A 130,811-nucleotide genomic window follows, 5' to 3' on the forward strand; every position below is an offset into this window, starting at 1 on the left:
TTTGCTGATGGCAGCAGCAGAGGCAGAACCTGTAACGTGTAACTCACTGCAGAACCAGCACACACAACCGAGGACAAAATGTGGGTTTTGTGTGCTGAGATGGCCCATGTTACAGGACAGAACCAATTTAGACACACATAGTAAAACCAGACATGGTCCATTTTCCTTTTTTTGCTTAGGAGGGAAGAAGGCAGGACAAACGTATTTTCCATCCTCCTTTGATGTGTCTTCCTCTTCTCCTTTGTAACATGTGGCAGTTCTCATTCCCTTGTGCTTTGCAGAGCATCTTAAGACAAGTGTTCTCAAGTGCAGAGGTACAAACACCTGCAGCTTCGTCACTCTGGCCTGACACAGGGGGAAAACAAATCCCACAACTTCTCTTTGCTCCTGGGGGCAAAAGTTGCAATCAGCTCTGCAGGCAGTACCTGATGCCTGGGTTGCCATGTACTGTTGCCATGGGAAAAGACAACTAAGGAGATGCTGCTTTCCTTGGGGAAAATCAACTTGTGCCTCGAGAAGCGGCTACCAGTCGACTGTGCCATACTGCTTTGTGCCACACCACAGGCTGCTCCTGCACTCTGTGGTGGCCACTGCCCCTGCGGCAGGTGAGGGAGGACACCTGCATTTTCTGAATTACTGCTGAGCTGATGAACCTTCTTAGAGGAAAGGGGCTGGGACTAAGGAAAATATGCCACATATGAATTTTTAGTCGCATTGCCATATTTCAACTCAATAATTAAGCACTTGCACTGGCTGATATTTCTCAATAAGCTTTATTCTAGCTCCTGCCATGAGCCATGTCTCACAGTGGTGTTGCAGTTATCTACTTCCAGAGTCTACTCCCATATAGGTATTGTAAAGTTCACTTTTTTGGAAGATCTAGAAGTTTCATGAAACAATTCTACATCTGACAAGGAACCAAGAAAAGTCAAAGATACTAATCTTCAGTCATTTGTCTAAAGACTATGAAGTTGTGGATACTGCCACAGCATTTCAAGGAATACGCACTCTCTGACACAACTTAAACTGAAGTTGATTGAAAATGTAACTTCATGTGCTGAAAGTCCTGTCAAGTTTATGGGAAATTTGGTCAAAACACAATGTGAAGATCATGCAATAAAATATCATGTTTAGAAGAACAAAATGGGACAGGAATCTCCAAATCAGAAAGTTCTGAGGTCAGAAAGAATTTATAGAAAAAAACATCAGAATGACCATACCCTATTATAGGTAACAGATGCAAATCAAGAGCTGAGAGATGTCTCTCACACATCTAGGCTCGATCACCTCACGATTGTTACACACCTGTAACAGGATGGGCAATTTACAGACATTTTCAAACAGGAGCATTTCTATAGCAGTAGCAAATCTCCAGTATTTCAATGCGAGATGCCAGAGCCATCACCTGCCCAGCAGCAACATCAGTCAGTGGCAATCTAATAAATATCTCGAGATACCAGAGAGTAAATTACTTCAGTCTTACTTTTCATGTCTTCTCAAGTCTGCACTAATTGCGAACAGCAGAATTTCAAGACACTGCTACAAGTTAAGCAATTTATAATCAAATATTAGAAGCACTTAGCTATCTTTCCTTCATGTAAACATGTTTTATTGCTACAATATTTTATAACTCTAAAGATCAACTCGCCTCTACTTCAACATGGAAATTGCAAGTGTCACCAATATGTCTAGTTAATAGAAATCTGAAAGATAAGCAGTTACCTGACTGTGATTTTTAGGAAGTTTCATTTAAGCGCGGGATCCACCGAATACTATCTACAACAGGATTCTCAACCCTGCCGGATTAAAGAATGCTGCATTACTAGCGTGTTTGTAAATGAGATGCCGGGGAGAGGGGACAGTCCACAGCGACGAGCAGTCCTTGACTATGAGGAACGATAATTTCGAGTAACACATACGGGGAGGGGGGAAGGGGCGGCTCTGCAACACCCTGCCGAAGGGATGGGGCAAGGCTGCCCCTTCCACAGCGGCCTCCCTCAGTGGCGTGCTCCCCGAGAGGCAGGCGGCAGCCACCGCTGCGGGTCCCCGGCTCTATCAAGCGCCGCCGCGGCCTAGCGGAGGGCTATTTACTGCCCGCCCGCTGGGTCGATCCCGCCGCCAGCCCGGCCTGAGGTAACTCCCTCCCCTGCCCGGCTTCGACCCCTTCGGGCGGGGGGGCTGGGAGCGGCGCCGGTGCCGAGGCCTGACCGGCGGCCGCCGGGAGCGCGTTCCTGTGAGGGCCGGGCCGGGCCGGCGCCGCGCGCCCCCGGGCCGCCTCCCGCGAGGAGCCGCGCGCCCCTCCCGCCCCCTTCTGAGGGGCCGCCGCGCGGCGGGAGGGGCCTCTCGGGGCGGCCCCGGCTGGCGGCGACCTGCGGAGACGGGCGGGGCGGGCCGGGGAGGGGGCGCTGAGAAACCTCCCGGCGGGTAACGGCTCTTTTCGCCCCGCACGTTGAGGGCCGCCGTGCTCCCAAACCTCCCGCGTGTGCCCGCCCGCGGGTGGGTCCACGGGGGTTTTCTGTGGCCAACGGCGTTGCGGCCAGTCCTGGCTTTGGGTCCGTGTAAAACACCTGCCGGGCCTGCCTGCTGCGGGAGCGGCCGCGGGACGGTTTTAAAAGGCCTTTGGCCTCGCTTGGGCACTTTGTTCTTGTTAATCACTCCAGCTCTTGGTACTTACTCTTGTTCAGCACTGATCGCTGGCTTATTACATCATGAATAAATGGATAAACTCCATCCATCCTGACGATTTAAATCACAGGATTGCATAGCAGCGTTTCTCTGCGTCATGCTGGCACGTAAGCGCAACTCACGCAGGGCCTAGGCAGCAGGAAGATTTTTAATGATGCTTTAATGTGCACCTTCAAAAGTCTCTATGAGCTTGTGTGAAGTAGCAGACTGAAGCAATTAAGTGCATATTGTAGTTACCGGCACCAGGGCTGATCTGGAGTCCTGTGGGTAAGTAACTGCTTTAGATTCCAGTTCTATATTCCTTACCATTAAAACTTGAATTTTAAATTAGAGCGAGAATTTTCTAAACTTCTCACCTTTTTCCCCCACCATCCAACCGGAACATACTTCCAAACTCCCTCCCAAAGGTTTTTACCAGGAATTCCTGTGTAGTTTCAGCAGAAAAGGTTTCTAATGTCCCTGATGGGAGCACTAAGCAAACAAAACCATTCCCACCCCAGATCACCCTTTTCAGTCACAGTGTAATTCACTCACATTCCAGGTTATGCCTTTCCTCTTGGCCACTTCAATCTCTCTTAACTTTTCAACTTTATGAATAATAAATATTCAGGGAGCCTGATGGGCAGTGACTGACTCCAGGCCTAGTGATCCAGTCAGGGGTTACAGCTGCTCTTACAGTTGGATATATTGCAAAGGCTTTTCCACCCTGCTCCCTCCAGAACAGTCAACAAGCGTAATGATTTGGAGTTAGGTACATAGGTACAAAATGATACACATAAATAATAAACAGCCCATTATCTCAAGTATTTTGACTGCAAGGATCAAAACTTTACAATAAATTACATTAGGGGATGTACAGCATGTTCCCTATGCTGCAAAACCAGTAAAATACAGATTTGCAGAACTTTACATTCAGAATACTGAGGGTATACGCACAGGTACAATAGCCACCACAAAACAAAACAAAACAAAAACCCAGAACTTCTTGATGCTGAAATCATAAAACATCAGAAATTATAAGACCTGACTGGCAGGTAACATACAATTTAATATTGGCACGACTTAAGAAAAAATGGGATGCTTGGCAGGGATACCAGGCCCTTGTAAACTGTGTTTTCATGCCACCAACTGATCCCATTGGACACTACTGAATAAAGGAATACACTGCTCCACATGTCACCACCATGCTGCCAGAGAGAGTCAGTTGAAATGAGCAACGTAAGACATTAATTGGGAGCAGAAAGTTTGCCTGGCATTTAAAATAATGTGAGGACTCAAGAGGTTGCTGTTAAGCTTTCCCATTCATAGCCCGGAAGTCTCATCATTCATTAGGGGGAGCAATTTTAAACAAACCCATATGCAGTTGGCAACAGTAGATAGACAGACAATTTCTGAGGTGGGTCTTAGAAATGTTTAGGAATTCATAAACTGAAAAATGCTGAAAAAGCTTACTCTTTGTCACCAAAACTACGTACAATTTCTTCTGATGAGGACTCTTTTTTCTGGTTTAAACAAATGTTTTGCTATTTTTTGTTGCATTCTTCTTGGTTTTCTACTATTCATGTATTTTTTTGTATTGCATCTATTAAAATTTCCTCTCTTTTGTCAGAGCACGTGTTCCAAACTGTAAGATGTTACATTTGCAACATCACGTAAGGCTTTCTGAAGTGCAGTCAGTGCCCGCATACAAAAGGCTGTACCAGAGCTTAAAGTCCTGCCCAAAGGCTGTCGTACAGCAGAATTCATGGCAAGGAGATGGAACGAGCTGCAGTTCCACACCCAAGCACGCAGTCGTTGCTGCTCCCAGCAGCTCACCCAGCATCCTTTACAACCCGTGGACACGAATCTGCCCATCATACAGCCACAGTTCCACGGGCATCCCGGATTCACGGGTGCCTCAGGTTTTGAATGGAGGGATCTTTAAGGAGACACATAAGTCAACTGCAAACGAGTGACAATTACTCTAATAGCTCAGAATGCCTTTTAAAAATCTTAAACATTCAACCACCTTTTAAACACCTCACCTTTTTAACTTAAAAGAACACTGGTGGACACTTTTTTGACACTAATTTAAAAATTCTGAAATAAGAGATATGCATAGAGACACACACACACACGTATGCCTATGTATTTTGCATCTCCATTTTAGGAATTCCCACCTGTCAAGCATCTTCTCTTTCTGCATTTTGAATTAAAGCGGCTTGGGTTTGTGTTTTTTTTTTTTTTTTCCTGGCACTGTTTTTCTTTCTGTGTAACAAGAAAAATGTATTCACTGAGCCCCACCTGTGGCCCTCAGTCCTCTTTCACATGCAAATAAAATTGTATTTGGCAGCTCTGAAACATTGACAGTAGAATTTTATGTTCCGTTCTTCCTATTTCATGGAATTCAGAATGCTCTGGATTACTGTCTGTTACACTATTATATAAAATTTAACCTGAAATCACAATGATAATCAATACTGACAACCTATCCCTGCTGGAAAGTAGCACAACTACTAGCGCTGCTGGAGGGCTGAGTTAGCTGAAGGGGAAGCAGCAGCAGAGAAGGAATTCTATTAACGGAAGGAAGTGTGAAAAGCAGAGAACAAAGCTCAGGAAGGTCTTATAGAAGATTCACGGAGAAAGTATATACAATTATGAAAAATAAAATCATCATACTGCCTCTTTGTTTAACTGTCACTGTTGAATGTACAGCATTAGGACAAACTGGTGCCTGACTTAACTATAGAAAACTGACAGCAGCTGTACTTTAGCAGGGTTTAGACCGTAACTACTTTCTGACTTGCCTATCTGTGTAAAATATCTCTGTACACAACTTAGCTTAATATATTCTTCAACAGATAAAACATATCAAGTCAAGGAACCTGAACATCTTTATTTTAATTTACCACAAACACATTAAAAGTAACCCACTGTTTGTTACTCTTGTCAGTTCTTTATTGGTTTTCATCCTAAAGACTAGCACATTTACAGCGTACATGGATTGGATGAACTAGAATATATAAAACAGTAGCCATATGTTTATGATATATTAATACTGCCCAAAAACAAATAAATAAAAATATTTCAATGCACAAAGCTTGGCAAATACAGTTGTGTTGGGACAAAACAGTGTTGTATTATACAATAATTTTACATGTATAAATGAAACAAAAGGCAACTGTGCTGTAGGTACTTTCACAGAACATACACAGAACATACTTGGCAACAATTTTTTTTTACCTTTGTATGTTTTATAATTTAAAAAAATGTACTCAAAAAAGAACATTAGACAGAACTTCATTTTACAGTAATCCTTAAATTCACCTCTCCTGTGCAACAGAAAAGCTTACTCCACCCTTGTGAAGCGTCCTATGTGGATTTCAAGTTTCACAGTTTTTCTTTTTTGATGAACTCCAAGATCTTACTGTTCATTACGCCCTTTAAACAAGCCCATTGATGTGCATGTACTGACAATGTCATATAGAAAAAGTTAGCTGGACAACAATGTTTTACACGTAAGCATACTGAAATCAGAATATTTTAAACAAAATAATGCAGTACTTGAGACTGGTATTTTACCACTTTAAAAAGGTGAGCAAAAACCATGCACATACAAAATTCAGTAACGTTTTCTGATTACATTGGTATACAAAATAAATAAAGAATCACTAAGCTCTAGAGTAGATCTAATGATTGTTGGCCACAGTCTAAGAGAGTGGCTCTGCTAATTGTTACAATAGACCTCTTTGTTATTTTCTTCTGAAGCTGAACATTGGAAGATTTTTAGTGTAACAATACAGGACTTAAAATATAATTAACTATGTTTGAAATATACAAAATAAAATTATCAACTCATAAAAACTAAGGGATATAAAGAGTATAGTTTATACAAAAATAAATGTAGCATTTAATAACAGGCCAGGGACTGAAGGTTGAGCAGAACTAAAGGAGTAACATGTCTAAAGAGATCCCATTGAAAAGTTTTTCACCATGTTATCTGTTTACATATTAGCAAAAAATAAAATAAAATCGAGACATTTATTAACTGGCAAACAGGATTTGTAAAACCTCCAAGGGACTGTTCTACTGTAGTTGATTTGTTCAGACCTGGTATAGGTTCTACAATACATTGGTTTTGCACAGAATTCAGTGTTTTGTTATCCTAGAGAGTCTGAAAAAATGGTAACAACCTAGTTCAGCAGAACTCTCTGACCTGGTTTTGTGACATGCTGCTCAGTGTTAAACTGCGAAAAGCAAAATGCAAAAACTGATAGACCTGGAACCCCCAAACCTACATGGGAGCAGAATGATCATGACTGATTGATAAGAGCAGTGACAGCACAGACAAACATCAGTGAGAGGGAGAAAGAAATCAGAAAACAGCCATATACTTACCTGGCTGTTGTTATTCTCACAAGAATAAATAAGCAGATTTTTCTGTTCTACAGCTTACATCCTTAAAAACCAAGAAGGAAAGGGCACAGTGTGCTGAACGAAGCTAGCTAGAGATGACTTAATCCTGTTAAAATTTGAAAATTAATGTTTAGCTGTTTTTTAAAAAGGTGTCTTAGCTTCAAAGGCATTCTTTGGGAGGTTATTTCCAAGGAGATCTGTTGAACATTTTTTATCAAATGCTATCAAACTGATCACCTTAGTCATAAGCTAGAACACATCTGTGGTTCTTGCGCATTAGCGGTAGCACATGAGCAGTTCCTTTCTATCAACATGGGGCGTCACTACCTTCCTCAGAAATACTCTGAAAACAGTCATATTTCCGCCCCCCCCCCCCCCCCCCCCCGCTGCCCCAGGATTCTGAACATCTGCCCAGGTAAAACACAAAGGTAAACAGAAAGCAATTTGGGTGGTGGAGTAACGGGGATGCATTGGGCACTTCGAGCATTTTTGTATTAACGTACATAATTGATTTGGAGGGGAAAAAAAATAAATCAAAAACCTGTAACACCACCCCCCCACCCCCCCCCCCCGAGATACTAATGTTTCCAATCCTGAAGTGATATAAAAAGCCATGGGTAAAAATATGTTAATTAATACACAACACCATGGAACATACTGAACCGTCACCTGCAACGTTAGCAACTCGCTTGTTACACTTGCCTTACAGCAGGGAAAGGGCAGGGGGAACTGCTGCTGGCAGTAATGGGTAAGCATCATTACGTTTCTGAAACTTTTTAAAATCAGTTAAGATGTGTGCCCAAGTCCTTACCTGCCAAAGATGACAGGAATTTGTTTTATTTGGACAGAACTAGAAACTAGACCTCATATTCCTGGCCTTTTATGTACTGTTGATTTCATACATGAAGATGGCATCCTATATACAGTAAAACAATTCATACTCCTGGCTTTTAATGTGCTGACTTTTTTTTTTAAAGTTAAACTTCTGCGTCTTGATTGTAACAATGCATTCTACAGTTATTAGACTGTCTAGGATCCAATCCCTTTTTATTTACAACTTCAGAGTTTTACTCTCAGTTTTAAAAAGTTTATGAAAAGCTCAATCTCAGGTCAACTCAGTATAAAAAGATGTTATGCGAAACAGCTGCCTAAATGCCGTTCCTAGAGTCCTTGCCCATCCAGGAGGTACCTAGCTATTTGCATATAGGTAATTATTAAGTAGCACAACATCTGTTCATCTTACATACACTGAAGGCTATTTAAACGGGCAGAGAGTCATCACACTATTCTCAAGCTAAGGTGTCAGAATAAATGTTACTATAGATTCCAATTCTGTAAGTAACATGCTCTGTATAACCTAGTGAAACGTACAAAAAGGTTATTTATCTCTTCTGGATGACAAAATCATGTATTAATCTAGAGTGTATCCACATGTTTTAATGGAACAGCGATTAAAGGACATAGTATGCTTATGTTTCAACTTTTCCATAAGTTCCTTCTGGAGGCCTGTAATACTTTGGGAAAGCCTTCAGTTGCAGGGAATTAAATGCATACTTGCGACATCCAACATTCTTCATTGTATTTTCTCGCCGACAACCCTCACTGGGGAAAAAAAACAAGCACAAAAAATGACAGCAGTAAAAAGGAAAAAAAAAAAAAAAGACTTAAACTAAGATGAAATGAACTGGTTATTTTATAGCATTAACAAAAAGTTGGTTATATTTAATGAGCGTTTAATTAATTTGCCACTGCAAATATTAAAAATGATGACTCATCATACAATGCTAGTAAGAAGCACACAGAATGGACACATGCTATGTCTGATTGCTAGTTTTGCATTTCTAGAAAGCAGCAGTGCATCTACTGAAAAAGTTCTTTCACGATGGTTTCATGTATTTCAGGGCACACTGTTGTGGAGTTCACATGCCGCTTCATTGCACAAAGGATCCCAAGAGATTGCTTACAAGCAGTTCTGATAATTTATTAATATATTAAGCTGAAAAAGAAAAACTGCTCTCCATAAGAGCTTTAAAGTGATTTTATTGTTCCCTGCATGTCAGTAGTATCAGTACTTAAAGATTAGAGCTAATACAAAAGTAATGACTTTCCAGTTATCTCTGCATGCATAAATGGACTTGAAAACCAACACAGTCTAAAAAAAACCTTGATCATGAAATAGCAGCTTTGTGTGGGTGCAAAAAAGATTGGCTGCGTTGACAGTCATCACCCCAATGAAACAAAGCTGTGCAGAATTTAATTTTTACCCAATGCAACTGCCCCACATTACAAAGAGGTTCTCTGCTACAATAAAAAACTACTCCAGTTATAAGGCTTCTTTACACTTGCAAATCTATTTCAGAGTTCCTTTGATTATATCCAAAAACAGACATACAAAGAGGAAGCACTATCTTTTAAATACATATTATAAATCAATTTAGGCTTGCAGGAGAATGTCTTTCCCTGATAGAGAACTGAAAGCTAAACAGTAAATACTAGAACTTCATGGCAAAGTGTACAGTACAGCATCTTATGGTGGAAATGTCACATTACTCCTCTCTTGGAGATGGCTGCAGCATCTACCAGGTAAACTGTGGTCATCTGATTCAAAAGGAGGGTTTGGATTCTGCCTCAGTTTGAAAGCTCTCTCGCTCTTACTGACCTCACCGTTCTTCTAATTTTGGTAAATTAAACTGATATAATTGTGTTCTGTATGTACCACCGAGCTTGACTTCATAAAACACTATCAAATTTTTGCTTTAAGAAACAGTTTTAAGTAAGTCTGAAATTTGTCTCCAAAGCAGATTCTGTGCCTGCCTTTTATAGAATGGATCATACGTGACAACACTTTTTTTATGGCACCCGTTTGTGTTTTACAGAACCCTCCCCCAAAAGGCTGTAGCGGTCAAATAGATTCATCAAAAATTTGCACAAATTATAGTTCAGAGTACAAATAAAACCAGTAAGTTTAACTAGAAAATACGGGTGTCCCTCTATGGCACAGGTGGGCCACAGAGATGGTGACAAAGATATATTTCACACACCATTTCACGTGCCAAGTTTCTTCTGCTGGAGGCACAAAGCAGCAGGCACTACAGCATTTTATATCTGAATGCCTGAATGAAAGCATAGACCAAGCTAAAAATAGAAAAAAAAATGAAAACTTGTCCTCACGAAAGTTTAAGAAAAAAAGAAAAAAACCTACATTGTTTTCAAAAAGCGTAGGCTTTCACTCTAGATGAATTTAAGGGTGGTCTTACTGCAACCCTAAGCATAGTCATAAGCAAAGCCTTCATACTTTATTTAAAGAGATTAATAATCTCAGGGAGTTCAGTGCAGATACGCCTACTAAAGTTACTTTCAGATCTTGTTAGACTGAACCCAGGACAGATCACATTGCAAGAGCAAGGCCATAGTCCAACTTGACATTTGTTCACTTTGTAAAAAGGAAGATTTTGGTACCCACAGCAAATAAACCAGTGTTCATCAGACAGAAGAGATGATTTGTACAGAGACACAGTGGTAAGACTATTGACACAGGACGTGGATATGTCCAATACCACCATACCGTGATTTTAAATCTCATCAGCAGTAAGGATTTACCTAAATTCATTGCAACTAAAAATAAACAGGAAACAATCTTAAATATATATAAATATATATATATGTCTTTCTTGTTGTTTTTCTTTTAAAAACAAAATTAGAAGAATAGTGAGGAAAAATACCAGGAGATAGTGTACTGTACAGTCTGATTTCATGAAGACACAAATATAACCACATACTTTTTTTTATTTAGAATTTTCACCAAATTTAGGATTTTATTCTAATTTTTATGCTAACTGTGCTTTTTTCTTTTTTAAAGCTTATCTTTCTCAGAAGCTTTCAAATTCCATCAAAAATAATAATACAATCTATAGCTAACTATGTTTCTGAGCAAGTTAATAATAGTAGAAAATAGAAATCACAGTACTAGAACTGAGTTCTCCTCAGAAGCCCAATTTTCTGTCATCTCAGGCACCAAGCGAAGTAAATCCCACAAATTTAGCAAACTACATTAAATGAGGTTAGGTTTTTTTATCAGCTATTGCTATTGACAAGCTCTGTCAGACCACTGCATCAACAAAATCATTCAGTTTAAATAGGCTTCTCCTAGTCTGATGTTACATATAAATGATCAAATTTCATCTGCAGTTATTCTGCTTGACTAAACTAGGTAAGCCGCTTTAGTCTCACCACTTAAATCAACTTTAACTTACCATCATTCATTTATCTCTAAGTCACTATCAACATCATAATTTATTAAAGCTGTCCAACGCTTAAAAATGGAAATAACAGTAATATTTAGTCTAGTGTAACTAAAACAAAGCCCAACAGAAAACCTCAAACCCACATACTAAAGGAGCTAACTGATACCTCCCTGTTCTTGCCTGAAATATTAAAGACCAGTATCTTTAACCTTCAGGATGATAAGGACCCTGTTTCAGAGTAAGTTCTATGACAAAGCACCTGAAACAGCTAATGGATCATTAGCAGGCTAATGCCAATTATATCCTCTTCCTAACCACAAGCCATTCTCGTTATGTCTTTAATACATTACAAAATGCAGATCTACAAATAGAATGAAATAATTCTGCATGCACACTGCAAGTTGTTTTCTGAGTGGGTACACTAGTCTATTAGAACATACTTAACCATGAGAAAGGAACAAGGCTATGGTTCTACAAACTGTTCAGTAATGTAATTTGGATATTATACTTTGAAATGAACATAGAAATTTCTTTAAATAAATTTCTTACAATTTCTTATAAACCCCACCCGTGGTTTTATTTTTCTCTTCATACCTCGTAAAAATGAAAGGCAAGATTAGCATATGCTTTAAATATACAAAAAGATACAAATTCTTTTCAGACAGAGTTCCTTTCTCTGGAATACATGAAACAAGTAACACAAAACTATATTTGGTAAGAGATCTTCAGGCTGGCTAAAGTAACGAGGTAACAGGCCAATCAGACTATGTTACAAGCACTGAAAGCAGAACAATAATTTAAAGTTTCAATACAATTCTTTTTGATAAAATAATTTGATGTATATTTACAGTTTAGTACAATAGAAACGTAAAATTGTAAGGCATAATAATAATTCTTGGCAGACAATGCTATGACACATTCCTTTGTCCAGCAGATACCAAGTGGCAATACACATTCAAGCACTTTTTTGTTGTTTTGACTTTTTTTTTAACCTTATCTTCACTTGCAACGTAATCTGGCCACCAGGTATGCTATGCTCAGAAACAGCCACACAATCAGTAAATTGGGGCTGAGAGCTAGTAAAGGAATAGAGTAGAGGAGGCTGGGATCTAGTCTGAAATCTCGGATGGGCACCAAGCCACTCAAGTTCTTCTGGGTGACTACCTCCCGTGTTCCAATGCTGTGAAAAGGAAGAAGGTTGGGAGGAGGGAAAATAAAACAGAAAGACGGACATGCAAATGAATGTATAAAAAGAGATGGCAACACAAGGTGGTCAAGAAAATGAAAAAACATGGAATAAAGCACAACAAAACCAGAAGATGAAGTAAAGAAAGAGTGGAAAAACATCTCAAAAATATGTATCAGCACAGTTACAGAAATAAGGAGAGGGAAAGAGAATAAAAGAGAAAAATAAGAAAGAAGTACTGTAGTCTACTGAAAATAAATACATGTAGGTTGAACATAAATGGTTTTCCATGTTCATTCTTTCAGATTACTAAGCAATAATATCTCATGCTTCTATATGCCATGCTTCCGCATGCTGCAGAGAAGTGGATCTCTGAAAAGCAAGCTGAACATGAATAACCATTGTAGTATTTGACCCTTTCAAACATCTTTCCGTGTAGGCTGCAGTGAAATAATTTAACCTCTTAACTACCTATTCATATGTAAGCAAAAAACCCTAAACCACCCACATATTTTTCTGCTTCCACATGAATTCAAGTGTGTATCAATATGCTTTCAAAAATGCATGCTTCTGAAGTGTCTCAACACACGCACATGAAGGCAAGACATGCTGCACAGCCCATCTCATTATGCCCCGCTTCCAACGTGACTTTGAGCACCAAAAGCCTACAGTGGAGAATGCCTCTGCAGGTAACCCAAGCCTCTGTAGTGTGGCGTTTCATTCTGGATCACTTTTATACCCTGTGCAGTTCAACTCTATTTTTAGTTTACAAAGCACCAACTAAATGCAACCCATGAGCCTGATCCTGTTAGAACATGTGCACTCACTCCATCCATAAAAGGTGATACGTAACCCTGCTGGTTGCATAGCAAGGTTAGGTAACCAACAAACAATGTCTTAGAAGACATCAGAGATACCCTGGAGGTGGTGGAGGAGAAAAAAAGCCTTCAGATGCTGGTGGCACTTCAAGTCAAATGGAATTAAGTGGGCAGGGAACTAAACCAACTGTATTTCTGACCGGGATTAACACATCCAAATTGGTGACCAAAATTCACTCCTGGTTGGTGCCTACATTGGATAAGGGCAGATTGAAGCTGTGATGCCTACAAATCCCAATGATCTCTGTAGTGTCAGGAAGGTGTATGTGTGTGGCAAGGAGAATCGGTTAAGTACAAAGCTAATGTTGACTGGAGAGTGGTGGATAAAGGCTCAACAGAAGAGTCTGGAGGAAGAAAAGTGTTTTAAAATATTGGTAAGTATAACAGTGGGAGAGGGAAAGGAGGAGGCAAGGCTCAAAATTACAAGATGACATTATGACCATCACATGCCACATCTCTACCATTAAAAATTAGTACCAAGCTACTCAATTTTACACAAAGACATATGCACATACACATGCAGTGGGAATGGAAGCAAGAGCTGGAAAGTGCTCTCCTTGTCACTGTTGGCCCATGTAGATGATTCCACCCAAGAGGTGAAAAGTCACCTTTCGGAAATACCAAATATACCAAATTGCACACTGTCTTAAATCAAAACATTCATCAGCAGACTATGTCTAGGAGAGGACCAGCGTAAAGAGAAAAAGCAAATTCCCTGGTAATCCATCCTGTGTATGGGAATCCTCTCTGCGACGAGAGGCCGGGGCTGCCCCATGCTGGCCAGAGCCGTTCCCAGACAGCTCAAAGGGACCCACACAGGCACAGCTGAGCCCCTCAGCCACACTGGTGGTGCCTCATGGAAAGTGTGCTTAAGAAAAGGCAAAACACTCCACGGCAGTGAGAGTGATGGGAAAAGATGTGAGAAACAGCCCTGTGAGCACCAAAGTTCAGGAAGGACGGGAGAAGTTGCCCCAGGTGCTGAAGGAGGGATTCCCCTGCAGCTGTGCAGATGAGCACAGTGGAGCAGATATCCACACTACAGACTGTCAGGGACCCCATCGGGGAGCAGGTGAGTATTTTCTGAAGGAAACTGGAGCCCGTCAAGAGTCCACGCAGGAGCAGGTTTATTGTGAAGGACTGCAGCCTGTGGGAAGGACCCACACTAGAGTTGGGGAAGAGTGCAAGGAAGAAGGAGCAGCAGAGAGGAGCTGTTACGGACTGACTGAAAACCCCCATTCCACATCTCCTGTGCACTGCTTAGTATGGGGAGAAGGTAGAGGACTTGGGAACAAAAGAGTGAAGTACTTGGGCCTGGCATAAAAGGGGTTTTGGAGGGAACGTGTTTTAATTTTTGTCTTTGTTTCTTACCATCCAAATCTATTGTTAATAAGTTAATTTTCTCTAAGTTCAATCTGTTTTGCCTGTAAAAGTAACTGGAAAGGGATCTCCCTGTATTTATCTCAACCCACAAGGTCTTCCATCATATCTTCTCTCCTTGTCCTGATAAGGAGGAGTGAGAGAGCAGCTGGGTGGGCATCTGGCAGACGGCCAAGGTCAATCCACCACAATTTTATTCTTAAAGGAGTCAACCATTGAAGAAATCCAACTAGGCTTTTTAGCACGGCTGTTTTATTGCAGTGAGTGGTCACACTCAAACATGACAGTCAGGGCACCATGGCAGCTAGGCAAGATTACTTCCCTCACCCCATTTCCAGCTGTTTTTCAAGAGCCCCTATCAGAGACAGCTCTTCTCTTGATGACTGAACTGCTTGTGTCACAACGTCCTGACTGGAAGGGCTGGGCTACCTTAAACGTATAAATTATTTTGACTGAAACTGTATTAGAGCATATTCACACAAACAGCTCCACTGGAGTATCTGACAGGACAATAATCTGGTTGGGGGAGGGAGGGCAGGGAGTCACAGGTCTAGTGGGGAGTGTTGGCACTGCTGCAGATGGAAGAGGCTACGTGATCCACTTGGACTTTGACTCCTGAGATGCCTTTAGTGGCCAGATAGTCAGTTCCTCTGTAGCCTGGACTTCCAGACATATCATCATGATTTTATTATTTGTAGTCTCTTATATATTTGATTTGGGACTGGAAAAGCTGCCACTTATTTACAGAAAGGTGAGTTTATTCTAATAGGATATTTGTTTCTAAGGTGAAAGTCACAAACTTGTATCTGTGAATTTCTACAAGAATCTACAATGAGCACTCAATGTTCTCTCCCTTGATGTCCATGCTCATTGAACATAATTATCATGGATACATAATCAACACAAGACTTGGAAGTCCCTGAGGATGAGTAAGTGGGAACTAACACCTTGAAGATCAACATCACATGGAAGAAGAGGGTGCTTTCTTAATTTTTCAAGAACAGTGTAAACAAGGACGCTTTTCTTCTCTGGAAAGTTACCAGTAGAGAAGAGATGAAATACTTTCTATTGAGTTCCACAACCTAATAGTACTTCTTCTCTGCCCTTTCAACTGCCCCAGAAACTTCAGAAGTCTTCAGAACTGAACTAAACCTTCCCTTTTCCAGTACAGTTACACAAATAAAAGATCCAAGATAAAAGAAAAAGCAAGTTTTCTGAATGTCCTGGAAGTAATTTACTACCCTTTCACTTCCTGTTACCTAGGTCAGGTCATCTTATCCAGGCTGAAATGGGTTGGGGTGGAGTTGGACTCCTACATATTTGTTTCATAATCCTATCTTTCTTGTTAAGCTTTGTTAATTCTGTGCTAATGTTCCTGAGCAGAATTGGCAAATAATTTTAAAACCACAACCACCTACCCCAAAAAACAATGAGATGTGGGGAAGAAAGAGTGATAGGCTTGAAGAATGATCTAATCAGTATTCCTTTAGGACTAGTCAGTATTTGTTCTGCATAATCTTTGTTAGTCAAAGATTTAACAGAAGAGAAAGTCACATCTTTCACCTGTCAGAACAAGTCCCTGATGTTGCTAAACAAACAAGCCAAAGGTTTTGATTAAATTGGCCCTCTTTCAATATCCTTGGGTAGGTCAACATAAAGCAACGCATTTCTTGGGTCAGTATTTTTATCTGATGCTGTGTTATATGAAGGTCCAAAACAATGCTGCTGTTGTTAAGCTCTGTTTCTACCTTGTCCATGACTGCATTAAAAAAACCCCACATTAACTCAGTAATTAATTTAAAGAAAGTAACAAGATTTAGTATTACACTAGTTCAGTTTTTATTCTTACTAAATAACTGTGCAAAACCTTCTTCTTTCAGATGTCTAAGCTGACAAGTTGCATAATTTAAATCAAGATATCTGAGAGCTACTTAGCTCCATTTTAAGTTAATAACTTCTCCCTCACAAAGTTGTTTTTCTAATATCAAGGTTTAATTAGTCTCTGAATGCAGTTTTTGTGTTCTGTACTAACTCTGTAACAATGCAACAAAAACAGTAGCGAAAAAAGTAAAAATAAAAAGTCCAGTGACATCCAATTAGATGTAGATAAAAACCAAATTATTAGTGTAAGAGGTTGCAAGTGTTATTATATAAGACATTTTCCTTCTAGGTAACTGAAGAGTAAGAAAGGGTCAAACAGTAAAAACATACAGAAAGGATAAGAGAATTGAACACTCTAGAGAATTTGGTGAGAAGACACACAGTACAGTACATTCAGTAAGAGTGAATGTTGAAAAACAGGACTGAACAGCATTGTTGAACTACATCAATAAAGACTAAAGCTAGATTTCTTATCCTTTCTTTTGGTATGTGAGTTACGGAGTTTTCCAGCAGTGCTTGAAACAAGGCATTGAACAACAGTAAACAGATTTTCTTTTTTTTTTTTTTTAGTACAGTATTTAGTTCTGCAAACATCTCTGCTGCTTCAGAATACAGAACATCATTATATTGATACAACAGCACACTGACATGTTGTGATGAAATTTGGTTGCTGTATTGTGAAACACTCATACCGACATTTCGCCCAGTGAGCAGTTTCACTGCTAAAGAATACAATGGCAAACCAGTGCAAACTGCAGGTGTCTGTATTTCCAAGAATAAAACACAGGTCATCCCTGAGAAATCTGCCTGATCTAGAACTAAGAAACCCAGTGCTATAACAGTTCAGGTAACCTCATCATTAAACCGCTTTCAAAGAAGCACCAGTTTCCTGTCCTGTAAGCTCAGCATTAACTGAAACCACATTTTCACATGCTTCTCTGGAAACTCCTGATTCACTACCGAAAAATAAAGCCCATCTGATGCAAAACTGGTGACAACCAGCTTTAGCATATGCAACTCACTAATACATGCAAGGGAGGGATGAATTCTAGCAGTTTTGCAGTATTCTGACTTTATTTTACTTTTTTATTCCTTTTGATAGAAACAGAGACCACTGCTCCTCTGCAGTTTGCATGGTTCCTCATTTAGGAGTAAGTGACGCAGTCGAAACTCTTACCTCCTCATACACTCCAGAGCCTGGGTGAAGACCTGTGGAGCCATTCCATGTTCGTGTTGTAGGATCAAACACTGCTCTAGGGTGACCGACATGGCAGTCCTATCCTTGGCACTTTTACAGCTTGTAAATCGAACACCATTTAGTCTGCGGCATATCTAGAAATGGGATATACAATTCATCATTCCTTCCTCACGCATAACCTTCTGTCAGAGAACACACCTTTATTTCTTCTGAGACACAAATCTTGTGTAGGACTTTGATGTCAGAAGTCGTCATCTTTGACAGAGCAGAACTTCACTGCCTGAGTTGCAGGGAGAATACTAATGTGGAAAATACATTTTTTCTCCCCATGTCTCATTCTAGAGGAGGTTTAATCTGGCAGCATTTCCAAGCTACATGCAAGCAAATGAAGAAATTCGGACATATCGGTAATAAAAAAGTGGAAAATACATATGCATACACAAAATCAGCTGAACTATGCAGAGATGCTTAGATTAATAATTACCTCAGCAGCTTGCCAAAGGATATCAACATTCTTATTTTTCCTTGCATGCACATTTTGTCCCAGAAATCTTAACAGTTCAGGCAGGCACGTCTGACTACGAGATCGAGGTAGACCTATAAAACAAACAAAACCAACTCCACTTACTTATCTGTATTCAACACTTTTATAAAGGTAAGTTACACGGAAAGTGTTCCTATATGCCTGTTGCAAACACTTATTGTGTTTTCTTGAAACTATCAAAGCTTACAACATTTAATCCAGTTCTTAATTACTTCACACCACCACCAAAACAAATTCAAGTTTAATTAACTCAACTGGAAATATACGTTCAGGTTTTTTTAAAACTTCAGGGTCTCAGAATCTGATAGCAATATAACAACAGAGTAAACAAAGGAAGCAAGATTGGTATCTGGATTTGTGTGTCACAGATGTACTTGCTTTCACACACTGTTCAGAACTGTATATAAGCACGTAACTGCCCAAATTATTGCCCCTCAGAAGTGACAGGAGAACACGCATGACTCCACAGAAACTCTGAAGATGTTTTATATTCTGCTGACATTTTCTATTTTAAATCTCCAAATTGGCCCGTTATCATTTACAAGAAACACTCTCTCTGACAGGACACTATACTGTCACTATATGTTTATTAATATTTCACTAAGTGGAAATATATCAGTTGAAATTTTTCAGTATTTCAGAGTGCTTTCAGTATCATCTTATATGGTCAAGGTGTTACACGTTATCTCTTACATATGTAGCAAGATACTCAAGACAACGACAAGTATTAAATAGGTTGTCTTTGTGTGTGTGTTGTTTTTGTTTTTTTTTAAAGAGGACACCAACTAAAGCTGTGACTGGAGAAATACGAAGGTAAGGAGGTATGCATTGTTAAAAAATGACTATGTGACAAAAAGAACCCTCCATGGGCGATACATGAGATTTTATTTTTAGACTGCGTATCTTCTCACAGGAAACAGTATGTTAGACTAACCTGATCTCCTTTTATGACAAGGCGACCCACTAGTGGATGAGAGGAAGGCTGTGAATGTTGTTTACCTGGACTTTAGTAAAGCCTTTGACACCATTTCCCACAGCATTCTTCTGGAGAAACTGGCAGCTCATGGCTTGGACAGGTATACCCTTCACTGAGAAAAAAAAATGTCTGGATGGCCAGGCCCAAAGCGTTGTGGTGAATGGATTTAAATCCAGTTGGTGGCCAGTCACACGTGGTATCCCCCAGAGCTCAGTACGGGCACCACTGGTGAGGCAACACCTTGAATACTGTGTTCAGTTTTGGGTCCCTCACTACAAGAAAGACATTGAGGTGCTGAAGCGTGTCCAAAGAAGGGCAGCAAAGCTGGTGGAGGGTCTTATAAGGAGCAGCTGAGGGAACTGAGGTTGTTTAGCCTGGAGAAAAGGAGGCTGAGGGAAGACCTTATCACTCTCTACAACTGCCTGAAAGGAGGTTGTAGCAAGGTGCATGTCAATCTCTTTTCCCAAGTAACAAGAGAAAGGATGAGAGGAAATGGCATCAATTTGCACCAGAGGCGGTTTGGATTGAATATTAGGACAAATTTCTTCACTGTAAGGATTGTCAAGCATTGGAACAGGCTGCCCAGGGAAGAGGTTGAGTCACCAGCCATGGAGGTATTTAAAAGACATGTAGATGTAGTGCTTAGAGACATGGTTTAGTGGTGGACCCGTCAGTGTTAGGTTTACAGCTGGACTCAATGATCTTACAGGTCTTTTCCAACCTAAATGGTTCTATGATTCTATTGTATGATTAGCAATATCGTGTCTATCCTTGGCTACTCTGTGTGGAACTCTACACCTAGAAAGAAAGTAATACCTGTAACCAGAAGAAGGCACAGACCATCTCCCTAACTATTTCTAAAGACAAGAAAATGGAACAAGGAGCTAATGAAGCTACAACACTAATTCATTTAGAAATTCTGCAGTATTAAGAGTACAGGAACAAGGACAGTGAATCAGGAATCAACTTTCCTTGTGTACTGTTCTTGAAGGGAACATCTCCTACAAGCTGCCAGCAAAGATTTCACTAAACCTCTTGTCATGAGAATGATCCGTTCAGTTTTCCTTTTGTCTCTACTTATCACAGACTACACCACTGGCTGGTCATAATACCTACCTATTTTACAGTTAAATATGTTATTCTTTTCTTGACAAGGGTTCATGGAAAAGTATGTTTCACTTTGTATGTCCTGAATATCACCACAGAGGACGTAGAAGACACACCCTCAGACCTTCCTTATGACAAGCACAGTCCCAGGTTTGTCCATACAGTTTCAGCTTTTCAGAGCATCTCTAACTCACCTGCTGGCACACCCACAATATTTTTTTCACACTTCTAATCAAAACTTTTGCTTAATGTTTATAACCCAAACCCATTTGTCCAAGCTGGATTTCAAAACCAGGTTTAGTATATCTGCATTTATCTAGGACAAACAGTGAAGCAGAAGGAAGTTTTGGCAGAGGGCAGATTTTCCCCCTTTGTGGTATTCATTTCAGGTGGCAAGATCAATGTAATGACAAGTAACCAGAGTAAGGGAGAATGGACAGGTGGACACAAGACTATTTTGTTTTCTTTTAGCGTTAAGGTGCCTGTTAATGCCACCTGTCGAACACTACAAGCCAGCCTTATTCACAACTTCAAGTTACTTGAAGAAAAAAACCTCTGGTATAAGGCATAAATGTTACTGGTAAAAACTTAAGGTCGTGGCACCAGTGCTCTTTAAAGACAGGGGAGAATAAATATGGAGTTCAAAAAACATGAAAAGATAAGGAACAAATCACTGGACAGAAAACAGATTGCAGGATAAAAAAGAGTTTCAGGAAAAAAGGCAAAAGCTAAAAGATGACTGGATTAACATGAGAGGTGTGGGAATAAGGAAAGAGACTGAAGTCAAAAAAAAGCAAGCAAAATCAAAGGAGAGGAAGGACCTGAATGGAAACTATTATTATGGAGGACTAGACAGAGACAGGAAGTAACAGGGAGAAAAGCAGAACAAAAATAACTTTAACTTTTGAACTTTACAAGAAAGTCTGATGCTAGACTACTACGTAATAAAAAAATAAAATTTTCAACTAAAATTTCAGACAATTAATAATGCAGGAGTATGAATGTCTGGAAGGAGAAAAACAGTCTGCTTTTAGCTGCATCAAAAAAATCAAGTACAATAAAACTATTAAAGTACAAAAAAAGTACAGTAACATACTTTAACAGACAAAATTCTTACTATTCTGTTGCACGTTGCTGCATTTGTATTTCTGCAATAAAACTGCAATTGTGGGACCATGAAATTAGCTTACAAGAGGTTTGATACTACTAATAATAATGAATCAATGAATTTTCACCATTTTTGTGGTCACATGTAAATTACATTTACGCCACTGACTCCCAAAAAAACAGTAACAAGCAAGAAATTTTCCTATATAACCAGTAAAATTCAAGCTTGTAGCTAGTCTGCCTTCCAAGTGCTAGACTTCTCTGTTGCTGGCTGCAAAGGCAACAGTTGTAGGAAAGTGCCAAAGGATAAGCAGAGGAAAAGTGATTAAGTTCCTAAAAACTGACAGTTGCTCTCTGTGCAGGTTATTGTAAGTGCAGAGAACATGACCAAAAACTGCACATAAAAGTGCTGCTGCTATAATCTATCACTTTTATGTCTTCCCCTCACAGCAATCTAACTGCCTAGCTTCATGTTTGTACAGTACATAATGTCACTTAGAAAGAATAAATGTGGAAGTAAATTAAAAAAGGAAGGTTAATCAGACTGACCTTTAAACCTCTTGAATCTGCTCTACTTAGTACTAGTATATTAAAATAGAGTTGCATCATTTCTTGGGAGGATACTAACGCTGACATATCATCAATATTTAAACAACTAACATGAAGCAAACAAATGAAAAAAATCAGCCTGAACTGTGCTGTTCAACCAAATTTGTCACTGATAACCAAATACTTACAATCATCAGGCAAAACTTCCTTGAACTGCTCAAAATATGAATTCAACCGCACCAAGCTTTCCATGTTAATTACTTCTTGCAGTGAGGTGTCTCCAAACCTTTGAAGTGTGAAGAAGGGAACAGTTAAGCCCAAGGTAAAAAGTTTCTCTTCTTTGAAAAACTGCACTTGGCCATATGATCACCAGAAAACAGTTTAAAGATTCATCCCATGAAATTCCTAACCATTCAAATTAAGAATAAAGTGTAACAGAGAAGTGTTGTAGTGATTCATTACAGAAAACAGAAAATATATGAGCATGAGGGGAAAAGTGGGGAGGAAGGTGAAAGAAAAATCTTGTAGAAAATAGTATTTAAAATTCTTTGGCTTTTGTATCTCTCCTTCAATATTAAATACTCATCTGGTAAACCATTTTGACAAAATTCAAATTTTTAATAATGGATTCACTAGTTTCGTTCATAAGCTAATAATAACCTAGTATCAGTAGACAGGATTGAGAACTTTGGCTTCAGGTATGTAAATAAGAAATACGGATCTAGGAGTAATAAACCATGAATATAATAAATATTGTCAACAATGCCATGATTCATCTCATTTAACTATGTAGATACATAGATACACACACAGTGTTGACATCTGTAATGGTGCTAATCACCTTGGGTTCCCTTTATAGGCAACAAAGGACAACAGTAACTGCTGGAATGCCTTTGTCAGACTTTTTCTAGTTGTCCACCGTCATTACTACACACTCCACCCTGGTACCAAGGCTGCTGTCACAACATGCATGTGCCTGATTTCACTGAAGTTCTCCCTTAGAGCAGCACTCTGTCTATGTATTCTTTACAGGATATGGTCATAACACAGGGAAGCTCTGGTGGCCCATCCAAAACTGACGAGTTTCCCTAGCAAACATAATTATGTTTCTCAGCTTTACAAGAACAGTGTTGCATTACGTAAGTGCTGCAAAGCTATGTTAAAACAGAGGTCCATCTAGCCCATTATCCTGGTTTTTGTCAGTGGTCAGAAGACAGAGTCTAGGGGAGAGTGCAAAACTAAGAGGGCAAACACACAACAATACTCAGAATGATCTCTGAGCTTCTAGTGATCTGTCACTCACAGACATCTCAAGTCACAAGCAGTAGCTCTGTGTTAAATAGCCCATCTCAGAGAATCACAGATCAACTAGGTTGGAAAGGACCTCGAAGATCATCTAGTCCAACCGTTAACCTAGCACTGACAGTTCCCAACTACAGCATATCCCTCAGCGCTAAGTCAACCCAACTCTTAAACACCTCCAGGGATGGGGGCTCCAGCACCTCCCTGGGCAGCCCATTTCCTCTTCTGCAAATTCATTTCTGAGCCGTATAAACCTGCACTAGACTCAAACGCATGAGGTAAGGAGCTCCACAGCTATGGGCCATATAAAGCAGGACCTCCTTCTGTTTGTTTTGCATTTGACAGCTTCATTTAGTATTCCCCTGTTCATGTATTGGAGAAACTGAATCACTGTTAGTAATACAACAGTGCAGCTCCATAGAGACATGCTTCCATCAGAATGGGAGATTGCTGAACTGCCATTAAGGTTGAGCATGCATGACCGAATACATACTTCTCTGCTAGGGTTTGCTGCTCATTGATTCCCACATTGAAAAGAACAGGCTGAACCCTCAGTAACATGCCACTTTGAATCTCTCGCGGCAACAAATCAAACAAGGCGCTTGGCAAAGGGATCCTCACATTAAATCCATCACTGTAAATAAATAAACAGCTATTAGACAAAGATCAAAAAAATATATTCCAAGAATGTGTTATTTATGTAAAGAGGGGTAACATCTAGAACATAACACGACTCAAAACTGAGGTCTTAAGGAACTGCCACAGCTTGCTCCCAATCAGAAAAGCTCGATTTCAGTTCAAAAACAAATCTTGAGCAACCTACAATGTTGATGTTATATCTTCACGGACATTTCAATCAGATATGCCGACTTCCTGACAAAAGCTGATTTTGCTCTGCTCATTAATACTGAAGTTCTCATACAACTAGGGTAGAAAAAGCCAAATTTTGGTATGTCCCCACCTCATCAAGAGTAAAGTATATTTTCTTTTAAAGTGATAAAGGCTAGTGATGCTACATAAAAGGATACATAGAAGGATAGAGACAATGATAGTAGTGACCCAAGCATAAACTGAAGGGGAAACTAAGAAAAGCACTGTTTACAGGACTCAGACCTACAAGCTGTTTCTGCAGCACAACAGGCTACCTTGGGTCAGCTGAGCTCCAGCTAAGAGCACTGCATATGCTTTATCTCATGGCAAATGTGAGGTAACGACTTATCCCATAACCTCAGTGCAGACTAAGGTATGTCATATTACCCTGTTGGAACTGCCAAGACACAAATTGCTGTGGTTTGTGTGCTGTGTGTTAGCCTATCAGCAGCAGTACTTTGGTATTACGTCCAAGTCTTTATAGTGCAGAACTCTCAAGTACAGCATATACTCTCTAGTATAGCAAACGAGCTCTGAGTATATACTAAGGTAATTAAAATTGGCCTGTTCCACATTTACACTGGATGGACACACAAAGCCTATACTATGCCTGAAAGCAAAAAGATATTTTCACCTCTAAATGTAAAGCTTCCAGTAGTTTGCACCAAAATAAATATGCATGATTTCTTTCTTCTCTTTCTTCAGTAAAATCTAGGCAGCCAAATAATAAGTAACACTATCAGACCTGAAACTAATGAAGAGTGGTTTCCTCCTGATTAGTGCCCTATAGCTAATAGTTTCAACTAAAAATTGTCTTTGAAAGGAATTTTCTGTTAGCTATCAGCCATTTCCACAGGTCTCAGGAATTTCCTTAACACACATGATTGTTCTGCAGCCTTCCTTCAGTCGGGGCACTTTTCATTGCATGTGAACCCTAACAAAGTTCCTCTAAATGTTTTTATCTTTGAGAATTCTAGCTCTTCTTCAGATGTAGACAAAGCTGGTCAAAGCTCCAGTGACGCTTGGTACAGCACACTGTAACCAAATAAGCCTTATTTCCCTCAGAAATCAGATTAAAAACTAAAATATTCTAAAGAGTCTGAAATACAGAAACATTAAAAAAATCAATGAGGCTTCTGTCCTTCCACAGTTTCATTGCCACCTGTGAACTGGCTCCCTCTGGGCAAGAACTCCGTTGCAGGGGGCCCATCAGTCCCATGTCAGAAACCAGGGCAAGGCCAGCTGATAAGCAGGCTGCAGCATTCAAGCTGAAGTCTGACTGCTATAAATCATAATAACGCTGTAACAGATCACTCCCACTCCACTTTACCTGAGGATGTGAATGTTTGTTACTTCAGACTTTTAAAACAAAAATTGCTTTTGAGCTCAAACTTGAAAATATCTCCTTTCAGACAACTAGTCAGAATGAGCAGCAGTCTGGTGTTTCACAAGCATTTGTAAGTTAAAGCCAGCTTGGGCCTGATAGTTTGAAATTGATCATAAATAGGCCTCACCTCAGCTGCAGCCCTGATTCACGTTCCATGTCCCATTGTGCTAATGGTGGCCCATTACTCAGTGGCATGCAGTAAAGCATTGACCAACCGATCAACAGCAGGGAATTTCAGACACCGAGATCAGACTGAAAAGTCAGTCTGAAATTTAAAAACAGCACAAATGCTTAAGAAAAGATTGAATACTTCTGGCTTATGACTGTGGAAGGCTACGTCAAGATGACATTTATCCATAAAACAATACTGCATGGTTTGAGCCTTGCCATATATCCCTTTTCAGCTTAGCTCCCTGTAAAATGAAACATCGATAAAAATGTTTAAGTCCATTTCAAAACATTTCTTTGAAGTTCTGAGGAGAAAAGCAGCACAGTACAAAAGCACATAATTAATTTCAAGTACAGTATCACTACTTCTCCCATCTGCACTCCCACCCCACTTCCTGCTCCCTCTCTCCCCACTTTACCGATTTCCAGTAATGACTGGCAGCATGTCTGTAGATGTGTTTGATGTGGCCTGAGTTACTTTAAAGGTTACATTCCTCAAGTCCATGATTCCCAAACTCATGTCCTCCAGCATTGCCAACTCCTCACCTAAGTCAAGGAGGAAAAAATGAACCATAATCATTACTTGTTATGTACAACTTCCCTTTATCAATTTGATGACAACTGTAGGTCACTGCTCTCATAAAGGAGTTCTATGGTTGAAGAGGCTCAGGAGCCCAGGCCTTCACCTTGACCTACAGACAATGTCATGATTGACTTTATGAGTTTAGCAAATACGGAAAACACCAATTATATAGCACAGCTCAGATTACTGTTCTTCAAGCAGATTACATGCTGATTTTACAATTTAGATGATGCTACTAAGTACTTCTCAGCACTGTCATGATAATCTTTGTCTTGGAAAAGTGTGTTGGAAAAGTTACAAGGTATTTCGGATTTGTTCAGTAAAGCATTCCCTAACTGGCATCCAGATGGCTGTTCAGACACAGCAGTGAAACACTTTTGAGTGAAGTACTTTCCCTTTTTGTATCCTCTCTTCAATCTCACTTCATACTTTAGGATTACAGGAGGTCAAGACAATTCAAAAAGTGTATTTTGGGCACAGTTTCTTCCAGTTTACCAGAATCTTAATTCCATTTATTTTTTGAAAAAACAATCACTATGATTTTTTTTTTTTAAACCTTTGACATTGTATTGTAAGGCAAGTACACTTTATCTTTCAAAAGTAATTCATTTAAATGCCAAGAAATTCAGAGTTGGTAGCTAATTAAGTACTTCAGATATAATCTGGTTTTGCATTTCAGTTTTCAAAATAATTTTGCATCTGAGCTGCAGATTGCCCTAACACTCACGTTCTGCTGCAGCCAAACTGAAGCAGAATTTGCTGACTCAACAGCTAATACCACCCAATGGCCCTGTGTTTTTACCATAAGTGCTCAGCAGGCTCTCAAACTGTGCCAGCAAGCCAATGGTGTAGAGTTGTCTTAGAAATCCATCATCATGCAGGCAGTTCCTCAGCTTGATAATGAAACCACAAATGAGAGCTGTCAGCTGTGGGAAAGAAAACAAGAGTGAAATGAGTCAAGACAAAAAGGGCTCCTCAGCCCCAAACGGAAACAGTATCACATATAAGAGGTGTCATAAAATCTGTAAGACTGATGCTCTTTTCCCTTAGATGTCACTCTTCTTTTCCTTGCAGCTGAAGAGACACAACCAACCAACCAAACCCCAAAACATTCATAAAATCAGATTTAGGGCACACTGTCTTCATTTTGCAAGCTCTCCCAAAATGAGACTGCTGTTGAACTCACATCTATTTGTTTTCTGGACAAAAACACTTGTATTAGGGCCTACAACTTAGGAATTACAAGAGTCTCCTTGGAGAACTGTTTGTTACATATGAAAAAGCAACACAGCTAGTTCCAGACCACGAATTTTGACAGTATGAATAAATTATTTTTTTTTTTAAAAATAAGACCTTTTGAGAAAGCTTAAAAATTAATTATCTCTTTGCATTATGCAAAGATTCAAACACTAGTGTTATGTGATATTGAGGACAAGGTCCTGAAGACCTAGTACTAAGATCAGTACTAGTCTTAATTCGCTGTCAACAAAGGAATTTCCTGAGTGATTGCCATATGCTAGGAACACAGGTGTATGACTTTTGTTACAAAAATAAACAGAAGGGATTAAAGTTCAGTTTATGATAGGTAAACATGTTCAAAACACCGAGTTTAAAAATTATCTGCAATATGAAGTGAGTTTTGTATCAAAAAATTCCCTCAATTTATGAGATATTACATTTTGGGACAATAGCCCTACCAAACAACATCCAAGAGGTAAGTTGTTTGAAATAAATGAATGAGATACTGATTTCATGGGGAAGTAGACACACCACAGAAGTGTGGTGGGCAGAAGAAATGTAGAAGATTTTTTAGTACAGACATCTGCTAGTCAGTGGCTGACACAAAAGACCCCAGCAGGCCCTGAAACAGAGCTTCTAGTTAAAAAAACAGCACTCATTTCTCTCCCTGTAGCTGTACTTTTCTCCTTAGGTAACCACAGGTCCTGCTGGTTTTCTTCATACAGAAAACAACAAAAGGTAACTGAGGGAGTACCCTTACTGCTCATGTTGGTTCTTCCCTCTTTTTCACATCTTACTTCTGGTTTTAGTTTGGTGGCATTGGAAGGCAATGGTTGTTTCTGTAGAAACTAGTTCTGGAATATATTTTTTCTAAAATAGTGAATGTCCAACGGACACTTATGTTATATATTGTCAAATGCATGTAAGTGACCAGTAAGGACAGGATAGCACAATCTGCAGGAAGAGATCACGGTGTTAAACCCAAGAGTGGAACAGATCTGAAAAATTCTGAAAAGAGTAATCTTTTCAGAAATTCATATGAAATTCAGTAATTTCATATAAACCCCACCACACGTCAGAGTGCAATCAAATCATTCATATTCACTTGCTTACAGTTTGGCAGAAGACGACATCCCTGCGATACTGAAGGCTCAGGCAGAGCCCTATTGTTGGGGCGCTGTCCTGCATTAATAAAAAGACCATGGCTTTCTTTGCCTTGTCACTCATCATGGCTACGCAGTCTGTGAGTGTTGTCAGCAAGGGATAAAGAGCTTCGCTCCATTCACCTGGTTAAAAGAAGAAAAAATCAGCAGCACTGTAAGTACTTTATTTGAAACAAACAAACACACATTAAGAAGAAACTTCCTGTTGCAAGTCAAAGGTATTGATAATTCACATTTGGGACTTGTTTTATTTTGGCTGGCTAGTTAATCCCTACTTGTTACTAATTAAGTAACCTTACAGAGTGGTTATCACATGAGGAAAATATGGTGAATTTTACTCTGTAAGGCTGTTATGACTTTCCTGACCATGTAACAGCACCCAGATTTGGGCCCACAGAATAGGCTACACAATAGCTGATTTGGAAAGCATAACAGAAACATGAATATCTGTATACATACGTGTATATAACTGCATCTGCATGTTCAAACACACCCTTTCACAGCGCATAAACGGACAGACAATATGGAGTCCATCGTATAACAGAAATAGTGAACATCTGCTTAGCCATTTCTGTCAATGAGATTTCTCCTAAATATCTTGCCTTTGGATCTTTTGTGGACTCATAGGTGTATCATTCACCTGCCTCACCACCTTATTGACACGTTGCACCTTGGTGAGGTACAATGATTCTTACTTCTCATTTGTAGCACAGGAATAATGTAGAGAGGTGAAAATATCATGAAGGTAAGTGTCCTCTGTCTGCTGTGTGATTTTGAAGGCTTAGAGCTAGCTAACAAGAAACATTTAGTGATTTAGATGGGAGCTGGCCAGATCCTTGGAATTAGTTCAGTTCCACTGAAATACACAAGATACTTCACAGAGGAACTTTGTTCGAGGTCCTACACAGGAAGCACAGAAATGAAACTGGGTTGCCAAAATCCTATTTTAGTACCCCAAACATTGGGCCTTCCTTCTCCTTAAGAAAATGCTCTGCCTTAAAATGTCCCACAAGCTCAGTTTCCTTTCTTTCCTTCTTTCATCTTTTGTCTTAACCACCAATTTTAAAAACCCATTTCCTTGACTGTTATTAAAAATTATTCAGATGTTATACCAAAATCCATTCTCTCTACAATATAAAAAGAAAATAGAACAGTGCTTTGGTTTGCCCTCCTTAACGTAAGGTAGAAACAGAAGAACACTTCTCTTTTTAAAATGAAGGACAGTGTGTTTTATTTTTAAAAAGCACTGGAGCTCACAAACAGAACACACACAACCCTCAGCCCGGCTGGCTATAGGAACAAGGCAACATACAGATCAGGACCTGCATGAATAGGGCACTTCAAGCCCCTGAAAGGAAGCTGTTTGGGATTTTGACTCAAAGGCAGAACTAAGAGCTACTAATAATAATGTACGTTTCTTTGATAGCCAGCCAAAGAGAGGAACTATGGAAGTCTGCTAACAGAAACATAACTGACAAGATTAACAGAACTGTCCTTTTTACTTTTGTTCTATGTGGTAGATAGATAACCTCATAAACTACACAAAGGAGAAGTTGTTTGGCTCTGTTCCATTGCCATTAAAAAAATCAGGAAACCTCAAAAGAACAGGCTAGGAATTACAGCTTGTCTTTTGTATTCCATTAAGTATTTTTCTCTCAAAATAAATTAGATGCTATAACACGGCCCCGTGAATACCTGAAAAGCAAAACAGATGATACTGTTTCTCTTACTGCATTTAAGAGCTTTTATATAAAAAAATGAGAATGACAGAAAGAATTGACAGATTGTATGGCGTTTGTGTGGCAAGGTTTTGGTAGCAGGGGGCTACAGGGGTGGCTTCTGTGAGAAGCTGCTAGAAGCTTCCCCTGTGTCCGACAGAGCCAATGCCAGCTGGATCCAAGACACTAGCCAAGGCCGAGCCCATCAGTGACGGTGGTAGCACCTCTGGGATAATGTATTTAAGAAGAGGGGAACAAAAAAACCTGTATAATTGCAGTCAGCAGAAAGGAGTGAGAATATGTGAGAGAAACAACGCTGCAGACACCAAGATCAGTGAAGAAGGAGGGGGAGGACGTGTTCCAGGCACTGGAGCAGAGATTCCCCTGCAGCCCGTGGTGAAGACCCTGGTGAGGCAGGCTGTGTCCCTGCAGCCCGTGGTGAGAGGGCAGGCTGTGCCTCTGCAGTCCATGGAGGTCCACAGCGGAGCAGATCTCCATCTGCAGCCTGTGGAGGACCCCACGCAAGAACAGGTGGATGCCTGAAGAAGGCTGTGACCCCATGGATGCCCACACTGGAGCAGGTTTGCTGGCAGGACTTGTGTCCCTGTGGGGGACCCACACTGGAGCAGTCTGTTCCTGAAGGGCTGCACCCCATGGAAGGGACCCACGCTGGAGCAGCTTGTGACAAACTTCAGCCTGTGGGAAGGACTCATGTTGGAGAAGTTCATGGAGGACTGTCTCCTGTGGGAGTGACCCCACTCAGGAGCAGGGGGAGAATGTGAGGGGTCGTCCCTCTGAGGAGGAAGGATCAGCAGAGACAATGGGTGATGAACTGATTGCAACTCCCATTCCCTGTCTCTCTGCATCACTCAGGGGGAGGAAGTTAAGAAACTGTGAGTGAAGTTGAGCCCAGGAAGAAAGGAGGGGTGGGGGAAAGATGTTCTAAGATTTAGTTTTTATTTCCAATTACCCTTCTCTGATTTAATTGGTAATAAATTAAACTAATTTCCCGAAGTCAAGTCTGTTTTGCCTGTGACAGTAATTGGTGAGTGATCTCTCTTATCTCTGTTCTTATCTTGACCCACGAGCTCTTCATTGTATTTTCTCTCCTCCCATCCAGCTGAGGAGCAGAGGATAGAGTCGCTTAGGTGGGCACCTGGCATCCAGCCAGTGTCAGCCCACCACAAAGATCTTCCAGTATATCATCATCCCATTGCTTGGATATACGTACATGTATATAGTTATTAACTTAGTGGAGATTTAAAATTGTGGTGTGTCTGGCAGCACTTCATTTGAAAGACATGTTTATCTGTGACAATCACAAAACACAATGGTGGTATACCAGCCTGCCCAAAGATAAAGCAAGCGTTAGATGTCTTTTTCTCCCAACACTCACATGCAATCAGTGGCTCATCCAGGGTAATGAGCAAAAATCCTCTGTACTGTGTATTCTCCTAGTTTAAAAATTTGGGCCATGAAGAAACAAACCCTTGTCAGTTTGAAAAATTCTAAATGCTTTTTGCTACCTATTTCACAGAGGTGTCACCTGTGTTCTTTTAATTTTTTAGTCAACGGTAGTTGCTATTAACAGTAAATAAAAGGAATTGCACTCCCAGGCTCAAATCAGTCTGGAACACAGCAGCATTTAAATAAATGTAGAAGGACTAATTGTTCAACTTTTACCTAGATTTTCCCGTCCTTCTGTTTCCCCCTCGTTAGTTTTCCTAACAGAACTTTATTACTGAAAGTACATTTTCTATCAAATCAATCAATGGGACCTTCAAACACCATGAGGCACTAATTCTAATGTGGACCCTATTCTGAGTTTTGATCTTATGTTCTAGGAGATGACCAGAACATTTTGAAACGATTACAGACTCCACTGGACAAATTCATGGGTAGGATGATTTGGCATAGGGCCTGAAACAATGGAGATGCAACAAGTTGTTACAGATTTACAACAGCTGGAGATCTAGTCCAAGCTAGCTGTTGGTATGTCTGGGACACAAATCCTGCTTTTTCATCAGAGGTTTCTAGTTCATGTTAGAAGTTATTCCATGTAAAAACCCAGCACTGTACAAACTGGCAGCGTGCCTGGCATTTGCTTTAGGTGCTTTATATTGTACAGCAAGAAGCAAATCCTGTAGTCTCCACTCAGACAGCTACAACTGAATTCTGGCTGGCAAATAAGGGCCAGACTTGGCCCCATGTCCTGGTTTTGTCTGAAATAGAGTTAATTTTCTTCCTAGTAGCTGGTACAGTGCTGTATTTTAGATTTAAGGTGAGAATAATGTTGCTAACACACTGATGCCTTAGTTGTTGCTAAGTAGTGCTTATCCTAAGTTAAGGACTTTCAATTTCCCATGCTCTACCAGCAAGGAGGTGCACAAGAAGCTGGGGGGAGCCTGGCCAGGACAGCTGACCTGAACTAGCCAAAGGGATATTCCATACCATAGGACTTCATGTTCAGTACACAAACCGTGGCTTGGGGCAGATCACTGCTCCATCATTTGTCAGTGCGTGGTGAGCAATTGCATTGTGCATCACTTGTCTTGGGTTTTATTTATCTTTGTTGTATTATTTTTCATTAATATTATTATAAAATTACTATATTTTAGTTTCTTTTAGTTATTAAATTGTTCTTATCTCAACCCATGAGTTTTACTTTTTTTCCAGTTCTCCTCCCCATCCCGCTGGGAGTGGGGAAGAGTGAGCTGTGTGGTGCTTAGGTGCTGGCTGGGGTTAAACTACGACACCCCATAAGTCTTTACTATTTTTCTTATGACTGCTGCTGACCAACCTTAACGTACACTTTGAAATGTGGCATTTGGGAAAAAAAAATAAAAGAAGAGAAGAGAGAGATGCTGGGAAGGCCTGTGAGTTCACATAGTGGACCTTCTCTGACTCTACATTATACAGACTATCTTATAAAAAAAAAGTCTTGTTATGAGAACCTAATACATAAGGCCTATATAAATCAAGGATGTAATGACAAGTGGGAAAGGTTTTTGCTCCCCCCCCCAAGAGTCTCTCTTCTTCAGAGCAATATTATAAAATAACTGTCTTCCAGAGCTCTGAAAAAGATATTCTAAGTCTCTTCATATTAAAAAACCTCTAGCATCCATAAATTAAAAGTACTGGGCACCTGCAGTTGCCCTTGGTTTAGGTCAGGGTTGCAAGGACTCACAATCTCTAAAAAAGATTTATTAAAAAAGTGGCAGCTGCTTAGCCCTGATCTAGCAAAGTATAATGAGCAACACACTTAAGCACACAGTCATGTCACGTTTGGCTTCAGCGGGAAGTAAGTATTAAGTGCTCCACCACACTGCAGCTTCAGTCACTTAAGTTTAAGGTGCAGTTTTGTGTATATCTGGGTACCCAGTTGGGGTAACCTGACTGCTTGTAATTTCTCCTATCTAAAAAATAAATGAATAGCATTCACTTATGCACCACATTCATATTTTGCAAAAACTAAAGGGATGTTCCACTAAAAACTTGTGGAGTCTCTTATTGATTAAAATCACTTTCTTAGTGACAGAAGAAAAGAGGGTGGACAGCTGGGAAGAACATTAATATACTTAGTGAAGACGAAAATCATACCTGCACTGGGACTTTATTTCTCATTAGTTTCACTAAACCCAGGAGCCCATGCTGTAACAGTTCGAAGACTGAACCTTCACTGAACTCAGATTAAACTGCTCTCAAATGGGAGAAATTACAGCCATCTAGTTGGGAGAGAGCAGTATTACAGAGGCATATTGTTCAGACCTTGCAGTAGATGCAAGTGTGTGGAAATACAAGGACAGAGGAAAGGCTAACAGTGGGATGAAAGTCTCAAATTCTGTACTGTGAAACATCAGATTTACAATGTCCAACAGTGCTTGGTTTGTAGTCACAACAGATTTTCCATCAGCCTTGCTGACTGCTCTGTGTTCTGCTCAAGTTCTCATTCAGAAAGGCCAGCTCAACAGTACATATGAAAGGGCATGTCTGAAAAGTCAGACTCTCACAGACTTCAATGACATTTGGAACAGAACTCAAATCATTGTCACCTACAACCAGCTGCTAAAACGCATCAACTGGAGAAACCAAAGAGACCATGAACAAGTGCTCTCCCATACCTGGACATGAGACATTACCAGATACCCCCTTCCACTATTATTTAGGAAATAGTAACTTCTCAATATGCTTAGGTAACTCACGTGATATTGCAGAGCATTACCATTTCAAAATGGTCAATCTTAACAGCAAGGTTGTTCAGTTGTTAATTATGAACAAACCCCCTGCAATTTTCAGAAGAAGCAGAAGCCATGAATGCACATACCTGGACCAGATTCTTCCGGAGTGGGGCTGCAATCTGCACAGAAATGGAGGGGCAACATGCATGATTAAGGAGCAGCAACATAGTCTAAATATAAGCAACTCAAACGCTCAATGCCAGGGTTCTCAAACACTTTCACCGAAGGAATTGGAGCTCAACAGAGATACTCCTTTGCCTGCAGGTACTGAGGGCATGGGCTGTCTCCTCCACTCCACTGTTCCTGATCAGAGGAACACCTAGATGGGGACTTGGAGGAAAGCCAGTACCTGCTAGCTCAGGGGCTCTGTGTGGATTGTCAGCAAGTGCACTGTCAATTCCCAGCAATTCACAGGGCACAATTTGAGAACCACTGGTTTAATGCAATTATAAAATAAGCTTGCAGTAAGGCTGCTAAACAGAATAGCAAAAGACTAGCAGTAAGTTCAATGCACTTAACAGAAAATAACATTAAGGCACCCACAACACAAAAGTAATAAAGAAACAGTACTTTGCTATCTTAGAAATTTATGTTATACAATTTCTGAGTTAATATACAATCTAATGCTTGTGTAACTAAGGGCTGAAGCCTCACCAGTGAAGCCTATGAGTGTTCCACACTCACTTCAGTGGGAGGAACAAGCTGTCAGATGAAAATACACTACAGTGCAATGCAAATAGTAAAAAAATAATATACACCCTGTTATAGCAAGTCTTGCATTAATGAAAAGTAGTTTATTAAGCTAATAGGATTTAAACTTCTGTTGTTTATACCTAGACTCACTAGTAAAGGGATTATGAATATGAAAATAACAACAGAAAATACCAAATTCAATTGTATGCATTAGGACAATTAGCTGGTCTAGACAATCCCAGATAAAAACCCCTCAGTAAATTAAAATTCATCACGTTCATTAAAGAAGCTATATGCCCCCATGCAATTTTAATGAATACCCAAGCCTATACCAAAAATAAATTTTCAAATAATTTCTTAAGTCTCCCTTCTACTATTTCAGGTAGTATTTTCTTTCACAAAAATTAATTTCTAGAGAGATCCTCTAAAGTCCTTCAATGACATTCTACTGCCTTTCTCTTGCCAATTCTGGAATTATCTTGGTTTGCTGGTTCTTACATGGCTTTCAAGAAAATTTCTGGCTGCCTCTCTGCTCAGTGTCATTTATTAAAAACTCAAGAGTTACTAACAGAAAAAGTGTTAGTTCTTTGAATCCACGTCAAGGAAAAAACTTTAAAATGTTTTGATTCTGAACTTAGAGAGAGGATCTTCTTTGTCCCTCAATTATTCCCATGATCAGTTATGGAAAGTGACAGTGAAAGAGAATTCATCGAATAGTTTGGGTTGGAAGGGACCTTTAAAGCTCATCCCACCCTGGAGTGAGCAGGGACATCTTCAACTAGACCAGGTTGCTCAAAGCCCTGTCCAGCCTGACCTTGAATCTTTCCAGGGATGGGACATCTACCATCTCTCTGGGCAACCTGTTCCAGTGTTTCACCACCTGCATTGTAAAAAACATCTTTCTTTTATCTAGTCTACCTTCCTTTAAAATCATTTAACAGGCTGGGTTTGGTGTGGAGTAAGGGGAAGTAACTCAATGGAAAATTCCCAGTGATTTCTGTAAGACCAGATTTCTTCATAGTAATGAACCTGTTACTCTGTCAAAATACTGATCACTAATTAGGAACTACATCTGATAGGAATGTGATCAAGTACTCAGCTTGCCCTGGCTTACAATAAACTTCCCAAGTGCAATTCAAACTGCTCATTAAGATCTATAATGTTTGCACCAGATACCTAAGAAACAGGATTTTCTCTAAGTTAAATTCATCCCACATTGGCTGACTTCAGATCTAGCCCTTAGACTCAGGCTGCACTAGAAAATGGCAGCAAGCCCCTTAGCTTTAAAGCTTGCTGCCTTTCTTGTTTAATGTTTCTGTCTCGGGTTCTGAAGATTAAATGGAAAGATTTTTTTCCTATTTTGGAGGAACAGCAGGGAAAGGTTACAGAAACTCCTGGCACAAACAAAACCTTTGGTAGGTAAGTGCAGCTAATTCCATTTTTATATGGCATGAGTGTCAAGATCCAGAGTAGATTTAAAAGACCGACTGAAAATTAAAGAAAATTATTGTAAGATGCTTTCAGCATCAAATTGTCTTGGGAAGAGCTTCTGGTATCACCCAGCACAAATTGTTCCTATTTTTTTTCAAAATTAAAAGTTCACAACTTTTAATCACTGATATGAAGGTGCATTGAATCTTACTGATAAAACTTTCATGTAAATACATGTAAAACTTCACATAAACTAGATAGCAAATAAAAACATTTAAAGGTATCAAACTGGTAGAAGAAATTAAGTCAAAGATTAATAGTGAACACGTTCTGAAACAAGAACCAACTCTCCTCTTCCCTTATAATACACAAAAAAGTCAGTCTGATCTAGAAAAACATGGTCATTTAAGATACTAAGCAAAACATATGTAACATTTACAAAGCTATACAAAAATATTTATTTTAATACAAAGGCATTTACTTTAACTTCCTTCTTGCTTTTTTTTTTCTGAGGTACTGCCTTCCACTGCAACATTAACAATGGAATGGACATGAAGTCACAGATGCACATAAAGGACAAAGGCCCATCAAATGATAAGACAGAACACGAAGAAGGAAATGAAAACACAGATCAATCTTTCTATAGCTTAACTTGGCACACCTGCTTTATTAAGTGGCCAAATCATAGTAACCACATGTAAAGAATGTGAGAATAAGCCAAACAAGTACATATGTAAATGAAATAATTCTGAAATTTAATGCATAGTTACAAAACTGTCAACCTAAGCTGATAAGGATATCTCTTCATTCACACACTCGTGGCATTATGCTGGACTCAATCCAGCACTGATGTTACCTCAAATTTTGATAGGATTATTCCACTGAGAGCTTGCACTGCCAATTCCTACCTTTCTCAGCACCACAGTTTTTGACAATTTGGGTTAAAATTTGCTTTAAACTCCAGTAGGTTCATCCAAGTTCAGCTCTGTCTAATAGGACTGCTTGGCTCCACTCCTATGTTCTGGCAGCCCAGCTGGGACCATTAGTGTTGCTGTACTGCCTGGACTTCTCTCAAGTTTTATTTATCTTTTATAGAGGTTCACTGTAATAAGCTTTGATTGCTGCAAAGAAGCTGAAGCCAACAGTAAAGCTACCAGAGGTGGTATGTGACATATGCTAACCAGTTTTACCAGCTTAAAACACCCAGTGTGAAAACCAAATGCCATGTCATCAATGGATTTGGCACTGATTTCAGTGGGATAGGGATTTCAAAATAAGTAATGGGCTTAGCAGCTCCCCGTACACCACCAGCCCTTTCTGCCTGACATCAGTGCTTAACACCACCACTAAACTAAAAACACATGGGAAGATATAACAGAGGCTTAGGAATGATGCCAGCACACAGCAAGAGAGCAGCAGCAAGAAGCAGTGTCTGGCATACGCACTTGTCTTTCTGAGAGAATGGCATGCACAGGATGGTGTGGATGAAGGTGGTGGTGAGGATGATGAAGATGGTGAGGATGATGAGGTCTCATTTAAATCTTCTGGATTTATCCAGTAGGCACGAGTGTCCCGATTACCTTTCTTACTAGTACAGCTGATGTCGCACTGGAAAACATCTTCACAGCTATCACTTTGCAAGCGCTCCTTCTGGAGAAGTTTGTCCACTCTCTGTATAATACACTCCAGACTTTTGTCAACATTCAACCAAACTTTCTCCTTAAAAAAAAAATTTCTTTCTCAATTTAAAAAGAAAAAAGACCTTGGATAACAAATCTCTTGGCAATATTTTCTCCTGTGATTCTAGTCAGAACTCCTCTGCAAAGTCTCCTCTGGGCTATTGTTTTTATATTTGTGCACATACAAATTCTGTATATGTAAATCATGTATACCAGCATGTCAACTATATGTAGCAACATGACTTGTGTGGTAAATTGCAAAGCTTTTTTCTAAGTAAATTTGCTGAACCATTTAAAGTACTTCTATTTCAATTTCTAGTTGGCACTATTATTTATTCTTGAAAATCATGTCTGACATAATAATTGGATAAAATCACACATCTTTTTTTTCTATATAAATCAGCGAATAACAGATAAAATTACTGTATTGTATTACTATCTAAATAACTGAATTTGCTTTATTCGTATCTCATTACTGTGTGTTTGACTCTGTCAAAGTATGCCAAAACAATGAAAACTAGCAAGGATCCAGTTCCAAAATTAATTGTATCTCATTTCAAAATTGATATTTCACAATATTAATAATTGTTTTAATTGCTCTTGACTATTTTTGAGATTTAATTAACTTCTGTTTATATTACACAGTGACAGAATTTACACAGCCCAATTCTCATTTCAGTTGGCAGCATGGTAGGGAAAACCATTCAAATAGTTTGTGCAAAAAGTTTTAAAATGCTGTTCCTAATCAAAATGGAGATGAACTGCAAGTTCTAAATATTTAGATGAAAATAAAAATAGGAAGGCTGAATTGTATCGCTAATATGCACAAAATATGCTTTATTTTGGAGAAGTGTAAAAGCCCTTTGTACTACAGTCAGTTTTTCACTTTGTTTACTTTCCCTTGGAACTGACTTCAGAAAAGCCATATATCCACTATAATGATTTCCACTGTTTCAGAGATCCAGAAATATGTATTAAAGCTGTTTGTATCCCCATGTCAAGGAGTACTGAGCATAGGATAAAGGGAACATCCTTGCTAGATGACCAATACCTCAAAAATACTCATCCTATGGATATCTGGTGATATAGTCACAGAGCTTATAAACAAAAGAACACAGTAAAAAAAAATAAACTAGAAAGAAGAAAATATTCATCATTCCACTAAGCAAACGTACCCATTCCTCTTCATGCCAATCCACCTGCAGAGAAGATCGGCTATTTCTTCCTGTCCACCTGGCAACAAGTGTATCTTGATCATTCCTCAGCATCACTTGCTCCCCTTCTCCAGAAGTTGGAGATGCTTTTGATGCTATATAGTCTGGCCTTGCAGCATTCAGTCCATGGATTGAATTTGCCAACAGCTTGCAATCACAGACTGTGACAAGTTGCCTGGTCTAAAAAGTAATAAATCCCCCACATTTTAACAACTTTACACAAGTTATACCATAATCTTTCACAGAAATTAAAAAGAGTAACTAGTATTCTGTAAAAGAAACTAACTGTTGTTTAGGAGTCTCTAAGGTGCCTTCGAAATAATTTTACAGAACGGCCTTAAAAAGCAATATAGTATACCAAAACACAAATGATACGTTTCCAAAGTTTGTACTACTATATTAGCCTCGCAATTGTTGAAAATTTCACTAATAAATGTGCAATTCACCTTTATTTGCACTTCACTGTCCATTTGATGAAAACATGTAACAACGTGCAGACATTTTTATACCCCACACAATAGTTGCCACAACAGAGACCATGCTTAACCTCCACCATCTTGTCTGAAATCATAACAAGACTTAAAGAGGAGGGCTGAAGATATAACTCATTAATCAATGCAACTTGTTTCCTGTCTTATTTAGTGGTGTTGTATTAAAGGATTTCTATAAGTGATGTGAATATGAAAAGTATCTGGCCTGCGTGTCTGTTAAGAAATGAAAGAGACAAACAAGCCCTTACTGTGTTATATATACACGTTGTCCAGCTATAGAAAATCCCACAGATCAGCTATACACACACTGTACTCATTTAGAGTGAACGTTACAGTAGGGTCACATTGGTTTTTGCGCTCTACAAAGCTGTATGCATACCCCCTCCACTGGGACAATTTATGGCAAGCTGACTGGCCATTACTGCCATTTACAACCTTCAGATCTGCTTCAGGGCCAGAAGAGGTCAGTAAAACTGTATTTCGTTTTTTGTCCTTGTAAATAAGATTGTGTGCAGCTGTGGGTCCAGTCTGGCTTCTGTTAGTACCCACCAAGAAGTAAGTGATTCACATCACTAGAATTCAAGTAAAGGCTGTGTTACCATTATTTCTTATTTTGTCAGTGGAAAAATACAGAATTGTTTCATTAACTTTTTTGCCCAGATGCTGCTGCTTGACAGATGACTCAGAGGAACATTAAAATAAAACAGGCAGTTATGGAGAAAAGGGTATAAAAGAAAGTGAAGAATGCACACTTCTGGAATACGATGAATGAACAGAGGAACCAGAGGACATTGCTCTCCACTGCACTCTCAAGAGGAGGTAAAAGCACGAGTGTGCAAAGTAGGAGAAAACCTAAATAAAACCCAGCAAATTTTAAAGGCTGGTCTGATTTTGCTTTTTCTTTAGGACTGCACACATTACAATATACTACTGAACAAGGCAAATAGATGTTTCAAGAAAACTTACTAAAGATAGAGACAGAGAAAAAAAATACACTGTGCTTCAGCATAGAAATGCTTTATTCTCCTACCTTGTCTGCTAGGATGGCAAGTGTTCTTTCAAGGCCATTAGCTGATCTATCCTTGGCAGCTCTTGAGAGCCGTTCCGCATAATAACTGACTTGCGTTTTCAGGGTGTTGATTTGTGCAATAATTTCCTTCGCTCTAACAATGTCCTGTGGGATGTATATTATAGACTGGGAACTTGTTGAAGTGCTGAAAAAGAAAAGACTGGTTTTAGGGGAAAAATTAATCAAGCGGTACACGTATTACAGTGGCATGCTGGGGAATTAATGGCAGACAACAAAAATTTACCTAAGCTAGCAATCAACAGTGAAAGGCCAGTGGGCAATTGCACAGCAGGAACATGATCCTAGAGCCTTCTCTGCCTTTACTGAAGGCATTCAGATGCAGATTTACTAATCCCAAGGGACTGTGGGTAGAGCTGGTATACCAGAGGGACAGTTTTGCCGAGGAGGAGAACGTGAGTGATAGATTTTGCCATCAGATACAGAACCACTGTTTGCAGAGACAGCTTTCCCCACTCTCCCTCTCCTTACGACACAGACACTTAGTTGAGGCCTGGTTTACAAACCTGTTTTATCACAACAGCTACTAGCACAATGAAAAGAAAATCTGCACTCCTCCTAACAAAGAAATGCCACCCAGATTCATAATGCAAACACTATGGTATTAACAAAAAAATCCTTCTGCTAGTATATCCTTTCCTCTATTGCAGGCCTGATGCAAGTCACACCAGCAAAAGCAATCTCACGATACATAAATGGCAAAGTTTATCTCCAGGCTAATCCAAGGACTTGGTCCCTGGTGTAGCTTCTGTTAGGACACGCTTACTGTAGTAAACTAGGAACACGATACAACTCTCCCTATTATAAACTCAGCTGTAACAATATAAAGCAATACCAAATTTTGACTTTTTCTAAATAGTAAAGGAAGCAAACTACACCAATAAAACTTATCTTTATATTGGGAATACTGCAGCTCCACTAAAACTGCTTACTTGGCAGTGGAGGAAAATAATTTATGTCCCCTAAGTTTAGATGTCTACAGAAGTTGCTTATCCAGTCCAAGACAGATGCTTGGACTCCCTCTGTAACTGCTGGAGAGAGAACAGCACTTCTAAAGGCTGATTTAATCCTACCTGAGAAAAGCCGTTCACAAAAGCTGCCTTTTAGTTGAGAAAATTACTTTAAGCTGAAATTGTGCTCTTGGTTAACTATGGAGCCTACCCACCACTACTCCCTTTTCCAGGTAATACACTGGTTTTTAACTCACAGCAGCAGAGCTATACAAGGATGAGGCCTTTACATCAGCTGCAGTTGTGACAAAGCATGATTCCCATTCATGACATAGCATCAATCATGAGGTGACACCAACTGTATATTATCTTAATTTTAGTCATTTTTGCCAGTCATGAATGGCTTCAGCATAGTAACAGCACAGAAGGACCTAATGTTTGCACCGATCTCAGCACTGTTCAAGGGAGACAGCTTCGCTGAGAGACTTCAAGGAGAGGAGTTTCTCTTCCAGGCATGGTTACCTCAGATCTATGACCTCTGAGGAGTGTGAATTCCTCTGCTACCCCTAAAGCAATGGTGCTAATTTCCGCAGTGTGTCTGTGAGGTAAGACGAGGGTTGCATGGGGCACACTTTAAAATTATTGCCACAAATACCAGTTCTTGTCCCTTAACTCATATTAAGGCAAGGGGCGGGGGGGGGGGAGCTTAATCCCAGTATCTGTCTGAGCTCCATTACAAGAAAAGGTGAGGGATTTGTTTTCAAAGGATAAAAGGCACAAGGGATTCTTAAAAGAGTTTTCTTATTTTTGTCCCTCTGGTCACCCACCTGAGTGGAGCAGAGAACAACCATTCCCCAGTACTGCTATGCCATACAGCAAATTAATCTCAGCTTTTAGGGCTTTCCTCTCAGCTTTTAGGACTTTCCCTGCACGATTTGTGCTGTCTACTGACGGGTGATCTTTGTGACAATTCCTCTGAGCAATTTCTTTCCACGACAGTGTGGTTAACATGCATAAAGACATATTTGGCAGGAAAGGCCATGCAGCATATTGAGATCTGATTTAGAACTATTACATTTTTAATGACAAACATTTGCTGGGATGATCAGGGGGAAAAATTTATGGTGTAAAGTTCACATATATTTACTTTCCAACCTGCAAATGCTTTTTTAAATGAACAGCTCTCATTGCACTGTATCAGCAAACCGTAACACAGTCTTAAACTCACTGACTTAGGAGTTCAGCCTATGAGTAATTTAGAGCAGAACTTCTGTGCTGCTGAACAATCAAGCAATGTTTCCTTTTCATAGCACTGAACACCACAACATGAAGAAAAATAAACAAAAGTTAAGTGCAGATGTTTAAATGAAGACATGGGTTATAAAAATATAAACCATGCCCAATCTATCACCATAAAGATTGAAAAATATGTAGAGTTATCTTAATTATCTTCCACCTCTGGCAGAAAGTTTCTCTCTCCAGGCAGTTTTCACTGGAAGTAACAGAGAAAAAGGTAGAAAATTCTTGTGTTCTGATCTTCAGCTTTCTAATGTCTTATGATCAGAGAAAGCCAGGAAGCTAGCTGTTCATTACAAACAAACATTGCAGATGAAATGAAATTCATTCACACATCATGTTCTACAAAGCAGATACAATTACTTAGAGCACAATTAGGGATGCCATGATGCATGACATTAAAAAGCCCTGCACACTTTAAAACACACCAGATCTTTGCCAAAGAAAAGAAAGAAAAGAAAAATAAAACAATCCAAAGAACAGAAACCCTCTCTACAGAACTCTCAGAAGCAGAAAACTCACCAACACTCCTCATAACTGCTAAAAAAACAAAAAACCAAAATAAAATTAGCAGATTGTTAGAAAATACCAAAAGCAGAAAACAAAACAAAGGATGTTTGGGGAAATAACTTGAGTCATCTTTTCAACAAGGCGGGTACATAACAATTGAACTTGTAAGCAAAAAAACACAGATTGCCAGATGCCTGTGTGTTGTTCTGGGGAAATGTGGATGCACCAAGAACAGTGAAAAGAGAAGGAACTGAATGATAACTATGTAATACAATGACACTGAGAAGATGGATCTCAGTTCTACTATACTAGCTTTTATGGTAACAAAGAAGTACTTAAAAGGAAAGTTATCCTTCAAATGTTGAACCTGCAGTTTTTATGGATACAGAAGAAACAGTTCTGTAAAGCTTAGAGGAAAAGTACTGGATAGAAACTAAGCTCTCCAATCAGCTTAATTACTGGGTAAGGTGGGAAAAAAAAAAAAGAAAAAAAGACATGGGAACTTAGATATTGCTTAGATATATTCAGCAGCTAAACTGACAGAAGGAGGTTATTTCAGACAGCAACAGTGGTATCAAAAGAACAGGAAGGGTGAGCCTAGCATACCAGTGTTTCTAGGTTTACAGTTTCCTCTAGTTCCATCTGAGTGCACTCAAAGTCAGGAATAATTAGAGTAGACATATTTTTGCACCCATCTTCTTATCAGTACATATCTAACTGATGTTCACAGGATGCTGCTATTCACTTCTCCACTGCCAAAATTAATTCTGCAGTTGGCAGAGCCTGTTCCCCACATCACTCTGTCCTCTCAGCAGCTCCAAATCCTACAAATCCTTTCTTTGAAAGGGCATTATCAAGGTCGTCTTTTGCCTAGCTACAATGACTCCTTGTCCTGCTGCTCTCATTGTTCCTTAAATTCTCCATACAATAGCAAAAGTAATGCAAACCCAGACAACATTATCTCTTCCTTGGGAGCTGGAGGGGGTGCCATGCAGGTCCTTCCCTTTAGCATATGGGACTTTCCCAATTTCTGCCCCTTTCGCTATTACCTATGGTTTGCACTTCCAGAGAGGTCACTAGACAATCCATGAAAACAGGGCTGTGGAGGCCAAGTAGACTGTGGGGATCTGCCTGTAGAGCAGAGTGAGGCCAGATCCAGAAGCCTAATCTGTGCATAAACCTTAAGGCAATGCAAAAAAGCCTCCAACAATAGTCCCAAAATTAAACCCAAGTTGTCAGTAAGGAATTGGCCTATCAGGCACAGCTGTTCTGTACTAAAAAGAGTTCAGCAACAGGACCTTGAAGCTATGAGACTGGTAAAAGTCTCCTGAAAAATACAGGTTGAAAGCATGATGTAGTGCAGCTGAGGAGGTTCTACAGACTAATTATCTAATACACAAGTAGGCAGACCCCAAACCCAGCACCTAAAATAGTTAAGCTAAATGAACCAACAAGAATTAAGGAAAATCAAAGATTTCACTCTTAACAACTATTAGAAAGGGCCCATCAGTAAAGAAACTGTTTTGTCTCTCCTTTGGAAAAAAAACATGGAATAATCTTCACACTGTATAGCAGAACTATGGAATGAAGTGCAACAAAAACATAGAATGAGGTGATCTTCCAAATCACTGAGAATGGACCAGGAGAAAAAGGCACAATAACAGCTAACACAACATTTCTACTTACTGTTTCTTTGCCTCTTCAAATTTATGCAGCTTTTTCCGCAAGCCACCTGACTTAAAGCCTTGACAATGAGCTGCTGGTGCTCCTATGGTGACTATGTCGTAGTTCTGATCTGAGATGGACAAAAAGGACTTACAAATGAAAGCTTGACATCTTTAATGTGAAAAAAACAATTGTGGAAATTAAAAAACTACTCTGAAAGTGATTTTTTAAAAACTTTGTGACAGTGTTTTGAAGGACATGCAAAACTGAATTGCTTTAGAGGCCCTTAAAATCCATCAAATACTTCTGAGGTAGAAGAATCATACTTGAATGCAGGTCCTCTGTTTCTTAATCTAGAAGATTAACAGTGAAAAACAAGCTTTGAACATCGATCGGTCTTTACACAAAACGTGCCACTACTGGAATCCCTCACATGGATATATGGGACAAGTGTGTGTCCATGGTTAGTGGGAATTACTGTTAAAAGAAGGAGAAGCTTTGGTTATTTAGGAAGAAATAAGCTTGATGTGAACAAACTGATGTGTTTTGGCATAACCATACATGATGGTTCCAGAGGCAAGCTTAACAACAAACATGTCAGAACCTTTGCTATTCTGCTACAATTCAAAATGACTGTAAGGGACATAGCAGACTAATCATATTCCATATGTGTCACCTATGGTACAGTTAACTTCAGAACCTAGTTTTGCCATCTGTGGAATAGCAATAATTATACTTATACCTCTTCTTTAGAAAAGAAATTTGGAATCTGAGAAGGTGCTACAAAAATGTCAAGTAGCACTAGTACTACAGAACAGTAGTTTGTAGCAACTTGGCTATATGATTGAGGATGGAAATAAAAAAAATTGAGAGAAAAGTAACAGAATAAGGATGAAGAATGAGACAAAGAAACAAATACCTGATCCTCCATCATCCTGGACTCTCATTCTCTGTATATGTAAATTCGTAGGAACAAATTCTAATTTTTTATCAGCTTTCAAGCTACTGGCTTTAAATGAAGGACCTGAAAGAAAATTAATCATAAAAACCTTCTGCTTATGCTAAAACATTCAAGGAGCTTCATTCATCATTTGCTACGTGCTGAAAGTAAAGCAGAGAAAAGGAAAAAAACCACCAAACCTTTCTGTTACTGTTCATAACTGTTGTTTACTTTCAGGGTAAAATAAGAGAATGAATGAATCAGATAAATAATTTCAGATCATTAGCAAACACAATAAATGTTAATAAAGAAATCTAATAATAGCATTTTTTTTACTCATCTAACTAAAATATTCTGGGTTCACAATTTCAGAGAAGCACTAACAATCACAGCTGAGAAGTATCATATTATTATGAAAAAGAAATCACCTTTATACTGGTGCAGGTCAGTTAGATTTTCCTGATAAGTTAAAATAATTGTTTGGTACTGAGTAACTATTTGTCGACGAAGGCTTTCCCAACAAGGAGACAGTTCTCCCAGTTCTTCTAGTTCACAAACCCTAGGGAGGAGAAAAAAAAAAAAAAAAAGGAGGGGGGGAAGAGGTGTTTAGCTCCGTTGTCCACTTGACCAAGAATGAGTTTCACACCGTAGCAATGTAACACCATCTTCAGATGACACATTCTCAATTCACTCTGGTCTAACCTACTCACCAGACTGGGGATGCTTCAAAACATCCCAAAGCACACCTGTTGAGATCTACTCCAAGGTATGTAGGTTCGTCACAGGCAAAATACACCATGTTCCCTCAGGACCCTTAGGTGTTAGCCAAAACCAAAGTTTCCCACCTTACTGCAGGAGCACTCAAACTATATAATGATTTGCAGATTATGGGCACTGTTGTCATATTGGGTGACTTGGAACAATGAAGATCTTTTTAGGACACACTACTGAACTTTGGTGGCTCTTAAATCAGAACTGTGGCAGAGGTTAGGTGGGAGATCAGCACCTATCTGACATGAGGTACAAGGAGTATCCACGCTGGCCAGGTATCTACACACCAGTTTTCAAGGGAAGGAAGGCCTAAGAAGCATAAACATTAGTAAGGGTTTGGAGAGACAAAAGATGAGCCAACAAAACCTTCATTTGAGATTCAGGATTTTAGGAAAGTTTCACTGTACATGGAAAAAAGGACACTTGGATACCCCTAGATATGACCAGAAAAACCCCTGGCCTTCCCACTGCACCTGACCACTAGGTTTTCAGTCACACATGGGAATCCTGTGTTACATACTGTTCCCCTACAGCACTGTTGAGAAAATATACACTACATTTCACATCATGTTTCTATGACTGTGTTCTTGGATTAAGAAGTTATTTGGAATAAAGGAAGAAGGGGAAAAGGAAACAAGTCAACACCAGACACTATTCAACAGCACATTACCCCAGAAAAAGTAAAACAAGCATCTCTCTAAAGGATCTAGCAGTTCTTTTTGCAGTTCTCTCAATCACTTTAATCCATAGGTTTAATCAGTTGTCTGTACATAATTTAGTAGGACAGCATTTCACAGAACAATTCCCACTCCACAGTATTTAGGATATTATCAAAAGGAAGCAAATTTCCAAGAAAAACCATCATTGAATTACCAATAGGCAACACTGTAAACTATGTTTATCAGTGAGTCAGAAAAAGACACTTACAGTTTCATCTTGTAAACTGCTTCTGCGTAAGATGCTATTATTATCGACCTTGTCAAACTCTCTGCCTAAAACTAGGCATGCTTCTGAGCCCAGGTCATCCTGAAGTAAATTCACAGCTTAATGCTTCAAGTTTACTGTTTGTCCCATCAGGCTGAGACAGCAGGGGATATGCATGCCATAAATAATGAGGTATTCAAAATATTCCCCCCTGTTAGATGTTTCCTTTCAAAGAGCTCTGGCCCAGAGGAGCTTTATATAAGAGACAGCAGTCGTGATTATTCAAGGACATTTTAAAAGTCACCAGGACATTAAGACAGAAGCAGCTGTGCTTGTGTAGCAGTCCGGCATTTCTCTGGGCTGCAGCACAGAGAATGGAGAAAAGAGCACTTGGCCAAATCTGAGAGATCCTATGAATACAAAGTGTGTCCTTGCATGTCATTGAGGGTCACCTCGACTGAAAAGAGAGAAGGGAGTATTTCTTGCTCATTACACAAAGTTGTATTTACCTTTGAGCCACACAATTCAGAGCATACAAAGTTGTATTAGCAATGATCTGGGCTGCTATTAACTCACAACTGTATACAATATGTATCCACCAATTTCGCTACGCTTATCAAGAGCCTTTGAACAGTCACATTTCATGGCTAACACCTTAAGAAATTTCACTGTCCAGTCTTACAGAAAGCCACATCTTTTTTCCCCATTCACCCGAAATTCTGCTCTTATTATCTTCAAGTCTTCAAACTACATCCATTACAGATGGCATCTTAAGGGTAAGCTTGCCAACTCTTTACATTATTATGGCTGTATCTCATAATGAATAGGTGATTTTAAACATACTGTGAGGAAAGCTGTAGAGAAACAAAGATATAAACCAATGAATAACCCACGTTTAAATGTGTGATGGCATATCCCAAGTCCCCTCCATCAAGGTTGTAGCAGGACAGCTAGACAAGATAGAGACTTCACTCTCTAGAATCTAACTACTCTTACTAAGTGTATGTCACTAAAAAACAAAAGTCAATGGCAACAACAAGACAAAAATTAATGTGACCATTGGAAACTCAAACAGTCACGTCATGCATTAGTTCTCCCATATGTTACAAAAAGTCACTGACATCTTCCTGTGAGAATTTATCATTTTTGCAAAATATGAAAATACCCAAAAGCACCGTAGGCTACTTCTGCCTGCTCGTATGGATTAACATGTGAGTTTCTTTCACTAGGTCCCAAAGGAACTGAAATGTATTAATACAGGATAATGAGAGGACTAGATAGTTTTACTTTTAATTAAGGTTAGGTTTAGTTAGGTTTCTAGGATTGGATTCAAACACAGCCAAAATAAAACCCCAATACTCAAAAAAACAGCTAAAGCTTTTTACCATCCTAATCTTGGCTTTAATAGAGAATACACAAACCATTATGTTTGCAAACCAAAGCCTTAAAATGTAGGGAAGTAAAACTCATAAATGAGTGAAGTTATTATTGTCCTACAGTGTCTCATTTTACTTGCTTTTATTCTGTTTGTTTTCCATTCAAAACTACTCTTCTGACTCTCCAAGCCATCTCAACTCACTGAGTGGAGTCAGTGCTCATGTCATCTATCTTTGCTTTGCTTTCATAGCACAGAAGTCAACTGACTTTTTCAAAGTTCACCTTCAAAGTGATTCAGGTTTTCCTTCCCCGTCTGCTACTCTAATTACTCATTCCACTCAGCTGGTTTCTGTGTCATCTCTGTTCCTTTCTCAAAAGTCTCAGCAGCTGGAGTTATTACTCTTTCATTTATGCTGTCTCATCTATGCAGACTTCCCCTCCACCTATGAAACACTGAGATATGTTTTATATTTAATTCAACTTCATTTTTCTCTTTATATTAAAACTAAATTATGTTTAAAACCTGATGTGTATTGAAGTATACAAATTATTATATATATAAAAAGATAATTTATTCTAATGTGCTGGTTTTAATACAGTCACACAACTATGGAATAATATATTCTGTGGCTTTATCAATACTTTTGTGAGAGGAACAGATAACTCCTAAGTGCAGTTAACTGCAGTATGATTCAAAGTGTTCACTATGCCAACAATTCTCTCCCCTCAGCACCTCTGTATGTTCATGTTAACATACACTGAAGTACAAACTCTATACTCTGACATGAAATCTTATTCATTGTGACTGTACAGTTAGTAACTTGCTGCTTTTACTACTTTTTCTTCAGCACCCCTGTGCACTAACACAGATACGTTCCTTGGTAATTCAGTAACAGCCATATCACTGCTTTATTACTGCATGTGTAAACCAGCCAGAACTCACCTTGCTGCATCTTCTTCCAGAAGAAGCTTCACAAATTGCCTAGGGATGTGCAGCGACAGGATGCTCTCAGCCATCTGCTCCAAGATTCTCAAATGGTTTCCATCAGTGGTTGGGAAGCGATACATCCGGCAAATGGCGCCACCAAACACTAAAGAAAAAAAATCATGTTATTGAAGCATAGGGTTTGAGATAAAAGTGTACAAAGTCTCTTTTTCTTCAAGTAAATGGCTTCAATTCACTAATATGCTGTAACATACTGCTGTAAAGATCTGGATTAACCAGGCATCAGTCTTGCTTTTTCAAACATGGTCATTCTGCAATGACCATTCTTCCAGTGTTTGCAGGAAAAGCCTCCAAATGATTTAAAACACTGGTAAGTAAATGAAATATCTATTCAACTTTTGAAATACCTTTTTTTTTTTTTTTAATGTACTGTGCATTCTCCACTCATGCAATCATTTGCTGGAAAACTAACCTTTCTTCAATAATTTTTTTTTTTTTTAAAGCAACTGCTTTCCTCTCTTCCTCCTCTAATGCCCCAATGGTTGCTTAGGAATAGACTGGCAAATTGCATGGAAAATTTTACACTACAGTCAATGACAAATTGGCTTCTGCTGTTTTTACTATACAAAATAGTACAGATGATAAAATAATTTATTCTTGTATGACCCTCAAAGGGCTGCTCAATCAGCAGCCTGTTCCTATTCAAACGAAACATCTGCTTAAAAGCCCTGGGGCCACAGACAGTAAGATTAGCTTCTACAGATGCCTAAAGCTTTCTAGTTACAGCCGACAGCAGCTTACCAGATTTCAGTAGTGCATCTTTCCGTAATGAAGCATATTTGGATCTGATTCCTAAAGATTCTGTCAAACTTTCATCAACTGGCAACACAGTCTAAACAAAAACAAAAAACAAAAATAGTAAAGAATAAAACCTCACTGTCAGGGCAATAGGCAGTGATGACCCTATTACAGATTTGAAAGGAATATTCAACACATGGTTAAAATAATTATTTCAAATATGTTTACTGTGGACAAAAAATACTGGGGATTGAAATAATAAATCCACTTAAACCCACCAATCTAAGCGTTCCTATTTACTTCTACTGAACAGTTCAACATGTTGTAAAAGTTTTCATCAGCCCTTCAACTACTTTACATTAGTACAGCTCCAGAGTCCTTAAAGATACTGCACAACAGGTGGCAGCTACAGGTCTGCCTGGAAACAAAATGATACTAATCCACATTATGACTGTGACACACTGATATTAGTGCAATAATCACCAGGATATTCAGAACACAAGGTTTACAGAATTAAACATATGTCTAGACTGAGAAAGCACTCTAAGTATCTGCTCTCAGAGAAATTTTTGGTGATCAGAAAAAAAAAATTTCCAGTATTTAAGTAACCTGTCCAGTTTAATCAAAATATTTTAAGCTGCTTGTGAAAATTCTGGAAATTCGCTGAGCATCCCCATTACAGTTTTGCTTAATATCACCTTCTAATTCACAATGTGAACTGGAATACCACACCTTTGTGAAACCAGTTATCAATGTCTCGAGTGCACCAACGTACAGTATTGCAGGTCTATTCTGATGAAGGGCATGAGCACTTGAAGCTAAAGCTTAAAATTTTCTCCCAGACTTTTAACCCCAGACATGAGCACCAAGAGCTCTGCAAAATACAAAACTGCTCCAATACCATTATGCTGCTCTTTACAGTATTTTGAACTTGTAATGAACTATTAAATATTGAAACAGACAGGAAAGTTGACAGATGTCAACCTAGCTTATTTCAATGCCAGCCATAAATCCATGGTTTTTTGTATTTGATACAATGCTCATACTCACCCTTCCATTAATTGTATCAGGTGACCTTGTCACCGGAGGCCTTTGGTCAGTTTTTTCCTCCATTTGCCATCCAATAACTGTGATGTTACCTACACGGTCACTTTCAGCCGACCTGCAACAAACACTCTGCGTTGAGATTTTTTTGGAGGTGGACCTGTTTATCAACAAGGGAACACTTATAAAAGGCTATTAATCTTCAAACTTAATGAACATTTTAAATAGGAAGCTTTTCAACTTGATTTTACATATTTCTATAACGTGTTATTCCAAAAGCAGAACACTCTCCTCATTCCACAGAGATGCTGTATAGACCTATTTGAAGGCAACCTAAAACCATGCATGTGTTTCAATACCTCTGTAAAATCAGAAGGAGTTTAGATTTTAAAATTAACCTGTTGTAGGCAAAAAGCAGCTTAAATTGTGAACATTAACAGGGAGAAGATAATTGGATGTACCTGCAGATGTGTGTGTGTGTGCGAATGTCTGAAACTGAACTTTCAATCAGAAGTCTGCTATTTGCTAGCTGCCACTGGTACAGTTGCAACTGGTAAGTTTTGATAATACATGCACTAAACAGAAGTAGAACATCTCTATGAAGTGGAAGATTTGGGAAGTTAGTCAAGGCCACTAGTTAGGAGGCTGATCACATCTTGTGCTTCTGCAGACAGACTATATAGATAGGAAAACTGAGATCCTGATGTTCCAGAAAGAAAAGCTGATGCTAAAAAGAAGGATCTGGAAAAGGAGTGGTCTAGGGAAGAAATGAAGATTCTCAATAGAGGAAAGATCCTCAAGGTGGAGGAAGGTCCTGGAAATCAGGGTGCTGTGGAAACAAATGCCAGAGATTCCCAGGGACCTGGCCACTAACAGTGGGGCAGCAGCACAGCACAAACTGACACAACTTTCTGTCTCACCTTCCCAGACCACCAGCCATCTCCCTGCTGGGGAGGAAAGCTGACATTGTATGAACATGTCTGAGAGGGGAGTGAGTGAGTGAGCCAGAGAATAAAGAAGGGTAAAAACCCTAATCTTGCTGGTTTTTAAACACACAACAAAACCCCATCTACCACGGCAGTCATTTATTCTGTCTCACCCATGACACACAGTAATTTCAGCAGACTTTATGCTATTATTTTAAGACAAATTCTAAATGGTATTTTAAGACTGTTTTTTACATGTAAAAATATAATGGGACAACAAAGACAAAAAAAAACCCCTCTGGAACAGACAATACTGGGAAGGCAAAAGAAATAAGCACACAACAGGACTACAAGAAAAGGTTTAAGTATCCAAATCACACAGCAGGTTTATAGACATTGCTCAGCATTCAGCTTATACATCCAAGGGCTAATGCGATGAGATATGCATATATTCACACACTTTGATAATCAGAATATACTTGATATCAAAACAAGAGAGTTTAATAAAGTCCAGTTTCAACTTTCTCATGAAAGAACCAACCTAACAGAATAACCACACCTAACACACAACCATGAAACTCCTGTCATCACATTCCTCCTGTTTTTCATCTCTCTCAAAACATCCTCATCTTCACACCTATGATAAATCAGACTATTTTACCCACTATTAATGTCATACTTTTGGTGCCTTTTCTGACTCATTTCCCTCATCTGCTCCCCACTGTGGAAAAGCCAAAAAAAACCCTTATCCATCTCTTCTCTTGGCATGAAAAGCTTTGCTCATGTTTTATTCACAGAATCATAGAATCAACTAGGTTGGAAAGGACCTTGAAGATCATCTAGTCCAACCGTTCACCTAGCACTGACAGTTCCCAACTACACCATATCCCTCAGCGCTACATCAACCTGACTCTTAAACACCTCCAGGGATGGGGACTCCACCACAGCCCTGGGCAGCTCATTCCAAAGTCTAACAACCCGTTCTGTAAAGAAATACTTCCTAATATCCGGTCTAAACCTTCCCTGGCACAACTTGAGGCCATTCCCTCTTGTCCTATCACTTATTACTTGGTTAAAGAGACTCATCCCCAGCTCTCTGCAACCTCCTTTCAGGGAGCTGCAGAGGGCGATGAGGTCTCCCCTCAGCCTCCTCTTCTCCAGACTAAACACCCCCAGTTCCCTCAGCCGCTCCCTGTACGACCTGTGCTCCAGACCCTGCACCAGCTTCGTTGCCCTTCTCTGGACACGCTCGAGTCATTCAATGTCCTTTTTGTAGTGAGGGGCCCAAAACTGAACACAGGAATCGAGGTGCGGCCTCACCAGTGCCGAGTACAGGGGGTAAGATCCCTTCCCTGTCCCTGCTGGCCACGCTATTGCTGACACAAGCCAGGATGCCACTGGCCTTCTTGGCCACCTGGGCACACTGCTGGCTCCTGTTCATCAGGCTGTCAATCAACACCCTCAGGTCCCTCTCTGACTGGCAGCTCTCCAGCCACTCCTCCTCAAGCCTGTAGCACTGCTGGGGGTTGTTGTGGCCCAAGGGCAGCCCCCGGCATTTGGCCTTATGGAAACTCCTCCAGTTGGCCTCAGCCCATGGCTCCAGCCTGTCCAGGTCTCTCTGCAGAGCCTCCCTACCCTCAAGCAGATCAACACTCCCACCCAACCTGGTGTCATCTGCAAACTGACTGAGGGTGCACTCGATCCCCTCGTCTAGATCATCAATAAAGATGTTAAACAGGAGTGGCCCCAACACCGAGCCCTGGGGGACACCACTCGTGACTGGCCGCCAACTGGATTTAACTCCGTTCACCACAACTCTCTGGGCCCGGCCATCCAGTCAGTTTTTAACCCAGCAAAGCGTGTGCCCATCCAAGCCTTGAGCAGCCAGTTTTGCCAGGAGAATGCTGTGGGAAACAGTGTCAAAGACCTTGCTAAAGTCGAGGTAAAGAACATCCACAGCCTTTCCCTCATCCAATAAGCAGGTCATCCTGTCATAGAAGGGGATCAGGTTTGTCAGGCAGGACCTGCCTTTCATAAACCCATGCTGACTGGGCCTGAGCATCTGGTTGTCCCACACGTGTTGTGTGATGGTGCTCATGATGAGCTGCTCCATCAGCTTCCCGGGCACTGAAGTCAAGCTGACAGGCCTGAAATTTCCCTAATAATCCTTCCGACCCTTCTTATAGATGGGCATCACAGTGGCTAATTTCCAATCAGTCGGGACCTCCCCTGTCAGCCAGGACTGCTGGTAAATGATGGAAAGCGGCTTGGCGAGCACCCCAGCCAGCTCCTTCAGCACCCTTGGGTGTATCCCATCCAGTCCCATAGACTTGTGTGCGTCTGTGTGATGCAGCAGGTCACTGACTATCTCCTCATGGATTGCAGCGGGGTCATTCTCCCAGTTTCTGTCTTTTGGTTGAGGAGGCTGGATTCCCTCAATAAAACTAGTCTTGTTATTAAAGACCGAGGCAAAGAAGGCATTAAGGACCTCAGCCTTCTCCTCATCACTTGTTACCATGTTTCCTCCTGCATCTAGCAGGGGATAGAGACTCTCCCTGGTCTTTCTTTTGCTACTGACATACTTATAGAAACATTTCTTGTCCCTGATTGCTGAAGCCAAATTAATTTCCAGCTGGGCTTTAGACCTCCTGATTTCCACCCTGCATAGCCTCACAGCATCTTTGTAATCACTGTGAGTTGCTAGCACCTTCTTCCAAAGGCTGTAAACTCTCCTCCTCTTCCTGAGTTGCAGTCAAAGTTCCCTGTTGAGCCAGGGTGGTCTTCTCCGTCGCTGGCTTCTCTTAGAGCACCTGGGGACACCTGCTCCTGAGCCATTAAGACTTAGTTGTGTCTGGGCTACAAATTTTTTGCAAGTTTATCAGTCACTGTTTACAGTGCTGATTATGCCGATACTACCAACACCATCTCTCCTCAGTCCCTGTGATTATGCTTCCCCTCTTCAACTGACTTCCCCTTGACCTCTCTGACACCGATGTCTGTCCTACTTATAACACATACTACTACAATGTGCATTTAAAAATTAAGAGTTCTCTTTCCTTAATCTCACTTTGCTTTCTTCATTCTTCCCCAAACCTCTGCTTAACTTTGTCCCACACTGGCTTTCAAGAGTGTGGTTTGATTCTTATGAATAGGACTACGACTCTGAGGACTGGTCTTAGACCCACACCCTCCTGAGTCACATGCCTTCCACAGAAGCTTCCAATATGAATTAAACTAGAAAATTACATCCATCAATGCTGTTGTAACGTGACAACTCCTACTCTTAGCGCATTATATTGATAAATAGACTATTCAGCAACAAATACACTATTTAGCAACTGGTAGGTGCTAAAATAGTAAATAGGGCCTAGATTTATCTAAGCCAAGGTATTCCAAACAGCTAAAATAACCCCTCGTTTCAATGGGTTTCATTCTCACCATCACTGGCTCTTCATACATCAGGACAGTTAAAAATACTCTATTTTGCCACTCTCCACAGACCCATATGCTGAGGTGATAGGATGAAATGCACAAAAACTAAATTCGTCTTGACAATACATTCTTGACTTGCAGAACTAGAACCAATGTCTAACATTATTCACCATGTTGGCAAGGTCATGCTCTACATGTTTTATCAATGGCCTGGAACTAAGAAAAAAACCAAACAACAACAACCAAAAGTTTTTCATCACATCTCACAGACAGTTTTCATAACATCTTAAGCATGTTTTCAAGAATTAAGAATTAATTCCTTAATGAAGGAGAATATTACAAACCTTAGTGTTAAGTGCAACCTATGATTCTTCTCCTGAAGAAGTTCTTTTACAGTGAACATCCCAGAACCCAACAAATACATCTGAAAGAAGATGAGTACCAGAACTGTAATTATTTACCTTTACAATGAACAAAGGCTTTGTCCACAGCATGGAAGTCCAAAATACAATAATTATGCATAAAAATCTGAGAACAAAAAAATACATATACCCATACATAACTAATTAAAACCCTTTAAAATTTATGGTAATTTATCAAAAATCCTTTTTCTGCTGGAGGACAATAAGTATTTTTCCTTCTCTAGGACTTTAATGGAGGCACCTTAATATATACAAGTTCAGGACCAGCAACACAGTAACACTGAAAGCAATAAATAAATATGGCTCAGGTTGACTAGGTCAACACTCATAGTCCCTTCTCTGACGCAAACTTGGCTCTTCCTGAAGAACTTGCTTCCTCTGGAGTTACTCCTTTTTACCCAGAGCCTCCCCATGAGGCACTGTATCAAGAGCGACAGCTGTGCTGCCTCTGAGGAAGCCAAGGAAAAGCAGACAAGTGGGGCCTGAAAGTGTATTCTGGGCAACAGTTTGAGAATAAATGGCCCAGAGATCCAAGTAGTTACATGAGAGGACTGACACTTGAATTTTTTTCAGTAAGGGAACAAATCTTACCTCTGAACAAAATCACTAAGGTATCAGGACAGGGCGATTTCTGGAATTTACCATCTCTGTTCAAAAGGACTGTTTCATTATGGGCCCAACAGGCCCAACATTTTGGCCTCAGTTAGACATGTTGGATCCTGTTCATTATCTAGCTCAGTAAAGAGGTCTAAAATTTAAGCGAACAAGTGACAGGACCTCTTAATTTAAATCAGTGGTTCCCAAATTTGCTGCAGACAAGCCTTATTTGAGAAAACTGACAACGCTCCTCACTCTGCCATGCCTATCTCACAGCATATGTCTCTCCTTCCCCTACCCATCTTGCTTTCTCTATGCTGCTACCCTTTGCTTTCTTCCACAATAGTTACTAGTTTTATCTCCTTGCCTCTCGTTTGCTTGTTCCATGTTGACTGGGCAGGCAACAGAATAAAGAAAACTTACTGTTCCCTGAGATCTATCTTTGACGTCATACACAGAGAGTTTGATTTGTGTCATCTGATTGATAAGAGAGTCTTGGAAAAAGGCAATGCTGCTTAGAAAGATAGGATTACTTGTTCCCTGTAATCATAAACAAAAAAGCGAAAAATTAATGCAAGGTGATATTTGTTAGGAAGAAATGCTTCCTGTGTTATCTTCAGTTCAAAATCTAATCCAGGAGTACCTCACCACTTACCTCAATAATTTCTGTCTGTGCATGCTTCGTCCAGAATGCCTGAGGTGGTGTAGTTACACTCACTGCTACAAAACTATTTGGTTTTCGATCTAGCGATGGAGTTAGCAGCTCACTGCAAGCTTTAGGTATGAAATAGATAAATTTAGATTCAAGATCTTTTCCATATTGCTGTAAGACTCTACATTTTTATAAAAGGATATGATTTACCCTGAGCAATAAAGCCATGAAGGGCCATTAATTCATTCTAGTGCCACACTATAAAGGCAGAAATCACTCACCTTCATGCACACAAACAGTAAATAAGCAATCAGATCACTTTGGCTCCAAGCTGTAGAGTTGTAATTTAAACTTGTTCTCTTCTGACACCTGCCTATCCATCCCCCTGGCATAGCTCATTAGAACAGTGTACATGCGTAGGTTTCCCTCTGGGAATCTCATGACCATGGCAGCATTTAATTTCAAGTCACACTCCATTAAGCCCATTACCAAACAGTAACATGGAGAACCAAGAGAAGTGCTCGAACACTGATCAAATAGCACTACTTGTAATTGTAAAAGGATGGCAATTTATTTCATCTAAAATGTTATTGTGAGTGTAACTGCTGCAAAGGGACAATGGCGAATAGGAAAAAACTACCAAAAATTTCAGTAAGTAACTACTACACAATTACATTAAACTTCAGAGCCAAATTCTATCTAGCCAGATACAGGCAACGACAGTGTGGTCCAACTCTGCTTCAGCTAGATGCAGAAAGTTAATTCTGAAATTTACCTGGGCAAGCAAAATGTTTAGATGTACACTAAACAGCTTTGCAGTTCCAGATGTTTTTAACTTACCTGAAAAAACTTATTCAGCTCTAAGGAGTTCTTGTTAAGAATATTATTCGTAACACAATTACATACATCTGAGAAAATTTTCTAATTTTTCATTTCAAGCGTACTGCTAAGCACATAAGCTTCCAAACATTAGTCCACTATTGCTAATAAAACCATGTTGCAGTTGAAAATGTGGACTGCATTTTCATGAAGAAAATATTTTTCTCTTAGTCTTCAAGTGAGGTGAGTCAATGAACAAGCTTCTTGTTCAAATTTAACCAATCTCAGAAACTAGGTCACTTCTGCATTTCACATTATCACTTGCCAGCAAAAACCAAAGAAAAGAAGGTATATGTAATATTTGGTAACCCTTAGAAAATATTCTATCCTAAAATGGTGTTTCCAGCAAATCTTCAGTTTTCTTGAAGATGTGAACTGCTGATATACTCAGACTGAAGACAGTTTCACTGTATGTTCACATTAAAAAAAAAAAATTAAAACAACATTCACATAACAAATATTTAAAATTTTATCAGACAGATGTTTTAAATACAGACTTTTAAAAACATTACAAAAATCAAACTGCTGGCTACTTATCAAAAGATACCATACAGGGAGCAAGAAAACTGTAGCACATCTCCATAAAAACTGAATTAAAGTTTCAATCCTTACTATATGAAAGGCATTTCAAAATCGACACTTAAAAAAATGCACACATACTCAATAGCATGTATCAGCAAAATTAGCATAAAAATCACTAATCTTACCTAAACTGAACTCTAAAATCGGCTCATCAGGATCCTGAATGTTTCCTGTAAATCAGAAAAATTAACAAAAGATTAGCCAAACATTGCTATTCTGTGAATGCTTTCCTCATTGCAGTCATACAGAGAAAGAAGTTACAGTCATATAAAGAAAGAATTTTATATTAAAAAAATTAGTATTTTTAATTTAATGACTCATGACTGGTATTTAAAATATTTATTAGCTAATTTTTGGTACCTAAAAAAGATTTGAAAAACCTGAGCTCTCATTTTATAGGACATTTTAAAATATATAAACCTATGGAATATGGGAATAGAAAATGCCAAATCTCAGTAGAAAACAATAGAATTAAAGTCACTTAGTGACTGAACCACTATTAACTCCAAATTATTAAATCAGATATGTCTCGTCTGTGAGCAGTGAATAGGGAGAAGTTTGAGAGTACCTGTCTCTCACTAATCAAAGAACACCTCTGGGGGTTACAATCATAATTTACTCACCATAAAAGATAAGGGAGATAATTCTCAGCTCCCTGAACTATCTTGAAAGTTTTAAACAATGTCAAACAAGGAGGCTGCTAAAACTCTTCCTAGACCTTGACATTCTTTTGTTGTTTTCTCCCCCTGTTGCTTATTTTTTGACTGATAAACACAACTGCACAAAATCTAGGGTTTTTTTCTTGCCTCTCCAATTTTAATGTTTTGTCTATTTTAAAAATAAGAAAACTTTAAAAATAAGGTAAACTTAAGATCTTTTAATATTTTTGTATAATTCCTTTATCTCATTCTGTCCAGATAACCAAACACATCTAAATCTTCTAGCAATTAAAAGAAAAACACAATGTTAGTACAAGGTATATTCTGAAAGGAGCAATGGAGGAATAGCTGAGATGACTACATACCTGCTAGAGAAAGGCCTAGCATGTCAGAGGTGACATCAATGGTGGAGGCCCGTTGCACAGTGCGGGATTTTGCACCATGGCGGGGACTGTGTTCTCTTGCTGTCATTTTGTCATGAAGAACCCTTCTTTTCTTGCTGCTTGGCTTTACTGATGTTTTTTCTACAGAGTAGCAGAGTGCAGCAGGTTGTCTCCAATTGCTATTCCTCTAACAGTTCCATGCTAAGCAATAAAGAGAGCAAAAACATACACCAAAATTTTAGGTCACTATCAGCTACTGGTTTTTTTAACAGCAGCAAATCTACTGCTATAAAATTGCCTCAGGTCATTCAAATAAAACGTTCACGGTAGATCCAACGCACAGTAACTCAATTTGCATGAACTGTACATCTGTAGCATTTTACTGTGAATTGTTGATGACTGTACCACATGCAAGAAAGGCTCTTCTGTCAGAGAATGGGGGGGGGGGGGGGGGGGGGCTGAGACTCGTTAAGAGACCAGCTGCTCTTCTCCTTTGTCTAAGTTATTAAACCATCCTTAATGAAGTTTCCTGGATTCCATAATCCCTGAAGAACACAAGTAAATTTGTCAGATGGGGCCTCTGTCTGCAGAGGTAGGACAAGGGATAGGTACAAAGGGACAATAAGTAGGCAGAAAACAGCATAAAAGGGCAGGAAATGTTGTTAGTGTCAGCACACTGTGTCATTCCAGGCTCTACTGCCATGAGAGAGGGATATTGAAAACTATAAATAAAGCCTACTGGGCCAGAGGGAGGCTGAAATTCTGGGATGGTGATGAAAAGAAAAAGCAAAAGGGGATGACAGCTAATGTGGTATGTGGCAGTGTCTGTGCTCTTCCTTCACTCTACACTTTATTGGTCTACAGACATCCATGACAGTTGTTCTCCTCACAACGCCTGTAATGTGAAATGTTATGGTAGGGAAGAAATGCACAGCCTATAGAAAATTGGTTACATTGTTAAATGTGGTGCTTTTGGTTCGGCTGATAAATTTGAATGTTCCTTCTGTCAGCCATATTAACAATGCAGTTACAGAACTTTTGTATTTGTTTCATACTATTATAACAAACTCCAGTGATCTAGGAAGTGAGAAGTAAAATCTGATAAACCTGAAAGATAGCAATACACTTACTAATACCTTCACAGCAGCCCTTCATTTTACAAAACATCTGAACCATGCTGCATAATGGCAGCATATTTCTTTTCCTTTTAGATTGATGGACCTAACAATGGGCATGATGCATTCTAATTAAATAAAGACCTAGCTTTTTCTTGTGTTTTAAATAAGCATTTTAAAATTGTCTGAATGCCTCCAAAGGAACATTCAACCTGCCTAACTTAAGACTCTGAATTTAACTAGTCAGCATCTCCCTCTGCAGGATTTCAGAAGAATCACCCTCTCTCCACAGGGAACTAAGGCATCTTCTTAACTAGCACTGGTTCACTGGACATCTAAAATTCATTTGCAAGTTAGCATCTAAGACGACTGAGTTGAACACAACCGTGGCCATCTGCGTGAGAGATTTTAAATGGGGAGCTCATTCTAGGGAAAAAGGAATTTGTGCCGTGTCCACCAGATGGGCTAGTATGCTGTCACTTGGTGATTCAACTCAGGTTTATACATATAATGTCATAAGCCAATTCCAAATAGGAAAAAGGGGAATTCTTGAGTGGAAGAAGCAGAAATTGAGAGCTCTGAACATCCCATCCCCAAAGTCTTTGAAACTCAGTGACAACATATGAAACAACACTCTGCTTATAGATACAATTTATGACAGCCAAAAATTAAAGCAAGCAGTTTTCCAATTCATATGGAATCAGAGAATAGTTGAGGTTGGAAGGGATCTCTGAAGTTTATCTAATCCAACTCCCTGCTCAAAAGTAGAGTCACCTAGAGCAAGTTCCTCAGGACTGTGTTCAGTTGGTTTTGGACCAGGATGGACCTCTCTGGCCAACATGGTTGTACCAAAGTTTGATCACTCACAGTAGAAAAGCTTTTTTTTTTTTAACGGTTAAGTGGTTAAGTGGGTAGTGAAGCACCAGTTTTTCTCAAATAGTACTGAATGTCCTAAGATTTGGTCAAATAAAACTTCCATCAAAATTCTTTGCCAGTTTCCAAGTCTTTCCATTCTCCTAATTTTTCCCTTCTGTCAGCAATAGGTTTTCCTTGGTTTGCTCTTTATGTAATGTAACATTTAATGGTTTGTAAGTCCATTAAAACTTACTGCCTAATGAAACAAAACACCTACAAAATGTGCTTGCAGACATTTAGACAGGATGCCAATTGCCACTTCCCCCAAATCCTACAAATATCTCATTAGAGAATAGCATGTTCACACAGGTACAGGTCAGACAGCAGTATTCAGACTTAAAAAGTCCAGCTGTTTTTCAGCTAAAATCTCTGTAATTGCTCACATCCTTAAAAAGGGTCCATACTTGAGAAATTAAGACAGGGTCAGGTATTTTCTTTGTTTTGAAACTATTTCTATTTAAATATTACTGAGGATAATAATTTTCCAAGTCTAAGTTCTCAACTACTCATTTAAATTGCGATTTTAATTTTTTACCTAATGATACATTTTTAATTTACTTACACTGGTCATACTTACAGAGGGCTCTTTTCCTCATGTGTGGAGGGATTTTGCATATCATAACATCAGTTAAATCCACATCTAAAAAATTAACAAAATAATCAGTCTTTTTACACAGCATAAATCACAACCAACTGACGGGTACCATTCTCAGATTAACTGTAAATTTAACTTCTGATTACCAGCTCTCCCATTAAAGTTTACTGAAAACAGAAAAAGAGTATGATCCTCTGCTGGACCTCAACCAGCACTAGTCATAGCAATAGTCAGAGCAGGAGCACAGAGAAATAAGCTTATGCTGAAAAGGACTGACTTCAGGTCAGCATTTGGTGAGTGGGTAGAATAGCTGTAAGAAATTTATGTTAACATGTTTACTGAAAGGCTTGGTGCTATTAAGAAAAAGGAATGTATATGATATGTTGAGTATGAGACAGCCTTTGTTACTACACTGCTTTTCTATAGTTAAACTTGCAAAATTTTGCTCTTTGGAAGAGTTATAACTGTCACTGTCAGGAGAAAAGATCCTGTGTCAAAACACAGAAGTTCTAAAGATCAGGATGTAGGGCTCTTTCTCCATTGGGTGAAATGTGAGGTAGGCTTCTAAGAACAACACCTAGCAATAAACATACAGGAAAAGTGAATCATTTTTAAATCTCATATAGGTTAACTGAAGGTTTGTATTTGCTAGTGGTACCATCTCATTCAAGTACACTTGCATTAACAGGATATGCCTTTTAAGACCTTCCATGTATGCCATACTAAATAAAAGAGATTGCCAAATCCAGTCTGAGCTTTTTGGTTCAATCGCCAGCCCTACCAATTACCCAAGACTGCTTAAGAACATAGGTATGAGATCTTATCACTTACGGAAAGGGGTTTATCTCACCTAAACTGCATAGGAGGCAGGTTATCTGATCTCAACTCACTGCCCAGGTTCTCTGTATAGTCAATGGTGAGACAGGCACTTCCAGAGAATGAGTCACCATTTTCCAAGGTAGGTGGGATGAATCACCCCATAAAGATACCTTTCTCTCTCTAATTATAGAAAGAATTTAGATGACTAGCTTAGGCCTGATGCTGCAGCTGAGCAAACTGGATCCCTCCCACAGTTGTGCTAGCTCAGGCAGGGATGAGCCCCTCTATTCACTGCATAGCCTGACAGACCCAAATGACAGGTGCTCTGATCACTCTCTTGAGTGACAGCTGTTTCAACAATTACAACTTTATGATCATGTTTTTGATAAAAATCAATGGAGGTGGGATTCCCACCAAATTAAAGGTAGTAGTAACACACCAGACAGTTTCCTTAGATGGTACCAAAGATTGGTACCACTCCTGCAGCCAGCAATCCCAAGGAATGATGTAATTCATGTCCAAGCAAACCCTATCCTGAAGATGGCATGATGCATCCACAGCCTTTGGATTTGCCCTTACTAATCCTGCAGATAGTGGATGTTGGCAATATGTGCAGCTTTGCACTTCATGAAGTTTTGCCGCAAGCCCAATTTTCAACTGTGGCTTCAACAGTTATGAAAAGCTGCGGCTGACCCCCAATAACAGTAATAGTCATTTCTACTGTGCAGAAAAGGCTTCTGAACAAGCCTCCCTTCTATTATGTGAATATTTATTTGGTGCTCTATTAGCACAAAAGCACATGAACAGAAGAAAAGATTTTCATCAGATGCCACTTCTGGCCTGCTACCTTCAGTCTTGGCAGTTGGCCATAGGAAGCAAATGCCACTCTGCTCAGCTACACTGCTTGCAAGATCTCAAGCAAAACCGATGACCATCTTGGCCCCAAAATAATCCCTTGTTGATTAGCTTATACAACTACAAGCTAATATTCTCCTTACCTCCACAATTGTTCTAGTAAAGTGCTTTGGTCTGTCCCCTTCTTGAAAAAAATCTCCTACCAAACTACCCCTTGAAACAAACATGTCAGATGAGGACAAACCTTCTTTCACCCCAACACCTACTTTTTACACGACTAAGAAACAGGATTTTTCCAGTTCACACATCAATAAGCAGGAGAAAGAGGCTACTCCAATTATAGACTAAATCAAAACCTACTTTGAGACTGTACTTTTCTGCAGCCATAGTGCTCTGGGCTTACAGCATTTGATTGGGTAGAGAGGCATGCCAAAGCAGAAAATGCAACTGCAGTGGAAGGCTAAATGTTACCGATACATCTACATGAAGAGAATAATAAAGGAAGAGTGTGATGCCTTCTTTAATGATTGAAAAAAATGAGGATGCCATCATCTCCAAGAGAGAGTGAAAAAGTAGTTGTGGTGTATCTGCAAATACTTGTACCACTCTCTGGATTGTAAGGACTTGTACCACTCTCTGAACCTTACAAATTAGAGTTCCTGTTCCCGAATGATAATTTTAAAACATCGAGAGGGCTCCTTCAGCCAAATTCAGATAACGTCTTAGTAAAAAGTTTTTCGAAAAAGTTTTTCTGGCTGAAAATGTTTCAACTATACACGAAAAAGTGGAAATTAATACTGCCTGAAACAGTAAGTATTTTGGATCTGCAACATGGCCAGGTTTCCAACCAAGATCCTATTAACTGTATCATTATGAACAAAATAATGGAAAGGATGAAATGCCAGACTATGCTATGTTATGATTAGGCTGCCTTCCACATAAGAGCACCATCTTTTTTTTTTTTACCTCCAACCATAGAAAACCTTGCTAGTGAAACAAGATTTGCCATGCTGGCTCAAGACCAACCATCCAACAATTCCAGCATCCCATCTCCAATAGCTGTTTCAAAGAACATGCAAGGAACTTTCTTTATATATATTTATTTATATATGCTTCAAGCCCTGAGGTGAAGATCTGGATCAACTCTATGACTCATGGCTGCAGAGGCAGCGCAAGAGCAGAACACCACCTCAAAGGACAGCAGCTCCCAGCAAAAGCCTGCTAAGACCAACACTGATTAAGAGCTATCTTTTTTACAGTCTCACAAGCACTTTGCTCTTCTGTCTCATTTTGTGAGAGACTGAAGGTCCTCAGTCACACACTGATCACAACAGGAAAAGCCAGATCCATGAGCTTGACACCTTGGGACAGATTCTTCCTTCCAGCCAAACATGTGGGGGCAGCAACACAGACTACATCTACTGCAGATCCACGGGTTGACAACAATTTCACTCCACACACTCCACAATTTAGGACATTTCCCTTACCATGCCCCTCGGGAAGGCAAAAGAAAGCAGGTGGTGCCAGCATCCAATATGGACCTTTGCCTCCCACTGAAATTACTTGCCCGCCAAAAACATACTTGGCAAGTGCTAGTCTGTCAGCTCCACAAAGAGGCTGCATTTCCACCTCTCAGTCTACTCCTGAAGTCTAGGTTCCCCTCACAGGCTGGTTCAATGTCCTCCTCCTCCCACTGACCAGAATCTTGATTACCAAGTAAAAATACCAAAAGTTTGCCCTGAAGAGTCTTCTTGTCACTCTCTGAAGCCCTCCTGAGGATTTTGACCAAGTGGATGACTTCAGCAACAATAGGGAAAAGTCTTCCACAAGAAAATGAAATAAACTACTACAAGATACAGTGAATGTATTTGTGCAGTGTGGAAATCCCCAAATGCAACCTTTCAGTGTTATTTAGATAAAAGGCCAATTCAGCAGCAGAAAGTAGCTTGCTTTCTCTTTGCTTTCCTGTCTACCTTCTCCCACTTACGTACAGACAAATCTAAGTCACAAACTTTCTTCTTGATCCTTCCTTGCTATGAACTTCAACTCAATTAATCTAAAAACCTAATTTTATCTCTTTAATATATTTGAGTACTTTTTATAGAAAACTGCAATTTAGGCCACTTTGTTCTTTGTGCAAATTAAGACTATTTGTCTATATTCGCAACTGAAACACAATTAGCATCCTTAAGTTAACGAGATATTGTTTTAATTTCACTTGTCTGATGACAACACTTCTATATCTTCAGTCCTCCTTCTAAGAGCACAAAAATATGCATACCCACAGGTGGAAGTAAGCATTTGTAACACAACTGCTTGCTAACTAAAAATGAAAAAGCACAGCTCTGTTTCACTTTGCAGAACAGCTTTTATCAAGTTGATCACAGCACAATCCCATGGAAAATGATCAGTCCTGCTATAGAGCAGTTTGACAGCCAACCCTCTCAGCTTCCTCCGTTGTTTTATCAACAGAAACTGAAACAGATTAGAAATGGTCTTTACCCTAAATTATTCTTTACCCTCTTCACAAGAAGCATGCTGGGTACCTTGTGGTGAAGTTTCCTGTGCATGGGATGACTTCTCTCCTCATGATTCGGGGTTCTCACGCTACCTATACAGATACGGAAAAGCCCATGAGAACAGGGAGGAGTTTGGACTGGAAACACATTTCTGAGTTTGATCGTCCTCTAGACACCCTCCTAAACCCTGCCTGTTCCAAAGCAGACTTTCATGATGTTCACAATGCAGAAACTGCATCACTAACTGGAGAAAACAAAATGCTTAACCCCTGCTCTGAGCTCCTCCTGCTGCAGGAAAGGGTGGGGTAGGGGAACAAAGGCAGAAAAAAAATTAACAAAACCCCTCCCAACAGTTTATGACCTCAAATGGAGATGAACCAGACACATCTTAACATTAGCTGAAGATTTCATATGACTCTTGATTACAGTCAGATGGCAGTAAAAAAATCCTCAAACATATAGGCAATGAGAGAGGGGGACCACAGAAGACACAGGGATAAAAGCAATGAAACTAGATCTGTAATCAGTTTTTCTCAAGCTTGGATTACAACAAAAAGTCTAGGGAATTATCTGATATAGCTGTCTACAATACTCACCACTTTATAGACTAATGTAGCACTAATTAAAGCTAGTGTATTCTGGTCAGAACAACCCAGGAATCACAGGCTACTGTTAGCACTGTCCTCTGTGTGCTTGATGGGATCTCACATTCTACTCTGAAAGCACTGAGCTTCACCTGTGCAATGGGACTGTGCTCCAGGTCACAATGTAAACATGTGTTTACTTTCCTGACACTACATTTTCCCACATAGAAAAAATACTGTGTTAGGTCACAGGCATAACAGAAAAATCTCCCATTTTTACAAGGCAGTGCTCTGACTTGCAGTGATTCCTACACTTACTGTTTAAAACATCTATATAAATAAAACATATATAACAGCATCCAAGGACAAACCAGAAATGCATGAACTCTTTCTCTAACGTATGTGTTTTCAATAAGACGTTAATGACTCAGGAAATGAAAAAGTGTCAGGTATTTAAAAAATTTAAAATAAATGTCAGTGTGGGAGTAATATTCCACAAAGGTTATTACCAGAATTTAGGCAGCATAGCAAACCTGGAGTCTTATGTTATTAATACAAATCTGCTGATACCTATTTCTCCATCAACATTTGTTTTGTACTCCTGAACTGTTTTGTGCATGTATCTCATACCTTTTTTTTTTTTTTTTCTTACACAGTGAATGCCTAGGCTACGCCTACTGGCCATGATATTGGATGCCTTTTCAAATTCAATAATTCTATTTTGGTTCCAAATATCCCATTTCTTTGTGCTGCTTTCATTTATTCTTCCTGGAAAAGAAAATTATTTCTTTGTTTACCCTGATCTTTCTAAATCAATGAGAAAGAGGGTTGTTGTGGGCCAAGATGCTGACTGCAAGGCTCTTTCCTGGATTCCTTTCTGGAGTCATGTAAACAAGGGGTGGGAGGCTGGCACTTTGGAAGCATAAGCATCCAACTCCACACAGGCCAACAACAGTCTGTGCTTCCCACCACTGCTCCTATTTCAACAGCTCAGTGGGACAGCTGTCCCAGTGAAAGGAATCCTTTTTCATGCCAATCCTACCCTGTGGGTTAACAGTAAGCTCACCCTGTGAGATATAATGGGGGGTGGGTGAGGGTGTGTGTGTGGTGTTTGGGGGTGTTGCTTCAGTGTCTTGCCAGTTTCTGAAAATATTTTCCTTGACAATCTATTGAGGCAGCATGCAGACCCTACTTTGCTGGCCCGCCAAAGACCTCAATCTCATCTAGAAAACCTTGTCAAGATTCCTAGGATACAGGCCAAAGACCCCCAACATTTGGTTTGCTTTCTTCCCCAAGTTGTGAGGAGAAACTATGGGGTTTCATGCAGGATTCTCCACCAACTAGATAAAGGCAAAGGTGAGCTGAGATGACAGTCAAAAGGAAGTAGCACTAGTAAGTTTGAGGAAGGATGAACTGCTGAGCTGCTTCTCAAGAAGTGGTAGGACACAGGACTAAATGGAGAAAGACACTGCTCATCACCTGTCAGCCATTAGCTGTGCCTCAAGACAGGCACTGAAAGAAGAAATAAAGGTATTTCTGAGTGGGTCATGAACAAGATGCAGCCTTTATATACTCAAAAATGTTTACACATTCAAAATTGATTCAGGAGCACAGGCACTCGGTAGGAGCCAGAGGAGACTCAGGGATGACTAAAGGCACTGTGTGTTATCCTGTGTTTGCATTGCCCAGTGCAGCTGGCACACTCTGGGTCAGTGGATGCACATGTGCAGGGTTCCTCTCTGCACCCCAAACCTCTCTCCCACATGCACACACAAAACACACATACATCCCCCCGCCCTTTTCAAGACAGTTACAGCAGCTGTATTCTGAACAAGGCCAACAAGAAGGGGAAGTAGGAAATGTAGTGACAGGATCCGAGATACACTAACTTGTCCAAGCTTTTCTGCTATATACAAGGAACTGCTGCACACACCTCTTTCAGAAAAGGAAGCCACAATTTCATTTCCCAACCAAACCAGAAAACATTAAAAAGTAATTTTTCAGAGGTCTCAAAATGTCACCATCTGATGATATTGCAGGTCACAATACTGACGCTCTTCAGAAAAAACAGGTTAAGATGGTAACTTCGGAGAAACCGACATTTCTACATCTCAACATCAACAGAAGTTTTCATTTTAGTAACTCTGCTAATGAGAATTATCAGCAGTAGACAGTACATCTAGAATTTAGGTAAGAAAAGAGAAACAAGAAGATGTAAGCAAGGCCCATAGAACATACCAGGAACATAAGTAACTCTGCTGACCAACATATTTGCTTATGTGTTTTTAACACAGAATAAATTCCACCTGTATTTTAAGAGAAGGCATATTTCACCACTTTTGCAAAAAGCAAAGTCCACATCAAGTATAAACCGCACTGTTGCTAAGAGGACCTGACAATATAATTTACTAAATGGATTCTTAACTTCTAGCAGACTTACTGAAACACAACTGTGTGGGAAAGACTACATGTACTAACAGACATGGGTCATTTTAAAACACACTGGAAAAATGTTTTGAATATGCTGAAAATTGCTATATTTGATTGCTGAATTTAAAAGGCCAAAATCAGTAACACAAAACTGGAATAAATAAAGTATGCAACCTACAAAAAACCAGATCATAAGTGGCTTGTGTGTCTTTGAAGTGACCTCAAAAGAGGAAATCAGACCAAATATCACTGAAATATTTCTATGAATTTGATTACAGATCATTCTCAGGTGTTAAATCAGCAGCTTTCTATTAGAGTATCACATTGCAACAATTGTTCCCTACTTGTGAAAATTCCTTTGTGGGTTCCCAGCTCTGCCTACCAGCCTTGCTGAAATACTATATTCTTTGTTCAGGTGCAATTGAACAAAGAAGATAGTATAGAAAATAAATATGTTGTAGTGGGTATTATGATGCTAGCTCTAAGACAGAAAAGACAAAGGTATAGTTTGTAAAGAGTAACTAAAAGTATTTCTACTATTCCGATTGGTTTATTCTGTGAAGTGAGCAAACACCTGTGGAAACATAAAAATGTTGCACGTACTTACTTAGGTTCATGTTTCCTCACTTCAGCATATTACAGATTAAAGTGCTCTTTCAGACAGAGAAGGTAGCAAGTAATTGTGTAGCTGCAATATGCATTGTGCAACACTTTATTCTGCTGTAACAACATTCTTTCATCTACCAACAGACAAAGTGTAATAAATATTTCAGTCCAAAATTCAGAAAAAAATTAAGACTCCTATAGGGTATGGCCATGAATTTTTGGAGTCCAGGGCTTTTAAAAGCAATTTTCAAGTAATTTTAACCACAAACTACTGGTTTGTCTTCAGCAACTAGTACTGATCAATCTTTAGAACTGATGTAGTTTAGAGGACTTCAAAAGTTTATTTAAAAAGCATGGATGGTAGCAATGATAACAAAAAGATATAAATGCTGTGCAATGACAAAGGGCATTTTATTAGTGCTGAGTTCCTTGCAGCACTCAGTGCTCAAAAATATGAGCTTAAATGTCAGAGTTTTGTCAATTCTCCAAGCACTAACATGCCATATAAAACTGGTGTGTTACTACTGGCCAAGTTTATTTGAATCTCACTTTTTTTAAAAGCAAGTTTCACATGGATATGGAAGAGCCTGAATATGTGAAGAATGCATCCCAAATTACTTCACTTTCTTTAAGTTCATGACTAATTCACTCTCATGACTGATATATCTGACTCTCAATTTTGGCATGCTGAAGGCAAGTGACAGTGATGCCGGCTTCTCCTGCTAACTGCTGGTGCCTCCCACCAAACCTTATCAGAAATTCATAAGCATGCTACCTACCTCAGCAAACAAAGCAGCAGAGATGATGTTTCTGTCCACAGCTACCTGTCTTGATCTGCAGGCCCAGATGAGAACAGGTATCTGCATTTCAACCACACAAGTCTATAGTCCACCATCTTATCAAAGCCACTTTCAGCAACAGGTTAAACTAAGACACTGTTTTGCCAATTGTTAGGCCTAGCATAAAAAGACACAGCCAGCATAAAGATGAACCAATAACCAAATTGTATTTGATACAAAAGGGTCAGTACATGGGTGAGCGCTGGGGGTACAAACAAGTCAGCCAGATTATACATAATTGACATCAATCCCACTGACCCCAACAATGACACCGCACAACTAACAATAGGTGGAATGAATAGTGTAATGCAGTTTCCCATAGAAGGGACAAGAGACAACTGAGTCAACAAACCAAATACATAAGACCAAGGAAGCCACATACTGAATCTCTACACAGCCCACATTTACAAAGGCCAGACCTGACTGGAGCCCAGTTCCAGGGAGGGAGGAGGTCCTTCCCCAACAGGGAACTCTGCACAGGGCATCCACCTCAGACAGACACTGCCCCTCCCTGCAAGTGGTCCCAGCTTTTATCCCTCAGTGGGACACCTGACCTTTGCTTACTTAATGCAGACACCTGGGGCTCATTCACCCAATGGCTCTCCCTGCCAGGCGGGCCGCACCCTGGAGGGAAGCCCAAAGGCAAACTCACCCCCCCTTTGTGAGGGGCTGTGGGAATCACCCATATAGCAACCTTAATTTGGGGCTTGGGGTTGAAACCCCAGCATTCCAGACACTGAACTACATTTCAGCGTAGACACACACTACCACATCCACTGCCTCTGCTAGAGAGGCAGTACCTTCTGGCAAAAGGGCGGTACCAAAAGCTGAATATAAAGACTGGGTCAGAGCAAAAGTTTAACCAAGCCTGGAGTCGTCTCTGAGAGTGGGCAGCACTAGAGACTAAGAAAAACAGCATAATGAGCAGTACTGGTATTTTGTGAGGCATCTCCAGGTTTGCACTCCCAGATTCATCTGACAAGCCCCTAGGAACTTTCTGAGCTGGGCATCACACTCAGACCTCCGTATTTAACTGGTGGTGGTAACACTCCAGCTGATGTGCTCCCAGAATCCATCGCTGGCCCTTGCAGCACTGTTACCCTGTAGCTCTGTAATACCATACTACCATCACTAGTTGCTGGCCATAAGCCTTGTAAGGGGGGGCCTGCAAACCCTGAGGACTTAAGGGTTTCAGGCTTGTTTTGTCTGAACTTTTCTTGACCTGCTGCAACTTTGTTTTAGCAATTAAACTTGGTTTAGTTATAACAATTTTTCCAACAGCCCAGAGGTCTGTGGCTAATTTGTTCTGACTTTTGTTTACCTTTACATGGTACTATCATCATTTGACAACTCTAATGCAATGATGTAGTGTAGAAAAACACAGGCATGGTGTGTCAGCAGAGGACTTGAGAAGTGGAGATGCAAGACGGAGAGGAGTACAAGCATGGGATAAGAAGAGGTAGGGTACAGAGTTGACACTTGGGAGACACTGTGGCTATAGACAGCTCACCCATGGTCACTTAAAGAACTGCAGACTTGGCTGGACAAAACTGGTTTTAGGGGTAATAAGCAGAACAAAAAATACTATCTAACATGTATATAAAGTAGCATATATAGTAAATTTGGATGTAACATGGAGCTGCAGAACAATGAAGAGCAAGCCAAGTTTAAGAGCTTATTAGCAAACATAAAAAAGACCCCAAGTGGATCCTAGAGTCAAGAAGAAGAAACTATCAACAAGAATATCATATTCCTCCTGTCAGCATCTGAAGTCCTTTATCTGCTGACAACTGCTGAAACACCTCCACAAACGCCACCACCAGAATGAAACTACCTTAGGACCCAGAGAAGCAGTGGAAGGGTGAGCCTTACAGCAGGGTGAAGAGGTAGACACTTTGTGCGTGCAATGATTTTAGCTATATTATTATTTATTGATGCCTTCCCCTGTACAGAAGCATTCTTTCTTTTCCTGTAATTATTCGATCTGAACAAGTAATGATTACACTGTAAAGACTAACTATAATAATGACAACAACTTCTTGCCTTTGGATATAAGGTGTTTCATCTTTGCAGATGAAGATTTTGAGTGTAACAGCACAGACATGGTATTTAGTGCCATTCTTCACTGTTTACTTGCACTAGCAGATGCTGTTGTCATCCAGTGTTTAGGGAGAGAATTTTTTTAACAGTTGGGAGAACTAATTTTACTGTTTCCAGCTTTTTAAGGTCATGCAGATCTCATCTCTACAGCTTCACTTTAAAGAGTTTTTATAGACTAAAGATGCAAGAATGAGAGCTAGACATAACATTGTCAGGACAGTTTGTGATCACTGGGATAGCATCTATGCTTCAAGCACAATCTATTTGCTTCCACTGAAAACATAAAATGACCATCTGTCCACAGTGATATCACTGTGAATCATGGACATCAGTGTAATGCATCTTTGTCAAATAATTACTTTAAAACAGTAAATGTCAGAAAACTAAACGTTTTAACTGTTTGAACTGCAACAAGCTAGAACTATGACAAAATGCAATAGGACATTATTAATCTCTTATATCAATAGTTTTCAATCTTTTCAGATTTGAAAACTCCCTGAAAATTTTCCAGTGGGAGAACCCTTTGGTACAAACAAATTTAAAGCTACTGATCGTAGGCTTGCTTTCCTCAGCCACTTCCCACCAACTTATTTGCATAGTTCATGGACAATTTAAAACCACCAACTAGAACATTATAAGAACCAAACAGCTATGACTGTCAAGACTAATTTTTTTTTCATTTTATTATACATTGTTTCCATCTGCTCAGAACTACACAAATTATTCACCTGACATTCTAAGTTCTTCCATGTTTGGTCTCAATTTAGAAGTAAATTTGTATTTGGAAAGTGTGAGCTAAAGCCTTTCTGGGCATTTTCCAGTTCTGAAAAGGGAAAGTCTAATAATAACTTCTTCATCCAATTAGGAAAAAAAAAAAGAAAGTAATATTTTTCAACAAAGAAAATTAAAAAAACCCCCGTAACTGAAACCCTACATAGCAAATAGTTCTTTATGACGTATACACTTCAAAAAAAAAAAAAAAAACAAAACCACAACCAAAACAAAAAAAACCCCAACAAACCAAACAAACAATTTGCTAATCCCAATAAAAGTGAGTTCAAGAAAAATGAGAGTCTAGCATTATCTATGAGGAATGAAGCCAGGGACCACTGGCTGAAATGCAGGAGACTAGCACCCCACTCAAGCCCTGGGGATCTTCTAACACTGAAGCAAAACCAGTGTCACATCCCCATGAAAATTCAGGCTACTAAAGGATCGTGCAGAAACAGTGGCATTAGTGTGCATTCAACAAGCACTTTGTTAACCCTTCCATTCTGAACAGCTCTGTGGCTAAGTATCTGAGGGATGGCTCTCTGGTAACAGACCCAGATTTTAAGGAGAACTCCACATGCAACAAGCTACTGAATCACATCCTTATCTTGGCTGTGAAACTATCCAAGTGCTAGACGGTATCAGGTACGCAGCCTCAGTTCACAATAAAGCCACAAAAATACGGTTCTCTATGCTTCTGCTGTACTACAAGTTTTTCTATGACCTAAACCCCACAAGCAGTTTAGCTAATTTAAATGATTGGTACTGTAAACTCCAGCCTTCAAATGGACGAGTGCTTTCAGAGATCCAGATGGGGTAAGAAGGTACAGAAGTCTGACTGTACAGTCTGGTAAAAGATGCAAAAGATAACATTTATTAACATTTCTGTTTCTAAAATATGAACACTACACAAATGGACAGTTTTGCTTGCAGTTGAACTGTCATAAAAGCAAACATCATGAAACTGCAGCTATATCTGCCTTTTACAACTGTAGATAAAATTACATTGCCTGGAAGTGGACAACAGTGGCATCCAAATAACTAGTGTTAAAACATATTCTATTTTCCTCTCCAGTGACACCCCTAGGTCACTCCTGCGTAAGTGAGAACAGAGTTTGCAAACACCCAAACAGATTTTTCTAATGTGATCTGTCATATTATAAAAGGACTCTTTAATCTGCCAAGATCACAAATCAGACTGCAGGAGTCAATGGTGAAAAACATACTATGAATTTTTCTTCAGTTCTGAGAAAGCCGTGACCATGTGGCAATTGCTGTGTCTCTTTTTCAGACACCTTGACAACCACCATCTTTTCATCTCTCATGTTCAGATTTTCCTTTTCTGATCACTAATACAGAAACTGACCTCAGGACAGAAGATACCTTACTCCTTTTGTGCAATATGATTTCAAAGCCAAAACATTAAGCTTACAATATGCCAGTGCTGTCTCTGTAGGGATAGATGCAGCTGGACATGGAAAGGATCTTTCCCATTCTATGAGGCTCCTATCTAGCACACTGATTTTGTCTAGCCTAATGAAAGATGTTTTGTAATGGATGCCAAATACTTACCGGTGCTGACTGGTGCTCCCAGGGAAGGGGAAAAAGGATAGTTTTTAAACAAGACACAGCAGAGCAGCTCCAGATGACCAGAGTTGTGTTGGGAAATTACAAGCCACTTTAAGACTTAAAGAAAAATAATGAGAAATTTTTTCTCTGTGCTTGCCTCTTCCCTTCACTGCATAGCAAGATATCCAAGCTCTCAATTACATACAATTTTGAGTACCAACAAGTGCATTTCTCCATACAACTCGATGCTTGTTGGTAAGTATCAACAAACATCTATGGCAAAATACAGAGTAATTTGAGACCATTCATACCCAATCCTCTGGGTGTCTCTTTTGTCCATAGGGATCCATAACCACTGCTCCTCAAGTTCACTATTGCTCCCAGCTGTGCCTTCTTAAAAAATCAGTCCTCAAGAACTACTTCTTTCCATTTTTCCTCCTTCTGCATCAAATACTATCGGAAAGCACTGCTCTCCCAACATTCTCATTCCTTCTCAAAGAAATAAAAGACTGTGTGGCAGGGTTATTTGATTTTATAACTATCACTTAACCCATCAAAGCAAACGGGTTAACACATATAACCCATTGTTTGTCTGAGGATAAAATGCACCAACAGGCACCATACAAAACAAAGCTGATTTGTCATACTTACAAATACAAAATAGAAAAGGCTTTTCTTCCTGCGATAGTACATGGATTTAAAAGATGATTCATAGAGAAATACCAAGGAAATAAACCAGAAAATATTAAAATTCATAATTCATTTAAAAATGCTACCTTTCAAACTATTATATATGTCTGAAATGTTTACAAAAGACATTTTTTCAGAATTTCTCTTCAATAGCCATTTAAGTATACTGTTAAAGAACTCACCCTTGAACTAGCAAAGAACTCATCTGTTTGAAAGTGCATCAGTTAACCTATAATATTTTGTATTACATCCTACCTTATTGTTCAAGAGATTAAAAATCCCCTCAAACTCTATTTCTGTTTTTACTACTTCCCATTTATATAGCCTATGAACTGTAAGACAATAACAAACAAAAGCTTCGATAACATTTTCTTTGTCACTAACACAGAAAACATGAAAATCACTTATGATGAATAACTGCAATTCTATGCCAAGCTTAAACCTTCACAGACTGCCATGTAAAAATACTCATAGCTCTTCTGTTAAAAATGTTCAAAAAAATCACAAAAAAATTCCAGAGAACCAAACTAAGCTATTTATATATACACACACGTGTAATTAGAAAGCCAGAAACTCCTCTCCCATTAATAGTGGACAGAAGGAAGATTATATTAAAAACTGGCATTTGCTGCAGAATATGGTATTGTGCTGAAGAGAATGGAGTCTGATGGTTTATCATCTTTTCCCTATTCCCATTACTAACAGATTATTACCATAATACTACAATCACTAATTTGACACTTTCAACTTGGTTTTTACCAGTCTTCTTTCCCAATGCTGTTACTTTCTTTCTGTAAGGTAGGTGTTCATTTTCTTCTTTTCTGAAAGGTTATTCATCTTCTTCATAGTAAAGTCATAGTAAAAACTGGTGAGTGATCTCTTCCTGCTCTTGACTCAACCCACAAACCTTTTGTTGTATTTTTTCTCCCCCCGTCCAGCTGAAGAGGGAAGGATAGAACGGCTTTGGTGGGCACCTGGCATCCAGCCAAGATCAACCCACCACACAGTAGGTGGAACTGCCTGGGACAGCTCCAAAAATCACCTTATCACAAATCACAGAAGATTTGCCTAAAGGAAAGTTGCCAACATGAACATGCACAACCACAATGAAAATACCTCCTTTCAGAAGCACCAAAGCAGTATTCAAATGTCCCACTAAAACCAGCTCCATGTTAACAGCTGAGCAGCACTTTTTTATTCTTTGTCTTCGTTTGCTCATGTTAACATGGGTAAAAAATCAACAACAAAGTACAATTTCAGACACCCTATTTTTAAAATGCCTTCAAGGAGATTAAGCCCTCACAAGGGCCTGAGCCAGAACACATCTTTTAGACTATCTCATTGTTGCATTCTAGGCATTTCTGGGGTTAAAGTCTAGCAGGTGCTGCACTAAGATTTATTTTTTTTATATGGAAATTACAGAACAATCTTGAACATAAATATTCCAAAATGGATATATTTTTGTTTCAAAGCAAAATTAGCATAAACACACTTGAAGAAGAAAATTAATATTCTTTCTGTCATGCCTGCCTACAAACCTCCAAAATACCTTGGCAGAGTTGATTTTTAGTTTTTATAGCATATAATATATCCAAACAGAAAGCATACTATTAAAAGTATCATGATAGATCCAAATAAGTTGGATCAACCTTCTCTCTTGAACTGAATACAGTTTGGCAAAGATACAGTTCACATAGACCCTCTTTTATTGTACAAACATATTTCATTTTTTATTACTGTTTAAGAATCTGTGTGAACAAACCACAAGGACAGTGTTTACCATGACTAAACATCACACTATGAAAAGGTTAAGGAAGGTGTATTCTCTTTGAATGGGATTCACTTCATTGAGCTGTACTGAAGCAAAACAGGCAGCTAGTTATTTAGGACTGAGAGGGATAGGAACCTTCAAAAGGTAATTCCTTCTGACTTTTAAACGGCTATTTTAAAAGACTATGAAACAGGATTAAATTTGCATTCCAACACCTCAAGTTTAATAATGATCTACAACAGGCAGACCAGGGAAGTATTCCAAACCTGACACTATTCCTGTTTGTCTCTTCATTTGAGCGTATTTCATCCATCTCCCATGCTCAAAAGATTTGTGATGGGAAGAAAATGTTTACTAGAAATTCCTTTGATTCTTTTTCTTCCTCAATAGGAGTGTGAGATGCCTTCTTCCTGAAGCTTAGAGGCAAAAGTCCCTCAGACCTGATCATCCTTTCTCCTCCAGAAACCTCTTCAAGTGATGCTCTTCCAGTTTTTCTGGGCATCCTTGTAAGTGACAGCCATGCAAGCCTGAGATGTCTCTCAGGAAGAGGCTTAGAGAGATTTTTAAATTAAAACCCCAGTTTATCAGGCAGAGAAATGTGACTGGAACTACATAAAATGCAGAATATAGAAAAAGGCAAAACCTAAACTAGGACAGATTCAGGGAGTTGACCATGACTCTAATAAACAATAAACCTAAAAAAGCACTCACACATTTTCATTCTTATCTTCTCAGTCCTCCCTCCTTGTCATCCATCCTCTCAGACTGTCATTCAAAGCACTTTTTCCAACAGAGCAGCCCCCTTCCACACTAGTAATAATTCAGTCCATAAACAGTGGTTTTTTCTTTACAGTGGCAATTTTCCAAGTTAGGACTGTGAGATCACACACAATTGTTTTTACCACAGAACAATAACTACTTAGTACCACTATGCAATGATTAATTAGGAAGCAGGAAAAAAAAAAAAAAAGAAGCCATACTATTCTCTCCTGATATTATTCTAGGCACTTAAAAACCTCAGAAACACAGGCTAAGCACTTATTAATAAACAAATAACTAGAGAACTAAACATAGCGTTGACAGAGTACATTAAAAAGGTTTCTTGCTCTGGTGTTTTCCTCCTGTTATTTTACAGATAATTCTGCTAAAGAATGACCTGATCAATGTCTTAATAGCCACTTAAAGCAACTCAGGATTTGCAACGGAGCAGAAAACACATTACTCACCGAGGCTCAAAGAATTCAGCTCCTCTCCAAAGCTGATGTTGGGACAAATCAGCATATAGGCAAAGGGTAGTTCTTCACCAACATACAGTTAAAAGTTTAAGCATTTGTTAAACTAAGGAGATATCTGGGGCAAGGGCTGCCACTGACTCGAAGTACCGCATCCATCATTTGTCAGTACAGGCCCATCAGGGATCTTCAACCACAATTTTCACTTCAGAGCAAGCTTTTCTCTCACTGGTCATGAGTTTGCTACCCAGCAGTCTGCTTCTAAATGTATCTTTGTCATACGCTAAACTTAACATGCCTTTGTCCAGCCCTACAAATTCACTTGATGCCCGATTTATCACCCAGCTTTCCCTGTGCAGTGCAGGGAACCTGCAGGACAATACAGTAGACAGCAAGTATCACACTGTATAGGAGTGATCAAAAAGCACAAGCTGCCAACCAGCCTAAATCCAAAGAATCCAAGCAATCATTGCCCTTCATAGATCATTATGCTCTTCCTTAAACACACATCAAGCACTCTCCTACTGAGTACTGTCATATTATGGGATTATCACTATGCATTCCTATGTGGGTTAAATATTTTATCTATATGCTAGGTACACACACAAACTCCAGCCACTAAGAAGTGCCATATATCCAGTTCACGACACCTCTAAATCATACATCTGGACATTTCTGTTTCTGTATCAGAACCTTCCTACAATACTGCACTGTCACACATAAACTTTCATTAGCCCTCTGCTGGAGTGGAGACATCCTGTATGTTAGCTATCCCCTAGCTGGTATCAGCCACATTCCAAAGCTCCCAAAGACTCCAGCAGCATAGTTGCAGCAATTACATTTCCCATTTTGCTAGTCTTTCTGACATATCCAACACAGCTGGTTCAGGCTTCTCTTGTAACATCATTCCTTCGGTCACCGTGCAGCTGTTCTCTGCATCTGTTACATACTGAGCTGAAGTTTATTGGATATTTGCACGAAGTGTTGCACGCTTATTCCTGATCAGGTCCCAGCTCGCAGTCACCCAGCCGAGTTGCTCTCCCTCAGTTGAAAATACCTCTCCTGACACTTCCCTGGATCCCATCCATCGCTTTCATGATGGTGCCAAACTGAGACAAGCTTGAACCCACTTACCCTCACACAGGCCTTTCTCCTTCAAACTCTTCTGTTGTTGAACTCCCTGTTCATAGAAAAAGTTGTTGTATTACTTCCTAAGATGAGGCTGTAGCACTATTCAAGAATTCAGCACAGATGCCAGTCAGGTGCCTAGGCTGTTAACAGTCAAGAAATAAAGGCAGGACTTGGATGCCTAATTAAAAATCTGCCTCTTTCCACTGATTATGTAAGAACTTAGACTGCTAATTTTGATACCAAGGTTAAACTGAGAAAGTAAGCTCCCGCCAGTGTGCAGCCTTACAATTTGCTGTGTTGAATTCCATCCCTTTAGTATTACCTAATTGTACAACTGTATAGTCATTCCATCTAAAACTGTGTACTGGAAATTAATGTCTTCCTCGCATCAGCAAGTTTCAATAGCCTGCTTTCAATGCAACATGACAACAAAATCAACTCAACCAAAAAAAACCCAACCAAACCTTCAAGAAAACTAAACAAGCCAACTCCCAAATAATAATTAATCTCATGTATCTACCTCCTGTTGTCTTCCCTTGTGCCAGTTCTTTGCATGAGTCTACAGTTCTTACACTAACCTAATTTTCCTCCACCTTGAACAGTAAATTTTGATGCAGCATCATGTTAAATGGTTTAGTAGAATCCAGAGAGACCAGATCTAGCACATTTTTTCTTTTTCTAAAAAACCTACTTTCTTATTAAAAAAAGATACTAGGTCAGTCTGACATGACCTATCTCAGAAAAGTAGAACATGTTTCATCCTCCTTCCACTCAACTCCCATGTCTTTAATTATTCATTCCTTCAAAAAAAATTCTAAGGTTATTAAGGTCAAATTAACAAGCCTGAAGTTGCCTAGATCATATTTTCCATTAGTGATATATATAACATTCAGTAGTATCAAGTAATAAAACTTCTCTAAAAAAAAATCTTAATAATGGATGTATATTTTAATTTCACATTTTAAAAAAAAGGTACCTTTAAGAAATTCCCAATTTGGGAATTCCCAATACAACAACTTAAAAAGTCACTCTGACAGACAGAAAGTCTCTGTTTTTAAAATACGAAAGATGCAAAAACTGGATGCTTCTTCTGAGATTACAAAAAGCTATGTGAAATGATAAGTAAAATACTCAAGATTTCCTGAAAGCTCCCGAGACTCCACAATCACAAGATATACAGCAAGATATAGCTAGGGCTCTTGCTCAACTTGATATGGTCAATCCCAGTGTGAATCTGAGATGATTCTGGGATCTCTGTTACACAAACCTCTTTAAGAGCTACACAGTACCTTAGATTCCCACCATTCAGTATAATTTCTTATATTCACAAAGTGTTAAAATATGTTCATGTAGACTTACTTAAGCATGCTACATATGGAAAAGTTTTTGGGCTGAGGCATAATTTTCTTGATAAAATTTAAAGTCTTTTAAAAAGGATAAATACCCTATCCAGATCAAGAAAACTGATCAATGGGATGTAAGAACCTTTTTTCTGTTTTTCCTTTTCTTGTTGTTTCAGCACTTTCATATCTCTGTCAGCTTGACATACACATGCAAAACATTTGCAAAACATACCTTAAAAGCACACAAAACTTCCTGTAGTCTGCAATTTTAAGCTTTTTCACCAAAATTGGCATTTCTATGCCTTGAGCTAAAAGCAACCATCTTGTTAAAAGGTTGTGTATGTTGCCTCCTTCAGACAAATTTGGCCTGAATTTTAAGACACTTACTTATTGATTCATTCTTCAAACAGCAGCAGTGTGAGTTCTGCATCCTCGTGCTTTAGAAGTAGGTTTGCAGCTGTCTGTACACGTCACACAATGTTCAAAACAGGCAGACAGTTAAGATTCCTTCTGAATATCATGGCTAAAAACTTCTACTTGGGCTCTATCTAAATTAACACCTATGGGGCACCTCAATAAACTCTGGTTCAGCAAGGCAACCCAGTTTAGGGGAAGCACATGAGCACAGGCTTAACTATAAGCTTCAGTTCTGCTGAAATGGGCAGAAAAGTTAAGATTTCTCCTGATGCAGACTTCACCAAGGGCTGCAGGCGTTCAGCGTCTACAAAGAACTTTTACTGAGATGTCCCAGTTCAGATTAAAGATACGTATTTGAAAATTTGACCTTCAGGTATTTAAAGCCCATCCACCCTGCCCTCCCAAAAGTTATCAAAAATCATGCCCTAAAGCTAAAAATAACTAGGAGCCTTTTCTGCTCTTTATTCTGCAGAGACTAGCATGCTAGCAATGCCCCAGTCTGAGATACACTACCACTAGAGATTTTTGGCTTTTATTACAGTGCTTCAAGCTATTATATTCCACCTAGCCTTGGAGACCATAGAGAGAGTTGGCAAAGTGTTTGTACTGCACAGTCCAGACCTTCTGATGTATGGAGGTCTGGACTTGAGGACCTGCATGGTCACCTCCTATCTTATCTTCCTAGGTATATGAAAAATATCACTGGCATTAGGAAATGATCCATATGCGAAGTTTCCAAGAATTAAAGTAGTATGGTAGGCAGCTGATTCTAAGGGTTGGTTTAGATGGTTCAGATTAAGCATTAATCCTCTCAGTATGTTTCAGTGAAACAATTATTTTTGAAATCATAATGACTCTATGGTAGTTCATCTATGTATCTTCCCAAGGGTAATGCTGAGATTATTAACAATTAGCTACTGGACATTTTGTAATGTGAACACTTTAACAGCTTTATAATTAAAATGCAAACACAGGAGTAAAATTAATGTTATTGAATTGAATTTAAGCTTGGACAGGATAACATTCCAAACACCTTAAATGCTTGAAGTAAAAGTAGTGTTTAATTCCTGAAAACCCTTAATTTATTTTTGTGCTTGTGCAGAACATAATGTAGGTTAAATAAGAGACAGAAGTCATCACAGTAAAGAAACAAAGTAATAACCCACAGATCACTGTAGTCTCCAGACACTTAAAATATCTGAAATTGTGCTGCCTCCTTCTCCTTGACCCTGTGCTCTCTACAGCCATTCTCATTAGCCATGTATCTTTTACCCTTCTTTCTGTCCTTCTCCCTGCATTCAGGCTCTACTCAATCTGATTATGCCTTCATTTAAGGTATTATTCAAACTCAGTCCTTCATTTTTGTCTTCACTGCCAAAGTCATGGTTAACTCTGTAGACTAGAATCAGCAGTCAGAAAAACACCTAATGGAATACAGAACATAATTGAAAGGCCAAGTGCCTCACATTATGCAGTAACTGCACATGTAGTTACTGCAATTATGCATACCAATCCAGCACAGTGCGTGCAATTGATCTAGCACTAACAAGAGGATGATGAACATGATGGTCTAAGAAACAGGATCACTGCACATTTAACACAGCCATGCATTCACACATGGCTCGCTCTGCATTTGTATTTCACAAACTGGCAAAAAAGGGAAAAGCAAGAGGGGAAGGAACAAACTAGCGAATGCTGGGTTTTGTTAAAAAACAAACTGTAAAAGCAGACAGTAAACTTGCAGTAAAAGCAACAACAACAATCATAAAGCAGCTTGCTGTGCTAATAACAATTACCTCTCCTTAATTAGTCACTCATGCAGTTTTTCTGTTTGGCACCTATAACAGTATACGTTTTAGCAGGGCACATTTTCTGGAGATGACACCCAGAGAACTGACTGAAGAGAAAGCAGAGACTGCCTCTCAAAAATGGTGCCACTGGAGAGAAACTGTGTTTTATACACACACATTAAGTAGCTTCAATCAAAAAAAGGTTATGTGGAGCTTTATATATGCAAAACTAAGTCTGACTTGTAATGAAACCACTAAATCCAAATCAGTTGTAAGGAAATCCGCACCAAAATGCTAAGCAAGCAGGCAAACAAAAGTGGGTGGCATTCTCTTTTCTTTCTTTCCTATTTTCTCTCCAGACGTAACCTAGCACGAAGCTTCAAATGAGCAGTGGGATCTGTCTATATGGAGTTGACTGCACAGCCTGTGTCATATTTGAGAAACATTTAATTAGGATGACATGCAATCCCTGTAGGGGAGCCCCAAATGCCGTTTTTTTCCTCTATTGTTATGGATTTCTTTGAAAGTGTGGGGACAGACCCCACAGGGGAGAAATCATAGCTGTCTTGGGGAAGAATGACAATTATCTTTTAATTTCTTCAGCAAGAAGCAGCACTGAACTGGATGAAGATGCAGGATTGCCCCAGGCATATCTTTTCCAATGCAGACAATGATTAATAGAGGAAAGAAAGATGATATGAATCACTAGCATTACTGCAACTCCTTTTAAGTCACAGTAAAGCTAGCTACAGAGACTGGCAATGCTAATTTGCTGGTGGCAACTTCATCCCTGCCTTCTTGGATCAAGAAGGATCTGTAAGTGCACATCTGATTCCCAAGTTATTCTTTACTGAATGGTTCCAGATGGTGAAAGTAAAAAATTATACACAAGCCTCTGAGGCATCCCATTGTGCACTATATTCCATTCTGCCCCAGTTAAGTAACCCAGTCCATGGTATCACCAGCAGCTGCTCTGGCCCACAGGAAGCAAGAGGAATACTATTACTGAACTTTGCTTGGAAACGCGTGGGAAAGAGTTGTCTCCGAAGAGTCTTCTGCTAACAGGAACCCCACCAGGACACACTAACCTCAGGTCCTAGTAATGTGAACATCAGCCTCTGTACCCTGCTACATCACAGGACTTAAAGTAGCTCTTTCACTGTGGAGAACTAAATACCTGACAAATGTTTGTGAAGTGCCCAACAAGATTCAGGATATTGCTCTATGCTGCAGAAATATTCAGTGAGGCAGATCTGCCTTCCTCCATCTCTGTTGATCCAGGATGTTTAAGGGAGGAAAATTAAAGAACCACCAGTTCGTTCTCATGGTGGAAACAGGTGACAAATATCGGCCTTTCAGCATGGGCTGTACTTTCAATGTCAGAAGCTTCCAGAAACACATCACTTGTTCAAAGATGAACAAATGACAGTGCCGCTAGCTTCTGTGGACAATACACTCAATGATAACAGAAAACCTCTGGCCACAGTACAAAACACAGGGTAAGCATGCCACTGATACAAGAACATAGGATCTTGTCAGCACTTTGTTATTTCTGAGGCTGAAATTCATTTTGCTTTATCTGCCTCTGATTTATTTAATCTTTGAACCTTTGCATTCATTGTCACAGATCATCACACATTATAGTAGCAATCACTAAAATTTTATTACCTTACTCCATCTTCCACAGAAGAAATTCAGCATGTGCATTCAGTTCTTTTTTAATAAAGCCTGAAAGACACAAATAGGACAAACAATTTCTGACTGAATGGACCCAAATAAACCAGCTAGTAGTACAGGAAAAAAATGTTGGGGGAAAGCAATAAATACAGTAACAATTAAAAAAAAAAAAAAATCACTAAAAACTTGTAAAAAATTAACAGTGTTAACATTTTGTAACATAGCTCCTTTACTATGTGAAACAGAATTTGGACTGTGGATCAGATCTGAGGAATGAGAACACAAGAATAAAGCCAAAAGAGAAATTTCAGAATCAGGTACTGTTACTGTAACATTTAACACTTAAGGACTGTGATCTAAATCTCCCTTCTACTATATTAACAAAAATACACTGCATTTAACTAAAACACTTTTCTATTAAGTCTGTAAAAGACTCAATGCAGTTATGGTATAGGAAGCTCAGTAAAGTAGCTATTTCATGTCACCAGCAACAGTTGAGCTCTCCCAGCACAGCTTCTCAACTCAGCTACCTTGTCCCATCTGCTCATTCCAGCTGCCGTCAGTTGTGTTTGCCACACAGCACTGCAACTCCTTCCCCAAGAGGATGCTCCGCGAAACAGAAATGCTAACAACTGAACCCAGACCCCCAAACGATTTTTACTTCCTGCAGGTCCAGACTGAATTCAGATCCCACTGGTAGAGAGATTCAAGAGTTTCAATCCTGCTGCCAACACCCATAGCTCTTCCATCATGACAAAGAACTCACCACACCTAAACATCACTCACCACATCTAAATATCACTCACCACACCTAAACATCACTCACCACACCTAAATAATAGGTATCTTAATGGGTATTTTTCCCTTCAAGAAGTATAATCAAGACATTTCCTAGCACATTTTATCCCATAAATCAGTCAGCACAGACTCCTTATCCAAGTTCACTGTCAAACAGATACACAATCCACATGGCAGGAAAGTAAGGTAGCTAGACATGAAAGTTAACTTTAACCTGAGAAAGCCACAGCCTTCCTAGGCTCCCTCTATAGCCAGCCCAATCCAACATCTAGGCCGCTTAATCCACCCGCTATTGGGGTTAGCCCCTGAGTGAGGCCCTGAGGTGCAGGGGGAGGCTCCCTGTCGCACTGCCCAGGGCTGCCTCAGTTCTGCCTAACGCAATTGTCACACAGTACTCTTAACATTTCACCCATAGTCTCTTCTCAGTTCCCATGGTGATCTTAAGACACAATCATTATTTTGTGAGTGTACTGTTCTGAATTTTCAGGTTTACAGTTTCCGAAATAATGCAAGAGCTGTGTTGCAACCCAACAGAACGGTGCTTTACAGTGGTAAACCAGAAGCAGATGTCTTGCATCCTGGCATGAGGGCGACTGGGGTGTTGGATACTGCAAAACCTGCCAGGATGGTGGGCAAGGTGAGGTACACAGACAAACCTGGCCCAGTGCTGTTCATAGGGGGAGCAGTCCATGGAACCAGCTTGCTCACTCCAGAAGCAAAGTAACACACAGTATATAAAAAGTGAGGCATAAGGATGAGGGACCAAACTGGAGAATGAAATGTGGATGAATCTGATGGGAAATGGGCTGCCAGTTTAATATTCTAGCTCACCTTCTCAGCCTCTGACCCTGAAGGCAAGAGACAGGCTTTTCCTAATGTGGTCCTACTGAATTTACTATCTCCTGCTATAGTCCAGACATGACCACATCAGATAGAGCCTTTTTTTTCTTTTTTTCAAGTAACATGACAAACCTGTCAGAATAAACGAGAATTTACGTGAATCCATGTAGCTTAGCTGCACGATTGCCCCTTTGCAGCATCACAGCATCTTGCAGGCTGAGACATTACAGAAGAGCTCAAACCAAACCCAGCAAAGGCATACTACTGCATTCAGCACACTCTGCTTAATGATTCCTCCACTGCCCATCTCTTTCCAAGAGGGAATCCATTCCTCAGCAAGAGGTAGTGGAATCTGACTTTACAGAGTAATTCAGGCTGGAAAGGACAGTCCAGCTTTCTGCTCCAAGCAGGATCACCTCTCAGATCAGTCAAGGCTGCTTAGGGCTTTATCCAGTTGTGTCTTAAAAACCTCCAAGGATGGAAACTGTTCAACCTCTCTTGGCAAACTATTCCACTGCTGAATTACCTGTTGTTACGGGTGCCACTGGAACCAATAGTACAATTATTTTGCATTTCCAAAAGAGTTACAGAATGAAAAAAAAAAAAAAAAAGTAAGCAATTGCTTACGGCACAACCATTGCACCACACAAACTGATCTTTCAGTTTCACACCTTCACCTATCTGTTTACTCTCAGAATTATAAAGACCTGGGAGTTAGCAAATAACTCTATCGATCAAATTTTTTACCTTAAGGCCAAAACAAAAGCTCTTCAACTACTATGCTTTTCAGGACAAATACGATTTTTAAGCTGAAATATCTGCCATTTTGCTATGACAGTCCATGTTAGAAACCTTTGACCGTGGTACCACAAAACTGTGGCTAGGCAACAGGTTCCTATGTGGAGAAGATACTTCTCTAGTAAAATATATAGACGGGGCAAATATATAAATATATACAGGAGGATTAAGAAAGCTAAAACTTTAATTCACAGAAAAATATATTGAACAGTTTAAGCAGTTCTGCTGCTTAAACCATTAAATTCACGGAAAATTCATACATAAAGCTGTTTGCTGTTTGTGTACAGATTTGTGATGAAGTAATTAAGATGCAATTAATCAGTTTACAGTGTTATATGTAGATATCAGGAAAAGCAAAGCTATCAAATAAGAGCCAGGACTGAAGTAAATAAGATGAAGTTAAAAAGTACTACAACAAAAAGACACACTACAGACAAACAAGAAGAACTTCTGCTACAAATTGGTAGTTTATCCATTAAGAAAACCCAAAAACAAAGACCTCAATGTCAGATAATGAAGACAGAAAAAAAGGCAGATAGTCTTAAGTAGTACCAGCCAATTCCTCTTTCCAGTACAAAAAGCAGCAATGAATCTGAGTCAGGAACACTGGCTACAACAAGTTTAACTGTCACCTCAGTCTGTAACACATGTAGAGAAAGTCTTATGAGGACAACGGAGAGTCAGCCTCCACAGAGCAGACCAAGAAATTAAGCTTGGCAAATTAGAGGCTGAGGCGAGTTAAAATTTGCTCTCCAGAAATACACGGCAAGAGCTAAACATCAGAGAGGTGAAAAAAACCAGTAAGATAAATAGGATATTAACAAAATAACTAACCTAACTGGAATAATAGCAACCAAGAAAGCTAGTTTAGATAAGGAAAAACTTGGTTTTCATGCAAAAGGAGCATCATGCCAGTCTGAAGACTAGACTCAGGAAACTCCATCCAGCCCTATGCTTCTACACACTCATCAGCAAAGCATCTAAAATTTCTTACAAAATTATACCTCTCTGCAGAAGTGGCCTATAAAGCATCTCAAGTTTTTTTTCTCCTTTCAATGTCCAAGCTGAAGGCAGAACAAACTTAAGCTTCAAGTCTGTGACTGTCAGTTCAGATGAGAAGTTACAAAGCATTTTACTTACCCTGGCTTTTGGAGAGTTCCTCAATGAGGAGAGACACAACTGTCATTATGGGAGCTCTTTTTAGGGTTAAACATGACATGCAATAGTTTTTGGCAAAGTCATTTTTTACTATTTTAAATAATTTTTTATCTGGTAAATTCAGTGAAGGCACACAAAGTTCCAATTTGGTATCCTTTTTACTTCCAACTATATTTATTTAGTATAGTTATTTTTTCTTTTCTCATTCTAAAAGCAGGGCATGTATTGTGAAAGCTCCTAGACACGGTGAAAGCTATTCACAAAGCAAGTCACAGCCAGCCACAGTCACAAGATGAAGGGCTGATATAATGGACCTGCTACATTACAAGCTTGTAATATACTATACCACCGTTCACCTTCAGAACAGTTCATATAACTACTTAAACGTGGTAAATTATTATTCGTTTCACTTAAAATGAAGAAATGAAAATGGCAGAGGTGATAAAGGAATCTAAAAATTCCATTTACAACCCTGTGACAGAAAATTACTAGTTTTGTGGCCACAGTCAATTCTCCATCTCTGTGGCTGAGCTCACATAACTGTAAAATAGAGCCAATGCGACCTAGTAACTACACCAAGTTTCTCTGCTGGTAAATTGTATTTGTACCTTGCTCACTACCATCAGGAAGTCACATCCTTTTTGCATTGCAACACCGGAAATCACACATTCTAGAACGACGTGTTTTAAAATCAGTCCATCAGTGTGATTTTTAGAAGAATATTGCAACTTCTGCAGAGAAGGCAAAAACAACCTACCAATCCTCCACCAAGTTTTGTCCTCCCACAGGTGTCCTCCTGCTTTGCACCCCATTTTAAAAGCAACTTTGTTTTTTCAGCTAGAGTCTGCCTGTAAATTACTGTTTGACACAATCACGTTTTGTAATTGCACTCCGATTCTATTGTGCTTTGGTACCTGATTAAGAACCACTAAAGTGCTAGCTTTAGCTGTAACAACTAAATTGAAGTAGTAAGCCCTGAGAGTCCAATCTCACTTGCATACAGAGGAATCTAACTGGGCACCAACTCAAGCCCCTCTTTTTCATCATGTATCGTAGTTTACAAATTACATTGCCCTGGAATAGCAGTAGAACAACGGCAGAGTGTGGTAACACTACTGCAGACCACACCAGAGCACCAGCTTCTTGGCATCTTCTGCCTCTGGCCTTCTGCTTCAAGAAATGATGATTATAGAAAAAAAGTTTCTTCAAAGACTGCAGCATGGTTTTGCTTAATTAAAACCACATAGAAATTGTTTTGCAATTGGCTGATGATGGCAGCTCAAGCCTTGGTACTTGCTGCTAGATTTTAAAAGCTATTCAGATCCTTTACTGTAAGGAAATGATATATAATGAGATTTTTATTTTTTTTTTCCCCAGTTGCTTGTACTTGCAACCAGGGTTACCACACAAACTGAGAACACCAGTTCTCAATTAAAACTGCCACACCATTATTCCTAAATAGCGCAGAAAGTGAAGCACATGACACTATTCCCTGTGGAGAAACCTCTAAGTGTGATACAAAGCCAAGGTAAGAATGACAAGGAGTGTACATGCTCCTACTGAAAATCCCTCACTTCCTCCTCAATCCTCCCTCCTTCCCTCTTTCTCACTCATTGGACAGCAGCTAAATCACTTCAGGGAGGAATGAACAACTAACCCCCTTCCTTTGCAATTAAATGTGGTATCAACTTCTCTGAAGGGTACCTGCAACCCGTGACACCAGGTGTGATTTTGTCCATTAGTTAAACAGAGAAAAACAGAGCTACTTTGCCCAGAGGCTGGCTTTGGTAGCTTTAATCCAGGCACAGTCCAACAGACCTACTATTTCCATGAGAGTTGAGCCAATCTAAGCTACTGCTTCGCACTGTTTGTCCTTGCTTTTCCCTCTTCCTGTCAGCAAAACTGAACATGTTGGTACAACCTAAACTTATTTTTAAAAAAAACAAAACCAAACACACACCCCCACCACCACATAGAATACTTGGACAGAAAAATAGAGCAAACCAGAACAGTTTGCAAAAGGTACAATTTAAACAAAAGCACTCCGACAGAACCAAGCTGGGGATGGACTATATTTACTGTTTATGTCGGCAAATTTGAGGAGTGGGAACCTCTCTGCAGTGGACAAGCAGCTGACAATGAACCACATGACAGCAGAACTGCAAACTAAAGCACACTCAAAGTTGTCAGACCCCATGTAGCTTAGAAGACATTTCCCGTAAACATATTTTAAGGGCTCAAGTTTCCAATAATCAGCCTATAAACCCAGGCAGCACATTCTTTTTCTAGGTCAAGATAGTTATGACCCCAAACGTCAAGCAGACAAAGTAGAATATACTGTTTCCTGCTGTGCTCTGTCCAATCTCTGCCTTGTGGCAAATAAAATGTAACATTCTTTAAACCCTTTTGCAAACCATGTATTATTTCCTGAAGTTTTCCCTCATATACCCCATTTTGAAACACCAGTCTTCAGGATTTTAAAGAACATAAACTCTCTGCATTCTGAGCAAATTATTATTGTGATCAATATGGCAACTCCTTCTGTAGTACTAACTTACAAAAATGCTATCACCATTATATCAAAATATGCCTTGCAAAAAAAGAGGAAACTTGCCTTGTCTTGATCTGACTTCCCCAGAATTATTTCAGATTTGCTTGCATTATGTATGCAACCTATACTTTCACAACATTAAAGCTTCAGCTATTTTCAGCTCCCAGATGGGAAGAAATAAAACACACATCTGTGACTGTATCTGTATCACCAGTTGCAGCAGTGCTTTAGTATTCCTAAAGCTAAGGCTGTGTTCCTGAATGAGTCACAACTTTGTGTCAGGCAGAAACACAGTCACAATTAACTTTGCTCTGCAACTGATTTTCATGGAAAGAAAATCATAGTACATGCCAGTACCTCCTTATGTTGAACAAACACGGAGCCACAACCCACAGCATGCCCTGATGTTTAGGTCTGTTCCTCAACGTTATGTACACACCTCTACAAGGCAGTCTAGCTAAGGAGTGCTGTCCTGCAAAATGGAAAGCAAGGAAAAGATTATAAAATACATTCTCAATGTCAAACTGGTTTGCTTGAGTGGATCCTGTATTTCACATTCTATTTTAAATACTAAAAGAGAAGTCCTAGTTTGCCATTGCAAGCCTGATTGATCCAACCATTTACTACATGCTTATGTAGAAGAGGTGTATGAAGAACACCCAAGGCCACAGTGAATCAACTTGAACAGCTTTGTAATATTTTTGACAGCAAAAGAATGGTGTCCAGTACCTAAAATTTTCATTCCCTTCTTTCATTTATTATATTAGTGTCACAGTAAGACACATTTTTCTTAGCTACCAAATGCCCACATGCTCTCTTTTATCACAGGAGGCTATGTTTTCGGCTAAATATCCCACTGTAAAACCAAACATCTGAGTAGTAACGGGTGAAAATTATCTTCATGGATTGTAACGAAATGGCAATTTTCTGAGTGTGTTCAGTTTTACACAAATCCCTGAGATGTCATTGACATTAAGATGGGTTTTCCTTCTAGTGTGATGCATTGCACTGACCTTGTCACACAGACATATTTTACAGACACCCAAAAGCAACTTGAGAGCTGATCGAATTGGAACATTGGGCACTCTAGCCATCAAATGTGCAGCACAATATGGGGAAATCTAGGCTGCATTATTAATTTTTGCATATAAATAATCACATTTACTGTGAAAACGCTGTTTTCTTGGTTCCCAGAAATATGAATCACTGAGGAATGGGGAAAATAAGTGCAAGTTGTAGGGAAGCTGGGAAAGATGTCATACTTTCAAAAAATAAATGCTGCAAAACATTACACTCTCCATCAGCTACCACAGTCCTTCCAAATGCCTATTTGCCAACTCCCTTCTTTCTCTTAGAAGCCTTTTAGAGGTTTGTGAATGTTGCTAGTGACAAGTAAGCACTGTGCTAGGGAGGAACGACTCTCCCCCATTTTCCCTGGATGTCTTGTTCGTGACAGAAAGCAGTATTAAATCTTCACAAATCCAAATTACTGGAGTTCTTGTCTGCTAGTTATCACAAATAAAACATCAGCTAAGCAGATCTTCACTGATAAGTGTTTTGCTCTCCATTTGTTGCTAGATTTTACTAAAATGCATATTTAAAGACACCCCCAGTTTTAAAGAGATGATTGTTATGTGTGCCAAATTGTTTCTAACCCTCAATAAAATCTTACCAGTGGCCCCTTGGGATATTTTTTTATTTTCCATTAAATTAAAGGCTGTTTACATATCTGAAATATAAATCCCAATAACAAACACAGAAAGGAACATTCAGTTCTTCTTGAGTTATTAGGAAATACTTGCACACCACAAAAAAGGCATAGCATTTACAAGGTAGTCAAAATTCAGACACCATGACTGTTGAAGCCAAGCACCTCACTTCCTCAGTTCACACACACACACACACACACACACACACTGGCAGCCTCCCATGGCTTCCAAGCACAAAAGCAGCTGCTTCTTTCAAGTGCTCCCTATGCAAATGTAAGTTGATTCTTCTACATGCCCAATCAGGTCCCCTCTCCTGCTCCTCTCTGTACCTGAAGTTGCTCAACCCATTTTGCTACCCCTATGCACTGAAATGACAGGGCATCTTCAAAAGGATCCTGCGAGAGAGCTCTTCTTCAGGAGGAAAAATAAAACACACTAACTGCCCCATGCAAACTGCTACCACCTCCCTCTCTGGGCCACAAAACAGCTGGCAGAAATGGGGCTTTCCTGGCAGAAGGGGAGGAGAAGAGGGCTGGATGGTAGGAGCCAGGAGGACTGTTGCTACCTTAGCCTCCTGCCCACAGGCTTCTCTGCCCTTCACAATCCAACCTGCTCCACAGGCAGCAAAGTCACAACTCACTCTACCCACTCAGGCCCACAGGAACTGACTCCTGGGTGGCATTTGCAGTTTCACTACAGAGGAGTTCCTCAGATAACCGATTCAGTCTCAGATCATATCAGTTTAAAGGGCAATAATACTCGTGTGCATTCAATTGCAAAAGATGCTGGTAAAAGGGAGACAACAATAAAGGATGTAATTTCACCATGTAGCAATAAAGGTGACAAATTAAGGTTGCTGCACAGGAGACACTTCTGACTGTATTTTACTCTGATCCCTCCAGACATGGATTTGTGGAGCTCACCAAAATAAGCCTCTTGAGCACCTCTTGAAACGGTAGTGGCGGTTTCGCTCCAGAAACCACAGGTCTGGGTCCTCAAAGCACAAATTAAACACTGTCAAACACAATTCCCCTCAATTCAATTCCCATTTCTTAATTTAATCTATAACATTGCCCACACCTGAAAGTGACTACTTCCATGTATTTTAGTGAAAGTTCTATAGATAAACTGATTGTACAAACTGTTTGTGAACATTCACTAAAGACAGCAAATCTCTGTAGGGCCTCTCATAGGATCCTCTAGAAGACACCACATCCCTTCAAGACCAATTTCAGACTGAAACATCATTTAATCTGCTTTGGTCCAGTAAAAAGCAATATATAATATTGGAAAAAAGCAAATTACATGACAGTATGAATGTTTACACTACGTTATAAATTCTAAAAAAGGCCAATCAGCAAGCATAAGCACTCTCAACTTACTTTCTGATATAAAATCACAAGCAATTTACCTGAAATTCATAAATTTGAGATCAAACTTGTCCCAGTTCCCATCTATTCCCCAGTTGAACTGCAGACTTCATAGGAGGAGAAGGGCAGCCAAGAAGAATCCCCTTTAATTCCTCAGTAGCCTTTCTTTCCAAAGTTCATTTCTGGCTTAGTTTGCAAGACCACCTCACTGCATATGTACTGGTAAAAAAGTAGTCACTTTTCCATGCAACTGTTTGTGTAAAATCACTGTCCTGTATCAGTGGTTTTAATACGTTCTCACCAATGAGTCTACAAAGCTATGGGACAATAATTAGAAATCTTTCTATCTTTCAAAACCACAAAGGCCACATTCTTCCTATTACTCACTACCTCCTGTTTACCAAAATACAACTGAAAGTCATCCACTTATCTCGGGAACAGAGAATAATTTCATGAACTTTTCCCAGGCACCCACATTGAGAGAGAGAGTGAGTTTATAACAGAAAGACATTCTAGCCAGCTCAGCTGCATGCATTTTTATGTCAATGTATTCACAGTCACAATACTAATATTTAGTGACAGTAATACCTGGAATGCAATCCTTTCCATACAAATACTCCATACTAACATACAGAGCTCAAAGAGCTCTTCTTGTAAGCTTTCCTGAAACAACAGAAGACACTGTCAACATGGTATTATTTTTTTCACGTCCTTCTATTTGCATTAAAAGAATCAACATTTTACCATGTTGGTCCATATGTCCTCAGGAGAAGCCCCCCCCAGTTGCCCAACAGAAATAACATTGATGCCGGGGAAAAAACAGAATCACAGAATTGTCTAGGTTGGAAAAGACCTTGAAGATCAGCCAATCCAACCATTAACCTAACACTGACAGTTCCCAACTACACCATATCCCTCAGTGCTACATCAACCCGACTCTTAAACACCTCCAGGGATGGGGACTCCACCACAGCCCTGGGCAGCTCATTCCAAAGTCTAACAACCCGTTCTGTAAAGAAATGCTTCCTAATATCCAAACTAAACCTTCCCTGGCGCAATTTGAGGCCATTACCTCTTGTCCTATCACTTGTTACTTGGTTAAAGAGACTCATCCCCAGCTCTCTGCAACCTCCTTTCAGGGAGCTGTAGAGGGCGATGAGGTCTCCCCTCAGCCTCCTCTTCTCCAGACTAAACACCCCCAGTTCCCTCAGCCGCTCCCCGTACGACCTGTGCTCCAGACCCTGCACCAGCTTTGTAGCCCTTCTCTGGACACGCTCGAGTCATTCAACATCCTTTTTGTAGTGAGGGAACACAGGAATTGAGGGGCGGCCTCACCAGTGCCGAGTACAGGGGTAAGATCCCTTCCCTGTCCCTGCTGGCCACGCTATTGCTGATGCAAGCCAGGATGCCATTGGCCTTCTTGGCTACCTGGGCACACTGCTGACTCAACAAATTTTTTGCTTCAAAGTCAGACCATTAGTGTCTATTTCTGAAAGGAAACACGAAATCTTTTATAGCTTCTTCTATTTCAGAAATATGGAGTTTAAAATACACTTACCTATCACACACGGGAAACCTGATGGAGTTACTGGCTTTTTAGTGCAATCTAGAATGTTGCAGTGCTGTCTTTTAAAAAAAAAAAATCAGATTTGCTACACAAGTAACATACAGAAATGGACATGCTCCGTTATCCACCTCTGCTGTAAGCAGCTCTGCCATCTGGCACTAGCAAGTATTTATCTAAAAAGTAAATCTGAATTAAGGATCATGAACTCACTCATTTTAAACTGTGTTTCACCTGAACACAGATCAATTCAGAGTCATGTGAGGCATCAAACCTACAAAGTCACTACCATTTATGTAAACCTACACAGCAGAGTCAGAGGTACTCTGCTGCTTTAAAAGATGAAGCATCAAACTGAGTTAATCCCAGATTTCTGCATTGCTTCAGCACAGAAGTAACATGTCATTGTAATCCAGGTCATAATCTCATTTAATCAGAGCAAAAGGAACTATACGCATCCTTACGCTGGCTCTGACTCCAGAGCAGGGCAGGGGGACCCGTAGTCATGAAGGACTAGTCAAGTGGGAACTCAGACCCTGAAGGCAAATGAAAGGACCATCATTGCTATATTGACAGTACAGGCTACACCCATCACTCCTTATTTAAAGTAGCACATGCTCAAAAATACACGAAGGTTTCAACAGACAAAAATTGAGACTTTGACTTTTAAAACCTCATGCAATGCAATGAGGTGGGGGCCCCTCCAGCAGTTTGGGCCTTCCATGGCAAACAGGATGTATTCACCATCTCCCTCTGTGTCCTGCCTGAACTGCTCCAGGATTAAGTGAAGAGCTTTTCAGGACACAGTATAAATGAAAATTTAACAGTTCTCTCCCCTTCCTCTAAAAAAACAGCAACTAATCTAATCCAGACAAGACAATTTATTCAGAAAACAGGAAAAAGCAGATACCCTTTAGATGCATGCACATATACAAATAAAAGACCCCCAAAACAAGTGAAATAAAAATTGTCATTTCTAAAAATTACACAAATAAAAAGATTTCTCCAACAAATACAATGGTTCAGTACTGCAAACAGTGCTATTCATACTGCTCACAAAAGGACTTTATTTCAATATAACTCCAGTTTCCAGGGGCTTGCTTATAACATTCGAAAAAAAAGAGATAAAAACTTGTTAAAAAAACCCTCAAATTTTCCCTCACTTCTTTTCAAATTTATTGTGACAACAGAAATGCTGTGCTGTTCTGTGACACAAGGATGTACTACAGAAACACCAATATACTGCTACCTTTTCTGCAGAGTCCTCTTTCAGAAAGTCTAATCTCAAATAGCAAATCACTATAGAAAATACGACCACCTTTTTTTTGGGGGAAAAAAAAAAAAAATCATTATTCAGTGCACAGACCACCTTCTGCTATGTGTAAAACAGCATCTGATACAGCACTGCTGCAGTTTGGGTTGATCATTAGGTAAAACTGTAATACAATCAAAAAATCACCCATATTAAAGATGACTCATGTAAATTCATTTCAATAACAAGACTGGATTTCCCCCATGCTCTTCACCAGCCATTTAGCAAGGCAAGCTATAAATCATCGCTGACACAGCTTTTGCGTAACAGAGTGTAAATGCTCCCTCCCACTAAAGGTTTCAGAGCTTCAAGAATTTTGGAGAAATGTTTATTTTCTCCATGGCACTCATTTCTCTACTTACTACCCACAGCAACAGCTATGTTTCCTGCAGTCACTTCCCCCTGCCATAGCAGGGAGAGGTAGAACAGTATGCACAAGGACCATGGCACTGCCCGTTTCAAAACTTCTGCTCAAGGACTGAGGAAGCAAAGCATGTAAGAGATCAGAGCTAATCCAGCAGCATTGTTTCCCAAGTGCCAGGAAGTAAGACGAAGGGCTCAGAATAACACAGTTAGGGCATGGCCACAAAGGAAGCCACAGAAAAAAGCAGCAGGTTTTATGAAGGAAGAAACAAATAAAAGGACGGCTGAACATCCCACCTGTTGTTCGCAACACAAGCTGCACAGGAGCAAAAGGGAAGAGCTGAATTACATGAGCTTTGCACCATTTAAGGCTTGCCTAGGTGGAAAACCCACCAAGGGGAGAGAATCACTGAACAGGTTACAGTAGAGCAGCTGAAGTGAGAATCAAAAAAGGGGTCTTAAATTTCAGCAGGAAGTCTGCAAAAGCTTCAGCTAGGGCAGAGATAACAAAACATGGCTCTGGGGTAATGCAGAGACAAGAAAACCAGGCATGCAAGCACAGGTGATGTCCTGTAGGTTAGGAACAGGAGGGGAGAATAGTGAGCTGGAAATAACAAACATTTACTACAGAAAAGAAAGGCCAAGGAGATAATGAACTCTCACACAGAAGTACAGGTGAAATGGTCCCAACAGCTTCTGCTATTTGTTGCTTTTACGGCCTGATACAAAGCCAACTTAAAGCAACAAAAACTAACTTCCAAGATGTCTAGAGGCCAGACTCTGACAAGCCCTAATATTCTTATTACAAAATCCCTGCACAGAAGGATCAAACACAGCTGCTTCCTTCGCACTTAACACAAAGTTATGATCACTTCCCTGCACAATCTCTCCTGCCTTGGATATTTACATTTTAGTTGTGCCTTGTTGATATATCCAAAAGGCTGCATGTAATTATCAAGACAGTATCACAACAAACACCACTAAAATTGTTTTAGCTCTTCTCAGAAGCTTTCCAACTCACAGAAAACAAACTGTCCAGTTATCTTGCAAGGCTGGGCTTTTCCTTCTTTTTTCAGCTGATGCTCTGCTTCACTTTGTGGCATTCCAGCAGCCGAAAGAGTGACATAGCAGGCAGCAGGAGAATGAGATGAATCAGAGGGAGGTCTCTCTAGTGGTCAACACTTGCACAAAGCGTTTATGGACAGGTAGGATGGAGTGGCTGCCTTTGGGGTTGTGTTGACTCAGAAGCTCTCATCCTGGTTTTTAGATGTTAAGCATGTTCTTGAAATTTCTTTTCAAAATGTTAACAGTTAATTATTTAACTGTGCCCACAACACATTAATAAACAATTATGTAAACTCAATTGAAGATAATTGAGTTTTATTATCATAAATTATTTGCTCTGGTTTGACATAATACAGAATTTGTACGCTAAAAGCATACATACTTAAAGGCAAACATGAAGGCAAACACAATTCTGACACACGATCTTAGAAAACAATAATTCAGATACAAATTAGTGGAAAAGACTGTAAAGACTGTTTTATTTGGACTTGTTTGGATTTGGGAGGGAAAGGGAAGACTGCCATGTGCCAGAACTTTGTTACTGTGCAGTCCTAAAACTAACCCCAACATTGTTTAAACCAGCTTGCATTTATAATGCTGTAACATGAGAAATATTTTACAACAGAAACATAAATCATTAAAATCAGTCACCAAAATTTTGCTCTAGGAGATGGGCATCCATGAGTGACCTTGTTTTAAAAGCTTCTCTCACACTACAGTTTTCCAAGTTAGATGCCACAAGAAGTGGTATAATAAACTAATAAACCTTACTTTCCATTTTATTAAGAAACCTAATCTTTTTTAAAAAAGGTATTAATACCAAATCTAGTTATTTCATAGTAATGAAAACACTGTGCATGAATGAATGCTATAAATTAGCAAATAGATCAACCACCTGAAGTTTGGTGTAATTTTTAAATGACCTTACTACAGCACTGTATGTCTTTGAGAGAAGACAGTAGTCATTTTAATGTAAATTCTACAAGGAAATGTAGTTCCAAGTAGCTGAAAAGTAAGATAGTAAATCATCAGTTTTTGAAAATATCCTTATTCTTTCATTCTCAAAATACTATACAGAAGTAGCCAGGTTCCCTTGTTACTAAGAGCAGCTGCCAACCTCACTGTAAGATGCACTTTAAAGTGCCTTGCAAATCCAAATAAATGGGGGGGGAGGGAATGAAATAAAAGAAAATTAAAATTAAGATAAATTAATTATTGCGTTTCAGAAACCAAATCCCTAATTTAGCCTCTTGTGGGGAGTACAGAAAAGGCTCAAGATTCAGTGGATTCTACATGAGAATAATAAGTGATTCCAGTTTAGACTGTATTAAAATTATAGCACCAGAGTGAATAAAACAGCAATAAAGCCACTTCAAAAAACTGCTTTATTGCTTATTCAAATATCAACACTAACTAGAATATGTCCCACTTTTTGCATATAATCAATTGTCAGGACAGGATATGTATATATGTGGGCATTTAGTGGCACAAAGTGAAAATGACCCCAATATCTGGAAATATCATTTAAAGTATCTGAAGAAACTGTTTACATCCACCCACTTCACGTATCACAGCACGTACACACTCCCTGCCTGAATGCTGAAGGCAAAACAACACTGTGATTCTAAACGTAAAAAATTATTTTGCTATTTCTAATGCCACTGGTATTTATTCTATTAACACAGAAATTCAGAAGTCAGTACATTTAGTTTTAAGCAAGAACTACAGAATGGCAGTGCTCTCCAAAGAACAGTGCTGCTTAAAAACTAGTTGTTTTCCTTGCCCTACCATCTATCTAGCAGCACTGTTTCTTCGAAAGAGGTCTTCTGTCCTTAACATGGCTGCCATGCCTTACATAACATCAATGAATGAGAATATAGTTATTTTGTTTCCTAGGACATGCACTGCCCATTAGCCATATGATTCTCCATATGGCACTGCAAACAGTCAGACAAAGCTTTGCAGTAACGCAGCTCCAAAGATCAAGGTCCTCTGAGAATAAGCAGGAGCAGAAAGAGACTCTGCCTTCACAAGCTCTACATTCCCCTTCCTATCCTTCTCTAGTAAATAACAGGCATTCTTACCTTAAGAAAACAATAATAAAAACGGTGCTCAACAGAGCCTCCTCTCTTTCATCTGTGCTCGTAAAAAGAATTCTTGGCGCAACCGTCTGCTGCAGCAGGTAATCAATAATATAACCTGCTTCTTCTGTTGCCAGAGCTGCTCCATCTGAACGCTAGCTAACGTGAACACTGTCAGTGAGTCATACCAGTGACTCAGAGCAGATGCAGAGCTGCAGGAGGAGTTTAAGTTTCAGGCTTCCTCTGGCTCGCTTGCTCCTGCTCTATCGCGCAGGCACGCCTGTGTGCGTCTGCGTACCGTACGCCTGCAGACTGCCCCAGCTTCTTCTGGCAGCAGCAAGTTTGATTTCATCCTCTACATTATCTTGCTGGTTTGCTTTTTATTTTTTCCCAGGAGGGCAATTCTCTTTCTTTCTTCACTGTAAATATATTTATCTTGAATGCAAAAGCTTGCTCTGCAGACCAGGACAATACTGGGGTATGCCAGGCAGTGTGCTACGACAAGCTATCTGTGGGCTCATACCTCTCATCAAGATTAGGGGAAGAACTCAGAAGTTCTTAAACACTTAAAACAAAAGTATTAATTTAGAGCAATTTGTTTTAAGTATTTAAGAACTAAGAAGTTTTTGAATACTTAAAAGTATTAATTTAGAGCAATATACATTTATACATGAAAATTTTACAGCAAAGCGCCTTTGTTTTCATTAAGCACTCTGGGGAGGACAAATTTGGTCTCAAAGGCAGTGAGATAAAAGAACTGTAGGAAAAACTATAGGATGCACATGAGCAGAAATCCTGTGTGCCTGACACCAGTTTAGTAGGGAGAAGTGCCTATAGGAAAAGAGCATAGCTGCATTATAAACAGGGGCAGCACAGCTGGGTTTAGGGTTGAATTCTGGCAGTCTCCCCTGCAGCTATCTATCTCACGAGGCACCAATCGCCACAATCAAAGAAGCAATTTAATCTCCTGTTTATTTCCCAGGCCTGCCAGACTCCCCACCACATACAACTAAGAACAGGCATCATGACGCCAAAGTCAGGCACTTAACGCTAGATAGGGTTGATAAGCACTGCTGTACTGATTACACTCTATTTCTGAAAGGCACGTTATACTAAGCAGTTGCAGTGTTAAGTAAATCCAGCCATCAAAAGAGGCAGATGAAGACCTCTCCTACTGAGCCAGCAGGTCAACCACGTGGAAACAAATTACGGTGGGATGAATCAAGAGAGTATTGTCAAAAGAAGCTGTTGGCCAACGGAACAATGCCATTAAAGTGTACGGACCTGCTTAAAAGCCATTCATATAAACATCTCAGATAGTTTGGGGGAAAAGGCACTTGGTTTATGTCAAAGCATTTACAGCTAAACATCTTTCCTCATACTTTGCAAATGTCCAGCTGGCTATTGCCCAGATAAACAGATTTGTGTTGAGATTTCTCATGGAGAAGCTAGTATCAAAGTATGACTTTCATGGCTCTGTGGATTTTGCCTTTTTAAAGAATCTCTTCTTTTGCAAAGTCCAAACAAATTAAAGGTAAACCCACCCATCCAATCTAAATATGTGCATAGCCCTGTTCAGCACTGTATCTGGTTGTTATTAAAGCTGCTGAACGAACTTCATACTACTGATGGCAAATGTTTACTCTCTCCATGTATCTCAAAGCAGCCAAGAGCACTGGCTTGGCAGGGATCAAGAGATGAGAAGGAATCAAGCTGAGCAAAACAATCCTTGAAGCATGGTCATGGAGATAATATAAACAAGGGGGATAAAGAATAGCTGGTGTCTATGAAGACACACTGAAATAAACTCTTTCGCCTAAAACCACCAGTATTCTATCTATCACTTGGAAAATCTTCGGCTGAATCCCATCCTTTCCCCCAATTTAGTGACAGTGAATCTTTGGTCCTGTCAATCTTTCAAGGCTTTATTTTTGTGTCTTATATGGTGAATAGGCAACAGAATGCTAAAATCCACAGTATGCCTAGGGAAAGAAAAAAAAAAAAAAAAAAAAAGAACAACAATAGCAACAAAAAAAACCAAACCAAGACCCCTGAGATTTTAAACAGGAAAACTAACATCAAGGCTACGGTCCAAATGGCATCTATGACACAGACAGAGAGGAAGACAAAACTGGAAGGTACTTCAAATGTCTGGGGGGTTTAGGGTTTTTTGGGGGTGGTGGTGGTGGTTTTTGTTTGTCTGGTTTCAAATGTATGGCACACAATTGTGTATCTACGTTCAATTTTGTGCTGCTGTCCACCTAAAAGCATAGATTTTGATCAAAGATGACTCAAAGAAAAGAGCTGTTAAAGGCCTTCAAGAGATAAAGCAGAACAAGAGCAGGCACTGTGACAAACACGCATACTTGCCTCAACTGCAAACGACCTCCTCTGCAAATCAGAAGTGATCTAGCTGCTGTAGGCAGCAGTTCTGTGTTGTCTCATTTACCAGTCTCCTCAGCTGGACCTTCTACAGTAGAAAGAGTTTAGATTCTGGGTCTAAAATTGAGAAAATCTGAAGCTTCTTACCCCAGCAGAGGTAAAACTCCAAAAACCTACATGGATGTAGATGAAATCTTGAACAGGAATGTAGTACAGTCTGAAAAACTAAACGCTGCTGCAAGAGATTTTGCATTAAAAGGCAGTGTAGACTCTTTAATGCACACATACATTCTAAGGACTAGAGATAACAGTTTTTCCTACTTCTCCTTTAGGAAACAAGCAAGCAAAGGCTTTCTATAGTACCTGTTTAACATGGTACCCCAGACATGTCAGGCTAAAGAATCCTGTTCTTCTTCATCATCCTCCTGTCTCTGGGAATTTGTTCAGGATTTTTTTTTTTTAAGTCATCATTATGCTAATGATGGTGGAAATGGTTTCCCATGCCTCTTCCAAGTTCCAGATTCCATATTAACCTGCTTTCTCATGAAAGCTCAGCCTACAGTCAGATTGTTCTTAGTGAGAACACCAACCTCTACTCCCATTCTCGAGCATTTTTTTCCTCTTAACTATGTTGTCCTAAGGGGAAAAAAAAAAAATAAAAAAAAGGCATTCATTTTCTTCAAGGACAGAGCTGGCTCCCAAGGCAGCAGAAGCTGATTGAGGACCACTGCACCAGTATTCACAATGATGCCTCCGCTTCTCCTTCCCCCCTCACCATCCTAGCCTTCCAGTCATCTTTTCATCAACTGCATACTCTGCTGCATCCTAACGTTTTGTAGCCTTCTCTTTAGAGACCTGTGGAAAGGCGGGAGTTCAGAGATACTCCTATTTGAGGAGCACTGTTACATGTTTCCAAGACGAAAAGCAGTGCACATTTTCTGTAGAGGCTCACACGCCCTTTACCATTATTACGGGCACTGCAGTACTTTCCAAAGGCCCCCACCAGTGAGCAGCCACACATGGAGATGAGCACTATGCACATACACAGTAGAAGTGTGCAGAAGGAGTGCATATTCTGAGAAGACACAGGCAAAAAGTTGAGAAGATAAATACTTTTTGCATCATCTTACAAAGCACAGCTAACTGATTTGACCAAGGTTGCTCCACGCGTCCACAGCAAAGCCAAACGCGGAAACTAGATTTCAGTGTTTTGCTCACTAGACCAGACTTCCCTTTCAGCACATCTCAGTAGTAGGTACATTTAATCCAGCTAATTACCTGTCATGGGTATTTTGATATACTATGACAAAAGCACTGTTTGCTTCTCAGGAAAACTGAAACTCCTGCTAGGAAAACCATCAGCACCAGAACCTTTATCCTGCACAGACAATGAACAGAGGAGGCCACACATGAAAGCAGAGGTTTAGTGATTAGGTATGGGAGGAGGGTAGAGGATGCCCTTTATTCATCACGTTTATCTCAAGGATTCTTAAGATAAATAACAGGACACACTATAGTGGTTGAACTTTTTACTGTCACTACATCATCCACCAAGGTCTCAGTAGCAACTTGTACCCATCTCTACAAAAGCAGTCAGCAAAGCAACATGCAAGAGGCTGTGGGAAACCATTTTCACCACACAAGTACATCTTTTCACCAAGATCACCTCCTCAAGTCACTGCTATAGCTATGACCCATGTAAAATTTTTTTTTTCCTTATAACAATCCAAAGATACATAACCTGCACTGGAAAAAGACTAAAAAGTTACAAGCTGCCTGCAACATACTGCAGGCAAATCTCAGAGGGAAGTACTCCTGTGAATCTAGTGAAAATGCACACGATGACCTAAATGCCCATTTCCTCTTTATGGTCTGTTCTCAGCAGATGAAACAAGAGACTCCCAGAGACTAAGATCAGAGAAATCAGCCAAAACAAGACAAGAAAAACATGTCTCATAGCAACAAAGATATACTGACCAGATGAGACACTCATTTACAGATACTGCTGTGGCTCCTGTGTATAAAAGTATCGATACATTTGCTGCATGAAGGCTTGCTTGGATAAGGAGGACTCCCCAGATTTCACTTAATGTCAGCATAGTGGCAGCTGACCTGCTCATATCAATCCACTTTTGTTCTCTTTTTCTCTTCAATGTCAACATCTGCCCATGTTTTGCACTGACAGAAAAGGTCAGCAAGACCCTAATGATACATTAAACCTAATAATCAAGTGACGCACCATTTGCAATTGCTGTGTGCCTTATGTCATTCTCCTTAGATTTAGAGCTCTGCTTTTTCCTAAAAAAACCTACTCAGTGCAAGTGCGGAAGCATCTGTAATCTCAAATCTTACGTATATGCTGTAGAGATCACTTTGGATAACAGAGAAAGCATGTCAGAAATCACCTGGTCTCTCCAGGCTTCCAAGAATATTCAAGTCTGTTCTACCAACACAGACACAAATTTCTGATTCCAAACAGTCTTTATTTTTTCCATAATGCACAACTACCTCCCTGTTTCAAATCAGTGTGCCCCATTTTCTGCACTCACAGTAATTTCAATTGAATATTTGAATATTTCATTGATCTGGGAATCCTAACAAGAGAGACAAACACAGACATAAACTCATTTTGAGGCAGGCATATGTTACTGCATGACTTACACATCATGGTTCCTTGCACTGTCTGACAAAATGCTAGACTCTGGTGGAAATTGGCTACATCCATTCATTTTGCTCATTCAATACACCCTATACATTTTCTAAGTGAAGTTTTTTCTGTTGTTTCCACAAGGCAGGATTTGCAGATCTCATGCTGGTCTTTGTGACCTATGACTGGTAGATTCTTCAAATGCCTCAGAAAGAACTACTGTCAATCCTGGAGAAAATCAATGCAAAGACTTTATTGTTTTCTCAGTACCATCTGCTGCACTGGGTAAACTAAATCAAGAAACAGTAAAACTGAATGTAAAGCTGGACAGTTTTGATGACTACTCTGCACTATTTCTTAGAAAATTTACTCCCTCATATGCATGAAGAAAGAGAGACTGTAATGCAAGATTTCTGTGTTTGCACACAGATTTCTAATGCTTTGTCCTGTTTTCAAGTCATCTGTACTCCTTAGCAAGTTAACCAGCCCCTGCTGTTAACATGGAAATAATCTTCTGAAGTGTTCCTCATTAGTAAGGTCATGAAAAGTAACTGCCAGCCTAGACACACTTAAGGGCCTCATTCTCTTATTCCTATTATTGCTATTCTTTGCCTTTGCCATGAAAAAAATGTCCTGTTGTAGTATAATGTAATACAGCACTTCACAGAAAGCTAAGAGGGTCCCCAAATGTATGGTGAGCAATAAAAGATCTAATAAAAGGAAAGCCATGGTGAAACCATTTTTCTTCTTTCTCTCTCAAAATTCTTTATTTTTTCTTTTAACAAAAATTATCTAACAATCCAATCAGAAAGAGCCATCTGCAAGCTCACAAATTTTAAGTCACTACACATGAATCCAACCTTTATTTGTGGTGCGCTGTAAATTATTTCCCAGATTAATGCTACCTGATATCAATGGGATCAAAGATTAAGGTACTATACACACTGGGTTGCATATCAGAATTCAGACCAGTGGGACCCTGAGGTGGAAAAGCTTATTAAAAGTGTTGATAATGGAAGTGTTTCTTTCCTGATTAATCTAAATTTTGACATTCAGAACTTAAATGACTTCAGATCATTTGGGATTTTTCCTAAAATTAGGCCACAGAAAAAGATCACAAAAAGTAGTGCCTCAGTGTTTTTAGTGTGGTTTCAAAAAATCTTAACATTAAAAGCTACATGTCTTATTCAAAGAACAGTCAACTACAAACTAGCAAACCTACACAGATAAGAAAAGGCAAAAAATACAAAAAATAATAATAGGTTCAGAATCTCCTTATTAAAGAAATAATTTTCTTTTTCTTCAGATACATAAAAATAAGAGACTGCCCCAAGCAGACCCCTGTGCTCCATTTGCTGGCTCTTCCACCAGTTATATCTTTTTCCATATATATATATATATATTGGAAGATCAGGTGGTATATAACAAGAGCAATGAGTGGTTGCTTTGGGTTTGGTTGTTTTTTAATCAGTTTCATTTGTTTATGTATAATCCAGAAGTTTGCACTGATATATTGCTGTATATATTTCTAGATTATTTTCACTTCCTAGTATGGTAAAAGGTCTCATTGCATGGGATGTCTTGGCAACTAAAGGGAGACCAGAGATTACAGATGTTTGCATCATATAGTTGGGAAAAGACCCTGAGCCCTTGAATTTAAAGGGAATTGGACTGGGCAGATAATAATTAAAGGCATCGCATCATCTGATTACCAGGTTTAATGCATTATTAGAGTCTCATTGACCTTCTCTAACAATGTTTGTGTGTCTGTATTAAGGAAACATGATTAGTATCAAGGAATTATGATTATATGGAAAACACTGGTTACTGTACTGCTTAAAGGTAATTTTTTCGTACCTATAACCTGTGATTCTACAAAGCCCTCATTCACTCAGTTTCCCATCAAATGTATGGCATACCTTCATTCAGTTGTTCAACAGATCCATCCAAGTCACCAAACAATTTCAGCTGTGCAGAAAAGCGATGTGCATACAACCTCTTTTTAATAGTTCAGTTCCACCAGTCTAAACTGGTAAGATTACTGGCATCATCCTTTTATATTATAAAGGCAGTAAAACATATTTTCTATCACCCTGCTCTCCCCTACTTGCATCTTTTTCTAATTGTCTGTGATATAGTTACTTAGCTGTCTGGAATTGATGGCTACTCCTGCACTTGCCTAAAGAGGCTTGCAGTGGTCACAGACCATGGGTCCTGCCGCCCTGCACCACTGGGAGATGCAGCTGCCCTTTCCCAGCCCTGCCTGGGCCACAGACCCAAGGTTCCCTTGACATGGAGACTAGTTTGGTGAAAAGCATAGGTTTGTTGTCATGTGTTTTGCACCTGAGACAGAGTCAGGATAAAGAAAAAGGATGCACCTGGAGATCTGGGAGACAGCAGGTCATGCCATCCTCATTATCTATTCTCCAGATCACCTCAAAGTTTTTAACTCAAAATGGAGGAAGGTAAGGTTTCCCTTCCCCCAGCTCATGAATTTTGGGTAGTTTGGGGGGTATGAGACTGGGTGGTTGTGTTCTGTTGTTTTTTCAAATGAAAGAATGAAACAGATAGAGCCTGAGGCTCAGAGGCACAAGTTTCTAGGGCCCACCTCACTTAGCTTGTAATGATGTTATTCATTACTTGCCTGACATTACCCGAAGAGTCTTGGGAACTGAATCTTAAGCTCCAATTAGTGCACTAAATATCGGACAAGCTTTCTTTCAAAGATAATGCTTAGTTTTGCAAGGAAGATATTCACTTATCCCTCATTCAAATCTTGTGAGGCTGATTCTAATCAATACAGAACTGTTTAAAGAAATATTTTATTAAATGACAATCACATTCCCAGTGCACATCAAAATACAGTCACTTTTGCAAGTGGAGGATTTCAAACACTCATGAAACCATTTTAGAAATAAAGAAGACATATTGAAAAGAGCTAGCTATAAATACAAAATACAAGCATAAGTCAGCAAGAGCCATAAAGATGGGTAGTGTAAAAATACTTTATCGATTGCTGTAGTCCAAAATAGCATTAATTCTCCATTAACTTCTCTTGGGAAAAACAATTCTAATAACCTTTTATGAAAGGCTTCTGAAATAGAATACAATATATTCATCTTGGCTGATTATATCAAGATATATCATTATATCAAGATTGAACAGAGACACCAAGCTGAGCAAAAGAGAAAGAAGACAGAGCCTTTATCTGTGTCAGTTCTTCATCAGAGTAAGAAATTATCTCTCTAATACAAAGAACAGTCATTTACAGGTTCAGAACCACCCATTTTGCTTGAAAATCACTGAACTATCTCCAGCTCAGTTAACTATTGCACAGTACTGGTTCAGTGAGGAAATCACAACTAAGGGCAAATACCAGCATGGAGCCATAGTTGCCTTGAGCCAGGCACAGCAGAGTATGGAAACTACGTGATCCACACCCATAACTATGGAAGGACTCTTAAAATACACAGGCTGCAATTCAGTGTAACAGCTGTAGTTAAGACGGAAAAGGAAACAGGCACATTAAAATTAAAGGAAGACAAGTAAAAGCTATCCTCACATTAAACCAGTTTCAAAAGTATGGGTGTCTTTCTTTTTAGTGGGTCTAAAAAAGGGGAAGATGCAAGCAGCACCTGTTAGGCAGTGCTTCTAAATAGCCTGCCTTTTTAAGGAATTCATGTAATAGGCTGAAACCACACAAATACCGGCCAAACACTATTTTAAAAGGACCTGATACTTTGTCAGCTTCATATAAATGAGCTTAAAGTTTATTTTTATAGACTGTAATTTAGATAGCAGCTAATCAGTACAAGCCTTTTTTCTGTACGAAAACGGTGCACATTTCTTCTACCCACTCTTTCCCCTCCAAGTTCTTCCTCCAAAAAATAACTGATTGCAGGTTCAAAAAATATCATGGAGACCTGACTGAACCTTTTTACAAATAGTAACAAACTTTGCATGAAATTGGTATCAATTATAGCTTATATAAGAGAGTGAGAAGGAAATAATGGGGTTTTTTAACCTACATAAAAATCTTTCCACACAGGAAAGCAACACCTTTCTGGTATCTGACTTGTGATCTTTGAGGTTTTTTTAAATAAGGCTTTTCAGCTTTATTACTCCAATGTTTCATATCACTATGGGCTAAAAAACCTGTAATTTAGGTACTAAAAAAGAAAAATACTAGTCTGTAAAGTTATGTTTTTCTTTGAAAAATCTCCCGTTAAGGTAAAAAAAAGTAGGAACTTCAAAAATTGCATTAAAGAAACAAACCCATTGATTCCTCCTACAGATGCAGCCTGGTAACCAAGAAAAAATGAATATTTAAGAACATAAATTAGAAAGTTGTGGCTTAAAATTCTGTAATGCCTCTGATCTCTTTAATAGGTTGAAAATTACTACAATCCATGCGTACCCCTATATGCAATCTGGAGGCTGAAGAGACTACATTAACAAAATGTCCAGGAGAGTCAGAAAATGCACTGAATTTTCTACTTTCTCAGAAACAAGACAGGCAAAGTGTGATTCAGAGCACCTAAGCTAAGCAGGAGCTAGGTTGATAACAGGTATCAGGAATCACCTCTCTAAAGGCAGTCACTTCCCTCTACAACCCAAAGGGGATGGAGTCTACCGGGGCTAATATGCCCCAATCAGGCCTACCAACATATAAAAAAAATCTGCCAAAGATATACAGAAGTGCTGCAGAGGCTTAAGTGCTAAATAGGGAGACTATCCAGTAAAAGCAGAGCTCAAAATAGAACATAGATGGGAAGAATTTGGCTGTGAGCTATGAGATGTTTTTAGAAGATGACAGACAGAAACAGGAAATGTCAGAGCTGGGGAATCAAGACTCTCAGCAAGGCAAAGATCCATGTTACCATCAAGAAGATACAAGTTCCAGTTACTTTACCAACCTGAGAACAGTTCCTAGAATATGGTCTTGAAAGGAGAAAAGTTAATAGCATTGTGGTGGCTCTCTAATGGGACGAACTGTTTTAGAGAACCAGAGAATGGTTTAGAGAACCACTTGCTAATGGGTCAAACTGGTTTAGAGAAAAGGAGAACAAAGTAGTGGCCAAACTCCACGAAAGTCATCTTAGGGGAAAACATGACAGGGCAAGTCAACCGTACACAGTGCACAGTTAACAATATGATGGAGAAAGACCCAAGGAGGTGGATTCAGGAGAGGAGTGATTCAGGCAGACACAGGCACACATCTGTAACGCTGCAAGAGTGAGCTGCCTGACAGGCTGATCAGAAGCAAACACAAGAAAACAAGATGCCTGGGGAAGCTCTGATGGTAAAGGGAGAGAGAGGAGACAAAAGGACCTGGGAAGAGATCATCACGAAAGCTTTATAAAAGTATTATTTGGCAAGAAAACCAATGTTTGTCATGTCTCTGGAAAATGCAGAGCTTTTTTTTCAGCTGTTTTCCCCGTTTTGAATTTAGGCAGAAATGTTTTAAGGCTGTTAAGATTTTGCTGCACTTCACCACGCTCCCTCACTGCGGTAAGGCCTTGTCCACTGACACAGCTGTCTGAAGCACTGTGTAGACCTCTGCAGGTTTCAGTCTGGAAAAAGGTCCTAATCACATCTTGACCAATGGCATTTTCTGATGTGAACTTATCATCCCCTGAAAGTTCAAGTCTGACTGGCAGAAACCCAAGTAAGACACTAAACCATACAACTCTTACTAGAGGCTTCAAAAGCCATTCCCTCAATCAAGCCTTCCTTGTTCAGTGGACTAACCATTTACCATCACGTAAAAAAATTATTCCATGAAAGCAAGTGCTACTTAACACGAAGCATTTAAGGTTGGCTTAGCCTCTTTAATGCAATAAAGGCGGTAATAATGAATAAAGGGAAGGCAATACCATTCAAGTTTCCACCTATTGATGGACCACAGATTAGAAACTCCTGGCCTGCCATTAAGCAATGCTCAAAGATTTGGCTACTGAAGCTGTGATACAGAGCTATGTAAATCCTCCATTATCCCCAAGCATGCTGTAGCTCAGTTACACAAAACACATGACATGTTGAGCTTGGATGGTGGTTTGGGCCACCCATCCCTGAAACTCCTGGGCTTTTGGCTTATAACAGAAATACTCCTTTATAGTCACTACAGCTTACTCCAAGTGTTGCATTGTCAATTGACCCTAGCACCATTTTTCAGAACTGAGTGGCACTGGCAAGAAAGCCAACAAGAGGAAAAATACCAGTAACTTGAGAAGAACTGCTGTGCAGAGCCTCCACAAGATACTTCACAGGCTGCAGGCCTGGAAAGGTACAATGTCAGGTTTGGCCTCTAATACTGCAGAAGTTACACATCCACAGAAAAAGCAAAAACAGTACTGCAAAGTTTAAGCCTCCTATGATATTCTATAATCAACACCCTGAAATTCATAACACAGCTGCCTGAAGCACTTGCCTTTTATTGTCCTCTTTAAGTCCACACACTGCTTTTTGTACTAAAAGGAAGAGCTACCAAGTACAGGCTCTTCTTGACAGGATGAATGACAAATACAGGAGGAAGGGATAACTAAGAGGACTTCTTTACATCTTGGAAGTTTTGGAGGCAGCTCATCCTCCCTTTTCCTCAGCAGTCTCTTACTCATTAGTTTTCTCACAGTACAAAGAGCAGAGGAGGAAGGTGGGGAACATGTAGACAGAGAGAAACCAATATTATGGTATTCCAGTCTCAGCCTCGTTTCTAAAAACTAAAGGTTAGTAACAGCTGAAGTACAAGACAAATCTGGTTTAGATGCAGCATTGTGGGAAATAAAGCACCGGTCAGAATGAAAACCTGTCTTCAGCTCACATAACCCTCAACATACCCCAATTTGTGTACCAAAGCAGACCAGCCCTAGTTTTTTTGAATAGCCTAAAATTAATCCCAGCAAGACATGAGCCACTGGATAGCATCCTTAGCATTCAATCTGGGAGAGTACTGAGAGCAGCTGGTGCAGAGAATGATGTCTCTAAACTAATCTCTAAAGAGCTATCAACTCCTAGAGTGTTCCTACTATCATCTGCAAGCACAAAAATGAGACCATTCAGAAATGAGTGTAACTCCTTTTTCTCTCTCCTCAATCTCTCAAACATGAGAGCAAAAAACCTAGTAAGAAACAGGAAAAAAAAAAGAAAAAAGGAGACAATATTTTTCAGATAAGTAATTAAACCGGTATATCTTACTTTAGAAAGAGATAACGCAGTTAAACATCCAAAGAGTATTCAATCTCCCAGAAAACTTTTATCATGTTGCCAGTTTGAGCAAACAAAATATAAATCTATTTTTGCATATGGGTGCTAAAAAAGGGTGAGACTTTTACACTTGGGGCTGATTAAAGGTAATGTCTCACTTACGCACACATGCACCAATTAACCACTTACCTTTATTTGCAGGTGAAAACACAAAATCAATCAGCTAGTTTGTTACTCATTTTGCTCTATTTTGCCAAGTCTATCTGCTTTGTCACCCTTCAATCGATTAAAATAGAGCTGCCATAAAATCATTTAGAGCTAATTACCTACTATAGAAATTTTTAAAAGTAAGGGCAGGAATGGTTTTCTCCTGGCATTCTTTAAAGCAATGTAAAATTTGTGCTAAAGAAGTAACTCTTGTATTTAGAAGAAATTCTTTACTATATTTCTTGAAGAAATGTCACTTAGAACATGAAGCTACACAGACTACGAAACTTGAATCCCTTTAGATTAAGTTCATCAAATACATTAAGATGACAGCACAGAGGTACAGACCTACCCATCTTACTGCACAGGGGTCCATGTTCATACACATCTGGCTTAATGCTGCACTGGGAGATTGCAGATCAAACCAAGGAAAGGTACATTTGCAAAGAAAATTTAAGGCAGAAAAACACCTTAGGATGAAACTACTGGGAGAAGCATTACATTGACAAGATATACCCTCTGTCATTGTGTTGACCCAAGGCTGAGGCAGGGTCATAAGTTTTAAAGCAGCTGTGAACAAGCATAGCATATCAAGAATTATAAACTGTGATATTCAGTGTTTTCCATAAATGCCCAATTGCTAACATTGTAAGACTAAGGCAAAAGTCTCAGGGCTGACTTCTAAAACGAAGTAACCATCACTGCAAATCTCTCCTCTTTCATGATTTAGCAGAGGGAAGTTTGAAACATGAACCACAAAAGTTAAAGTGCTGGAAGTCAATTAGAATGATCTCCACTTCAGGATTATCTAAAACCTCATCAGTATTTACAGCCACCTTGAATAGTGAGTTTTGACCACTGGCAGCAAGGCAGCTGCAGCCAAACCAGCTTCCAGTTGCTTGGACTGGAATACTGCAGAAATATTTAGCCCAGGTTCAGTAGCAGAAAGGAGGATTCATGTTGCCACAAAACACAACCAAATATTCTGCTCCTTTTGAAAGGGAGGAAATGCAGAAGAGCGGACACAGAGTAGCTGCCACAGGCAGCTGCTAATTGTCCTTCATGAACTCACAGGAGACCCAGGAAACCTACAGCCACAGCATTTCAGCCATGGGACCAAGAAGAACCAGCTAGCCCAGTGAAGGACCATGACTTCTACTTGTCTGTTGTGAATCCCTTCAACAGGGCCACAACATCTGAAACAGGACTGCATCTTGAGATGTGAGAAAGTGAAGGACTCCTAACACTGCAGCTTGCTCTTCACATGAACATGCACCTGGTAAGTGGCATATAAAGAATCACTTCTGCAGTATGTCAGACTAGGGCCTAACACAGAAATATGTTCCCTCTTTTTAAAATTCAGCAACCAAATAAAAGTAAGGCTTAGTTCAGTGCAGTAACACTGTAGTATTAACCTGTGGGGGGAGCAGTGAATCGAAGTTACTCTTTCCAAAACATGTGATGCCTTTAAAAAGACTAGTAAGATTAAGGAAGCGATCAAGAATAGCAAATGTCAAAGAGCAGATATAACTAGTACTTTCTATCCTACACAAATATTGTTCTATAAAAATAACACTTTTAAAACATTTGTGGGATTTTTTGGTTGTTTCATTGGGATTTTTAAAAAATGAATATTGGTTAGAATCAAAACAGCATAAAACGATCTTAGATGCATGGAAAGTGCTGATGCAAAAGACAGAAATGCCATTCTTTGGCTCAGAAGACCTCCCTGTCACAATCAGATATTCTACATGGATGGTTGTAAAGATAAAAGCTCAGGATCAAAGTACTGAAGTTTAACAAGTTGTAACATATCAGCTGAACCACAGCAAACAGCATAGTCACTTAGCTTAACCTCACTCCACTGTGAACTACACAGATAAATAACTTTACATCTGCACTGAGCTGAGAATAAGCCTGCATAAGATTACTACTACATGCTGGCCTCTTAAACATCAGTAACAGGATAAGGAGTCTGGTCTTCAAGTCACTGACCTACATAGACAAAATCAACACAAATACATCTTTGAGAAGCTAGACTGTTTGTGGATTGAGGGCTGCTGAAGCCATGAAGGAAGAACACCTTTTGACATATCAGACCACTCCTGTGAGACACCTACTGCACAGTGAATGTAACAGTAACACATGCAAGTAAATCAGGAGATAGATCAGTCAAGGATAAAAAGCAAGACTTACTACTCAAAGGTTTTCTTATGAAAATTGGATCACTTCCACTAATCCACTACAAACACTAGGATCAAGAGTTATCAAGATGACAGCTACATCAGTAAGATAGAAATCTTCCCAATTAATAGTTCTGCAGACATATCAATCATTCTTTGGGCTTCTCAAGTGGTTACATTAAGTAATTTTCCTATGCAAAAAATTAGTAGATACTGTAAAAAAAATCAGAGTGAGTACTGTGCCACTTTTAACATTATTTTAGGTAGCCTATACTGTACACCACCTTAAATTTTCTGTACATCATAAATTCTAGTAACCTTTTTTTGACTCTTAGCAATGAACTTTGCTTTTTCTTTTCCACAACCATGGAAAAAATGAGCTGGTTCCCTCCATAAGGACAATACCATGTGAGACTTTCCCCCTAAAGAGACACAGGCATCTCCTGCACGTTGCTACATCACAGAGTGTTCCCTACTCAGTTACTCCTGCTCTCCAACTCTATAGCCATACATCCACAAGCAAAGTCACCTCCATTTCTCCCTTCAGTAACTCCTTTCAATTTGTTGCTGAAAAATGCTCAAGGACAAACTGGTTTTCCCCATGGTTATAGGTAATTTTTTTAACAGAAGTTATTTAAAACGCTGACTCCAGTCAGATAACTCCTTACTCTGCAAGTAACTTCACTGATGTCAGTACTCAACAAGAAAGGCACCAATGCTTGACTTTAAGCTCTTTTCAATATGTAGGACTGTGTGACACACAGGAAGATTTCCCAAGGCAGGAGTTTTGTGCCTCTGAGCACAGCTGCCAAACCAAGAGGAGAAATCCAATACGTGTCACCAATCATGAGTATTTCAAGTGCCTCGTGCAAATTTCTCCACTTTAGAAAATGGCTAGGAAGCACTAATCAATAACTATACATATCTCTGAATTGCTTCACTTTATGTATGGCTGAAATATTCCATTTAGCAATGAATACCAAAAAAATACCAGAGAATCCATGAGGAAACAAGGCATATCAAAAGGAGAGATCAGCAAAGCCTAACACATCTGTGATCCACAATTCTGGGGTTTTTTTGAAAGGTATAAGCAAAAGCAACAGCAAAACAGGAGGTCCTCTATGGTAAAACGTGGACTACTTAAGAAATACTTCTTAGCAACTGTTTCCTTGTTCCACGCTTAATGCAGAAAAACTACTTTAAATATTATAGTGGCACAAATTAAAAGCATTAAGAAAACAGAAAGTATTTAATTCTGCAGAGACCTCAGGTCTCGCTGACTGTATCTGCTGCCTTCAGATAGCAATCCCCAAATCCCATCTGAAATCTGTCAATGCTTTCGACCTCAACTTGCCTCTGGCTTGCACCTGTTATTCTCATAACCCTTCATCAGAAACAACTCATGCCACTAATATATAATTTTTCACCTCTTTGCTACAAAACTTTCTAACATGCCTACCTATAGCGGCCCAAGCAAATTGGTTCAAGCCAGAGTGGGGCTGGTTTCACAAGTAAAACCTTCAGCAAAAACAATCTGAGTCAGTCCTTCTCTCACACCCTACTTCCAACAGCAGGCTCACATCCCTGAGTGCAGACAGCTGGGTTGAAGCTCAGACAAATACAAGTGCACTTAGAGCCTTTACAAGAACAGTAAAATACTGCTGCAAACGAGCACATCCTGTTTCAGTTGGTTTCCAACAGTTACCTAAAAATCTCTTAACTTTGCTTAAACTACGTTTAACTACCAGCCTTGTATTCTTCTTCTAATTAATCATTTCTCAATTTCAAAGGTCTGCAAGTAGAAAGGAGATACCAAAGCTAAAGCAGGGCTTTTTTTATTCCCCGAAGAAGCCACATGAAGCCACTCCAACTCTCCCTCACAAGAGCTAAACCTTTCAGACTTTGTCGATGAACCAGAACATGATGCCATTTTGCTTAAAAGAAATTCCTTTTTTCATCTAAAACCAAAGAGCTACAAGTTCCAGTAGTATTTCTGTTTTCTGTACATTGCTTGTTATCTTTCTCCATGTGTGTTTGTCCTATATTAAACTTCTTGAGATTTATATTCCAGGAGGGAAGAACAACCCAGTTAAAAATTACTTTCAGTGGTCCACTAGATTTTTTTTTTCCATTTATGCACACTGTAAGAGAGAAATATTTATTTATTTATTTTTTTAATAATTGTGAATGACATGTCCTCTGTCTGTTCAAATGATAAATTACAAATTATCTCCCTCCTCCTCAGTCTGTTTCACTATGAAGTTCTACCTTTGCAGGAGCAGTTATTACATAGTAAAATAATTCAGATGAGAAATTCAGGTAAAATGCAAATCCCGCAACAAAACACTATCCTTAAAACATAATGAACAGCAAAATGGGTATAAACAAGCACTTTTCATCATTAATAGTTGTGAAGGTCTAAATGCACATTCCAAGGGTCTGAATGTTCACTGTGTATTTTTGTCCAATTGTGTGGTTTTAGAGGCAGAAATGTAAGGCTACAGGACTGAGACAATGCAAAAGGTGGCCTTTTCCTGTACAACAAAGGTCATCTGCCTCTACCCAAAACTACAGCAAGTGTTGATCATGAGACTTTCAGGTTTAATTGCCTGTAACCACAAGCAGTACAAACCACAGTAGGAAGTCAGTTAATGAACTTGCAACAAATGTACCAATTGCTACCAAGACAAAATTGCCTGTCTGTTTTAAGTAACTTCTTCCTGCGTTACTTACGTTTTCTCCTGCTACAAAAATTTACCAGTGCTTTTTTCATCCCTAGTCTCTAAGATTTTCACAGAAGTAAAGGGTTGATCCAACACCCACTGAGGTCAGAGGAAGCAATACATCAGACCATAAAGAGAGGAAAACATCCAGGTTATAAATGTCTGTTCTGACCAATGTAGCATCTGGCTTTAGCAGGTTTTAATCACATGAAGCAGAGCCAAGAACAAAGACCCCCTGAGCTGGAGATTAGCAGGTATCATAAACAAAGATGAGGATGGGTTTTGTGTGGTCTTCATTCTCTGTGTACTTATCATGAACTCCATTCACATGCTGTGACCTATTTACGCTCCTAGAACACAACAGAACTGAAAATCCTTTTTAAAAATTGAAAGAAAAAAAAAAAATCAGAAAATATTACATGTGTTTATCCTGTCATCTATTACCTACAAAAGTTTGTAGTTTGTTGTCCCTACTTACCTGAGTACATGCCCAGTACAGCCATAAAGCCAAATTTAGGACTTTTTGTGTCTATGTAATTTACATGCATATGTAAGTTAATATATTTGTAAATGTTTCTCACCCACAAAGGAGTATACAAACACCTATTCCTGAGCAGAAAACCATCTACAGATGTCTCATTTATTTGTGCTCTCTGTGTCCATAGCCAAAAACTAATAAATGCAGGTTCCCAGAACTTTATCTTAAGCAAATCTGTCATTATTCGGTCAAGTTCAAAGAGGAAAGCAGCCAATAGGTCAAAAGAAAAAAAAAAAAAAAACACAAAACCAACAAACATATTTTGATTGGCTTTTTCATTGTTTTTGGAGAGTTCTCGAATAACACACTGTACAAGAAACAGCTACCAATTGTTTTCTGTTTCACTGAAATTAAAAGCCAATTTCAAGGGTAGCAACAATTCTGTCCAGCAATTAAATTATCATAATAATTTACTGTTACAAGTTGTCTCCTTTTTTATACTTCATTCTTCTTGAACAATAAGAAAGCACTCATTTTAATTTCTCATGCATTAAGAAAGTTCTCTGTCATAAAGCTGACATGCATACTGCATGGGAAAGTACACATACTTTTTCCAAAGCAAGATCGTTACTGATTGTACTGTAACAATCAGCAACTGCCATATACTTCACATCCCTCTGTAAAACCAAGTTTACATTCAGAACATACCTATCAAATTCAGGACCCCAGTCTCATTCAACTGTCCAAAAAGAGACAGCTGACTAAAAAAGCACCTGGCATAATGACCTAAGAAACCCACAGTCCATACGCAGCACCAGTTCATATACTTGTGCTGCACATGTTAAGCAACAGAACCAATGGAAATGCTGAACACTCGTCCTGGGTACCACAGCACTTTTATGACAAGGTTGACAGGTCTCCTCTTGCGCTGCAGGGGGTCCCAGACCGAGTTCTGTCCACCTGTAGCCAATCACCCCTGCTATCAGCCATCGCTTTGGACAGAATCAGAGGTAGTAAAGGAGAGGAAAGCCTGCAGATTTTAATACAGGTGGTGACTTGTACTGAAAAAATCAATAAACCCACTCTAAAAACTAAATAACTACTATGATGTTTGTGCTTACACTTTTTCTTGGGATATTCTAAAAAGACTGGAACTCTCACAAGTCAACAGCCACATATAACCTTTATGTCACTCTCCTATGAGCCACATCGCATTTTTTCCCCCATGATGCAAGCAGCCATAAATAGATGTGGGAATCCAAAAACACTGAATTAATTTTGTGGGATTTGTATTCTTTACTTAAAAAGGGAGGAAGGATGAAAGAAAGAAAGAAAAATAAATCATACAGTGCAATCTATTTAATTACATTTAGACTTGTCTAGGGGAAAAAATAGAATGATCTGAACAAATTTAGCATCCGAAACAAAATCCAGTTTTACAGCACACCAAAACGAAAACACACAGAAATACAGAACTGTCCCAAAGCCAGAGTATGGGATGTGTGTTTATGTAGATACTATAATTGCACATAATCATAGAATCACAGAACGGTTTGGGTTGGAAGGAACCTTAAAGACCATCTAGTTCCACCCCCCCTGCCCTGGGCAGGGACACCTTCCACTAGACCAGGCTGCTCAAAGCCCCGTCCAACCTGGCCTGGAACACTGCCAGGGAGGGGGCAGCCACAGCTGCTCTGGGCAGCCTGTGCCAGTGTCACACCACCCTCACAGCAAAGAATTTCTGCCTTATAGCTACTCTAAATCTACCCAATCAATGGACACTGATACCTATTAATTGGACATAAGAATAAAGTTTTTCCGTTCTATTTGATCTACAGTCACTTGGAATAAAAAAAAAAACAAGGAAGTTGACTAGCTTACAGGTGCTGTTGCCCTGTGCTTGGTCTGAAATGGTTTGCTTTTCTTTCATCAAGAGAATATCCCAAAGTCAAATATATCTCACTAAAATGTATTCTTATATAAACTCCAGAAACTTGCTGTTTTTCTTGAATATTTTGTTTTTCACTCCAAGTATTTGTTGTCCAAGACATCATACTTTTGATTTAACAATTAGCGATTTTACTAAATACTTGATTTTTACTACTGTAACACAGGCAAAATAGTATTGAACTTTTATTTATTGGAGATATGTAGAAAACAGAAGTGATAACACCCATGTCACCAGTTAGATGTCAAGCTTTGCTGTAATGTCAGTTGAGAAAATATTTTTCTCCAAAATCTGAAGCATACGATTGCTAAAGAATTTGGAAAGTGTATTGATATCACAGGTATCACTGAAACTTTGATTCAATGAAATATTGATATTTCATGACATTGATCTTGAAACTCTGGCATATAAATGTAAAATTCTGTTTCTAATAAGACAACTGTTAGCTATCAGAAGAGTGAAATGTTAAACAAAGATGCTAGAAAATGTCTGCACATATAAAAGCAATCACTATTCAAAGTTTGCAGACAAAATGCAAGGTGAAAAGTGATGCATCATTGCCACTAAAACTAAAGCCTATTATATCCTTTCTCATACAACTTGAGTATAAGTCCAGAAAAAAATGTACAGAATTTTCTTCATGCAAATATTTTCAAGAAGGATTAAACACTGCACATTTCACTTTCCTGTTTCTTGTTTAATGAGCAGAAATAGACTGCTTTAAAAGCAGAAGCATTCAATCCAAGTAGAAGACAAGTGCTGCATGTTCTTCAAACAAAGCTCTTAGTCTGAAAAAAGGAAAAGCTTAATCACTTTGCTCAGTTAAGCCTGTACATTTAATAAATATTTCTGGACAAGAGCTTTGAAAATGATCTTTTTAATGTTTGTATGAAACCAAGGTGAGTTAAACAACGGGGCCTTTTTTCTCTGTAGGGGTCTTTTTTCATTAAAAACTGGCCTTCCAGTTCAAGACCTGTAGTGTGAAGGAAAATATGCTGCTGTTGCTCAAACTTTAAACAGTATTTGTTTAAGATTTAATTCCTCTGAGCTGTCAAAACGCAACTTTTCATCAGTTCAAACCTTCAATCAAAAAAAAGAAGATATTCACAAACAATTTTGGGCTCACGAGGAGAGACCTGGTTTGCATCAGAGCTGGCACAAAAGCCTTTTGAAATGGACAATTCTCTTACACAGTTGACAGCCAGCCTAAAAACAACAAGAATGTCCCCCAAGATACTCATTATGGGGATATCACTGCAAGTGTGAAAGTCCTTGCAGGTGAGGGTTTGTTTTTTTTTTTTGGTTTAGTATCAAACATTTCTACTGTGCACTTTGGCTATGGCCCAACACTGCCCTGGTTCCTCTTCATGTGGAGTGGCAGAGAAGGGCTCTCCACTTAGAGCAGGCAGTATCCTGCATTGCCTCAACGCACAAACAGCCCTTGCCCTTCCCCTTTGTATTCTCAGCAAAAGAGAAACAGGGAAGATGAAGGTCCCCAGTACTGACCCCTACAACTAAAATGTATGTGCACACACAATCCAGACCCATGCACTCCCTCCCTGCCACACAGGTTGCATTGTTCGAGCTGGTGTTGGCAGGACCCTACTGTTGTGCAATTACCACCTCACCGGGATGTTGGGCTAAGTCACATTTCTCCACCCAGCTCTAGTCCCACAACTCAAACAGCTGATGCAACAACAGGAAAAACAGCACCTGTAATGAGGTATAAATTGTTTTCAGCAGAGAGCATGGCGTTCTAGATCCCATCACTATGTTGAGTAAATTACATGGGAAGTTTCTTCTATACATGCCCAAGAACCTAAAAACGGCTCTATCTAAGCTATACCATAGCAGTTCCCCCTTTGCCCTGCACTGGCCCATTTCTATCTGTAAAAAATATCTTTTACAATCAGATCTAGACAAACACTGTTAATGACTCACTGAAGCACCATTAGTAATCTGGGATTTATGCCATCATTTTTTTTGGTCTGGACTGATTAAAGAGATTTGGCAATACTGCAAACATAATTCAGCATCTCTGGCACTGTTTAGAAAACTGTGATCACAGTTTCACATGTATTAAGACTGGTGGCCATCTGCAAAATTTCATGCTGATGCGTCTAAAGAACATATATTCAGTCAGCCCTTTGAACTATGGGTGAAAAAGACCGATGGGAAAAGAAGATAAGATCCAACAGAGTACGATTAAGTAAATACCCTGCTCCAGAGAGGCTAAAACTCCAGCATTGAAAAAAGACACTCTGTGCAATGCTGTCTCATGTGCTGCATACACATTTTATAAAACCAAAATATTTTTATATTAACAATAAATTAAAACTCAAGACTTCTGTTAAAAATATAGACAACCGATTTTGATACACTGCATCTTAAAACAATAATTATTTAAATGTGTTAGCAAACTGAAACAATGTTTCTCTTACACACTTCCTCTTTCCTTTCAACTTTACCTGAAATCAATACTCCAAGGACAGGGATATGAAGCCACATGGCTTCAAGCATTCTTCTGGCACCAAGATATGGAAGTGAGGTATAAAGGTAATTAAGAGTGAAATATTAAAAAGCTGTGGTATCAGCAAAGTGAAGGTGCAGACAGCAGCAGATTTTCTGAGACTCTTTACTAGAGAACTTGTCTCCACTTCCATACGAATACCAGCATCCAGTGCTCTGAATATGGAAATTCAGTTAAAGCCTGGAGGTCGGACTGCTGCCAGCAACAGATTTCAGATTCAAGCTGATGGAAGACAGAAACGCCAGCTCCGACAGGTAGGGACTGTTGCTATGTGAGGCTACACCTTCATTTGGAGGGTTTTCACACAGTTGTTAGCAAATCCTTTTCAGAGAAGAAGTAGGCCAGTCAGCCTGACAGTGCAAGTAAATGACAGTAATCACATTTCCAAAGCCTTTTGATGTGTTGCATGTGCCTCTGATCACCATCTCCTCCCCATTTTCCAGTAAAAATCATCTTTATGGGGACATCACATACCTCCCACTCCAGCTTCATACCCCTCCTGTTTGCCAGAGGAGACCACTCTCTTCCTGCCCATCCTAAAAACTTTGCTTGTCATATGCGTCATTTCAAGGATTTCCACACTGTATGTCACTGCCAGGGACATTTCTCTTCTTGGGTCTAAACCCTGCTCTCATTTCCACCCCTGCTAGCACCAAACACTGAATGTTGCAGAGGAATTAATTACCCGATAAATACAATGTCATACACATGTATCAGTACCAAAATAGCACTTTGAAATGAGAATGCAACAGAAGAGGAGGTCTCTGGAAAAGGACTACTTTGAGCATGTGAAGCACACTGAGCCAGAATATCATCAGGTCTGAACACCATATGGCAGAGTTTCTTAGAGTAAAATCAGAGGGACAAGAGCAGGACATGTGTCTGCAAGGCAACATGGAAAACTGCTTTAGCTGGGCTGCCACAAGAACATAACAAGAGTTATGAACCATTCTGTTATTTTGATAAATATGGGCACATGCTATATACACATATGGGCGAAGTCTCTTTTTCACAGAAATCTCACTAGATGTTATTTAAGAATATTCAAATGAATGTCCAAAACCATGCAAAAACCAACAAAACAAACCTATCCAGCCATAAAAAGGAAACATGTAGCTTTATCTTCTTTTTCAACCTTCAGCTACCTTCCCCCTACCTTACCCACAGTGGCTGCTCTCTGACCTGCGCAACATGTCATTTAGGAGAAAACCAGGTCTACACCCATATTACTTCCAACCACAAGTACCACAACAGGAAAGCACAAATATATCCTGCATCATTATATCATCTTATTCCCGTCTGCAAACAATAACTCAGAAAAATGCAAGACTCTATTACAAAGTACTTCCACTAAAAAAAAGCAAACCAAAAAAAATATTTTCCCTACAGTAACCCACCTGCACAAAGCATTTAAACACTATTAACCAAACCCTTCCTCAACACACAGCATTCACCTTGTAAAGGGTGCAACAGCTGTTCAAAAGTAAACAGGGAGGCAGGTGACCAGATTGGGAAGGGGGCTGACTGTCATTTGACAGCCTGGGAAGGCTTACAGGGACAGGAAGAAGCTTTCAGAGGCAGATGCAGTTCTTCTTACCACAATCAACTCTCACGCTGCTTAGTCTGGAGGAGGACAGAGTTGCTTCTCACTCGTGGGATGTCACCCTCTTAATTATGGTTCAGTAGAAAACAAAAAATCCGTTACATCCGAAATGCCATGGTACTCAGAGCTACCTGACAGAAAGGACCACAAGCCAACATTTTAGTAATGCATCAGAGTTCCAGCCTTAACACCCAACAGCCACAAGAGTGTCACCTTAAAAAAGATCCTAACCAATCGTCCAGTCTGAAGTAATAAGCTGCTCATTTGGGACAAGAGAGAAGAAATTGGTGTGTATCTTGGAGCTGATGGAAATAGGAAGGATAAGATCACAACTGCAGATTACCAACTATAGGGTAACAAGCCATTTCCTTAGTGTCAATGGCTTGTTGAAGACATGGTCAATTGAACAACAGTGGTTTTACTTTTAAGTCATCTTTCTTCCTCTCTGGAAATTAACTACATTTGCATATTTCTTTCTACCCATGGGGTAATCATTAAAGAAGTTTTTACATTAGTAATCATCATCACTAAAATCAAAGCACCTGAGAGAGTATTTTAGGGTAACTGTTCAAACTGAAATATTACTTCTATATGCAACAACTGCAATTAATAGTTTTCTTTGATTTAGATATCTGTAGTAGTCACCATGAGAACCTCATGATTCACTTTCGGGTTTTCTTCTTTCCTGTTATGCTTTAGGAGGCTGATTCTGACTCTACACAGCCTCTGTACTGGACCTTTAACTGACACAGTGCCTTGAAGGTACTCCTTTCAAGCACTAGTCCAGTATTTTGAAAATTCATTGTGCAGAGGGCTGCTTCTCCTTTCATTTTCTTTCTGAGAAATGCAAATCCCCTATTTTTTAGACTTTTGGGTGCTTTCACTTTCTGACTGCTAATTCTGTTAATTCACTAGTACCAAAGTTCCCACAGCGTTCATAGTTCCCCTTCCTTGATTTTTTTTTATTTTTTTCAAGTCTTGCTTCTTGCAGTTCTCTAAGTTATGCTCTCATGATCTTCAATCATAATTCTAGAGAGTTTTTCATTATCTCTTTCCCACCAACTACATCATAAAAATAATGACAGATAAATCATATTTTCCCTACCTTCTCCATAAATTAATGTCAAGGTCATTTGAAGTCTCTTTGCCTAGAATTCATACGTATGCCTTTTCCTACTCCTGTCAAACTTCCACAGACCATGTTGCTCAACTTGAACTTTGCAGGTACCCTTACTGTTCAGGTATATCTCTTGCCACCTTCATGGCTTCACTGCTTCAAACGGTCTCAATTCTAGTCTAATTCTAATCCGCAAGTATAACTGCAGCAGTGAGGAAAAAGGGGCCATCAAAAAAAATCCCCATTTCCTTCTACTTATAGAACTAACACTTATATTTTCTTTTTTATTCCCTAAGCTCTTGACACTTTTTAAGTGAACCAAAGCTCTCCTCCTTCCAGAGCCACACAACATTACTCTTCTTAGAGGCATATGTCTTCATGGGCTCTCCAACCTAGCTGCTGAACAATAAATCAAAAAAAGGGCAAGAATATAGATGGATTTTAACCACTTCTTGCCTCCTCCAATCCTTAGACATCACAATTTAAATTAGAACAACTGTTCACAAGCTCTAATTTATAAACCTCAATAGCACATCCCAGATGGAAATTACTGGGGTACACTGTGCTCTTGGAACTTCGGGGAGGGCAATCCTCATGACAGGGAGGGTTATGGTATTGGCTACAGGAGCAGCCTGAAATTAAATGCTTCCCATTAAACATCTGGCTCAAAACCTCTAGTTCGGAGACCACGTAGCTCCTGATACTGCTCTGTTGCAGAAATACAACAAAATGGACTTGTCTGCATTTCACTGGTCCTTCACTTCCTAAAAATTCCAGGTAGATGCAATAGGTACTGATGTTGACAGCAAACTGTCATCCTGTGCAGAATTTTGCCTCTGAATCCCTAAGCCAATGAACCATATACAATTACACAAATCCAGACCTACTTAGAAGCCCATATAAAAGTGGGGTTTGCCCATCCTCATAAGGGCCTCAGAGAACCCCAGAAATATAGAGTTTTTGTAGAACCTCCAACAATTATTCCCTCAGGAATCACTGTTCCTTCTATTTTACCCAAGTCTCACAACATTCAGCCTTTTCCTGAAACTCTTGGGTCCCTAAAGTATGTATTACACATATGAAAGACAAAACCTTTCACCTTATCAGTATCAGAATAGAGCTTGCAAACATGCCTTATACGTTAATTCATAAAGAGGGCAGGACACATGTTAGTTCTTCAGCACCATTCACAGGCACAAAATAATTTAAAGATGTGAGGGTTTTCAGGAAGAGTGGAATATGAGGTGACCACACAGCATGCTATTTTACTCAGCGTTATTGAATGGGGACCATCAATCAAGACTGGGAGCTACCTAAAAGCTCCCAAAGCTGGGAGACAAATATGAAGTCTATGGCAAGGATTATTTAAACAACGCTCACAATTCTGAGGGCCTCCTGTGATTTCTGAATGTTTAAGGTTGATAATGCTACTGCCACATACATTCCCTGATACCCTTTTTTAAGTGCTGCATGTAAAAATTAGGCCTCACAACCTTGTTTGCTCAAGAAAGAATTACTCATGACCTTATTTTACTTTAGACATGACCACCACAGCTTCTCATAAAAGAACCTTTCACTGGATTCTCATAACCAGTTTTAAAAAACTCTTTCCCTTGCCCTTTCATCAATCTCACCTGTAAAGCCCACCAGGTGCCTGTCCCAAATGCAAATTTCTAGAGTAGGAAGTAGGAAATGGGAGGGGGTAAAATGTCCACTTAACAGCAAAATAAATTTCCACCCTCAAACTGAAAGCTCTCAGGAGCACCCTTGCACAAGAACTACTGTTATTACTGTGTGTCTCTCCCGCCCCTACCTGTCAGATGTGGTGTGGAAGGAAAGACAGGTTCCAATGATAACTCCTGGGGTGAACTATCTTGCTCATATACACACGTCAGTGGAGGGGTCTATGTCGTTTGCAGCAGATAACCAGGAGCAAACACGTTCTGAGGATTTTAACACTCCAAAGCTAGACAGAAGACATTCAGAGCAACCCCAGACTGCTACAGCAAGATGGTAATACAACAGCGCTCCACCGTTCCAGGAGTAAGAACACGTTACTTTCCAAGCTGCGGTACCCTGAGCTAACTGAGACAAGGGAAACCAGAGGGATAACGTGCTTTTGTCCCCTCACAGCAATGTCCTGCTGGGACATGGGACAAGAAGGTGGAAAAAATTTTTCACAGAAAGAGTAGTCAGACAGTGGAACAGGCTGCCCAGGGAGGTGGTGGAGTCACCATCCCTGGATGTGTGTAAGGGTCATTTAGATGAGATGCTGGGGGATATGGTGTAGGGGAGATCTTTGTAGAGTAGGGCTGACGGTTGGACTTGATGATCCCAAGGGTCTTTTCCAACCTGAATGATTCTGTGATTCTGTGATAAGAGAACCAGAGAAATTAAGAATTTCTATTCCTATGCCAGGTCTTTAGCCCCTGAAACATCTATGTGAGACATGACATTTACATAACAAAAAATTAGAATTTTTCACTGCTCTTCCTAAGAAGGAAAATCTCACTAGAAAAACACTGATCCTCACAATTTGTTCCCCACTAATTGTCTCCCCATGTGCCTGCTTTTTGCTAGGACTAGAGAGCAGTGTTTTCAGAGCAGCTCTCAAAGTCTCCCTGCGCTTAGCAGCTAGTCCAACTGTTGAGCTGTTTCTACACAGCAGAGCAGAAACCTCCACTCCACCAGCATCTCTTCTCCCAGAGCAGTATTATCCTGCTGAGAAGTAACAGGCATTATGCACCCACTGAAAAGCAGCACAGTACACAAAGAGCCAGCAGTGAGCCTGTGATGACTTCTAATGGCTTTATTTACATCTTAGCAGTCTATTTTTAGCAGCATGCTCATTTTACCTGTGAGATTTTAATACAATTGCTCAGTTCACATCCAGGCCTGCAGGGTGCTGAAGTTCCCAGTTTCTGACAGCACCTGCACACTTATCGCTCTACTGTAACTGGGCTACTTATGCTGTACAACAGAACTGCTGAACATTTTATGTAGGCATGTTCATTCAATATATTAATTAGATATTTAATCTGAAATGTTCTCAAAATTGAATAGAGCACACACAACCAACACTGACTGCAGATTCATTCACTATAGGAGCTTTCACATCGATTTCTCGAATGACTGTATTTTGCTGTGCTCTCTTTTTATAGAGTATATAACCTTCTGGTCATAACAGATTGCTTGCTCCCAGCTAGAAAGCCTCTTGGGAACACAGAACTGTAACCTACCATTAATATATTAAGTACAGAACATTTCAGA

The 130,811-nt window shown here is 39.5% G+C and overlaps 1 protein-coding gene across 10 annotated transcripts; it reads right to left on the bottom strand.

Annotated features, from left to right (window-relative positions):
• Positions 1–7,646: 7,646 nt before the first annotated feature.
• On the bottom strand, positions 7,647–102,738 carry INPP4A (inositol polyphosphate-4-phosphatase type I A). Of its 10 annotated transcripts, none has more exons than XM_074908461.1 (29): positions 102,524–102,738; positions 86,903–86,962; positions 81,688–81,733; positions 67,989–68,053; positions 63,751–63,813; positions 61,126–61,344; positions 60,227–60,271; positions 58,644–58,762; positions 58,412–58,528; positions 57,314–57,393; positions 52,618–52,771; positions 51,571–51,661; positions 50,767–50,914; positions 47,180–47,310; positions 46,731–46,835; positions 45,833–45,941; positions 44,159–44,176; positions 41,334–41,517; positions 39,774–39,992; positions 38,365–38,638; positions 34,882–34,914; positions 28,790–28,962; positions 27,240–27,363; positions 26,274–26,400; positions 23,923–24,063; positions 22,316–22,413; positions 18,329–18,441; positions 17,824–17,978; positions 7,647–8,682 (listed from the first exon to the last, which is right to left on the bottom strand). In XM_074908461.1, exons 6-29 carry the CDS (start codon positions 61,229–61,231, stop codon positions 8,550–8,552), a joined length of 2,997 nt encoding a protein of 998 aa, XP_074764562.1. In that variant the 5' UTR covers positions 61,232–61,344; positions 63,751–63,813; positions 67,989–68,053; positions 81,688–81,733; positions 86,903–86,962; positions 102,524–102,738; the 3' UTR covers positions 7,647–8,549. The 10 variants fall into 10 exon arrangements, with proteins under 10 accessions (XP_074764562.1, XP_074764578.1, XP_074764600.1 ...); XM_074908477.1 differs by having other exon boundaries at positions 52,618–52,729; positions 102,524–102,737; XM_074908499.1 differs by having other exon boundaries at positions 38,500–38,638; positions 52,618–52,729; positions 102,524–102,736.
• Between the last annotated feature and the right edge of the window lie 28,073 nt (positions 102,739–130,811).

Source organism: Athene noctua, chromosome 1 (genome assembly GCF_965140245.1).
Source record: "Athene noctua chromosome 1, bAthNoc1.hap1.1, whole genome shotgun sequence".
NCBI classification, from domain to species: Eukaryota; Metazoa; Chordata; class Aves; order Strigiformes; family Strigidae; genus Athene; species Athene noctua.

What these genes read in the sequence shown, in the direction of transcription:
- INPP4A (XM_074908461.1), bottom strand. Translation starts at nt 61,231, where the DNA reads ATGACAGCAAGAGAACACAGTCCCCGCCATGGTGCAAAATCCCGCACT. An exon ending in GATTTTAGAGTTCAGTTTAG is followed by an intron (nt 58,763 to 60,226) that starts GTAAGATTAGTG and finishes TCATACCTAAAG; the next exon opens with CTTGCAGTGAGCTGCTAACT. An exon ending in ATTGGCATGAAGAGGAATGG is followed by an intron (nt 38,639 to 39,773) that starts GTACGTTTGCTT and finishes TTTTTTTTTAAG; the next exon opens with GAGAAAGTTTGGTTGAATGT.